Below are 144,179 nucleotides of genomic sequence, written 5' to 3'. Positions count from 1 at the left end.
AGGAGTCCAAGTTAAGGAAAAAAAAATGTACTGCTAATACCAGAGTTAGTATGTCTCACCAAAGATAAACCTCAATCCATCGTGTATGTTCAAAAACGTAATTTAAGAGTTTATGATATTCACATACATAAAAATTAACAATGTTAAGAGGCTACTTTAATAATGACTCATATCTTGAGCGTTCATTTTTTAACCAGTTCATGAGACAAGAACTGTACAAGTACAATAGCTTTTTGATGTCAACATACAAATGGGAGATTGTAATTTTCTTATGTTTATTAAATGAATAAATTTATTCGTTAATCATTAGAGAAAAAAGAAACAGTCTTTGTCCATGGTTTGAAGGAAACAGTTGTTTGAAAGTAAAATATTTCTGAGAGTCACCCATTGATCTTCATCAGTGCAAAAAAGGCAGTTGTATCACAAAAGAGTTTTTCAATATATTTTTATATAATCATTATAGGACAAAAAAATAAGCAGTGTAATAAATAAACACAAAATTTTCAACTTTTTAAAAAAGCTTAATCTAAAATAATGTTTTTATGATTCAGTAAAGCTCAGAAGAGCTAAACACATTATTCTATTTAATATCAGGGAAGTAATGCATTATGAAGATAACCAGAGACAGATCTGGCCCTACAAAATCACAGTAACTATAATTCAGAATAGAAACTGGAACATCAGCAGAGCACCAGTTTAACAACCTTATGGCTTTGCTCCAGAAAGTGGAGGAGTACACATTCATTATTTTGAAGACAATGCGCTATAATTAATTAAAAATCCAACTTCCACTTTAAATGGAGTCTTTAAATTACGTATGAATTTCTCAACAAACTCAGACGCAAGGGTTAATTAACAAACCAACTTGAGAGAATGCTAAATGACTACAGTCCTTAATGAAGTATATTTTCCCCCTCATTTCTCACTCCAATATGACAATGCATTTTAAATGTCTAGTATAACAAAGATCTCTGGCTTGATGTCTTCATGAATCTGCATTGCTGAATATGTGATTGCTTTCACTTCAGTCCCCTGTGAACAAACCAAAATAGGTAACTACTACAAAGTCTCAACTGTACTGAAGAACAAAATTTGGATATAATTTAATTTTACTTAAAATAGTGGCAGATACACTTGGGCAGTAAAATAAATAATTAATACACCCTTTCAATTACATTCAATTCACATTGTTGTTCTTTATTCTGAGAATAAATTTGTTTTTGATGAATTATAGTATTTTCATATTTTTATAATATGATTTCAGCAGTTAACATATTTACTGATTAAGGTTATATTGTTAATGTAATGTTTGTAGAAACAACTCATTTGATATAGTTTTAAAATACACAAGAGTAAAATGCAACATTCCTATGTCAATTAAATGAATTAAACTGGTTCAATTATGTCTAAATCAATAAAATATAAAACCAGCTGCAACATCCAGAACATATCAAAAAATACACAGAAGGATATATGACAGACTACTCTTGCCTTTGCTAAATGGAAGTTGATTAAAATGCACCGATTGCTTTTTAATAATTGTTACTGTTCAAGGAGCTATATTTCATCCACTCAAGATTCTCTGTTTCAAAAATATGTGCTTGTACCTTTTAGTGTAGCTATTGGTAAATAATTCTGTTAAGTCTAATTATTAAAAGTTTTCTGGACATAATGCTAAACTCTGGAAGTAGACAAGACAAAAAGTCATTTGAAAATATACACAGATGTTTCTTTTTAATATTTTGTTTTACATTTGTGTTTTCTGTGTGTTAGGTTTACACTAGAATTCCCTATGAAAAAACTAGTAATCCCGGGCCACCTTAAATTCCTTCGCACCTCTCCTCATCCGCGTCTTTTGTTTTGCAAATGTGTTAATCAGCACAAGCAGCCTGCTATCCCAAACCGACCAATTTCCCAACCACCCCCACCCAAAAACGAAGCTGTAATCAATTTCATAATTCTCAGAGCTCATGTCTCTTTATAGGAGTGTGAGGTGCCTGGAGTTGTATAGGGTACATTATAAAGGGTTATTTGGAATGCATACATTTCATGTGTGTTCCACATCTTCAACATCTGTGTAAATGTAGGAGGAAATGCAAGGCAAAAAATGCTGAACATATACTTAAAACAGAATTTTTTCCATGTTATACTAATAATGATGCAAAGTGTATAATGTGTGAAGATTTTAGTCTAAACATCAAATAAACACGTGTGCTTTTATTCAATTTAAAAAAATCATTCAATTTATACGTTACTATCAATGAGTTAAAAACCCAAGCTAAAATGTCAATCCACAGGAAGTTGATATGCATTCTTGGATGGTGCAAAGGTAAGAACTGCTGCCTTATAGCCAAAAGGTTCCGGGTTTAAGTCCAGGCACGCCGCATTTTGAGCAGTGAGCTGCTGTTATTATTACTATAACATAATAAAACATACATTTGATTTGAGTCTACTGTATAAAGTGTACATTTTGGCTACTTGTATAAGTTAGCACTTTTTTTTTATTTTCCAGTTTTATTCTGTCAGTGACGTTGACATGGTACAATGAACTTGCCTCTTCCTCTTTGAGTTGATAGCATTTATCTCCATTCTTTTCACAAGATCAGCAAACTATTTGTTGTACCGGCAATCAAAGATACGATGTCCCATGACTGCTATCAGACTACCATGCGGCATTTGCATGGACCCCTTGCATGCCTTGTACAGCACATGTGCATTCGAACCCATGTTTGTGTGTCAGCTTTTATCCCGTCACATCAGAGAATTCCCTCTAATTTCAGCTAAGATAGCAAGAGTGTTCATGGTTCACCTTGCAGAGAAACTTCGTCATCACTTCTTACAAGAAAAGGCAATGGAAAAAGAAAAGAGGATGCAACATTGACAAGACCTTTGCTTCCCCCAGGAAAGAAACTTCAGTGTCAGGTGCTCGTTCAATGTAATAGGAACAACAGTATACAGAGGTGTGTACACTGCAACATGTACACATGTTGTAAATGTAGGAAGGATGGTTCTTGGGTGTGTGGAAAGTGTTAACATTTGAATTTGATGATCGTATATAGTGCGGAACTGACCTCTCTGTACTATTCTGTCCTCTAGATCTCCTGGAGTACAAAAGAAACACCACCATACACCAACATGTGGAGACTGGACAAGATCGGGTCATGCGAATGAATATAATGTTGCATTAGTGCAACAATGTTTTCCGAAATGTACTGTACAGGTCATAAAATGAATTATTTCAAATGTCATATATACCTTTGTCTCTCTTTTTTGTCAGTGCAGCTTTGACATCACGGACCAGAAGGTGCATATTAATTCAGCGTGAGCAGAAACACTCAAGAACAAAACTGAATAAAAAAAAAAATTCACATCCATAATCATTCTCAGTCACGCACACCACTCAAGCTCACGTCCACAGTTTTCCCAGTTCCAGTCTCATTCATGCACATGATCTGACACTGTTTTCAAATAAAGAGGTCGTATAAAAAAACAAGTTTGAGGTACTGTATGTGTTCCTGACAAATTCACAGAACTTCTGTCTGCTTATACTTACTTGTGGATGCTTGGCTAAGTTAAATTCCTCCCCCCATCTGCAAAACCAAAATAAGTGAATTTATAAAAAGAAGACAGAATAGCATACACAGCATTTCAAGCATAATGTGATAAAGATTCCTTAAATAAACTATAATGGCCAGATGGAAATTTGCATGCTATACAGAATTAAAAAGAAAAAAAACTATAAATTTTGCTGCACACATTATGCTAGTTAAGGTACCCTTATTCCTCTTACGGAAGTGCTACTTCTCGTTATACGGACATTAAAAGTATTGGCTTTCCTATTCATATATACATTTGTGTAAGCTAATATTCATGGTGTCCAGCCCTGTGACACAAGTTATTATTATTATTATCATTATTACTGTAAATCAGATCAAAAATTACATTTTTATAGCACAAATAAAAAAAAACAGAGAGATGAACAAATGAAAAAAAATCCCCTCTACTGGCCTCTGGAATTCTTGGACCCCCCCCCCCACATATATATATGTGTGTAAAATTTCATTATAATGAATATCTTCACAACGAAATTTTCATTATAACAAAGTATTTTTATGGTCCCGAATGCTTCCCCATATGACACGAGTCTATAGAAATCTTGTTACTACGAAGTACATTCAGCAGATATTTTCATAACAACGAAGTGCGCAAAAGACCTTGAAATGCCTGAATGAATTATCCACAGAGCAGTTTGTTCTGTGGCCGCAGCTCAGTTGTGCACAACAATCCCCAAACAGACAAATTGTAATTTTTTTTCTTTCTTCGAACTCTCCTTGTACTGTTTTTTTTTTTTTTTTTGCCTTTTTTGTTTCCTGTTTTCTGTGATACCTTTTACTTATTGCTCGTCAACATTTGAAAAACATCCATTGGAATTTAACTCACTGTCTTCCTCCTATAGAAACGGCAGACATGGAAAAACGATAACCGTTCATATTTGAAAAAAAAAAAACCTTTAATTTTTTGCAGCTCGCAATTGCTGCAAAAAGAAAATAGACGTTGCCAGTGAATTCAGAATTTCGCCATCGACTGTCAACTTTCTTGAAAGACAGAGCAAAAAAAGTAGAAAAATCTCGGGTTGCAAACGTATGTGAACTGCTGCATTTGAAGACGTTGAAAAAGCCGTTTTTATGTGGTTCAGTGGTGCTCGTTCAAGAAACATTCCTATTAATGCGGGACTCATTCAATAAAAAGAAGATGGGACCTCACCCAACTAGACAGCACGCCAAAGAGAGTCCCGAAGTCCAATCTCTGCATCTATGGAAGACTGTTTATCTGTTGCCAGGGCAGCAGCAGGCTCAAAGCTATGCTGTGTCTCTCCAGCAAAGCAAACAGAAAAGATCTCGATGGGTGGTGCAAGGTATGTTGTAAATGAAGATAACAGGATTACTTGATCACTGATCTGGCCATGACCCTGCCTGAATGCTGTGTCTTGTGTATGGCAGAGTGGAAGATCACTCTACAATAAATAAGTGTGCCATTCCTGTTTCAAGCTGAATAAAGCTGGTTTTGCTAAAGTACTGAGACTCAGCCTCGTGTTTTGGGGTGCAAGACAGAGACTTATAGCTCGACCTCAATCTTGTATGATTCACTTCTGTGTCACTTCACTGCGGTGCTATGAGCCTGTTTTTGCCCTGCCCCGGCAATGGGCAAACAATCTTCCACAGATGCTGCAATCATGCTTCGCTTTGCACTTCAGTATGTCGTTCCCGTTGGGTGGGTAGTGCGGGTTTGTGGTGGGATTGTCTCAGAAGAGTTCAGAAACCTCACAATATGAAGAAGGATGATTCGGCTACTGATTGATAACTGTGCTGCCCACAACATGCTTCAACATTTAGATAATATTCGCGTTGAATTCCTCCCACCCAATTGCACAGCAGTGCTTTAGCATATTTGGATTTGGGCATCATTCGCACCCTGAAAGTGTATTATAGCAAGGAAATGCTGAGAAAAATTCTTGTCAGCATAACTTGTAGGCAGGAGGAGATTAAAATTAAAATGATTGCAAACACTTGGGAGCAAGTTAATGAAAGCAGTATAGTAACAAATACAGAATCTCATTGCAACAAAATATTGTTTAGGTCCCTGGGAGTTTGTTGTAATGGAATTTTACCTGTATATAGTATGCACATGCTTAACATATTATTAAATCAGGTCAAAGAATATGTTTTTTTGAAGAAGTTACTTGAATGACACCAAAATCCCCCACTAACAGGAAATAAATGAGCATCACTACAATAAATCCTACATAAGACAAGAAATCAAAAAATAAAAAATGAAACACAAAGAAAAGGGTTAAAGTGAACTTAATGTGTGAGTGGTAAAACTCTCTGGCAATCTGGGTATTAAAAAGTGGCCTCTCACCCTATAGAACGGATCTTGAAATTTATTCTATCCAGCTGTAGAACCTTTATTTCCTGAAAGAAATAGTAAAAAAGAGAGAAAACAGCTTTCATTACCAAAGAATACAATTAGACACATAAGGACCATCATCATTACATCATTGCCAATGTATAAACATAGAAATATACCTTACCCGAGGAATGAAAAACTGATCCGCACAAAATTTAAAGAGCCAGTCATCCAAGAAATGAAAAAGCAGTGAAAGCATATCTTCACCTGATCAAAAAAAAGATAGTTCAAATGGAGGATTAAAAATTAGTTAATTATAGATAAATGATAAATTCAAAGTCTGTAACTGTCTTTATAACTCATCAGTGCAGTACAGTACCACTATATACACTGTGTGCACAATTATTAGGCAAGTAAGTATTTTGACCATATCATCATTTTTATATGTGTATTCCGACTCTAAGCTGTGCAAACTTGAATAGTTATTGGATTTAAGCATATCAGGTGATATGTATTTGTGTAATGAAGGAGGGTGTGGCCTAAGGAGATCAACACCCTATATCAAGGTGGGCATAATTATTAGGCAGCTTGTTTTCCTCAGGCAAAATGGCCCAAAAAAGAGATTTAACCGACGCTAAAAAGTCTTTCAGGGGGATATGCAGCACTCTTGAAATTGCTCAGATATTGGGGTGTGATCACAGAGGCATCAAACGTTTTGTTGCAAATAGTCAACAGGGCCACAAGAAACGTGTGGGGGAAGAAAAAGATGCAAAGTAACTGCCAAAGATTTGAGAAGAATCAAACGTGAAGTTACCAGGAACCCATTATCCTCCAGTGCTCTCCTATTCCAGAACTGCAACCTATATGGAGTGCCCAGAAGTACAAGGTATTCAGTGCTTAGAGACATGGCCAAGGTAAGGAAGGCTGAAACCCAACCACTACTGAACAAGACACATACGTTGAAACATCAAGCCTGGGCCAAGAAATACCTGAAGACAGATTTTTCAAAGGTTTTATGGACTGATGAAATGAGAGTGACTCTTGACGGAGCAGATGGATGGGCCTATGGCTGGATCAGTAACAAGCACAGAGCTCCACTTCGACTCAGACACCAGTAAGATAAAGGTGGGGTACTGGTATGGTCTGGTATTATTAAAGATGAGCTAGTTGGACCTTTTCAAGTTTAAGATGGACTCAAAATCAACTCCCAAACCTACTGCCAGTTTTTAGAAGACAAAGACACTTTATTAAAGCAGTGGTAAAAGAAAAAGTCTGCATCTTTCTAGAAACCCATGATTTTTATGCAGGAGAATGCTCCATCACATGCATCGAAGTACTCCACTGTGTGGCTAGCAAGTAAAGGCTTTAAAGATAAAAGAAAAATGACATGGGCCCCATCCTCACTTGACCTAAAGCCCTTCTTAAACAGCAGATTTACGGTGAAGGAAAAGAGAACACCTCTCTGAACAGTGTCTGGGTGAGGCTGTGGTTGTTGCTGCACAAAATGTTGTCAACAGATCAAGAAACTGACAAGACTCCATGAATGGAAGGCTTATGACTGTTATTGAAAAGAAGGATGGCTAAATTGGTCACTGATTTTTTTAATTTTTTTTTTTTGAAATGTCAGAAATGTTTCTTTGTAAATTTTGAGTTGTTTATTATTCTCACTTTAACAAATGAAAACAAACAAGTGAGATGAGAAAATTTTTGTTTTTCCTTTAGTTGCATAATAATTCTGCACACTTAATGTATTCCCCTGAGATTGTTCACACTCACATTTCCTTTGTAAAACATTCAAGTTACAGGTTTATTACTATTTTGGATTGACTGATAGCACTGTATTTGTTCCATATTAAAATGAATCCTCAAAAATACATCTTGGTTAATAACTGTGCAGTGTATATACAAATATAGTGCTGTTAAAAAGCATTTGCCCCTTCCTGATTTCCTTCATTGTTTCTGATCTCCAAACAAATTTAGCATAATTAAAAAAGACAACCTGAGTAAATACAATATATTTTTAAATGGTCATTTAATTTATTGAAGGAAAAATGTTACTAACACATATATCACTTATGTAAAAAGATAACTCCCTCAATAAACTTAATATTTAGTTGGGCCACCTTTAGCTGCAACAGCTGCAATCAAACACTTTCAGTAACAGGAGATCAGTCTTTTCCATCACTAAAGAGGAATTCTGGCACATGTTTCTCTACAAAACTGTTTTAGTTTAGCCACATTGGTGGGTTTTCATCTATGAACTGACCATTTAAGGTTCTACCACAACATCTCAAAAGGGTTCAAAACCTTATCCCCCCTGCCATTCAGACGTTGTCCTGTTGAATAACCTAATTACACTTTAGCTTCTGATCATGGACTGATGATCAGACATTCTCCTTCAGTACTTTCTGGTAGAGAAACAAATTCATGCCTCCCTCAATTATGACAAATCACCCAGGCCCTTAAGCAGCAAAGCATCCCCACACCATCACCATGATTAACTGTGGGCATGACATTCTTATTGTGGAAAGCTATGTTAGATTTACATCAGATTAACTGGACCCCCGTCTTCCGAAAAGTTCTACTTACGACTCATCAGTCCACAGAACATTATCCCAGCAGTTTTAGGGTAGCCAAGGTGCTTTACGTAAATATTAGATAAGCCTCTATGTTCCTCTTGTTTAGTAGTATTCATTTGCATGCAGCTCTCCCATGGATACCCAGTATCTTTCTAAATGTGGAATCATGAAAGCTGGTATTAACTGAGCTGTGAGAGTCCCACAATTCCTTTGTTGTTAGTCTGGGTTTGTCTAGGACTTTCTAGATGAGTTTTCTATGTGCTCTTGGAGTAATTTTGCACGTCTGGCTACTCCAAGGGAAATTTACCACTTTTCTAAGCATTCTCCATTTGGAGAGCTCTAATGATGATTTGCTGAAGTACTAGTGTTTTAAAGATTGCATTGTAACTCTTTCTCAACTGATATATTTCAATAACTTTCTTTCTCAGATCTTATAGAATTTCTTTACAATCATTGAATGGTGTGCAGCTTGATTACATGTTTTACCCAACTTCACACTGCTGGAAAGGTTCTATTTAAATGATATTTAGATTCAATATGGCTGGCAGCAATCAAGTTTGGGTGTGTATAGTTTAATTTAACCCACTATCATTTAAATTTGGTTCATTGGTTGATTGGGTGATTAAGGGGGCAATTCCTTTTTCACATGGATGAAATAGGTATTGGTGAAGTTCTTTTCTTTCAATAAATGAAATGATCATTTAAAAACTGCATTGCATTTATTCAGGTTGTTTTTCACTTTATAGTAAATTTGCTTGGATATCAAAAACAATTAAGTGTTATTCACTCTTTTTCTTCTTTCCAGGTTCCCACTTCCTCAGAAATCTCAAATCTCATCTGTAAATCTAAGTCATCTACTTGTCAGCTGGACCCCCTCCCTACAGTTCTGGTTAATGCCTGCCTCCCCTCTTTGGTCCCTCTCATTTCTGCCATAATTTACTCTTCTCTCACTACTGGTATTGTTCCTACACCTTTTAAAACTGCTGAAATAACCCTAATATTGAAAACACCTTGGGCCTCATGCATAAACGGTGCGTACGCACAGAAATGATGCGTAAGAACGTTTCCACGTCCAAATCGCGATGTATAAAACCTAAACATGGCGTAAAGCCACGCACATCTCCACGGTACCTCATACCCTGTCGTATGCAAGTTCTCCATTTGGTTTTGCAGATTGGCGGCACCCAGTGTCAAAGCAGTGCTACTGTTCCTGTGTGGCTATCCTTTCTTTTCCTGACGCTGCTTTATAAATACACTGAAATTAATCGCATATTGTTTATTAGTTTAATGCATCTGATTGTAATTAACCAGTAACAATATAATGGTCCACGGAATGGTCAAACTATTCTAAATACCATAGCTGCTTTAACGTTGTTACTCTCACTGCACCTTCTTCTTTCAGCTGCTCCCGTTACGGTTTGCCACATCGGATCATCTTTTTCCATATTACTCTCACTGCACCACTCGGAGCAGCTGATTGGAAAGAGAATTATCTGTATACAGCATCAACCACACGCTGCCTTAGCCATGCTTCCTATTTGAACTGCCTCTAATATGACAAACGCTTCAAACCTTTCCTGTACGGATCACGCGGTTCAGAAACAGTTTCATACCAAGAACTCTAAACACACTCAATCAGTCCATCAACTGCTCCTTGTACAACTGTCTGTACGTATTAGTTCCGTTACCTTACTGTAAAGTTGCAGTAGTTATAATATTGCACAACTTGAGCCACTTTATAAAGAGTGTATTTACATATGATGACAATATCATTTTTAAGATGAAATGCAGCAAAATATGTTTCTTATACAGATAAAACTAACTTAATTTAAATAATCTATATTGTTAATAATTAAAGGACACTGTGTCACTGTGCTAGCAAGGATTTGCCGCTCTGCTCGCACTGTATGCTTCACTGGGACTGGAGTGAAGGATAGACTAATTAAACACGTACTATGAAGATATTTCAATGTTCCTTAAAAGTTTTGAAGAATCGGCGTAATAAGCTTACAGATGGCTTAACGTTCATTACAGAGCTGATTGTGTGGCGATTGGTTACTTGGAGAAAAAAAAGGAAGGATATGAATTGGAGGTCAATACATTTGAAAGAGACAGTACTGCAGGGGCGGCCTTAGGCATGTGCAAACTGTGCACCTGCAAATGAAATTAAAAATGAATTTAATCCATTTTGGAATACGGCTGTAACATAACAAAATGTGGAAAAGTGATGCACTGTGAATACTTTCCGGATGCACTGTGTGTTACCTAAAGGATTATTAGGAACACCATACTAATACGGTGTTTGACCCCCTTTCTCCTTCAGAACTGCCTTAATTCTACGTGGCATTGATTCAACAAGGTGCTGAAAGATAGAATAGCATCTTGCAGTTGATGGAGATTTGTGGGATGCACATCCAGGGCACGAAGCTCCCGTTCCACCACATCCCAAAGATGCTCTATTGGGTTGAGATCTGGTGACTGTGGGGGCCATTTTAGTACAGTGAACTCATTGTCATGTTCAAGAAACCAATTTGAAATGATTCGAGCTTTGTGACATGGTGCATTATTCTGCTGGAAGTAGCCATCAGAGGATAGGTACATGGTGGTCATGAAGGGATGGACATGGTCAGAAACAATGCTCAGGTAGCCCATGGCATTTAAATGATGCCCATTTGGCACTAAGGGGCTTAAAGTGTGACAAGTAAACATCCCCCACACAATTACACCACCACCAGCCTGCAGAGTGGTAACAAGGCATGATGGATCCATGTTCTCATTCTGTTTACGCCAAATTCTGACTCTACCATTTGAATGTCTCAACAGAAATCGAGACTCATCAAACCAGGCAACATTTTTCCAGTCTTCAACTGTCCAATTTTGGTGAGCTTGTGCAAATTGTAGCCTCTTTTTCCTATTTGCAGTGGAGATGAGTGGTACCTGGTGGGGTCTTCTGCTGTTGTAGCCCATCCGCCTCAAGGTTGTGCGTGTTGTGGCTTCACAAATGCTTTGCTGCATACCTCAGTTGTAACGAGTGGTTATTTCAGTCAAAGTTGCTCTTCAATCAGCTTGAATCAGTCGGCCCATTCTCCTCTGACCTCTAGCATCAACAAGGCATTTTCGCCCACAGGACTGCCGCATACTGGATGTTTTCCCCTTTTCACACCATTCTTTGTAAACCATAGAAATGGTTGTGCGTGAAAATCCCAGTAACTGAGCAGATTGTGAAACACTCAGACCGGCCCGTCTGGCACCAACAACCATGCCACACTCAAAATTGCTTAAATCACCTTTCTTTCCCATTCTGACATTCAGTTTGGAGTTCAGGAGATTGTCTTAACCAGGACCACACCCCTAAATGCATTGAAGCAACTGCCATGTGATTGGTTGATTAGATAATTGCATTAATGAGAAATTGAACAGGTGTTCCTAATAATCCTTTAGGCGAGTATATATTTATTTATTTTGGTGGCCTCCCGTAAGCATGATCATTCAGTTTTTGAGGACAGCCTGCTCTAGATAGCTGTGCAATACTCTATCTACTTCCAAGTGACTGATTTAACTGTACTCCAGTAGATATTCAATGACTTGAATATGTTCTTGTACACATCCCATGACCTTTACAAAGAGTTATGGAGTGTTCTTTGGTTCTTTCAATGTGTAGATTAGACCACAATACTAACTCATCACAAGATGTACTTTACAGGTACATGTGCATTTATACTACAGTTAACTAAACCCCCTTGACAACAGACAGACAATCTCCATTTAACTAATTATGTGACTTTTTAAACCAGGCTGCATCAGTGATGATTTACATATGTCATACTAAAGAGGATGAATACTTATACGTTGAATTAGTGTTTTATATTTCTAATTAATCTGACCAATTTTCAGAGATCTGTTTTCACTTTGACAATAAATACATACAGTGGAACCTTGGGTCATGACCGCAATTCGTTCCAAAATTCTGGTCGCAACCCAATTTGGTTGTGACCCAAAGTAATTTACCCCATAGGATTGTATGTAAATACGATTAATCTGTTCCGGACCGTACAAGCTGTATGTAAATATATACATTTTTTTAAAGATTTTTAAGCACAAAAATAGTTAATCTATACTAATAAATGGCAAACCCCTCACTGACTCAATCACTGAGTCATCACTAATTCTCCAACTTCCTGTGTAGGTAGAAGGCTGAAATTTGGCAGGCTCATTCCTTACAGCTTACTTAAAAAAGTTGTGAAGGTTTCATTTCGAAATTCTACGCGTAATGGTCATAACTGGAACCTATTTTTTCGTCCATATACTATAATAGACTTCTGCTCAATGTAATTTAGTGCCTGCCCATATAAGGCCCTCCGTCAACGGCAATCCAATAGAAAAACTGCTGCTAAATATTTACGGGTGAAGGACTGTGCTTATGCAGAGTAAGATGAGATGGTCAGGGTGGTGTTTGGCACAAACAAATTGCGAGAGAAACTTTAAAGTGCTGGGTCTTAGCTAACATTAAATACAGCCGTGGACATCGCACGAGATGGCACCAGCACAGCTGGGAACCTTCAATGCATGTACACCGAGCGGCTCAAATGAAATGACGCAGTGCACAGACAAAAAGCAACAGTTCCAAAGAGTGCTGAACAAAAACCGAATTACACAATTGAGAAGGCAGCAAAAAATTTGAAGCATCTGATACATACAAGCATATTCATAAGTGCAGCTACTGCGGAAACAAAGCACACGGTGGAAAAAGTCAATGTTCTGCTAAAGGAAGACAGTGTAAAAAAAAACCTGTGCATGCAGTGTGTCACGTCTCAGATAAAGAGGAAGACGAGCTGTTTATTGATGCAGTAAGAAACGAATCGATGAATGAAACCTGTTATCTTTACAACGATTGACAAATACGGAATGTAACTTGAACACAACACATCCTACAAATACGAACCTGATTGAAAGAAATAATGATAATCAAATCCTTGATGACAGCAACACTCATAACACTCACAAAACAATTACTGTATATTGACAATCATGTTACGTTATTTTTAAAATGTTCCCTTTTCTTTTTCATAACTTCTTTAACACACTACTTCTCCACTGCAAACCACCGGTATATATATATATATATATATACTCCGATCTACATACTCTCAAATAGACAAACCACACGCCGTGGCGCAATGGTAGGGGCTTCACCTCTAGCGCCGACGTCCGATTCCCGAGAGGGGGTGCATCGAGTATGTACGCACGCTTCACGATTCATTTTACCCTTGCATCCCCTTGGTTTGAGACGTATGAAAAAATATGTGGTTAATGCAGAAAGACAGATAACCGCAGAAAGACAGATCACCAATTGAAGCTTTATGAATAATGGATACAAAGCGCGTTCCTAAGACTGATCAGAGGCAAATTTCATTTCAAAAGACTACCCGACGGAAGCCTTGATAAAAGTGTGGTTTTGTGCAAACTGTCCAAATACGAACCTGATTGAAAGAAATTATAATCAAATCCTTGATGACAGAAACACTCATAATGGTCACAAAACTATTACATTCACAATCATGTTACGTTACTTTTAAAATGTTTCCTTTTCTTAGCACAAGCACAGCTGAGAAGCTTCGATGCATGTACTCCATAACGCGTTAAAAAAAATGCTTTTAATCACACTTTCAATTCCAAGCAAAGGGGAACTTTTGTCAATGCATGATTTCCTGGTACATCGATTACATTGATGCACACATCAGAGCTACAAAAATGTTAGTCGGAATAAAGCGCGTTCCTACGACTGATCGGAGGAAAATTTCATTTCAAAAGACTACCCGATGGAAGCCTTGATAAAAGCATGGTTTTGTGCACACTGAAAAGCAAGCAAAATTAGATGCATTACAGAAAGCGGACTTTGTGGCTCTTACTGGGAATCACTGGACTTCCGTGACCGTTAGTAATTCTAATTACATCTAATTACAAAATGTTCAATGATCACACTGTTTTAGCCTAATGTACAAAATAATTTTGGCTAAGGTTACTCAGAGCTTAAAGGTGAAGCTGGTCAAATGACCTTTTATGTTTCTGCCTTATTTTTTTTAAAAAGAAAAACTGCACTTTATGTTGAAAGTTTTGTTATTATTAAAGACAATACCATTCTGGAAATGTACTTAAAGTACTTAAAATACCTCTTTATTTTTAAGTCTGCCCAATTTTAGCCAAGGATGATATTTTTATTTCTGTTTTGAATTGAAATGCAGTTTAAAAGCATTTTTTTTTTCAGAATTTAAAAGAGCTTGAGTTTACAATATTCATGTCCATGTCTATTATTTGATTCTGTCTGGCATGAAATCAATTAAACCTGTCTGATAATTTTCTGGTTGGTTAAGCAGCTGAGGTCATTGTTAATCACTTTCAGCTGTATTGGTGTTCATGGACTTAACGACTGGTGCACTAAAGTGGCAACAATTAGAAACCCCTCAAAACAGGACTGGTTTTACAGGTGGAGGTCATTTCAAGTTTCTCCCTCTTGATCTTTTTTGGCTGGTTTTCCATTCGTGCTTGTTTTGGCTTGAGTAATCATCTCTACTGGCAGTATGAGGCGATTCCTTAACCCTACAGAAGTTGCACAGGTTGTCCAACTTCTCCAGGATGGCACATCCACACGTGCTGCAGCAAGAAGGTTTAATGTGTCTCCCAGCACAATCTCCAGAACATGGAGGAGATTTCAGGAGACTGGCTGTTATTCTCGGAGAGCTGGACAGGGCCGTAGAAGGTCCTCAACCCATCAGCAGGACCGATACCTGCTCCTTTGTGCAAGGCGGAACAGGCTGAGCACTGCTCGTGCTCTACAGAATGACCTCCAGAGGGCCACTGGTGTGAATGTCTCTACCCAAACAATCAGGAACAGACTTCATGAAGATGGCCTGAGGGCTCGACGTCCTGTAGTGGGCCCTCTGCTCACTGCCCAGCACCGTGGAGCTCGACTGGCATTTTCTCAAGAACACCAGAATTGGCAAGCCTGCCACTGGTGCCCTGTACTTTTTACAGACGAGAGCAGGTTCACCCTGAGCAGCTGTGATAGACGTGAAAGAGTCTGGAGAAGACAAGGAGAATGATATGCTGCCTGCAACTTCGTTCAACATGACAGGTTTGGTGGTGGGTCAGTGATGGTCTGGGGAGGCATATCCATGGAGGAGAACGATATGCTGCCTGCAACGTCGTTCAACATGACAGGTTTGGTGGTGGGTCAGTGATGGTCTGGGAGGCATATCCATGGAGGGACGCAGACATCTACTGCATAGGAAATGGTGCTCTGACTGCCATAAGGTATCGAGATGAAATCCTTGAACCCATTGTCAGACCCTACGCTGGTGCAGTAGGTCCTGGTTTCCTCCTAATGCACGACAATGCCCGGCCTCATGTGGCAAGAGTATGCAGGCAGTACCTGGGGGATGAAGGAATTGAAACAATTGAATGGCCTTCACGATCCCCTGACTTAAACCCAATAGAACATCTGTGGGACATTATGCTTCAGTCCATTAGGCGCCGCCAGGTTGCTCCTCAAACTGTACAACAGCTCAGGGATGCCCTCATACAGATCTGGGAGGAAATGCCACAAGATACCATCCGTCGTCTCATTAGGAGCATGCCCCGACGTTGTCAAGCATGCATACAAGCTCGTGGGGCCACACAAGATACTAAAAGCATTTTGAGTAGCAGAAATTAAGTTTTTGAAAAAATGGACTAGCCTGCCACATCTTCATTTCACTCTGATTTTAGGGTGTCTACACAATTGAGCCCTTTGTAGGCAGAAAACTTTTATTTACATTAAAAGACTTGGCATCCTTTTGTTCCTAAGACATTGCCCTGTCGTTATTTGTATAGATATCCAACTTCATATTGAGATCTGATGTATCTAATGTGTTCCTTTAATTTTTGTGAGCAGTGTATATATATATATATATATATATATATATATGCCAGCAACACTCATGACAATGACAACACAATTACATTGTCAATCATGTTACGTTATTATTAAAATGTTTCCTTTTCTTTTTCATTACTTCTTTAACATACTACATCTCCGCTGCGAAGCGGGTATTTTGCTAGTCTATACTAATAAAAGGCAAAGCCCTCACTGACTCACTCACTCATCACTAATTCTCCAACTTCCCGTGTAGGTAGAAGGCTGACACCACCTTCATGAAATTTTGTAGGCAGCTTACCTGCGCTAACCGAAATTGATATACGTACTTATTTCTGTGGTATGACGCCACTGTCAGCCGCCATATTGAACTTTCCAACGTCACTAATTCTCCAACTTCCCGTGTAGGTAGAAGGCTGAAATTTAGCAGGCTCATTCCTTACAGCTTACTTACAAAAGTTAAGCGGGTTTCATTTAGAAATTCTACGCATAATGGTCGACAACGTCTGCCATGTTGAACTTTCTTATTTATGGCCCCATCTTCACAAAATTTGGTAGGCGGCTTCCCTGCGCTAACCAAAACCGATATACGTACTTATTTCAGTGGTAAGACGCCACTGGCGGCCGCCATATTGAACTTTCCAATGGTCTTTGTTACTTATGGGCCCATCTTCAAGAAATTTGGTACGCGGGTTCCGAACACTTACTGAATCCTACTTATGTACATACAGTATATACTTCCATAGCCTGCAGCTCGGTCACCATGTGAGGCGGCGTTGGGTCCCCCATCCCAATGCCTCCCATATTGTTGGCTGCCTGCCAATATAAGGCCGTCCGTCGCTCCGTTCTCTACATTCTCTTCCTTGCTTCGCCACAGGATTCACGTCTCCCTGCTGATAACTGCAGCCTTTTTATTTAATCCACGGCTTCTCCACTGTTTTATTGTTCGTTTATTACGATTATAGTTATTGTGTAGGTATTTTAGACTTACTTTACATTGTTCAGGTACCCATTTCCTTTTCCAACCGTACCCCTATTAACATGTCTATCGAGGTGATCACATTGATCAAAGAACTGTCACTTACCGAGTGGTTTCCATCCCCGGAGATGTTTTGTTACACATTGCACGGCCATATCAGGCTCACTCTTGATATTTGGAGGAACATTATGTCTTATGTATTGAATGACTGGGACAGGTTCAAGGTGTGGACTAATGACTGTACAGGAGATAATTATACTACACAGGAGCACTATAAGAGTGAAATGCTTAAGCCCTTCACCTATGGTTCTGCATGTGAGTTGATGGATGCTGCTGAATTGTTCGGTTGTTGCTTTCAAGTGTACCGAAATGGCCAAATATTTTACACCTTTCGACAACCTCCAATGCCTCTTAAACATCTTGGATTCACAGGTGACGATTTCAGTAGTGGACACTTTGATGTTTATGAATGTTTAAACTCTCAAAAGCTGAATGTGAAGTTATTGATGAAACCGGTTGTATGCTTACAACGCTTGACAGATGCCGAATGTCACTTCAACACAAGTCCTGCAAATACTGTTGTAATTGAAACAAACCATGAAACTCAAAGCAATTATAACAGCAGCAATCCAAGCTGTGAGATGTGAGACAAGATTACTTTTCACATGGCCAACTGTACGTTGCATGCTCAAGAGTAAGCTCAACACACAGCTTGATCATATTACAACTGGAGGGACAAAATGACAATGTGGTATACAAAGAGATCCTTAAGAAATAAGTACTTCGCCACTGCGAAGCGCGGGTGTTTTGCTAGTATGTATATATATATGTTTATATGTGTGTGTGTGTGTGTGTGTGTGTATGTGTATGTATACACACATATATATATATATATATATATATGACAGCAACACTCATAACAGTGACAAAACAATTACATTGACAATCATGTTACGTTATATTTAAAATGTTTCCTTTTCTTTTTCATAACTTCTTTAACACACTACTTCTCTGCTGTGAAGCACGGGTATTTTGCTAGTTATACCATAGAATGCACAGTTTAATAGTAAACTAAATGTAAAAACATTGAATAACACTGAGAAAACCTTGAACAGAGAAAACTAACATTGCAAGAGTTCACGCATAGCCATATGAACCGCTCTCTGTAAACACTTATTTTTAAAATGAGTTTTAAGCACAGGGAAAAAAATGAACATTTGAAAAATCCTTAATTTATAAAAAAAAACAACCATAGACAACCATGAAAACTAACCTTGCATGAGTCGAGTTCTGGCATTAAGGAAGTGAGGAGGAACTGGGTGAAGAGGAGATTACAGTTTTGAGGTAAGTCTGTGACAATGCAGGTTCACTGCATGCTCCCATCTCGCTTCCGAGAGCCCTTAAACCCATCGCCATCGGTAATGTTACCAATAAGCATGACAGTGAGGCACTACAATGGAGCAATCAGATGGTGCAAAAAGTGCCAAATTCTTTTATTAAAATCAAGAAAACAACAATCAAAAACAATGTCCAAATTAAATAGTGCAGTGCTTTCAGAATTGTTCAATAAATAAATCCCATAAAAAAAGAAGTGAAGTGGAGGTTAAAATCCAATAGAAAAAAGTCTTCATTAAATACAACGAGGTTAAAGCAATGCTGGAAGCAGTCTCTTTAAAAACAAGCCTGGTGCATTCTTTAACTGGTGACCCCCGCGGCCTTCTCGGCCTTACGGAGCCAGCCGTCCTCCTTCTGGTCACTCCAGCTCCTTGATTGCTCAGCTGGAGCAAACACTTCTTTCTGCCCCACCGAGTGTCAGCCAAAACACCCCTGCTTGGGCTCACTGTCCAGCTGCCTGCCTGCGAGCACACGCTCGCTTGCTCACACCGGTTATTTCCACACTCTTTTCTTTTTCCTCCCTTTAGCCGCCTCGCGCTTCTATTTATGAGGAGGATGTGGCAGCTGTAGCCATCAACCACCTCGCCCCCTCGCTAAGCTGCAAGCGTGCCAATTATTTATTTAAAACTGGCCTCTTGACATGAGCTGTGGACCTACTATACCACACCTCTGCGCGATGCACGTCTGACCGAGAACAATGTACTGTACAAAGAGAGACTGAACACGTGCGGAAATCATTGGCGCATACAAACCAGAAGGGAAACTGGCTTGTTCGTCACCCGAGTGTATAGTCGTGAACAGTTTGCCGAACTTATTGGTCATAACCCAATTTGTACATGTTCAGAGACGTTTGTGACCCGAGGTTCCACTGTAAGTCTTTCAGTATGTCAATGGCAAAAAAAAGTTCACTGTGATTTATTGTTTAACAATAAAATGTGAAAACTTTCAAAGGAGTGAAGGCTTTTTATATGCTATAACAAATAAACAGCTGCATCATTAGATTATATTTGACAAAATTATTATTATTACTGTTGCTATTATTATTATTACTGCACATTGTCTGTGCCTTCCATAAGGTCCAAGAACAAAGTATGCACTTAATTTAACACAACACTGAAAAGACAAATATGAGAGGAAGTAACCAGTGCACTTCTATAAGAAAAACCCACCAGCTTCAGGTACTTGTCTTGATGAAATAAAAAATTCTTCTGGTTTAAGCATTCTTACATAGGGGAACAGGTTTCCTCCAGGAACTGTCTATTGTGATGGACGGCCATGGCCAGACGCCAGCAAGGTGGAAGGACTAGGGGAAAGGGCATTGATGAGGCAATGCCTTCCCTGGGACACTAGAGGGCAACCCTCCTGGGCAGCTGTGGCACCATGGATTCCTGCATGGCATGTCAGGAACGGGAGTTTGGTGAAGCCCTGTTGGGTTCTGTGGGGGCCACCAGGGGGAGCTGCAAAACCCTGTAGTGGACCTCCAGTGCACCTGGGAGTGACTCCAGGTAATAGTAGTGAGCCACCTGGAACATTCCCAGGACCTGAATAAGAGGAGCCGCCTCACTGCATTGAAGGGCCAGAGTCAGGAGAACGGAGACAAAGCCTGAGGAGGAGTGGAGGCGGATGGACTGGCGGCAAGGAAGGGAATGGACTGTATATTGTGGTGTTAGTAATGTGCATAAACTGTAAATAAACACGGGTGTTGAGTGAACCTGTGTCCTGCCTGCCTGTGTCCAAGGGTTAGGGTTGCAGTACGCCCCCTAGTGGCTTACACTATACTGTGCAGCATTTTTCTTCCCATCAAATCTGAGCAAACAGGCTGTCTCTGCCACTGAAAAGCATCCCCAAAACATAATGCTGCCATCACATTTTACAGTTATGATGGTGTAAACTGAAAAACGTACAGTACTAGATTTATGCCACATATACTGCTTACTGCTCAAGCCTAACTGTTCCACTTTAGTCTAATCAGATGACACAAGCCTTTCAACCATGTCTCTGTAGTATCTTCCATGTGATGTTTTACACATTCTTTACAAGCAATTACAATGTTTTTGTTCAGTCAGGATTTCTTTCTTGCCACTCTCCATAAAGGCCCTTTTTGTACAATGGCTTAGAAATTGTTGAACCATAAACATCCTCTCCAATAACTACCACTGACTTCTACAACTCAGAGTGACATTTGGTGTCAAAGTAGCCTCTCAGACAATCAAAATTCTTCTTTGATATCTAGGTTTTGAGGGGATGTAATTTTATATTTTTCCAATTCCATATGACAGTCAATGCGGACAGTCAATTATCTACCCCCCAGATTTGTGCTTCTTTATAACTACATTCCTGATTTGTCTTGAATACTCTTTTTCTACTCATTTTAGTTTACTTTGTGGAATATCTCTCCCCTACTGTTGGACCTCATTGAGAGTGAGGAGGTATTATCCTGATTAATTGAGAACAGGTTATCCACCAATTTCCTACACCAGTGGACACCATCAACAGACTGGGCGAGTTGCATTTACAAACCATAGGGATACTTTTTAAATCTCACAGTTTTGATTTTTCCTTTTTGGCAAATTCTTCAGAAGTTCTCATTTGTTTCTTTTGTTTTGGCATGATATACACCGTTTTAAGTTCACCTGGAAAAATATTCCTTTAAAATATTATACTTTAAAATCTGAGGCAATAAAATGTGAAATAGTTTTAGGTGCTGAATAGTTGTTCAAGATGCTGTAAAAATGTGTTGCACAGAGACTTCATGTTATTAAACGGTACAAAAAATACATATCAAATGAAAACAAAATCCCAGTAAACTAAAGGTACTATTTACATAGACCCAAAAGTAATACAGGAGGGTTTCAGGTTAAGACAAGCACATAAACTCCACAAATTTTTCTTTGCAACTGAATTTCAAATAACTTTCATATAGTGACTTCTGTTTCTTAGTTGCCACCAAAGCAAACTAATTTTGATGAATACACTACAGCAGTCACTAACAGTAAAGAATAGTAGTGCACACTATGACCTTTAGTTTCTTCATTTATATTATTAGTCACTATCGTCCCAGAATGCAAATCATTTATCAAGTAAAAGTTTGCTTCTTAACTGCAGCATTTATAAACTTACTTATACCTACAAATCTTTCAATCACTAATGCAGAGAAGCATTCTCACTCTCTAATACTGCCACCATCATTCAATGATAGCATTCTTCAAATAACTTGCATTATGCTGACATCAAACATGGTGTGCAGAATGAAAGTTAATCCTATAATGTGACATGTATGTAACAAAAAGCAATGTAAAGCAATAGGATCTGAAGAAAATAAATTTCACATAATAGAACTATGTGGGATAGCACATAGCCAATGAAAAAACTGTTTAAAATGTGGAAGGAGGTGCATAGAGAGAGATCATGTCTCATTTGCTTTAATATAATGGCTGATCTCCCTTAGGATCCTGGCTTTAATCTGCTCATTCATTTGGGGAAAGTGAGTGTATTTGGTGCTGCCTCTCAGCCCAAGTGAGAAGCAAGGCACAGCCAAATTAATGTTTAGTAAATAGATGAGGCAGATGACGGTGCATGGTAAACCAAGTAAAGTTGTGAAAAATAACGGCAGAGGGAACACTTATCCTTTTTCCTCCTATGTTACATCAACATCCAATAATGAAGTTTCTTAAACCAAGAAAACATCTGCTTAGTTAATGGAGGTATTGTTGTATTTCAGAATTAATAAAAAAACTTTGTTCTGTTGTTTTCATGATGCCTCACAAAAGTGGTATTGCTTACGCTTTTTTTTTCCTAATCTAGAATTAGCAATGGAGCTACAACAACAGAACTGGGACTACAGTAATTACTTGTAATCAGAGACAGCTTTCCATTTGCTCCTGTGCAATTAAAACATATGCTTTCATTATATTCATCACATTTCACTCATTTTAAATAGTAAACATCATTACTGTGGGTCCAACACAAATTTAACATTTTCTGATTAATTTTTAGCAATGAAGTATGTTGTTTTAGCAGACCTGCTATGTGTACATCACTGCAATTAACACATTAGATGTCAATTAATGCATTAAATGTCTTATCAATAGAGATACCTTCTTTGTGCTTCTTAGCATTATGAGCTGAGCCACAGAAATGTCTGATCAATATTTTTAGCTTTGAAACACTGAATACATTTTGTTTTGTTTTAAAATGTATGATTAGCCACAGTTTCAGTAGTGGGGGATCAGACTGATAAGGCATCTGTCCTTGACTGCCACCCAAGTCACAATGCCCCAGATCCTTAGGACTCCTCCTGCAGGTGGTGATCCCACTAGAAGATGGACCTATGTTGCTCCTTCAGGCTGTGCCCTGGATGGGTCCCAGACGAGCTCCGCACCCCAGGTCTGGCACCAGGGTAAGGCCCCAGTTTCCTGGGTGAGGTTACTGAACCCTTGTTGAGACATTTCATAGAGGTCAATATGAACCACACTTAGTCTGGTCCCTCACCTAGGATAAATTTCCACCAAGATACTGCAAGATGATGATAAAAAGAAAGGGAAAAAGGAGCCAATTGAAGTCATTCTGGCATTTGATTAGGATGTCTCCTGGACAGCTCTCCAGGGAGGTGTTTCGGGAGTCCAACCAGGAGGAGACCTTGAGGCTGACCCAGGTCATGCTGGACAGATTATATCTCTCGCCTGGAGGAAGTGGCCAGGAAAGTGAATGTCTGAGCTTTATTGCTTATACTGCTATCACCAGACAAGAGGCAGAAAATGGATGGATTAGCCACAGGTACAAATATATCACTACTTAATTTGAAACTGATCACGACTTATGCTTCGTATACAGTTAGGTCCATAAATATTTGGACAGAGACAACTTTTTTCTAATTTTGGTTCTGTACATTACCACAATGAATTTTAAATGAAACAACTCAGATGCAGTTGAAGTGCAGACTTTCAGCTTTAATTCAGTGGGTTGAACAAAAAGATTACATAAAAATGTGAGCCAACTAAAGCATTTTTTAATATAATGCCTTTATTTCAGGGGCTCAAAAGTAATTGGACAAATTAAATAACTGGAAATAAAATGTTCATTTCTAATACTTGGTTGAAAACCCTTTGCTGGCAATGATAGCTTGAAGTCTTGAACTCATGGACATCACCAGATGCTGTGTTTCCTCCTTTTTAATGCTCTGCCAGGCCTTTACTGCAGCGGCTTTCAGTTGCTGTTCGTTTGTGGGCCTTTCTGTCTGAGGTTTAGTCTTAAACAAGTGAAATGCATGCTCAATTGGGTTAAGATCAGGTGACTGACTTGGCCATTCAAGAATTTTCCACTTCTTTGCTTTAATAAACTCCTGGGTTGCTTTGGCTGTATGTTTTGGGTCATTGTCAATCTGTATCATGAAACACCGCCCAATCAATTTGACTGCATTTAGCTGGATTTGAGCAGACAGTATGTCTCTGAACACCTCAGAATTCATTCGGCTGCTTCTGTCCTGTGTCACATCATCAATAAACACTAGTGTCCCAGTGCCACTGGCAGCCATGCACGCCCAAGCCATCACACAGCCTCCACCGTATTTTACAGATGATGTGGTATGCTTTGGATAATGAGCTGTTCCACACCTTCTCCATACTTTTTTCTTGCCATCATTCTGATAGAGGTTGGTCTTGGTTTCATCTGTCCAAATAATGTTTTTCCAGAACTGTGCTGGCTTTTTTTAGATGTTCTTTAGAAAAGTCCAGTCTAGCCTTTCTATTCTTGAGGCTTATGAGTGGCTTGCACCTTGCAGTGCACCCTCTGTATTTACTTTCATGCAGTCTTTGCTTTATGGTAGACTTGGATATCGATACGCTTACCCCCTGGAGAGTGTTGTTCACTTGGTTGGCTGTTGTAAAGGGGTTTCTCTTCATCATGGAAATGATTCTGCAATCATCCACCATTGTTGTCTTCTGTGGACATCCAGGTCTTTTTGCGTTGCTGAGTTCACCAGTGCTTGCTTTCTTTCTCAGGATGTACCAAACTATAGATTTTGCCACTTGTAATATTGTAGCAATTTCTTGGATGTTTTTTTTTCTGTTTTCGCAGCTTAAGGATGGCTTCTTTTACCTGCATGGAGAGCTCCTTTGACCGCATGTTGTCTGTTCACAGCAAAATCTTCCACATACAAGCACCACACCTCAAATCAACTCCAGGCCTTTTATCTGCTTAATTGATAATGACATAACGACAGACTTGCCCAGACCTGCCCATGAAATAGCCTTTGAGTCAATTGTCCAATTATTTTTGAGCCCCTGAAATGAAGGGATTGTATTAAAAAAATGCTTTAGTTGCCTCACATTGTTATGCAATCATTTTGTTCACCCCACTGAATTAAAGCTGAAAGTCTGCACTTCAACTACATTTGAGTTGTTCCATTTAGAATTCATTGTGGTAATGTACAGAACCAAAATTAGAAAAAGGTTATCTCTGTTCAGATATTTATGGACCTAATTGTAGCTCAGGATGGCATTGCATTTGTGGAGCTTACTCCAGATACTCTTGTTTTCCAACAACAACTGAAAAATTAAGTACATTAGATTTTCTGGGGACTCTAAATTGGTGAACAAGGCTGGTTCCTGCCAGTGGCTGGGACAGGGACCTGCTTTCCACAAACATGAACTAGATAAACTGGTTAGTAAATGGATGTAGAGTATTGGACAGATAATGAATGTAAATCCTTGGTTCCTTTATCAGGTTTATATATACTGTGGATTCAGAAAGCATTCAGACCCGTTTACTTTCAGTAAACATTACTAAGTTGTGTATTTAATTTAAAATGAATAAATCTGCCATATTTGCTCATCAATTTACACTCAATAACCAATCATAAAAGGAGAAACCATGTTTTCAGAAAGGTATTTTAAAAATCAAAAACTAAAATCTGTTTTTATATAAGTATTCAGACCCTTGTGGTACAGTGCATCCTGTTGCTTTGATTATCTTCGAGATGTGTCTACAACTCCCTTGGAGTCCAACTGTGGCAAATTGAATGGACATCGTTAGCAAAGGACAAACCTGTATATATACAGTAAGGTCCCACAATTCACATTGCGTATCTGGGTGTAAACCCAAGCCATGAAGTTCAAGGAACACTCTGTAGACATTTGCGATAAAACTGTATAGATCAGGGAGAAACCATAAACCCATTTTCTAAAGCATTGAGTGTTCCCAGGAGCACAGGACCCTCAATAAATGTGAAGCTGAAGAAGTTTGGAACCACCAGGACTCTTTGTGGTGGTGTCTGTGTGATCAAACCAGCCAAGACAATGCTGAAATGGCTTCAAAACAAGTATCTGATTGTCCATGAGTCGTCCAGCGAAAGCCCAGGCTTGAACCACCCCACAGAACATCTGTATAAAGAACCAAATGTGGAAGTTTACAGATGCTTTCATCCAATCTAATGGAACCTGAGAGGGTCTGCCAGGAAGAATGGGAAAAATTACCAAATCCAGGTGTGCAAAGTTTATAAAACTTTCCCAAGACAACTTGAAGTTGTAATTGCTGCCAAAATGGGCTTCTAAAAAGTATGGAATTAAGGGTCTGAATATTTATTGGAATAAGAGATTTCAATTTTAGGTTTTCAACAAATTTGCAAAACTTTCTGGAGAAAAGCCAAGCAAAATGACACCTTTTATTGGCTAACTAAAAAGATTACAATATGCAAGCTTTCGAGGCAACTCAGGCCCCTTCTTCAGGCAAGATGTAATACAGAAACTGAAGTTTCCTGTGTTTATATCCACACACTAGGACAAAAACTTTCTGAAAACATGTTTTTATAATGTCACTGCATGGTGCTGTGATAAAAATCAATTAGTAATTTCCAACTCACTCATTCAAATTTATGACCATGTATTTAAAAGGATTGCAACTTGTACCTGATTGTTACATCATGTTGCTCTCAAAGAATCCACAAATCATATTTTCTTTCCTTAACTTAATCAAATGAGGTACATTTTTGTACAGTGCTGCCTAACAATGACTTAACTACAGTGGAATTTCCAAATGAGGTGGCTTTTAAAGAGAAAGCAGTTCAGCAGCAAGGTTGATGGCATTTATCTCCATTCTTTTCACAAGAGCAGCAATAAGCACAGTTGGTGGTGCTGTGGTTGATGCCTGCTCAGAACTATTTGTTGTACCAGCAATCACATAATATAATACAATGTTCCATGACCGCTATCAGACTACCATGCGGCATTTGTGCTTTGACAACAAAGACACCCGTGCAGAACGTGTGAAAAATGACAGATTTGCTGTGATCTCTGACATCTGGCAACATTTTGTTGAGAACTGTGTTTTGAGTTACAACTCAGGGCAAAGACTTTCCAAATCTGTTGTCATAAAGCTTATGGAGCCGTTTCTAGACAAAGGCAGAACTGTAACCTGAGAAAGCTTCTTCATTGCGACACACAAATGCTGGTGAATCATGACTTCTTGATATCTTATCATTTGAATTTTTTGTTATTCAATTTTATTCTTTAATAAAAGCACACTTGTTTCATTATACCTTTGCGAAAGTGTTTATTTTAAATTCCAGTAACCACCTGAATGAGACTGAATTTTTTTTCCAATCGATAAGGCAGCAGCAACATTCAAGAATACATATCAACTTCCTGTCAATTGACATTTGAGCTTGGGTTTTTAACTCATTGACAGCAACATGTACATCAATTTTTTTTTTCTTTGGTTTCTTTGAAAAAAAGTTTATTTGATATTTGGACTAAAGTCTTCACACATTATACACTTCACGTCACTATTAGTATAACATGGAAAAAGCTTCTGCTTTAGGTATGTGTTCACCATTTCTTGCCTCACATTTCCTGTCATCCTACACTTACACAGATCTTTGTAGACACATAACACACATGAAATATATGTATTCCAAATAACAATATATTATTTATCCTATATAACTCCAGGCATTTCACTGCCAGAATTATGTGACAGATTCCGCTCCATCGGTGGGAGGGATGGGATAGCAGGTTGCTTGCTGCTGGGGCTGATTGACAGATTTGCAAAACAAAAAGACACTGATGGAGAAGTGTGAAGGAATTTAAGGTGGCCCAGGATTACGAGTCTTTTCATAGGGTTTAGGGATTCTAGTGTTAATATGTGCCTTGGTGGACTACATCATCCCTTCACTGGTCCCATAACCTTCAGCACCGATCAACCTATACGCATACTGGAAAATCAGATTCATAATTTTAAAACTGCAAGTCTGAATAAAGAGTACTTTATACAATACAAATGCAGCATGCAATAGTTTATGGATTTTGACACAATTAAGCATTTAGCAAGATAAAAATAGTATTGTACCAAATATAAATCTTTAGATTTTTTTTTTTACCTTCAGACTCAGTCTGTACAGTGTCAATAGGCTCCACTGTTTCTATATCAGTCATGTAGCCAAACATTGCCATGGCGCATTGCTCAAATGCTTCTTCCAGAGTATCACCCCAGGAGTGCAATCTGTAATGAGAATGGTATTTTTTTTTTTTTGAAGTTCTTGCTTGTGTTGAGGGGTGGTTGTTGATTGAATAGAATTTCAATATTTCTTGAGGGTCTGTAAGAGCTAAATTTATACTTAGGACAAACATACTAAGTATGGAGGAATATATTTGTGCACAAGTATGAATAAAAGTTTAGAAACTTACTGGACATCAGCTGTGTGATCAAGATCTGAAAGATAAAGCAAAAATCATTTCAGTACATTGCAAAGCTTCCTTTACTAGTCATGCACAATACAAATATATTGTACATTGTGACGTATGGGGTAGTTACGGCACTTTGTTTTCTGAAGCTAGTTCAATTACAGAGAAAACACACTTTCACACAGTCACTAATCAAGCAAAGGCAGGATCAGCTGCCTTCACACAAGTTTCAAATTTGATGTTAATTAAAACTGTTATAAATGATTGACTGCCTACCCATCTGAGATGCTTGGCTCTGTGTGTGTATCGGGCAGCCCTGACTCTCTGCAGGATGCCTTCAAAATTTTTTAATATCAGGAAGTCACAAATAAACTTAGTTTACTTTGAAAATTATTTATGATTGACTATCATTTTCAAAGATAGTTTCTACAACTTTGAGAATAAAGAGCACTTTTATAGAAGTGTTTTATTTTTATTTGTGCCATTTTGAACCCAGTACACAGCAATATCAATGATTCTCGAACTTCCCTCCCTTCAGAAGGGGATAAGAGTCGGGTGGAAGAATTGGACAAGGTCTCAGGAGAAGGCAGGAGGTGGCATGAAGAAGAGAAAGAAAAGGCATTGTGTTGGCCTGGACTGAGGTGTATTGGGGGACTTGTGTTAAGATGAAAAATAAACATGTGCTGGGTGACATGAGCGTGTCTGCCGGTCTGTGTCCGGGGCAATGTCCACACCATTCAACCTCTAGTGTTGGCAGCAACCTCTGGGGCATGAACAGAAGGGTTTGTTTTATTGCATTGCTTCACATATCCAGTAGTAGATAAATCATTTTGCCAGTTGTTGAATTGTGTGTATCACAGGAACACTTGCAACAGAATACTGTTCCAAGAATTCTTCACATGTAACTATAAGGAGCCTGTGCAAATATACAGTTCCAAAACCTAAACAGGTTATTCAAATACATTTTCTGATTAAAATTTTAATGTAGATCAACTATAATAAGCAAATGAAGCAGTGATTTGAAAAAGTGGTACAACTAATGAATCTACATTTGATGAGCTACTTATCAGAATACATTAGGGAAGCAGACTATTCTATACTTATATTTATCACTCAATAATAGGATATTTTTTTATTATTGTCAGCAGCTAAAACTTCATTACAAAGGACAATCCGTGATAAAGGCATTGTCAAATTACTGTAATTCTAACTCAAGCTATAAATTTATGTTTGGCAGCTTTACCAATAGCTCAAATTATAGCTTTACATGTAGAGGTTGATGCCTTTGGAACTAAGAAGTACTTAATTAGATCTTAATTTTTGGTCACAATTATAATTGATGATATGATTCTAAGAGAAGCTTCATTAGGTATTGCAAAAAAAATGACAAAATCACCAAAGTTTCAAGCGATAATACCTCCATAGTTTCTTTGCAGAGCTATCATGGATGGATACTCTGTATTAGGGCTGGCAGAGAAAATGTGTGTTAATACAAAATATAGTTGAGGATTACTTGTAAAATGTTTTCACAGATGATGCTTCCCCCTCTAATTTTACAAGCCCAAAACTAATTTTTAAAGATCAATACTTGGTATCCAATCATATTAACACAACAAACACTTCCACAGAATCTATCAAAAGCTGTTGACTATCTTTGCAAGCAGCTGAATGGGGATATTTAGTTACTGTACTGCACAAATTTGGCTTGACCCCAATATATCTGCAAATCTATATACCTCAGGCCTCAGTCTATATCAGGGGTGCCCAGCTCCAGTCCTGTAGGGCCACAGTGGCTGCAGGTTTTCATTCTAACCCTTTTCTTAATTAGTGATCTCTTTTTGTTGCAAATTAACTTCTTTTGAATTCATTTTAATTTACTTGTTTTTTAAGAAATGTTTCCCTGAATTTCTTCATCGTTCCTCTGAATTACTTCATTTATTTTCTTAAATGACACCCAAACAGAAGTGAAATGTGAAGTGAGTGAGCCAACAGAAGACCAGTTGCTTAATGAGGCACTGAGTCTTGTCATTAATTAAACCGTTTTTTAATTCCATGGCTTGTTGCAGCTTTCAGTGTGCAACAGCAGACATTTCAGAAATTGTGGATTTTCTCTTTTGTAAGAGCAGACCAACATTCCTGAGACCTTCACCTTTCTTTATTTTCAGATATTGTATGATGGTCACAGTTTGGTGGTCCTGTTTTGGCTCATTTTGTATCTCATTATTGTTTGGCTGCAAATTAAGGAAAAAGAAACAATTGAAGGATCTGAGTCTTCAAGAGCAATTCAAATAAAATTAATTCAAAAGAATTAATTACCAGCAAAAACAGGTCACTAATTAAGGGTTAGAATGAAACCCTGCAGCCACTCTGGCCCTCCAGAACAGGAGCTGGGCACCTCTGGTCTATATTAATAATATTAACTCAAATTAGAACAAGGAACCACAAAAGGCTATCCGTTATCGCCAGTGATTTTTGCAATGAAATCATTAGCTATTCATCTTCGGAAGCAATCTGAGATACAGACGATCATAAGCACAGGCACTGAACAGAAAATATTTCTTTATGCCAATAAAGTGGTGCTTTACATCTCAGATACACAGTTATCTATACCACTAGTTTTAAACTGGCTATGATTTCATAAGATCTCTGGATTAAAAACTTTCTTGAATAAGTGTTTTTCCCCTAGTTAATTCTCTGGCATGTCACTCTATGCTGGATACAATTCAGCTGATTTCATAAGAACGGTTTAAATATCTAGGGCTAATAATTACAAATAAATAAAAGGTGTTTTTAAACACAATTTTGGTAGTACAATGGAAAACATCAAATAAGATGTTAACATTAGTAATATTGTCAAAATGAGTATCCTCCCATAGCCCTTATTTTATTCACAGTGTCCATTAACAATTCCTTCTTTAAGTAGTTAGACTCAAATATTAACATTATATGGAATTCAAAATGACTATGCATCAAAAAGGCAACTCTAGATCTAAAGCAGAAGGTGACAATACATAGCTTTCAATTTATCAGATTACCAGGCTAAAATATTCATACAATAAAATTTTGGACTGTCAGAAATCCAAACATTTACACCTGCTTGGTTTGCAACAGAAAAGCAATTTTGTTCTAAACCTGTTCTATATTAACCTCTCTGTGCTCCACTCAACACTAACTTCTGTCAATTTACTAGCAATCCTGACATCTCTCAGATATCCTTGGATTTAAAAAATTACTTGTAATCGTTTAATAGCAGTATTTGGTACAATACCGGATAGGCTAAAAGTCTGTCATGAAAAACTGGTATTAATATTCTTCTCGCACAAAGACTAATTCTGCTCAACTGGGAGAATACCAACCCACTTTCAAAAACTCAGTGGGAAAATGACGTATTATATTATCTCAATTTGGAAAATATGAAAATCTGTTTATGAGGATCTAACCTATTAAACCTTGGAAAAAACTCATTAATACAATTCTATAGAAAACATGTTGTGGATCATGATTAACTTCTTTATTCTACAGACTTTTTTAAATCCTATTTTAAGAACTACTTTGGCCAGGTCTCTCCATTTCCATTGTTCTCTTCATTTGGTGAGGAATAAATGCCATGTTTTGTTTTTAATTATCCTGAAAGCATATTTACTCTTATTTGACTGAGTGAGGTGTGTTATGTTTTTTTTTCCAAATAAAAAAAAAAATAACACATTAGTTCAAAATACCATTCATCAAACAAAATGAGATCTGCCTTTTATGTTATGGATTACGCTGAAGGAAAAGACAGATTAGCTAATGCTGTTATGTAGTTCAGAATTATTAGTGTTGATTTTGTATTAAGAGTTGATTAAAAAAGAAGTAAAACTACCAAGTGTAATTTTCTTCAGACTCATGTTCAGCATTTCCAATTAATGTTGGCGAGTAGTCCACAAAGGAAATATATGCTTCTAGAAATTTTACATATACATAATAATATAAATTTGATTTGTATCATTAAATATTTTGTTTCAGTACCAGCACGTGTTGAGGTAAAAAGAAATGAGACAGCAGTGAAGAAGAAGAGAACATTAATGAATTGACATGGGGATATTAAAAAGTCAAAAGCACTATTACAAATTGGACTACTTAAATATGGGGAAAATGGAAAGATGAAATTAGAGGTAGGCACTTATTCAATCTAAAAAATGTTATTCCTTTTCAAATATACAGATGCAAGTTGGCAAGAAATGGACTAAAATTGGATGACTGTACATTATATCATGGATTGCATCCATGGACTGCAGTCTAAGATCAAAATGGAAACTGTGCAAACTGTGGAGTAACAGAAACAGCTGAACGCGTGTTCTTCCAATGCAGTGAAAAACAATTATTACTTAAAGCCCTTCACAAAATTAAACTGACTGCAATATAGTGCTGGGTGATATACCGGTTCATACAAAGAAAGTTTTTTATTTTTGTTACGATATGGGTTTTACTTATACCGCAACACTGGTTTAAATAGCCTAAACAATGTTCGGAAAGTGGCGCAGCGGGAAACTTTAAGGGGGGACCTTTTTCACTGCTGCACCGCTAAACATGCAACAGAGTACATGCGTTAGTGGAGGTATTGAGCGGTGAAAATGGACAGAGAACATTCTGAAACTGAAGCTTCGGCAGACGATAAAGTTGAACATGATGACACCGTAGAACTTTTGCTGAAAAAAGGAGCCGTGTCTGTTGTCTGGAGATACTTTGGTTTCAAAACGTCAGATGTGGACCATTATGTTCAAATGTGTGAATACTGTTTCTATACTACTGGATAATACTGCAAGCCAAGTTGTACTTGTTTTATATTTTTTCAATACTGTGTAATGTACCTGGGTACTGTGTCATAGTGTGACAACATGTTGACTTTAATCTCGACGCTTATGATAAGAATGAAATCGACATGCCGACTTTAATCTCGTAATTTGCCATTAAAGTAGAACATTGTATACTAAACTTCATCTTAAAATGAATATTTGATTTATTATATTTTCTCAAACCCCGTCATAAGTTATTTAGCACATTAAATGTTTTGTGTTAAGTGTTTCCCAAGCCATGTTAATCAATACGTGCTTCTTAAACTGACTTACTCCTGCACTGAGGAGGCGCAGGCATCGATCACCACACAGAATACATTAATTAAATGATATTCCTGTTCTCTGAATATTTAGAATGCTAAGATAAATACTTGCTATAATTTTCATGATGAAATGCATTAAAGCATGTATTAATCATGTGGGGGCAGGTAGCATGGAGGTTGCACTGCTGCCTTGCAGCAAGGGGGTCCCGGGTGTTCCCTGCCTTGAATTTGCATGTTTTTCTGGTAGGTTTACTCGGCGTGCTTCAGTTTCCTTTCAAAGCCATGTAGGATGTGGGGTTTTGTTATGCTACATTCACCCTGCTAGTGTGTATGTGTTGCTCATATTCACCCTGTGATGTGTTGGCGCCTCGTTCAGGATTTGCTCCTGCCTCTCACACAATGCTTGCTAGAATGGGCACAATCCTGAATGGATGGCATATTTAAACATGCATAACAAAGATTTTTTTTAAAGCTCTGAAAACTCCATGGTCTAAGTTTATAACTAGTTTAAATTTCACAAAGATGTTTATCGTGTGGTGATTGGTTATGTGGAGAAAGAAAAAGGATAGGAACTGGAGGTTTGGTACATCAGACAGAGACAGCATGCATGCAATAAAGAAAGCCCGCTCAGAAGAACAGCCATTGATTTCCATGTTTGTGTCTCCGACCACCAGATCACAAACCCAACATTTACACAATATTTCAGTTAAACTTGTGCGATACCTATTCATACATCTAGTTTTCTGAAGCCTCATCACACCTGCCATAAAGTTCTCTACACTGAACGCACACCTGGTGACCCCTTACAGCGAGGGAGCAGCACTACCGCCTCACTACCGTGCATATTTAATACTTGCTTTAATGCATTTCATTATGAAAATATCAAGTATTTATCTTAGCATTCTAAATTTTCAGAGAGCAGGAATATCATGAAGTGAATGTATTATGTGCGGCAATTGCTGCCTGAGCCTTTTCTTAGTGCGGAGGAAGTCAGTTTAGGAAAAGCGCAGTGATTAACAACTGGGTCAGGGAACACTTAACACAAAGCATTTAATTTGCTACATTAACTTATGACGGGTTTGAGAAAATCTAGCAAATTAAACATTGATTTTAGGGTGAAGTTTAGTTTACAACATTCTACTTTAATGAGAAAATAAACTATGAGAATAAAGTGGAAATGTTGACTTTAATCTCGACATAAACGGCGAGAATAATGTGGAAATGTTGACTTTAATCTCAACATAAGCGTCAAGATTAAAGTGGAAATGTCAAGAATAAAATCAACATGTCGACTTTATTCTCGACATATAGCTTTTTTTTCTTCACTGTGGCCCTAATATGCTTCCATAGGGCTATACCACAAATAGCATTATAAATGCAAGTTGCAGTTTTATTATTTATGTATATAGCTTAGCTTGAAGCAAGGTCCATATTAATGCAATTTGCCTTAATGATGGCTCAGTTGGTAAAGATGTCTTACAAAGTTGCACTTGTTTTATTTTATTTGGTGAATACTGTGTAATGCACCTGGGCTTGAAGCCTTGAAGTAATAGTATTATTAATGGAAGTTGCACTATTATTTATTTTTTATTATTTTAAATATTATGCAGTTTAATGATGGTAAAGTTGTTTCAAAAGTTACTTTACATGTCAGTGGACTGTGATTGTTAACATAACAGAAAGTGTAGTTGGTTTACAAATATTCACTATTTATTCCTTTTCTAAGACATGCTCAGTGCAATATAACTTTTGACAAGCACCTCTGAATATTTTACTAAGTCTAAATGTCTCTTTGGATGGTTGAAAATATGTTGTCAAAATTTTATCTTAAGTTGTTTGCAAAATTTGTTCAATAAAAAGGTTCTATATTTTGACTGCAACTGTCATGCAATGTGATTCCTTCTCTTCATTAACGCCACCCCATTAAAAACTATCACTTTATGGGGCCATGCAAACCTGTATTAATACTTGTGTGCACATTAAATTTTTTTTTGTACAATGTACAATTCTCATGACAGTGGAATAGGTTATTCTTGGCCAGTCTTCTGCAGTAATTGCAGTGGAAAATGTGGTTAACATCCACTCATGCATGGGGAAAAAAATACCATTGAATACTGTGAAACTGGTATAATTTTGAAAAATACTGTGATATAGAATTTTGGTCATACTGCCCAGCACTACTGCAATATCAAGGATGGATGTATCAAGGAGAGAAATTCGACAATGTAGACATTTATAAACTACTACTGCCATATCTCTGAAATGGGAAAAAGTATTTAGAGTTAATGCAGAATTCGTCCTCCATTCAGCAGATAGCGGAAATACACCATTAGTATCGATCCCGGGGCACTGGAGAAAAAACTCCATAGGAATATATTTTATATGAACTATTTTGATTTGTTACACCAAAAGACTCCCCTCCCTTTCCAGGATATGAAGTTTCAATGTCTGTTGAATACAATGCTTAATCAAGGGACATTTATAAATGTACCTATATCCAAATTAAACATTGTTTTATTAAAGAATTCTCACTGTATGGTACATCACTAAAGTACTATGAAAACGAAACCAAGGTAAAATCTGCTGAACATTATTGATGACACCCCTTTGAGTTCCCTTTTCTCTTTTAAAACGTTATAGTGTTTCATTACAAAACTCTTAGAAATAAAAAAAAACTTTGAAATCAAAAGAATAAAATAAATTAAATAGGCATGTGCATTGGATTAAGCGGTTGAAGTACAGCAGGCGGATGGAGAGATGAATGTAGGGATGATTGTACATTACCACTCCTTGATCACTGTGCAGCTACTTTGTCAATACTTTAAAATCGTTAAATGCTACTACAGCTCTGTATGTAAAGTCAGTTGTCACAATGATCATACGGCTGCGTCGGGCAGTTGACTGGGCAAAGTGAAGCACCGAATGGTTTTGAACATTGGCGGCTGCGGAAAATCGTCTGCTATTTCTGTTAACTTTTTGCTGACGAAAACCAATGTTAGAACAACTGGTTTGGTGTTTCATTGATACAATTATACATTGAGAAAAAAAAAAACAAATTACAAACACAAGAGGAGCACATCATCATTTAAAAATCAGCCAAATGTCATAACGTTTTAGCTTTAGTACTTTTTCTTGGGATGCAGCATACTCACAACAACTCTACTATAACAGTTATTTGCAAAGAAGAGACGTAATACGTCCTACCTAGATTTCAGCAAAACGGGGCTAATGCAAGTTTACGATTTAAATGTGTGCTCCTAGGATAAAACGGCTAGCTACCATGTAATCTTGCCATGAATTACGAAAAATCTCTTATTAGTCTAGTCGTCTTTTCACTGGAGTCCTCCAATTCATCCATCCATCCACCTACCCACTCTTCCATATCCAAGCCGAATTTTCCCTGCTGTGGTCTCTCGAAGACGAAAACGGGGTCGGTTATGTCGGCGTCTTAACTCGACCCCGCAATTCTGTTATCCACATAGGCCCAAATAAAGGTGCTCTCGTGCCACGGAATACAAACAGCTTAAATTAAATACTGAGACAGTCTGAGTGCTCACATTCGAACTTCTTATTAATTCGGGGATACTTCGCTTTGACAGCCTTCTGCTCCTCAGTCAAGTCCAGCTCTCGATCCTCCATGGTTCTGCTTACTGCAAAAATTCTCCCACGTGCTACAACAACCAAGGAAGTGAAAACTGTTCGGTGACAAGGCGAACGAGGAAGTTCAGCCAATCAAAAATTCTTCTGCACGTGATGCGAGTGAAGCCCTTCAGTTAGTGATGGGCGGAGTGAAGACTTCCAAACCCCAAGAGTGCCGGAAATTGTATCGAAGATTCGCACTATTCGACCCTTGCCTCTCTAACGACATCTCCTGGCAATTTGCATTAACCGCTGCACGGTGTCTGTTAAGCTTTTTTTTATGTTTAGCTGCTACGAAGAAAAGGGCTCGTCAACGACTACTATGGAGGAATATTTCGGACAAAATTAAATAAATAAATAAATAAATAAATGCATAAATAAATAAAAGTACTGTGAAATGTGAGCATAAATAAATGTGTCATGAAATGAGAGCCTAAATAAATAAATATGTCATGAAATGAGAGCATAAATAAATAAATGTGTCACGAAATGTTTTTTGTTGCTTATTTATTTATTTCATTTTGTCCGTAACATTCCTGCAAACCGTCATGAAATACGACTTGAAATAAAACTGTCACTTTCACTCGTCAAAGTTGAGAGGGTGGGCTCTAACGCGCCCTCTAGTTACTGATTGGTGAATCGATAGCACAATAATTAGAAAAATGCTTACTACTGCCGATGAAATTGATTCTGCCGAAGATATTATGTATTTATGAGAGAGGATTGAAGATTTATCGGAAGAAATTACAATGTTGGCGGCTTACCGTATATTCGCAGCTACTTTTTCAAACAACTTTGCCACTGATCAGTTGTTTGAAAAAGTAGCTGCGAATATGCACCTGACTTTATACTCGTAAAACAAGGGTCAAACATTTAGTTCAAAATATTAGTTGGAGCTCTTCTGGGCATTCCATGTCAAAGTACCTAAACTAATACAGCCGTTGCAGCTTACCGTATGTCAAACTGGCTCATTCGCCTTGTGATCGTCTTCTCCGATACAACATATAGATCTGCAATCTGGCGTACTTTTAAACCGCATAACAGAAGGTGTTCTATTGACTCAGCTGGAATGTCAAAGGATGGACGTCCAGAGCAGGGAACTGTGTCACCTGAACTGGAGTGTAGTAGAGTCCGTTCCAACTGTTCTTCGATAATTTCAAAAATAGTTTAATCTATATCGGAGTCTAAAAGGGCTGCCAACATTGTAATTTCTTCCGATAAATCCTCAATTCTCTCACTGAAATACGTAATATCTTAGAATCCATTTCATCGACAGTAGTAAACATTTTTCTAATTCATTCTTGTGCTATCGATTCACCAATCAGTAACTAGAGGGCGTGTTAGACCCCACCCTTTCAACTTTGACGAGTGAAAGTGACAGTTTTATTTCAAGTCCGTTTGCAGGAATGTTAGGGGCAAAATGAAATAAATAAATAAGCAACAAAAAACATATTTCGTGACAAATTTATTTATTTATGCTCTCATTTCATGACATATTTATTTATTTAGGCTCTCATTTCATGACACAATTTATTTATGCTTACATTTCACAGTACTTTTATTTATTTACGCATTTATTTATTTTATTTTGTCCGAAATATTCTCCCATAAACGACTTCCTGTGTCTATTACCTAAAAAAAAATAACTAACTTTACAGGCGGAATGTACAATATGACAAACGAGTTTAAACAAAACAAAATAACACGCCTCACTAATGGAGCCCCAGGTCTTATATATAAACTGAAAACGAGACTCGTCATTTGTCCCCAGATGTTTTCTTTGCTCTGAAAACCGAGTACACGGAAAATAAAGGTTTAACCCAGGGTTGCCCAACTCACGTTCTGGAGGGCCCCCAGTGGCTGCAGGTTTTCATTCTAACCCTTTTCTTAATTAGTGACTTGTTTTTGCTGCTAATAAACTTCATTTGAATTAATTTTAATTGCCTTGTTTTTAAAGATTTGTTGCCCTGAATTGCTTCATTACTTTCCTTAAAAGGCACCCAAAAAGAAATGAAATGTGAACTGAGTGAGCTAAAAAAAGACCAACTAAGGGTCTCAAACTCCAACCAATTTCACTCCAGCCAGTTGCTTAATTAGGCTCTGATTCTTGTTGCTAATTAAACCCAATCTTTAATTCCATGGCTTGTTGCTGCTCTCATTGTGCAATAGCATACATTACTGAAATTGTTGAGTTTCTCTTTTCTAAGAACCCTGTTAAAATGTTTTGGGGACCTGAGCAGATCAACATTCCTGAGACCTTTGTCTTTCTTTATTTTCAGATATTGTTATATTACACAGTTTGCTGGTTATGTTTTTGTTCATTTTATATATCATTATTGTTTGGCTGCTAATTAAGTAAAATTAAACAATTAAGGGGTCTGAGTTTTAAAGAGCAACTCAAATAAAATGAATTCAAAAGAAGTTAATTAGCAGCAAAATATGGTCACTAATTAAGAAAAGGGTTAGAATGAAAACCTGTAGCCACTGGGGCCCTCCAGGACCGGAGTTGGGGTCACCTGGTTTAACCCACTATTTTGCCATAATATAGAAGCGCACATTTGAGACAAAAAATGAAATTCTTAAATTAAGAAACAGTGTTTTTCCATCTCCTTAATATTCATTTAAGCTGTCACAGTCACATGTGTCAGCAGCTCTGATTATGCTGTCCTATGTGACTTGACTGACTAAGGTAGTTATTTTTCGTGTTCTGCGTGTAGTGCAAACCCGAGTTCAAGTTGGATTAAATCGCCACCTTAATTAAAAAAAAAAAGATCATCAGTGATATATTAACAGTATTATTTGATATGTATTTGTAATGAGAAGTCAAGCAAAATGACACCTTTTATTGGTTACTGAAAAGATTATAATATGCAAGCTTTCCATGCAACTCAGGCCCGTTCTTCAGGCAAGATGTAATTACATTCAATGAGGCCTAAGTTACCTCAAACACTTGCATGTTGTCGTCTTTTTAGTTAGCCAATAAAAGGTGTCATTTTGCTTGACTTCTCATTGCATCCATAATGGCTAACATGGTTTAACACCCTTGTAGTATAGTATAAATTGACAAAATAATTTGGAGAGATACTGTTCTGCATAAGAGATCTGTTCTAGAATCATTCCCACTTAGAACCACCATCAAAAAAGTGATGACTAATTTGCAGAAAGCAGCTCACGTATTAGTCCATCTTCTACTCATTGCCACTTGACCTCTATGAATCCATTGAAAAGTATTATAACCTTCACACAAAATTCAAAGCTGTCAATCCGGAGCAGGTCAGACAGGCTGAGAGACATGATGCAGATGTGGTCACCAGCATACTGTCTCACAGACACACAAGGGACACTCTAAGGTGAGCACGATAGTATTAAGTGATTCACAATCTGTAGTTGAAATCTCTATTTGTAAAGTGTAATGTGAATACAAGCATGTGCTGTACATCAAATTACAAATGTCATTCATACAGAAACAGCACCTTGGCCATCAAGAACAGTCACTGTCGATGCCTTTGTGGTGAAAAGAGAACTTAGCGAATATGGAGGTCTGTATTAAAGATCCACTCGAGTGCTGCAGCGGCAAAGAGCAGTGGAATAAACACATCTGGACCTGCTTTCAAAAAAGCATCTGATTTTTCCAGCAACATCCCTCCTTCACAAACACATTCTTCAAGGTCGGGATAGGCGATCAGTACAAAGTCCTCTTAGTCACAGCACAGCATAATAATGAAATATTACCTTAAATAAAAATAATAGTTCTCCTGTCTGTAACATTCATAACCAATCTTACAGTTACAGAAGCATAACCCCAATCACTAACATATTTTCCGTGTACCCCCCATTAACAATCAAAGTAAGAATATATTCCACCTGATTTTAATATTTAATAATTCAGACACCTAAACTTGCAACCACTAGCCATAACAACAATTGAAATTGTCAGTCAAATGTTTCGTTTTGTTATACACATGAAACAAGATGCAAATTTACTTTTGATATATCCTTATAAATTAAGGGATATTTATGAGAAGAGAGTATAATGGCGAGAGAGGTGTTGTTACCCGTATTACTAAAGCTCTTCTTTACAGCATTATGCATTCTACCAATCATCATTTGTAAGATGTATAATTTATAGTTTTGTTTCTTGACACTAAGCATTATCGGGCACAATCATTTAAAATGTATTGATGATCCACAAACATTAATTTTGCCTAACAATTTTGTTGAATTTTTGAAATCTGGTGATGCCATATGCAGTTCCAATGAAGCTTGATGAATTAATATTTGAAACGCCAAGCTTACATGTTTAGTAGAAATGACCCCTCATTCCTCCAGTGTGGTTCTAAGCACTAATCTGACTTGTGCTGTGTAAATAAAGTGCTTTTTGAAGCACAGAGCAGACATGGGCACTAGGAATGAAACACAGACTGTGGTTCAAAACACGGAGCAGACATATGCATTGGAAATGAAGATTGGAGGATGGTATGAAGCACTGTGCTGACATGCGTAGTACAATGGACATTGTGTGAAACCTTAACACATTCAAAGCTGTTGCGCTGTACATTGTTATGAGTCTGACAAACATTTGAAACTTAACCCGGTAGTGATAGTTTGTAATATGTATTGACATTACACACTTCAGTTGATATAGTTCAGTGATAAACTGAAAATACAATTCAGGTAGTTGCTGACAATTCATTATTGTTATTGTGGCTTGCTGTGATTTCCTTTGTCTGATAGACATTGTCAAAGATATATTATATTTTATATATTATTATACAAATTACTGCGGTGGGTTGGCACCCTGCCCAGGATTGGTTCCTGCCTTGTGCCCTGTGTTGGCTGGGATTGGCCCTGTGTTCGGATTCAGTGGGTTAGAAAATGGATGGTTGGATTATACAAATTAAGAGTTTTACTGTAAAATGTATTAAACTTCATATTTGAGTGTTTGGAGACACTGGTGTCTTACTGAATTTATATTGTAGAAAAACATAACATAAACAACTTTCCAGCATGCTTAAATGTGTTTTCATTTCTGATCACTATACAACACTTCCCTTTTGGGACAAATTGCTGCAAAAAATTTCAACCAATCAGTGCCTTCCAAACATCCAACATGACAGTGTGAACCTTTATCCTCTTAAATTATACAGTATACTGAATTCCCTACATTTACAGTGTCCATTTTAGAAAGTCATCATTTTTACTTGTTCACATTATTAAACAAAATTCCTCTTTGTCATAGACTATTCGTCACTACTCATGAGTCCCACTTCATTGAGATTCTGTGTTATATGCTGTATACACAAACGTTTTAAAGGGAACATTTATTGAACTGCCTGTAACAGACTTACAATTTTAATTGCCTTGTTTGCTAGTTAGATACAGTTCATTATCTATCTATCTATCTATCTATCTATCTATCTATCTATCTATCTATCTATCTATCTATCTATCTATCTATCTATCTATCTATCTATCTATCTATCTATCTATCTATCTATCTATCTATCTATCTATCTTTGTACGTGTTATATGATTACAAACATGACAAGTTAAAGTCTACTAACATGTCGTCTAATTCTAATTGCAAAACTCCTCAGAACAAATTCTAAGACTAATAGACATCTTTTTTAAAAAAAAAAAAAAAAGCACAGAGTTTTTATTGTGGGAAACTCTTCTTAGGAAAGCATTTCCCACACCACAAACACATTACAGATAAAAGCACACGCAATCTTTTTCTTCTCTCTGTCTTCTCTTTCTTTCTGTCATAATCTCCACTCCTCCACACAAGTGTTGTCCTCTTTCCTCCTGACTCTGGCTCCCGGAGCTATGGCAGGCAGCTCATTTTATATTTTCCCGAAGGTGTTTCCAGTGTTCCCAAATCTTAGTCTGAGAGTACTTCCAGAGTCCCCACAGCACTCTCTGATGGCACCCAGAGAACCCAACAGAGATACGCCAACAAACGCCAAGTCCCATGATGCCCTGTGAGAATTCAAGGGGTCTGCCATCTAGCACCCTGGGGGAGACAAAGCCGAGCACAAATTTTCTGCACCTGTCTTTCCATGCTGCGGGCATCCCTGCCAGGTAAGGTTCCTGGGTGGCGCCCTTTGCATATATTAATACATATTGGATTCGTCTCTTTTTTGAATCTATACTAATAAAAGGCAAAGCCCTCACTGACTGACTGACTGACTGACTGACTGACTCACTCACTCACTCACTCAATCACTCACTCACTGACTCATCACTAATTCTCCAGCTTCCTGTGTAGGTAGAAGGCTGAAATTTGGCAGGCTCATTCCTTACAGCTTACTTAGAAAAGTTAGGCAGGTTTCATTTTGAAATTCTATGCGTAACAGTCATAACTGGAACCTACTTATGTACATATATACCGGCCATAGCCTGCAGCTCGGTCGCCGTGTAAGGCGGAGTTGCGTCCCTCATCATCACGCCTCCCAAGTAATTGAGTGCCTGCCCATATAAGGCCGTCCGTCAGTGGCAATCCAATAGAAACACTCTGCCGCTAAATATTCGTGGGTGAAGGACTGTGCTTATGCAGATGAAGATGAGATGGTCAGGGTGGTGTTTGGCACAAACTCAGTGAAACTGCGAGAGAAACTTTTAAGTGCCGGGTCTTAGCTAACATTAAATAAAGTCGTGGACATCGCATGAGATAGCACAAGCACAGCTGAGAACCTTCGATGCATGTACTCCGACTGGCTCATGTGAATTGACTGTGAACGCAGTACGCAGACAAAAACAAACAGTTCCAAAGAGCGCTGAACAAAAAACGCATTACACAATTGAGAAGACAGCAAAAGATTATGAAGCAAGTGATGCATACAAGCATATTCATAAGTGCAGCTACTGTGGAAACAAAGCACACGGTGGAAAAAGTCAATGTCCACCTAAAGGAAGACAGTGTAAAAAAAAATCTGTGCATGCAGTGTGTGATGTCTCAAATAAAGAGCAAGATGAGTTGTTTATTGATGCAGTAAGAAAGGAATCGATGAATGAAACCTGTTATCTTTACAACGGTTGACAAATACAGAATGTAACTTGAACAGAACACATCCTCCAAATACGAACCTGATTAAAAGAAATAATGATAATCAAATCCTTGATGACAGCAACACTCATAACAGTCACAAAACAATTACATTGACAATCATGTTACGTTATTTTTAAAATGTTCCCTTTTCTTTTTCATTACTTCTTTAACACACTACTTCACCGCTGCGAAGCGCGGGTATTTTGCTAGTAAATCTATATTTGAGCATAAAATGAGCATTTTATATATGCATACATACACAGTTTAACCCTTCCATTATTGTATCTATATATAATCTTCATTTGGATCTTGATCTTTGTTTGTCCACGAATGAATTAGAAGAAGAAGCACTAGATGGCAGTAGAGAGACAGCTAAAACATAGGCATTGCATTAAGAATCTCCTCAAGGCTTATACTACTGAAGACTGTAGTACTCCAGTCACACTTCAAAACACAGACATTCAAACTAAACAAATTGTTGTGCTTTAAATTATAATAACTAAAGAGATCTTCATTTAGATCTTGATCTTTGTTTGTCCGCGAATTCCACGCATGTGTAGACCACCTTCCAGTTTAGTACATTGTTGTTACTCATGGATGTCAACAATGTGCCGGAATAACGAAAGGGGTGGTGGACAGTGTTACGCTGGTTAGCTCCTGAGGCCTTGTTAGAGAATGAGATCGCCGAAGATAAAAGGTATGTGCATACGAAACATATGCATGAAAGAAAGACAGTGGGTAAAATGAATGACAACGTAACAGCACGTTCCGGAAATTATTGTTACGTTGTAGCCGGCGTGTGCTGCACGTCACACAGTTGTACCGTGGCTTGCTCACATGTCAGTGAAGTGATCCCTATTTATGCTTTAAAGAGCCTGGATACCTATGTGTCCCCCTTTTATAATCAATGCTCCATGTATATTGCCTTACTCTTTGGACTGCCACAAAGCAACCTGCGAGATTGGAGAAACAACAACAACGTTTATTTATATAGCACATTTTCATACAAAAAATGTAGCTCAAAGTGCTTTACAAAATGAAGAATAGAAAAATAGAAGACACAATAAAAAATAAAAATAAGTCAACATTAATTAACATAGAATAAGTAAGGTCCGATGGCCAGGGTGGACAGAAAAACAAAAACACCAGAGGCTGGAGAAAAAAAATAAAATCTGTAGGGATTACAGACCAAGAGACCGCCCAGTCCCCTCTGGGCAATCTACCTAACATAAATCAAACAGTCCTCTTTGTATTTAGGGTTCTCATGGAAGGACTCGATGATGATAGTCACGTAGACTTCTGGCTTTCAGTCCATCAATGTTGGAGCATCATGATGCTTTGAGTAGGTGGTGGTGGCGAAGGCCGCCACCACAAAGAAACCGGAAAAAGAAACAGAAGAGAGAGTTGGGGTCAGTACGGATTTTGGAGCCACTATGAATAGTTATTATCATGAATTGAACATACAGGTGTGCTGTGATTTGTTCTGACACCTGACTGAAATTTATCAAGAATAGCATGTTTATTGAGGTGGTCATTTAACTGCATAATGACTGCCTTCTCTAGAATTTTACTTAAGAAGGGCAGGTTAGAGATGGGTCTAAAATTTTCAAAAGCAGAGGGGTCAAGATTATTTTTCTTGAGTAGGGGTTTAACTACAGCAGTCTTAAGACAGTCTGGGAAGACCCCCGTATCTAATGTCGAATTTACTATGTCAAGAATATTGTCATAAAGGTTGAGAAGACATCGTGAGAGGAAACGATAGCGTCGTGAAAACGAGATGGACTGTGAACAGGCAGAAGCAGAAATGCTCCTACACCACAACATAATTATTATTCGGACAGTGATTCCGAGTTGGCCGTTCCTATCGAATCAATGTCCAAGGGTTTTCTTTTGTAATTTTGTTTCCCTTATAAAAAATCATAATGCTGTGCGATGAAGGGAGCAGTTCACGACTGGCAGCCGCGTTTAAACAGGGAACCCTTCACAGACAACTTGGGCGCACATGGCTAATAAATCTGTATTTGAGCAAAAAAAGAACATTTTATATATGCATACATGCATATTTATATGATACTAGCAAAATACCTGCGCTTCACAGCAGAGAAGTAGTGTGTTAAAGAAGTAATGAAAAAGAAAAGGAAACATTTTGAAAATAACGTAACATGATTGTCAGTGTAATTGTTTTGTCACTGTTGTGAGTGATGAGTGTTGCTGTAATATATATATATATATATATATATACACACACACACATATAAACATATATATATACATATCCATACATATATACATATACACATATACACATATATATATACACACACATATATACATACATATATATATATATATACATATATACACATACATCCACATATATATACATATTGTAATAAACGAAGCAACAGACAACATAAAGGTTTAGGGTTTCCAGCCCCGTGTACTGAAAAATTATCCACAACAAAAGTAAATTCAGGGTCAAAATGCATAAACAGAAAGCTTCACATATGCACAACGCCAAAGATGGCGTCGGCGGACATTTTATGGAGGATGAGCCAGAAGTCGAGGAATGCTGGAAAGGAACCGTGGGGGAAGATGGGATCGATGACATCAGGAACAATGGAGGAGGAAGGGCGGAAGTAACGTGCTGTGAGAAGAATGAGGGTTATGGCGGCGGAGCGTCTTTTTTTCTGCAAGAAAGAAAAGAAGGTTAGTACCCCGCCACTCCCTGCCGGCGAATGTCTTCCCAAGCGTGTTAAGGTCCGTCTGCTGTCCCCTACTCGCGCGCGTGTGACACGACCCCCCCTTAGCCCAAAACCGTCAGGTCGGGCGGACCTAACCGAGAGGTCGTGAATACGAGAGAGGGCATCGGCATTGGCCTGAAGGTTGCCGCGACGATAAGTGACGGTGAACTTATACGGTTGCAAATCCAGAAACCGCCTGGTGACCTGCGGATTCGACTCTTTGTGTAGGGACATCCACTGAAGCGCAGCATGATCAGTCACCAGAGTGATTTCGTGACCCAACAGGTAGTAACGGAGATGGGTCACTGCCCACTTAATGGCCAGGCCTCCCTCTCCACTGCCGCATACCTGGTCTCTCGGTCCAGCAGTTTCCGTCTTAAGTACATCACGGGGTGCTCGACACCATCGACGCTTTGGCTCAACACAACGCCCAGGCCTGTGTCCGAAGCGTCGGTCTGGAGAATAAAAGGGAGACCAAAATCAGGTGTCCTTAATACTGGTGCCGACGTTAGGGCCTTTTTTAGGTCACTGAATGCATGTTCCGCCTTGTCGTTCCATACCACATACAAGGGAGCGCCTTTCTTTGTTAAAGTGGTCAAGGGTGCTGCCCTTTCGGAGAAACGGGGTACGATCCGGCGGTAGTACCCCACCAACCCTAAGAAAGCCTGCACCTGTCTCTTGGTATTCGGACAGGGCCATTTCAAGATGTCTTTGATTTTTGAACATTGTGGTCTCACCTGTCCTCGTCCCACCAGGTAGCCTAAATACTTGGCCTCTTTCAAGCCAAAAAATCACTTACAAGGGTTTATGCGGAGGCCGGCTTTAGCTAGCGTCGCGAGGACAGCAGAGACCTGCAATAGATGCTCCTTCCAGGTGCCGGAATAGATGACTACGTCATCCAGGTAAGCGGCACTATAGGACTGGTGGGGCTTCAGCACTCTATTCACCAGACGTTGAAAGGGCCCCTTGCAGCCCAAATGGGTGGACCTTGTATTGCCAATGTCCGCTAGGGGTGCTAAAGGCCGTTTTCTCTTTTGCAGATGCCGTTAAGGGAATTTGCCAATACCCTTTCGTCATATCAAGAGTAGTCAAGTATTGAGCCGTACCCAGCCACTCAAGCAAGTCATCTATACAGGGCATCGAGTAGGCATCGAATTTGGAGACCTGGTTTAGACATCTAAAGTCGTTACAGAACCTCCAGGAGCCGTCTGGCTTAGAAACGAGGACGATAGGACTGGACCAGGGACTATGGCTTTCCTCAATAATCTCCATATCCAACATCCGCTGCACCTCCAGTTCCACTTCAGATCGTTTTGCCTCCGGGAGTCTATAGGGTCTCTCCCGGATGATTACTCCGGGGTCCGTGACTATGTCGTGCTCAATCAGCGAGGTCTGGCCCGGTGATTCGCTCACTACTTCAGGGACGGCTCGGATTGCGTGGGTTATCTCCTGCAGCTGTAGGGGTGTCAGCTCGTCACAGAGGTTAAGGGCAGATGTGCATGTGAATAGGGAGAGGGATCTACGTGGGTCGGGAGACTCCTCCCTGTCCTTCCAAGGTTTTAATAAATTTACGTGGTAGATCCTCTCACTCGGCCGACGATTGGGCTGTTTAACTAAATAGTCGACAAGCCCCTTTCTTTCCTTAACCTCGTAGGTTCCTTGCCAGTGAGCTAGTAACTTAGAGTGGGAGGTAGGAACGAGCACCATCACTCGATTCCCCGGGTGGAACTCCCGGAGGGCGGAGTTCCGATTGTAACACCGGGCCTGCGCTGCCTGCGCACGAGTCACGTGGTCCTTTAGGAGCGGCCTGATCTTATCGAGCCTGTCGCGCAGTTGCGCCACATACTCCAATATATTGGAGGAGGGAAAGGCCTCAGCCTCCCAGCCCTCTTTTATTATGTCTAAAAGTCCTCAGGGTTGTCGCCCGTACAATAATTCAAAAGGGGAGAAGCCCGTAGAGGCCTGTGGCACTTTCCGGTAAGCAAAAAGCATGAGCGGTAGGAGCTGGTCCCAATTCCTGCCATCGGCGTTGACTACGTTGCGGAGCATCTGTTTAAGCGTCTGATTAAAACGCTCCACCAGCCCGTCTGTTTGAGGGTGGTAGACAGACGTCTTCAGGTGCTTTATTCGCAGTAATCTGGCAACTTCCCTGAACGTATCTGAGGTGAAGGGAGTACCCTGGTCCGTGAGGATTTCTTTGGGGATACCCACTCTAGAAAATAGGTTGACTAATTCCCGTGCGATATTTTTGGTGTTAGCGGAGCGCAGGGGAACCGCCTCTGGGTATCGGGTAGCGTAATCCACCATGACCAATATGTACTTATGGCCACAGTTCGAGGGTTCTAGGGGTCCTACTAAGGGCACCCCTATTCTGTCAAAAGGGATATCTATTAGGGGTATTGGGACGAGAGGAGCGCGGTCCCTCCTAGGAATCTGGCGAATCTGACATTCCGGACAGGATTGACAGAAGCGCCGGACCTCCTCGTTGATCCCGGGCCAGTAAAAGCGGAGTTTGATTCTCTCCAAAGTTTTTTCGGCCCCAAGGTGGGCGCCAAGGAGGTGAGCGTCACGTCCGGGCTCGAACCAATGGCTGAGGCCCTCAATGAGCCCGACCCCTATGATCTCACTTCCTGTCTTCTCCTTTAAAACCTTCTCCTTTTCCCTAATGCCCTCAGTTCTGTCATGGACTCGGTTTTGTGCACAGCAGTGCTATCATTTGTAAAGAACGCTTTGCAGCCAGGAAACCAAATTATACGGGTGGCTGCCCCAAACCTTGCTTTGTCTCATCGTGGCTTTTGTGACAATACATATATATATATACATATCTACATATACACACATACATATATACACACAAATACATATATATATATACATACACACACACATATATAAACATATACAGTATATACATATACATACATATCCACATATATACAGTGGTGTGAAAAACTATTTGCCCCCTTCCTGATTTCTTATTCTTTTGCATGTTTATCACACAAAATGTTTCTGATCATCAAACACATTTAACCATTAGTCAAATATAACACAAGTAAACACAAAATGCAGTTTTTAAATGATGGTTTTATTATTTAGGGAGGAAAAAAAATCCAAACCTACATGGCCGTGTGTGAAAAAGTAATTGCCCCCTGAACCTAATAACTGCTTGGGCCACCCTTAGCAGCAATAACTGCAATCAAGCGTTTGCGATAACTTGCAATGAGTCTTTTACAGCGCTCTGGAGGAATTTTGGCCCACTCATCTTTGCAGAATTGTTGTAATTCAGCTTTATTTGAGGGTTTTCTAGCATGAAGCGCCTTTTTAAGGTCATGCCATAGCATCTCAATTGGATTCAGGTCAGGACTTTGACTAGGCCACTCCAAAGTCTTCATTTTGTTTTTCTTCAGCCATTCAGAGGTGGATTTGCTGGTGTGTTTTGGGTCATTGTCCTGTTGCAGCACCCAAGATCGCTTCAGCTTGAGTTGACGAACAGATGGCCGGACATTCTCCTTCAGGATTTTTTGGTAGACAGTAGAATTCATGGTTCCATCTATCACAGCAAGCCTTCCAGGTCCTGAAGCAGCAAAACAACCCCAGACCATCACACTACCACCACCATATTTTACTGTTGGTATGATGTTCTTTTCTGAAATGCTGTGTTCCTTTTACACCAGATGTAACGGACATTTGCCTTCCAAAAGTTCAACTTTTGTCTCATCAGTCCACAAGGTATTTTCCCAAAAGTCTTGGCAATCATTGAGATGTTTCTTAGCAAAATTGAGACGAGCCCTAATGTTCTTTTGCTTAACAGTTGTTTTGCGTCTTTGAAATCTGCCATGCAGGCCGTTTTTGCCCAGTCTCTTTCTTATGGTGGAGTCGTGAACACTGACCTTAATTGAGGCAAGTGAGGCCTGCAGTTCTTTAGACGTTGTCCTGGGGTCTTTGTGACCTCTCGGATGAGTCGTCTCTGCGCTCTTGGGGTAATTTTGGTCGGCCGGCCACTCCTAGGAAGGTTCACCGCTGTTCCATGTTTTTGCCATTTGTGGATAATGGCTCTCACTGTGGTTCGCTGGAGTCCCAAAGCTTTAGAAATGGCTTTATAACCTTTACCAGACTGATAGATCTCAATTACTTCTGTTCTCATTTGTTCCTGAATTTCTTTGGATCTTGGCATGATGTCTAGCTTTTGAGGTGCTTTTGGTCTACTTCTCTGTGTCAGGCAGCTCCTATTTAAGTGATTTCTTGGTTGAAACAGGTGTGGCAGTAATCAGGCCTGGGGGTGGCTACGGAAATTGAACTCAGGTGTGATACACCACAGTTAGGTTATTTTTTAACAAGGGGACAATTACTTTTTCACACAGGGCCATGTAGGTTTGGATTTTTTTTCTCCCTAAATAATAAAAACCATCATTTAAAAACTACATTTTGTGTTTACTTGTGTTATATTTGACTAATGGTTAAATGTGTTTGATGATCAGAAACGTTTTGTGTGACAAACATGCAAAAGAATAAGAAATCAGGAAGGGGGCAAATAGTTTTTCACACCACTGTACATACACACGCACACACACATATATATATATATCTATACTAATAAAAGGCAAAGCCCTCACTGACTGACTGACTCACTGACTGACTCATCACTAATTCTCCAACTTCCCATGTAGGTAGAAGGCTGAAATTTGGCAGGCTCATTCCTTACAGCTTACTTACAAAAGTTGGGCAGGTTTCATTTCGAAATTCTATGCGTAATGGTCATAACTGGAAGCTATTTTTCTCCATATACTGTAATGGAGTTGAGCTGGATGGCCGTGGGGGGCGGAGTTTCGTGTGACATCATCACGCCTCCCACGTAATCACGTGAACTGACTATCAACGCAGTACGCAGAAAACCAGGAAGAGCTCAAAAAGTGCTGAAGAAAACATGCATTATATAATTGAGAAGGCAGCGAAACAATAAGAAGCGAGCGACTGACATATACAACCATATTTACGAGTGCTGCTACTTCGGAAACAAAGCACGGTGTAAACCTAAAGTTTAAATTAAGTTCATAGACAGGCTGCCGCTAGTGTTTGTAATTTAGTGCCTGCCCATATAAGGCCGTCCGTCAGCGGCAATCCAATAGAAACACTGCCGCTAAATATTCACGGGTGAAAGACTGTGCTTATGCAGAGGAAGATGAGATGGTCAGGGTGGTGTTTGGCACAAACTCTGCGAAACTGCGAGAGAAACTTTTAAGTGCCGGGTCTTAGCTGACATTACATACAGCCGTGGACATCACACGAGATGGCACCAGCACAGCTGGGAACCTTCGATGCAAGAACACCAAGCGGCTCACGTGAACTGACACAGTGCACAGACAAAAAGCAACAGTTCCAAAGAGTGCTGAACAAAAACCAAATTACAAAATTGAGAAGGCAGCAAAAAAATATGAAGCATCTGATACATGCAAGCATATTCATAAGTGCAGCTACTGCGGAAACAAAGCATCCGGTGGAAAAAGTGAATGTCCCGCTAAAGGCACTACAAAGTGTACACGGCACCCCTGGTGCTGGGCATTTTGGAGTCACAAAGAATCTAAAGTGGTTACGCCAAGCTTTTTACTGGAGCCGAATATGGAGGGATGTGGAGGATTATTGTTGTCAATGTGATGCTTGCACCACCAAGAAAGGCCCAACAGGGCAGTCATCAGCACCACCGTAGCAATACTAGGTGGGGGCACCTATGGAAAATAGCTGTTGATATCTTTGGCCCTTTTTCACATTCACTCAGGGGCAATTGTTATGCCTTGGTTGCAATTGATCATTTCACCAAGTGGCCTGAGGTTTATGTGCTTCCAGATGAATAAGCAGAGACCATAGCAGAGGCTCTCATTGATGGATTTTTCTCCAGATTTGAAATGCCAGATAAATTACACTCAGACCAGGGCCGGAATTTTGAAAATCAGGTATTCCAGCAGAAGTGCCATATGTGCATCCTAAACACCTGAACAAAACACCTTTTCACCCGCAAAGCGATGGACTCACGGAGAGGTTCATACAGATGCTTACAACACAGTTGGCTCTTGCCACTTCTCAAGACCAGCATGACTGTGATCAGCAGCTGCCGTTGGTACTCTTAGCCTTTCGGTCTGCGCTGCAGCAGTCTTCTGGGTGCACACCTGCCCTACTAATGTTGGGAAGAGAACACCCTGATACAATGGCTGAAGTGTCTGGTTCTGAATATGCATGCAAAACTACAGAATCACATAGGGGCTATTCATGCATATGCCAGGGATCACTTCCATGTAGCGGGCACTAGTCAGAAATGACAGTATGATCTGAGAGCTCAAGGCCAACCTTTTCAAGAGTGTGGTCAGGTTTGAGTCTATGGACCCAAACGAACAAGAGGACGCTGCCTCAAAATTGGACAGCTCCTGGGTAGGGCCCCATCAGGCACTGGAAAGGGTAGGAGAGGTCATGTACTGGGTTCATTTGCCCTCACCAGTGCGCTGTGTATTCCTCCAACAGTAGTATTTGCTGACCAGTGGAGGTGTGCTGAGGGGGTATGGGTCCCTAAAGAGGAGAATTCCAGGAACATCGACCAGTTCCGAATGATCTCCCTGCTGAGTGTACAAGGTAAGGTATTTTTCAGCATCATTTCCAAAAGACTGACAGAGTTCCTCCTAAAGTATAACTACATCGACCCCTCTGTTCAGAAGGGGGGGTAGGGGGTTCCTAGAGTCCCTGGCTGCCTGGAGCACACAGGTGTGGTAACTCAGCTGATCAGAGAGGCTCACGAGAACAGAGGCAACCTTGCTGTGTTGTGGTTAGACCTGGCCAATGCCTTTGGGTCTGTACCACACAAACTGGTTGAGCTTGCACTACATCGCCATCATGTTCCCAGGAAAATCAAGGATCTGATCCTGGATTATTATAACAACCCCAGGATAAGGGTCACTTCTGGGTCAGAAATATCAGACTGGTATCAGCTTGGCAAGGGGATAATAACAGGGTGCACCATCTCAGTTATTCTTTTTGCCCTTGCCATAAATATGATGGTCAAGGCAGCCGAGGTAGAATGTAGAGGGCCCCTGACTAAGTCGGGTGTACGACAACCCCCGATAAGAGCCTATATGGATGATCTAACCATCACAACAACATCGGTCCCAGGGAGCAGGTGGATCCTACAAGGTCTTGAGAGACTCATCACATGGGCAAGGATGAGTTTTAAGCCTTCCAAGTCAAGGTCCATGGTGCTGAAGAAGGGGAAGGTGACTGATAAGTATCGATTTGCTATTGCAGGAACAGTCATCCCATCCATCACAGAGCAGCCAGTCTTTGACTCAAGTCTGAAAGACACAGCTGCCATTCAGAAATTCACACAGGAGCTTGGGACATGGCTCACCAAAGTAGATAGGTCTGGCCTGCCTAAGAGGTTTAAAGCCTGGATCTATCAGCATTCAATCCTGCCCCGGGTCCTATGGCCTCTGCTGGTATATGCAGTCCCATTTTCAACAGTTGAGTCCTTTGAAAAGAAGATCAGCAGCTTTCTCGGAGGTGGTTGGGACTCCCACGCAGCCTCACCAGCGCAGCACTGTATGGAACTAGGAACATCCTGCAGCTACCATTTAGAGGCCTCACGGAAGAATTCATGGTAGCACGCACCAGAGAAGTCCTACAGTACAGGAACTTAAAGGACTGTAAGGTGTCAGCAGCTGGCATGGAGGTGAGGACAGGCAGGAAGTGGAGGGTGGAGAAGGCTGTGGAGGTGGCAGAGACACGCCTGAGACAGAAGGCTCTGGTTGGCACCGTGGCAACAGGTAGAGCAGGTCTGGGCTACTTCCCAAAGACCCAGGTCGGCAAGGCCCAGGGCAAGGAGAGAATCCATCTACTCCAGGAAGAGGTCCGAGCAGGGGTGGAGGAAGAGAGAGTGAGCAGGGCAGTAGGACGCCGGCAACAGGGTGCGTGGACAAGGTGGGAGAGCACTCTCCAGCGTAGGATCACATGGTCGGACATCATGCAGGGAGATTTCTTTCGTGTCCGGTTCCTGGTGCAGGTGGTCTACGATGTCCTGCCAAGTCCAGCAAACCTCCACGTCTGGGGAAAGAGCGAGACACCATCCTGCCCACTTTGTTCAGGAAGAGGCTTTCTAGAACATCTACTAAGCAGCTGTCCTAAGGCATTGGCAGATGGACGCTACCGGTGGCGCCATGACAAGGTGCTCAAGGCAGTTGTTGAAAGCTTGACTGCAGCCATCAAGACAAGCAAACACATCCACGGCCCTAAGAAGTCAGTTACCTTCATTAAAGCCGGAGAGCAATCCCAGGCAAAGGCAGTAACAACAGGCCTCTTCCACACAGCCTCTGACTGGCAGCTGCAGGCTGACTTGGGAAACCAACTAAAGTTCCATTAGGAAATTATAACTACACCACTCCGGCCAGACATGATCATTACATCTGAGGCCTCAAAACAGCTGGTCATGCTGGAACTGACAGTGCCCTGGGAAGAACGTATTGAGGAAGCTAAGGAGAGGAAACATGCCAAGTACCAGGAGCTGGTACAGGAGTGCAGGGGCAGAGGCTGGAGGGTACTCTATGAGCCTATAGAAATAGGTTGCAGAGGATTTGCAGGACACTCACTCTGTAGAGCCCTCACACGGTTGGGCATAACAGGAGCGGACAAGAAGAGGGCCATTAAATCCGCAAGTGAAGCTGCAGAGAAAGCCTCAAGGTGGCTTTGGATGAAGAGGGCCGATCCGTGGATTGCTACTGGGACACAAGTTGGGGAGTGATCAACCCCGGCCGGGTCACCTGAGTGAGGGTGTATGATGTTGCGAGACCCGAAACGGCTGATGACCTTAGGATACAACACTGATGATGTGTCCCAGTGCATCCAGGTGATGTTTCTTATACAGCCCCCTATCGTGGATGATGCTCTGAAATGGAGAGACAAAAGGAATGATCACCAGCTTCTACTCAAGAGGGAAATCAAAGTTTAGCCTCTTTCATGTATGGTGCACAAAATTAGCAGATGTACAGTAATCCGCCCCACCAATCTCTGCGATCACCCCAACCTCATCAACAGCAACGGCTGCCAGCACATCTCAGTGACTTTGTGCTTCTTCGGGGACAAGGAGCTGGGGGAATCTGTGTAACGTGCAGGCAGTACTTTCTAACCTTGTCAGAAGGAATGGGAGTGCTGGAAGGGGGGGTTTCCAGTTGTAAGGGGACAACATGCCTCTGAGTAGGGTTTTTTTGGGGATCGCTGAGAGTTTTTGTGTTGGGAGGAGTGCTCCGTAACCCCGGAATAGCAGAGTCAACGATAGTGCTCCATTTTGTACAAGTAAAATAAAATTCAAGAGGCCCGGACAGCTAAGAGTGTTCCTGTTTTGATTTACCCAGATTGTTACAATATTATTTTTATATATACTACATACAGTGTATACTGTATATATTATATTTATTTTTTTCTTTTTAACTCAGCAATTTGAGTAAAAAAAATACATGAAATCATGTATGAATCATCAGACGCTGCAGAAAGGCAAGCAGGCAGTGAGAGTACATGCAGATGTGAAAGGCAGTAGATAAACTAATAGATAGGGAAGACACTGTAGATATTAAACTGTCAGAAAAAAATAGGGGAGGCAGTATATAATAGGCAGACAGACAAGGCACAGAACAGATAACTATATTAGCCATATATTAGTTTTATTTTAAATACTGTATTTATACTATATATACTGTATATATATATATATACTGTATATGATTTTTTTAGCTCAGCAGTTAAAGTAAAAAAAAAAATAACTGAAGTCATATATTAATCATCAGACGCTGCAGGCAGGCAGTTAGAGTACAGATAAATGTGAAAGGCACTGGAAAGACAGAAACATCAGGAAGGCATTTTATAATCGATATAAAACTGTCAGAATAAAAAAACCGTAAGGCATTACGTAATTGACAGAGAAGACAGCAGACAGATAGATAACAGAATTAGCTACATGGGAGTTTTATTTTATATATCCTGTACACTATATGTATTTTTTAACTCTGCGATTTATGTCAAAAATAGATAAATTAAATCATATATCAATCGGCAGAAGCTGCACACGGGCAAGAAGGCAGTGAGAGTAGAGATAGATGTGAAAGGCACTAGATAGATAGATAGATAGATAGATAGATAGATAGATAGATAGATAGATAGATAGAATGCAGTGTAAATTAGGCAGAAAAGCCAATAGATGACAGTATTATGTATAATTAACGAAATAATGTATTAGTCAAAAAAAATAACCACAATTTACATTTAAATCTTACCGATTTAATTAAGAAAAAAAAGAAAAACGCTCTAGCACCACCTTAGAGAATGAATGGGAAACGGTTTAGGGAGTTTTACCGAGGGATCAGGAATCACTACGATTTTTGGTAGACGATCTACCACAAATTACGTCACGCACATTGGTTCGAATCCCAAGACTGCTGGTTGGACGAAAATATTGTAAAAAATAACAAGAAGAAGAAAAAGAAGAAGAAGGGGAAAAAAGCATCAGTCGCCGAAATTGTCGGGTTTGAATCCTGCTTTGAATTACTCCCGGGCATATTTAAGGAAATACGCACATATATACTGTAATATGCCCTGTTAGTGCAGAGTATCAATTTATACAATAACAGAAGGTTCACAACATGTATGTATCTATACTAATAAAAGGCAAAGCCCTCACTCACTCACTCACTCACTCACTCACTGACTCACTCATCACTAATTCTCCAACTTCCCGTGTGGGTGGAAGGCTGAAATTTGGCAGGCTCATTCCTTACAGCTTACTAACAAAAGTTGGGCAGGTTTCATTTCGAAATTCTACACGTAATGGTCATAACTGGAACCTATTTTTCTCCATATACTGTAATGGAGTTCAGCTCGATGGCCGTGGGGGCGGAGTTTCGTGTGACATCATCACGCCTCCCACGTAATCACGTGAACTGACTGTGAGCGCAGTACGTAGAAAACAAGGAAAAGCTCCAAAAAGTGCTGAAGAAAACATGCATTATACAATAGAGAAGGCAGCGAAACAATAACAAGCGAGCGAGTGGCGCATACAAGCATATTCATTCGTGCAGCTACTTCGGAAACAAAGCATGGTGTAAACCTAAAGTTTAAATTAAGTTCATAGACAGGCTGCCGCTGGCGTTTGTCATGCCCACGACTAATGTGGGATACAAGTTTAATGAGAGGACGCAGGGCATAAACGAGAGCTTTGATCACTTTGTAACTAAGTTAAAATTGCTGGTGAAGGGCTGTGCTTATGCAAATTCCGAGACACTGTGTTTGTGGGGGGATTGACAGTTGGGGGATTTACGTCATCCTCTCCCCTCCCATTCACCTCATTTCACTCTGAGCTGAGCTCTGCAGCTAACGCGGTCTTGCGGAAGCAACTTTGTCATGCTGCCACCAAATACTCACAGAAAAATCCACAAGTTAATACACACGCTGTCTCTAGAGTTTCTCCACACTCTGAATCCTCCAGGCACTACTTACAAATGGTTACATTGACAATCATTTTACGTTATTTTTAAAATTTTTCCTATTCTTAGCACAAGCACAGCTGAGAAGCTTCGATGCATGTGCTCCATAACGCGTTAAAAAATAACACATTTAATCACACTTTGCATTCCAAGCAAAGGGGAACTTCTCTCAATGCATGATTTCCTGGTACACCGATTACATTGATGCACACATCAGAGCTACAAAAATATAAGTGTCGGAAGAAAGCGCGTTGCTAGGACTGATTGGAGGAAAATTTCATTTCAAAAGACTACCTGACGGAAGCCTTGATAAAAGCATGGTTTTGTGCAAACTGTGCAAAAAGGAGTTTGCATAACACCGAGGAACTTCAACCTTACGGTACCATCTAAATGCAAAACATGTTACAGGGAACACAAAAACTGTGTATGCTGTTAGCACTAGCAGTACGAGTTTGAGTACCAACAAAAGGTGTCGGCAGCCCAAAACTGATGAAATGACTGGCTTCAGGACCAAAATTAGTAAGTCAACATCGGTCAAACTTACAAATTCTCTCGCAAAATGGATTTCTTTGGACTGTAGACCACTAACAGTGCTGGAAGACAGGGGGTTAGAAAATGTGCTACAGTTAGCGTCAGGTCATCCAACTTTTCAACTGCCGTGCGAAGAGACTATTTCAAGTAAAATTCAACAGCTTTATGACACTGAAAAGCAAGCAAAATTAGATGCATTACAGAAAGCGGACTTTTTGGCTCTTATTGGGGATCATTGGACTTCCGTGACCGTTAGTAATTTTAATTACATCTAATTACAAAATGTTCAATGATCACACTGTTTTAGCCTAATGTACAAAATAATTTTGGCTAAGGTTACTCAGAGTTTAAAGGTGAAGCTGGTCAAATTAACTAATGTTTCTGCCTTATTTTTTTAAGATGAAAAACTGCACTTTATGTTGAAAATTTTCTTATTATTATTTAAAGACAATACCATTCTGAACATGTACTTAAAGTACTTAAAATACCACTTTATTTTTAAGTCCGCCCAATTTTAGCCACGGATGATGATTCAGTTTAAATGCATTTTTTTTTTTCAGAAATTAAAAGAGCTTGAGTTTACAATATTCATGTCCATGTCTATTATTTGATTCTGTCGCCCATTAAAACCCTTTTAAATTAAAAAAAAAATTTGCGTTTTGGGGCAAATTTACATGTGCGATTACATGCGATGAATCAAGATTAATTAATTACAAAGCCTCTAATTAATTAGATTAATTTTTTTAATCGAGTCCCACCCCTAATATATATATATATGTGTATATATGTACATATATATATGCATATATATGTATATATATGTGGATGTATATGTATATATTCTGTATATATGTGTGTATATGTATATATATGTTTGTGTGTGTATATATATGTATATATATATATATATGACAGCAACACTCATGACAATGACAATGTCAATCATGTTACGTTATTATTAAAATGTTTCCTTTTCATTACTTCTTTAACACACTACTTCTCCGCTGCGAAGCGCGGGTATTTTGCTAGTCAAGTATAAATGGTAGATTTATATCTGGTGTTGCCAGGACTGGGGCATTGCAAAGGGTCGTCTTCAGATTTGTGAATGCAGCCTGCTGATCTTCGTCCCCTTTGCACCCTGATGCAACATGGTGCAATTGTGACAAAGGCAGGCACAAAACAGCGATAATAAGAAGCTAGCCCAAGAAACTGTTTTACTTCCTGCTGGTTTTGTGGCTTGGCCCATCTCTGCACTGAGTCTACCTTGCTATTCTTGATGATGATTCCCCAGCCACTTACTCGGTGCCCAAGGAATGATATTTCCCTCCTTAGCAATTGCCATTTGCCAGGGTGGAGCTTGAGATTGGCTGCCTGAAGTTCAGTCAGTACATTCTAGAGACTACCTATAGCATCAATAAAAGTCTTCCCATGCACCAGAAGATCATCCAAATTAGATCTCTGCAGGAATTCTCTGGGAAACTCTTAAGGCCTTCTTAAGAGGACAGATTATCTCATATCTTTCCCACAGAAATAAATCCAAAGCCAAGAAAGTAGCAGAGATAAAAAGCGAAATTACTAAAATAGATGAAGAACACGCCAGACTACCAAGTGAGACTCTACATAGGAGGAGGCAGGCTCTACATTCAGAATTAAACCTCTTGACAACTAAAGAAACTGAACAACTAATTTACAAATCCAGACATCATTACTATGAACATGGAGAGAAAGCTAATAAGCTTTTAGCTCAACAAATCCACAAGCAAGAAGTGCGCAATGCAATCTCGGTAATTACTAACACTAATGGAGATAAAATCATCGAACACAAAAATATAATGCACACTTTCAGAGACTACTATAAATCCCTATATACTACTGAGTTTAAAGAAGACAATACACAATCTAATGCATTTCTGGATACATTACAGATACCACAAATAGACGCTATTAGTGTGGAGGAACTTGATAAACCTCTGGCGTTATCAGAATTACTAGATGCTATAAAGTCACTCCAAGGCGGAAAAGCAGCAGGCCCTGATGGCTACCCTGCAGAGTTTTACAAGAAATTCTCCGCTCAGCTAGCTCCCCTCCTATTAGCAACATTTACAGAAGCCAGAGATAACCAATCTCTCCCGCAAACCTTTCGCCAAGCACTAATCACTGTCTTTCCAAAACAAAATAAGGACTTATTACAATGTGCATCATACAGACCAATTTCACTTCTGAATAATGACGTTAAAATACTCTCTAAAATCATAGCTAGAAGGATGGAGAAAGTGCTCCCTCGTAATATCACATGACCAAACTGGATTTATTAGGGGCCGACACTTATCTTCAAATCTTCGACGCCTGTTTAATGTAATATACTCACCAACTAAATCAAACACCCCAGAAATATTATTATCATTGGATGCAGAAAAGCATTGACATGATTGAATGGAAATACCTTTTACTACATTGGAGAAGTTTGGGTTTGGCCCGAACATTTGTGCATGGATTAAATTACTGTATACTAACCCAGAAGCTTCAGTTTGCATCAACAACATTTGCTCAGACTACTTTAAACTAGAACGTGGCACTAGACAAGGATGCCCTTGTCACCACTGCTGTTTGCATTGCCATTGAACCACTGGCAATACATTGTCGAAATACTGATCAGATAAAGGGGATTAGCAGAGAAGGACTGGAACAGAAAATCTCATTATATGCAGATGACATGGTACTGTATATATCGGACCCAGAAAATTCTGTGCCTGCAGTCTTAGCAGCACTCACAGAATTTCAAAAGATCTCTGGTCTCAGAATTAATCTGAATAAAAGTGTACTCTTTCCAGTGAATTCTCAAGCATATAATATTAGATTAGACACCCTACCTTTTATCATTGCAGAACAGTTTAAATACCTCGGGGTAAACATCACAAGTAAACATAAAGCTCTTTATCAACAAAATTTCGCGTCTGCATGGAAAAAATTAAACAAGACTTGCATAGATGGTCAACCCTTCATCTCACACTAGCTGGAAGAATTAACACTGTTAAGATGAATATTCTTCCTAAGCTCCTTTTTATTTCAAAACATCCCAATATACATTAATAAATCATTCTTTAAGCAATTAGATTCAACAATAACCTCATTTATTTGGAATTCAAAACATCCACGCATCAAAAGAGCGACCCTACAAAGACAAAAGGCAGAAGGTGGCATGGCTCTACCTAACTTCCAGTTTTATTACTGGGCAGCAAATATACAGGCGATAAGAACCTGGACACAAATAGAAGAACATACACAGGCTTGGACCGCAATAGAAGTAAAATCCTGCAGTACTTCTTTGTATTCCTTGCTCTGTGCTCCAATAAACACACGTTATCGGCAATACACTAATAACCCAATTGTGCTCCACTCACTTAGAATCTGGAACCAATGTAGAAAGCATTTTAAGACGGAGAAGCTTCTATCTGTGGCACCTCTGCAAGAGAACCACCTCTTTCAACCTTCACAAACATATGCAGTTTTAATATCTGGAAAAATTTGGAATTAACTTGCTTAGAGATCTTTATATAGACAACGTCTTTGCATCCTATGAACAATTACATTCCAAATTTAACATTCCAGCTACACATTTCTTTCACTATCTTCAAATCAGGAACTTTGTTAAACAGAACCTTCCAGATTTTCCTCATCTTGCACCCTCATCCATGCTGGAAAAATTATTGCTCAATTTCAAGGAGTTAGACTCCATCTCTACAATATATAAAATCCTTTTACAATCCCTCCTTTCAAAGATCCAAGAGGACACTGGGAAAAGATCTCTCAATTAATATATCAGAAAAGGAGTGGAAAGTAGCAATGCAGAGAATTCACTCAAGCTCCATATAAAGCATACAATTATACAACTCAAAATTATATATCGAGCACATCTGTCTCGACTAAAACCCTCCAAAATGTTTCCAGGACATGATCCAACCTGCGAACGTTGCAACCAAGTCCCAGCCTCACAGGTCACATGTTCTGGGCCTGCACCAAATTACCATTATTCTGGACAAAAATTTTAATTACCTTCAGACAGCCTTGGACTCACAATCCCTCCTAACCCATTAACAGCTGTGTTTGGGGTTCTTCCAGAGGGTTTAAAGTGGAGAAAGACAAACAAATTGTGATTGCATTCACTACACTGTTGGCACGCAGACTTATTCTGATAAACTGGAAGAACCCAAACTCTCCTCTTTAAGTCAGTGGGAAACCGATGTGTTATATTATTTGAAATTGGAAAAATCAAATACTCAGTTAGAGGATCTGTACAGACTTTTTCAAAACATGGCAGGATCTAATCAGTAATATTTTAAAATAAGTTCATAAAGCACAGAGAATTTATTTTTTTTTTTTGAAATTTAGGTATGTTTACAAGCCTTAAATTTAACATTATTTGGCTTGCTCTCTCTCTCAGGGGTGGGGATCGATCTGTTCTTAACTCAATTTTTCTTTTGTAAAATCTTGATTGCTTTGTATGGATTGTAATAAAATTAATAAAAATTAAAAAAAAAAAAAAAAAAACAAATTAATGACGCATTGCGTGTCCGGTATGTCAGCCAATACCTCATCCATCAGCCCTTTGAAGGTGGCTGGTGCATTGCAAAGTCCAAAGGGCATGACCCGGAATTGCAACAAACCCTTGCCAGTAGTAAAAGATGTCTTCTCTCTTGACTCAGGTGCAAGGGCCACCTGCCAGTATCCATCCAGGGACAAGAACCAAGACAATCCCACTTCTAATACCAATGTAATGATTTGGGAAAATCAGAACAGGAGCTCTCACAGCTGTCAGGGGCTCTTGGATTTTATTTTGCTTACTTGGTCTTGTACAAAATGGAGCACTGTCGTTGATTCTGCTTTTCCAGGGTTACCTAGCATACCTCAAAACACAAAAACTCTCAGCACTTCCCAAAAAAACTCTCCTCAGAGGTGTGTCTGCCCCTTACAATTAGAAACCTCCCTTACAAGCACTCCCATTCCCTCAGACAAGGTTAGAAAGTACTGCCTTCACGTTACAATATATAGCTGATACTGTTATCTGTGTTATCTATGGTCTAGTGACCCACATTCTGCTTACAGAGGTTTCAAAGCATTATTCACATCCAAATCTCTTCCTCGGAGAGTTGCAGTCAGGGTGTCTGATGAAATGGTCCTTACAGATGACACTGCAGTTGTGACCCGCTGGGCTGGCTACTTTGAGCAGCTGTTTAAAGCTAATCCTACAGCAAGGACGTTTGATATCTCTGGGTCCACAGTTCTTGAGGCTGATCCTCCAATTAGTTGTGAACCACCCAATCTCACTGAGATTGCACAGGTGGTGAACCAGCTGAGGGTAGGGAAGGCTGCAGGGATCTGTGGTATCCGGGTTTAACGTTTCCAGGATGGTGGTAAGGCTGTTCTCCTGGCACTGCAAGCAATCTTTGCTTCCATTTGGGAGACTGGCGTCATCCCAACTGACTGGAAAACAGGACTTGTCATCCCTATGTGAAAAAGGAAGGGCGATCGCCGATCGCCTGGATTGTGGCAAGTACAAGGGGATAACACTGTTCTTGGTGCCGAGTATGGTCCTTGCTAGGGTTGTCCTCAATAGGGTCCGTGATCACTTGCTCACCTACCAGCGACTGGAGCAGTCTGGTTTAACGCCGAAGAAGTTTACCATCGACCACATCCTGACACTGAGGGTTCTCATTGAGCGCAAATGGAAATATCGGCAGTGTTTCTTTGCAGCCTTTGTCGAATTTTTGTGAAGTGTTCAACTCAGTTGATCAAGCTGCCCAGTGGGACATACTGAGATATCATGAAATCTCCTTAAAGTTGCTGGATATCATGGTTGGCCTGTACACTGGTACTGTGAGTGCTGTGCAGATTGGAGGCAGAACCTCTGCGTTTTTCCTAGTTGATTCTGGCATTCATTAGGGGTGTGTTCTTGCTCCTACTATGTTCAATGCTTGCATGGACTGGGTGTTGGGCAGGGTCATGTGGTCAAGCAGATTTGGAGCATCTGTTGGTGAAGGAAGATTCTTTGATCTTGACTTAGCTGATGATGCTGTGATCTTTGCAGAATCAATGGAGGCTCTGCATGGGGCTCTTGAGAAACAGAGGGAAAAGTCTGAGGGTCTGGGCTTGCAAGTGTCCTGGATAAAAACCAAGATCCAGGCCTTTAATGACCTTATATGTGCAGCTATCAGCAGTGTGTCTGTCTGCAGAGAGTGTCGACCTTGTTGGGAGGTTTATTTACCTCGGCAGTGACATTTGTGTATCTGGTGACTATTCCTATGAAGTAAGTAGCTAGACTGGGAGAGCTCGGGGGTAATGAGATCACTGGAAAGGAGTATGTAGAGCTCCTGATATCTTTGCAAAAGGGTGACGGTCCAAGTCTTTAGAGACCTGGTGCTTCCTGTTTGGCTATATGATTGCGAGACATGGACATTATCTAGTAACCAGAGACAAAGACTGGGCTCCTTTGGTACTGTGATTCTTTGGAGAATCCATGAGTACCGCTGATTTGACTTTGTGTGAAATGAGTGGTTGCTCACGGAATCCCGAATGAGGCACATTACCTGCATTTTGAGGGAGCATCAGTTATGGCACTATGGCCATGTTGCATGATTCCCCTAGGGTGACCTGGATTGCAGGATCCTCACTGTTGAGGACCGAGCAGCTGGACCAGGTGAAGGGGACGCCCACTTAACACCCGTCTGCATCAGACAGATAGTCATTTCTGGAGAATGGGACTGGACCACATTTCTTCCTGGGCGGTTGCCAAGCTGGATCCCAAGCTGTTTTATTCATGTGTTGAATGCAGCAACCAGTACCTTTAGTTATGATGGGGTTTGAGAAACTCTAGTAAATTAAGCATTGATTTTAATATGAAATTTATGACATTTTGCTTTAATGATGAAATAAATGATGAGATTAAATTTGAAATGTCAACAAGACATAGACCTCTTTTTCTTCACAGTGTCTATTTTTTTTCCTCTGCCTTGTGCCCTAACACACTTCCATATGACATTCAGACGGTGGGCTGTGACTCACCATTTACAACTACTTTTTTATTTGGACACTTTATGACTTTCTGAACTTGAAATTTTGAGTGCCTTCACAATGTTCTGCTATTCTATCAATTTCTTTTTTTGTTGCTTATATCACTGCTTAAGCTACCATATACAGTAGTATGTTTTTCCTTGCCTCCACTTCACTGTGCAAGAACTCTATTTCACATTCACTAAAATTCTCCTTTTTTACAAATGCTTTTGTCATTGTCTTTTAATAAAATACTGAATGAAAGGAGCTCTTTATATTGATTTGCATATTCAAATAGGTGTAATTCTGGGAGGAGTCAGGGTGGGGCTGTAGACACATGCATGTGCGTTAAAATTCACACACAGTTTTATGCTGAATTTTTTTGTGCGTACACACATTTCTAGTTTTGTCCGTATGCCATTTTTTAGTGTGAATTGTACACACTGCATTATATATGAGGCCCCAGGTATTCACTTTACTCACTGATAGAATGTTACAAAGGAGTAGTGGCCATTTCTTGGAATTAGCCTCTGTTCAGAAATTCATAAATATTGTTTTTTTCTTAATTTGTCATATATTTATTTTGCTTTCTCAATTGCAGTTTCCTCTGTCATCTTTGGAAGTGAAGTTACCTGATTGTTTTTCTGCTAGTATGATTCCTAAATTCACCTTCTGTCAGACCTGTATCCATATGTCTGTCTGTTTCAGGACTGCTTTTTCCAAATATGACTCAAGAAATTATTTTGAAGAATGAACAAGTTTCTATGTGTTAGCAAAAATATTAGAATCATCATTGTATTGGAATTTTTAAGCAAAAGTGAGGCATAAAGCAGAAAGACAAAAGACAGCCTCATAAACTACAGGTGAAAAATGCAGATCCCTTGATCGTCTGGCTTGACTTTATGTACTCTTCAAATAAGATTATACAGTATATGCTCAATGGCTGCTTTATTAGGTGTACCTATTGTTCTGGATATTATCCCTTTGGTCTACAGAACACGCCCAAATTTTGATTGCTTGGATTCCACAAGATGTTAAGGGCATTTCTTAGTGATTTTGGGATCATGGGGTTTTTGCAGAATTTTTCAGTCACTCATTCAAGCCACAAACTTTCAATTGCACCTCACCCAAAAGTCCTCTATTACACTGAGAAAAGCACGGGTAAATTATATTGGAGGGGAATGAGAAAACAAAGGCAGGACAGCAATTAGAGAAGATGAAGAAGAAATTAAAGAGTTAGTCATTCCCTAGGACTTGAATAAATATATGATTTCAGGCCAAGAAAGAGCTTAGTTTCTTCTTCTTTTCTTTTAAAAGTGTCTTTGAAGCCCTGTGAAAGAAGACAAACAAAAAGATCAGTATGGCTTTGATCAAGGGATATGAAGTGTTCTATAATACACTTTTGTAAGCTCTCTGCTTTTAATGACTCTAACATGGTCCCTTAAATGTTTTGCTAGCCATTTCCCTGTTTTACCAATGTAGATGTCTGGACACTACTACTAGAATTCCAGTAAATAGGAATTTTAGCTGAGTAGGAGCCCCATTATTTAACATTGAATTTACCAAAGGGACTAGATACAAGGGTATTATGGGGGACATATTTGCAAGTGACACATCAACTCACTTTACAACTCAAAGTGTCTGGTGAGGAATATGACCATCCAAGCACTTTGATGTGTGTTACCATTGTTGTGTTTAGTTCAGTAACAGATACATTTTCTAAATATGTGTAAGTGGGCTGTATATTGAGTGGCAAGCACATGAATGACTATATGAAGGAGCAGTTCTTTTGTGTAAGTGCATATAATAAACTGACTCATGAGAGATCTAGCTTTTAAAATATTTGTTTATGTTGTGTTTCAAGTGGGGTTCAACTATTTCTCTTATGTTTACAGTGTTATGTTTTTACATTAATATTGTATTTCATTTAGTTTCATTATGTCAAAGCATCTTCTTTTATGTTCTCTGTGTTTTGTGGGTGGTCCTGCCTATAACCACACGGGACTGTCCTCAGTCACATAAACTCAGAAAAACCCGCAATCCCTTGCAGTTCATTGTGAGTGTGCTCATGATGTGGTAAGTTCTTCTGAGGTTATTCTGTGGTTGTTGCTTTGTTTTGGAACTTGTTGGCCCCTGGATTGACTTTGCCTTTTCAGACAACATCTTTTACCTCTTGGTTACAGAGTATTTCTTGTACAAATAAATCTTTTTTTGTATAAAGATGCTACATTGATTTTTTTTTGTTTGTTTCTAGCTGGGGTTTAATGGGTTTCCTCCCCCTAGCGGTTATTGTTAGTCATTGTTCAGGACTTTGAATTTAGGAACTCTAATTTGCAACACTTTAAATCTACTTATATTTGTAATAACATTTTTCAGAAAATGTATAACTTTCATCAATAAAACTCTGATTCTAATGTTTTGTCTTTGCATATTTAAATCATTTCAAGTACAAAAATAGAGAGTCTCAAATACTAACTACAAGCTCAAAAAAACCATGAATGACTGTCAGATGAAATTACCTTTTCCAGATAAATAAATATATAGAATACATTGATCCCAGTTTCTTTAATCTCTGTGTTTACTTTTCACAGGATTTTTTTGTGTTTTATTGTGTGTTTTTTAACCAGGGTATTGGTTGTGAAAAATAAATATAAAAATCTAAAGTTTAATAATCGTATTATTTTTTTCAATAAATACAACATAAATTAAATGTCCATTCTTCATAACTTTTGCCCAGAATACCCACTTCTGGAAAGATAACAACTAATTTATGTTGTATTTTTTTTGGTAGGGGCATTTCATCATGAAAAATAACTGTCATAGCCTATAGCATAACAGACTACCAATAAACCTGTTAACTGAACATCTGACAGTTTTAACTGGGTACATTTATATGGAAAAACCTTTCATTGTTAGGAAGGGGAAAAAGATGAAGTTCATAGACGTAACCTGGGCTTATTCATACACTGTACCAAACAGGACATAATACAATAAGCAAAAAGTCACTATCATAGACCTGATTAAAAGTAAAGATGAGATAGCTTACATATATGAAGTTTACCTGCCAACTCAGTGATGCTAGGACAACAATCTCACCCTCAATTTCAACCAACCTAAGGAGCTGGTCATACACTTCAGGAAGCAAAAGACAGACTTCACCATTATCTACATCAGAGGGGATGCTGTTACAAGGATGACATGCTTTATATTTCTTGGAGTGACTATCATTAATTAATACATTTTGGCTTTTGGCTAAAAGGCTCACTAGTCCTTATACTTTTTCAGACATCTGAGGAAAGCTTAGATTTTTTCATCTGTACTTGTGAAATTTTTCCTATACACAGTACACTCCATCCTTACTGGTGGCATCACACCTGACTCAAGAATGTAAGGCACTGCAGAGGATGGTGAGAGCAGCACACAACATTATCAGTACCCAACTGACTTCTCTTCGGGACATATAAAACATTTGCTTCCTTAGAACGGCAGGCATGTCACTCCTATCTTTTGGAAAATGGTACAGGGCCATTGATACTTGCACCAGAAGATTCAAGGACAGGTTCTGCCCACAAGTTGTAAGGCTGTTGAGCAGTCAACCATAAGAATACATACTCTAACATAACATAACCAACATGACTAAAATTGACTTGACATAAACAGTAGATAAAAAAAAATCAAGTGCATTACCTATAATGAGCTACAGTAGTGTATATGCCACAAAAATAGCAAAACTTTTTAGACAATGTAGTGACAGTAAAAACATCATCATCAACAACAACAATAAAAATAAGGGAGAAATATTTTTGAGGATCAAAGGTCTAACAATAATGGAGTGTTTTGGAACCAGCAGAAAGTCAAAGCATACAAAAACTTGGTTGTTAAGCTGTTGGTAGGCTTCTCACTTGTGGGGATCTAGGAAGTCATCAGATGAATCCACAGATGGAAGCACCTGGTCTAGAAAAAGTTCAAAAGTTCTGGATTGAAAGCTTTGATTCTCTACACAGCCAACTTGCAAGAGCATTTAGAAAAACAATAAGTGATTCAAGTATTCTACTAGACTGCTTCAAAACTGGAGTGATCTTTCTGCACTCTAAAGTCAAGGATTCAAATGTCCTAAAAAGCTATTGTTTTTTGTTGTTATTGTTTAGTTACTTGCCTACTAATTACAGTGATGTGCAAATTCTACACTGCACTGATTTCAAGAAGTCTTTACCAACATCTTCTGGCAAATAATATCTTGCTGCCAGAACAAAAAAGGTTGCAGGAGATTTACACATGCATGTAAAGATCAGCTTCTCATGAATAGAGCAGTGGTAATGACAATAAAAGAGAAAAACATAACCTCAGCATGCCCTGCATTTACTACAAAAAAGTCTTTCATAGAGACCCACATAGATCATTGGAGCCCTCAAGATCTACAAAACTAGCCAGAACATCCTGTGGTCCCCAGAGGCTGCAATAAAAGAAACGAAAACTGAGATGCAACTATATTATACTGGAGATTGTATCAAATCTGGTGGAATTGTCATCAAATGGGAAATATTCCAAGATGACTCTGACCACTGCTGTTCTATGTGTCACTGATTCCTCTTTACCAACATGCTCAGCAGCAACAATCTAGAGTATGTACTGGAGGAGCACAGGGTGAGCGACCTGCTATACTTGGATGAACCTAAGCTCTTGGAAAGGGCAACGGTCAACTGGATCAAAAGCTTGGAATAGTCAAGATGTTAATTAATAACATTTGTTATGGAATTTGGACTAGACAAGTGTTTCAAAGTAACAATAAAGTGAGGCAAGCTATTCTGAGTACTGACTGCAAGGCTAAATGACGATACCAAGATTATACCTTGATCAGAATAAGGGCTATAAGTATCTAGGAGAAGATCAGAGAAATGGTATTCAACACTGAAAAATTAAAGAATGAATCTGAAATGAATACCAGATTAATTTATTACTAAATATGTAAACCTCTAACAAACTTTAAAATTCATACCAAATTTACATTCTCTAAAACCCCTTTGGGTAAATCACCCAACCTTTAAACAAGAAAAAGAAAGAAAACAGTGCACACTCCTCCTTTAGATCTAATACTAGATCTAGATCTAGCTCTAGTATACAGGTTTCATTTGTGGGATAAGAATGGGCATCCATGCCAGGGAGGAGTATGGGTATTACCTGGATGAGAGGCCCAAGAGGAATGATGGAGGCATTGGCCAACTGTACGAAAAGATAACTTTGTTCCTACCTGGTATAAAATAACGGATGGACAAACGGAAGCTGGAACTTGGTAGTGTTTCCATCACCCATGCACTAGGTCATTGTGTATTTCATACATTGACTTAAAAGAAAACACATGTTTGTAGAAAGGTGAATCTATGTTTGACCATTTTTAACAACAATTAAATTGTTTATAAATAATAAAAAGATATAATAACCATGGAAAGAAATAGTCCAAGAACATGCTATAAGTATAATTAATACTCCTCTCAAAATGTTTGTGTCCAGACAGTTTCAAACTGTAACTTTAACTACTTGATTAAAAAAGTGAGAATTTAAAAGCTTACATAGTAGAAATATGCTACACTAGCAAAATACCCGCGCTTTGCAGCGGAGAAGTAGTGTGTTAAAGAAGTAATGAAAAAGAAAAGGAAACATTTTGAAAATAACGTAACATGATTGTCAATGTAATTGTTTTGTCACTGTTATGAGTTTTGCTGTCATGTATATATATATATATATATATACACACATACACACACATATATAAACATATATACACACACACATATAAACATATATATACACTCACCTAAAGGATTATTAGGAACACCTGTTCAATTTCTCATTAATGCAATTATCTAATCAACCAATCACATGGCAGTTGCTTCAATGCATTTAGGGGTGTGGTCCTGGTCAAGACAATCTCCTGAACTCCAAACTGAATGTCAGAATGGGAAAGAAAGGTGATTTAAGCAATTTTAAGCGTGGCATGGTTGTTGGTGCCAGACAGGCCGGTCTGAGTATTTCACAGGGTTTACAAAGAATGGTGTGAAAAGGGAAAAACTTCCAGTATGCGGCAGTCCTGTGGGCGAAAATGCCTTGTTGATGCTAGAGGTCAGACGAGAATGGGCCGACTGATTCAAGCTGATAGAAGAGCAACTTTGACTGAAATAACCACTCGTTACAACCGAGGTATGCAGCAAAGCATTTTTGAAGCCACAACAGGCACAACCTTGTGGTGGATGGGCTACAACAGCAGAAGACCCTACCGGGTACCACTCATCTCCACTACAAATAGGAAAAAGAGGCTACAATTTGCACGAGCTCACCAAAATTGGACAGTTGAAGACTGGAAAAATGTTGCCTGGTCTGATGAGTCTCGATTTCTGTTGAGACATTCAAATGGTAGAGTCAGAATTTGGCGTAAACAGAATGAGAACATGGAATCATCATGCCTTGTTACCACTGTGCAGGCTGGTGGTGGTGGTGTAATGGTGTGGGGGATGTTTTCTTGGCACACTTTAGGCCCCTTAGTGCCAATTGGGCATCGTTTAAATGCCACGGGCTACCTGAGCATTGTTTCTGACCATGTCCATCCCTTCATGACCACCATGTGCCCATCCTCTGATGGCTACTTCCAGCAGGATAGGGCTTGCTACTATAAAATCATTTCTTCAACAACAACAATAACAATTTCTTTTTTGTATAGCCCAAAATCACACAATGGGCTTTAACAGGCTCTGTTTTTGACAGCCTCCCAACGTTGAACAAGAACAAGAGGATCCAATACTTGATTTTCATAAATAAATTTCACTCAAATGCCACTAAGGATTTCTTCAAATGGAAAACTCTGGACATGTGAATTAAGTTACTAGGTTGTAAAGGTTAAATTAACACAATTGGTGACCTTCAAATCCTGATCCAGTGATATTTTGCTAATGGTAGGTGCACAGGAAAAGATGAGCTGTGTTGGGTGAATGGCCTGTTCTTGTTAAACATCTCCTGTATGCTTATTTTAAAATAGCCTTTGGCAAAAAAAACAATGTCTTCAGTCTTCACAATATACAAAAACAAAAAATAAAAAAAAAATTGAACTGAACTGAAAATCATGGTTTCTCCAGATGGAACCCCCTGTACCATGTACCAGGCAGATTAACTTGTCTAACATCTCTAAATTGTCAGAAATGAATGGTGTGGGGTATGTCAGAGTGCCCTGTGAAAGACTGCCACTTTGCAACCCTGAAATCTGTTGCAATAAGTGTTTAGCATATCAAAAGAATCAAAAATCCACCTTCATAAAAGGATAAGTATCTGTGTGTCAATCTGGGTGTCCATTTGGTTGCTCTCTGTCATTCTAATATCTATCCCATCACAAACAATAACACTATTTTTACGAATCTCATACCAAATGGCATATAACAGAGACATATACATTGTATTATACACTGCAAATGTTAACTCTGAGGTCTACATTAATTATTTTGAATTCAACCCAGCTTAGATGGGTAACATGACTAGTGAATGAATATTCCTTTAAAAGAATGTCCAGCACAAAATTACTGAACAAGCATGCAAACAAAATTAAGGCTGTTTTTAACTGTAATTAAACAGCATAACAACATATTTAAAGGGTTTATAACTTGACCAGATCTTGTAGTTCACACACACGTACGATCTATGATGCCCATAAATGACAAATTTAGCGTTACAAATTAACCTATCTTGCGTGTATTTGAAATGAGCGAAGAAACCACAAACAGATTGTGCCAATTGCACCTAAACAGGGACCAATATTTATCTGTTCTCATCCTCTTAGATCTGAGTGCTGCATTTGACACCATTGATTACAATATTCTTAGAAATCGCCTTAGTCAATGGGTGGGCCTCTCTGGCAGTGTCTTAAATTGGTTTGAATCCCACCTGGCAGGTCGAAAATTCTTTGTGAGTTGTGGTAATCACATCTCAAAGACACATGATATCCGATATGGTGTTCCACAAGGCTCTATCCTGGATCCGCTGCTTTTCTCAATCTACATGCTTCCGTTAGGTCAGATTATCTCAGTTTACAACGTGAGTTACCACAGCTATGCTGATGACACACAGCTGTACTTATCAATAGCACCTGATGACTCCGACTCTTTCGATACACTAACACAATGTCTTACTGATATTTTTGAATGGATGAATAGTAATTTTCTCAAACTGAATAAAGAGAAAACTGAAATCTTAGTAATTGGCAATAATGTATTCAATGAGGTTATCAGAAATAAACTTGATGCACTAGGATTAGAAGTTAAGACGGAAGTAAAAAACTTAGGGGTAACCGTTGACTGTAATCTGAATTTTAAATCGCATATTCATCAGACCACTAGGACAGCATTTTTTCACTTAAGAAACATAGCAAAAGTTAGACCTCTTATATCATTGAAAGATGCTGACAAATTAATTCACGCTTTTGTTTTCAGTAGACTAGATTACTGTAACGCACTCCTCTCAGGACTACCCAAAAAAGACATAAATCACTTGCAACGAGTGCAAAATGCAGCTGCTAGAATCCTAACTGGGAAAAGAAAATCCGAACACATTTCTCCAGTTTTGATGTCACTACACTGGTTGCCTGTGTCATTCAGGATTGACTTTAAAATACTGCTTATGGTTTATAAAGCCTTAAATAATCGCACTCCATCTTATATATCGGAATGCCTGACACATTATATTCCAAACCGTAACCTTAGATCTTCAAATGAGTGTCTCCTTATAATTCCAAAAGCTAAACTTAAAAGAAGTGGTGAGGCGGCCTTCTGCTGTTATGCACCTAAAATCTGGAATAGCCTGCCAATAGGAATTCGCCAGGCTAATACAGTAGAGCACTTTAAAACACTGCTGAAAACACATTACTTTAACATGGCCTTCTCATAACTTCACTTTAACTTAATACTGATACTCTGTATGTTCAATTCATCACAATAACTATTCATAGTGGCTCTAAAATCCGTACTGACCCCAACTCTCTCTTCTGTTTCTTTTTCCACCTACTCAAAGCATCATGATGCGCCAACATTGATGGACTGAAAGCCAGAAGTCTACGTGACCATCATCATCAGGTCCTTCCATGAAAACCCTAAATACAAAGAGGACTGTTTGACTTATGTTAGGTAGATTGCCCAGAGGGGACTGGGCGGTCTTGTGGCCTGGAACACCTACAGATTTTATTTTTTTTTCTACAGCCCTTGGAGTTTTTTGTTTTTTCTGTCCACCCTGGCCATCGGACCTTACTTATTCTATGTTAATTAATGTTGACTTATGTTTATTTTTTATTGTGTCTTCTATTTTTCTATTCATTTTGTAAAGCTACATTTTTTGTATGAATATGTGCTATATAAATAAATGTTGATTGATTGATTGAATATAAAACACTGCAACATCTTTTATAATCTTTCTTCATTATGAGGTTTCCTACTTACTAACATAACTCTTACAACACATTATCCCAATAGCCCATGCAAGCCATACAATGTCGTAGCTGTTATACTTAAATGCAGTCGGTACATGTACTTAAGTTTTAAAATGTATTATTGTAATGGAATTGTGCATTTCTTTGTTCAGCTCTTTGTCCCTCACTGAAAATAATATATAATTTGAGTATCACTAACAGTTTAATGTATCAAAGCCACTATACGTGCTTCCATAAAGAAATCTAGCTGTAAAAGCTAGTAGAAATTAAAACATTAAAATGAATTAAAAGCACATAATTAGTTTTAATAATTGTACCTTGTTTTAAAATGCTTACCACGTCGGCCATAAGACTTAAGAAAAGTGTAATGACACCCAAAAAACTACAAAATACTGGTATAGGCTGAATAAAATAACCATACTGTATATGTTTCTGTTCGTTTAAAAGACTTCCTGTTCACAAAAATCTGGCCGTGTTATCTGACAAAAATAAAATTAAATGAGACATCGAAGATAGGTGATTGGCTGAAGGACTGTATATAAATGACTGCCGGTGTTCCGACGAAACATTCTACCCATCGAAATGATCTACGCACTGATACTACGCATGCGCAGACCAAACTTTTTACAGTTTTCTGCATAGGTATTTACTGTCAACATTTTATAAATTGTGTATTTTGCATGTGTGACTTTTAATCTTGTACATGCCATTGTATCCATGCACGGCTGTGTCTCTTTCGGGCATTAAATGATGCATATAGAATAAATTGAGAAATGTTAGCATTTCCATAAATTTGATTGACGACTTCTACATGTTAAATGATGATATGGTATAACGTTATAAGTTTAATGTTACGACTTACAATAAACAGATGGGTGTAACATATACGGTGTATATTCCGTATCTGCCATTTAAATAAACTACGGTAGGATACTTCGACAAAGTAGGACAAATCGTCAGAACACCGGCCAAATTTACCATATGACTTGTCAAATAAAAAAGAGAGGGACGAGAAAGTATTTATCATTGAATACATGTTAAAAAAAACAACTTAACTGGATTGGTGCAATTATCGACACGTGACCACTTTTTCCGGGGTTGCTTTTTCCGGTTTTTAACGTCGTCGTAAACGTCGCTTGTTCATTGGTTAGTCGACGTTACGCCTGATACGCATTCTTGGCGCCAAGCGACCCCCGCGCAATTGCGGACAAAGAGAAACGGAGTTGTCCTTTTTACATTCAGGATTGCGTTACTGGTATCGAAAGCTGAGATGGCCGATAAAGAAGGTAAGAATATTTCAGAGCCTTGCTGCTGGAACTTGCCTGTAAACGATAGACGGTAATCATAAAATTCAGCATCCAACTTCTACGAAAGAGGCCTTTGGCCTGGCTCTTCCTGCCGGGTGAACGGGACTAAATTTCAAACACATACTGGGCTCGTGATGGCACAGGCGCCAGTTTTTTGTTTTTTTTAAACCAATGTCAAACCCCACGTCAGTACTTTAGTTTAGTAATTTACTACTATCTCACTCGTTAAAAATGAACTATTTTAAATTATCTGAAAAGGCAAAAATTGCTTTCAGTTTTCATAGAAGAAATGCATTTTATATTCTTATCCATGACATTTTCTAGACGTGTTTAAAAATTGATGCATTGTTTCATTTCTAGTGTTCTCGAAAATAATTCCAAGAGGATAAATAACCCTCGTGAGTTTGACTGTGACTCTTAAAGTGTAGTTTCATTTCATTCTTCCGACTAGAATTCCCATCTCATTTGGCCACTAAGTACGGGTTATATTGCATATTGTGGAAGCGAAGCATCTGCTTGGGTAGCACGAGTATTACTTAAGTTTGGTGCTTGTACTCCGCTCGTTCAGCATAAGCAGACCACACAATTGCTGTCTTCGCATTTTTCAGTTTATATGGGAATGTATAATACTGGGCTCAAGTTGGTATGTATGTGTTAACATTTATTTGCATACTCAGATTTTCTCTGGAGTGTGCAGAAATATTTACCGTGGGTAATACACTACAGAATTTGTCAGAATTAAGTATTGACTATTCTGCATCCAAAATGGTATACCTTACCATAACGTAGTTGTACCTTTGCTACATTTATTAAAGCAAATGCACAATTTAGGTGTATGCAATCCATTGTTCAGTTTCAAACACTACAGTATATTCATATTTGTCAATTATTGTGAAACTGTGTTCTGAGTTGTCTGTTGATACATGGCTCTATATTTTAGTGCTGTCATATCTTAAATTTATACTGTGATGAAGGTTTGCAGAATGTATTAAATTCAAAGCCATGGTGTCACAACATTTCCATTACCAGTGCCTTTAAGCTTAAGCTTTCTTCACTTTTTGCATCCCTGATAAAAACTAGATCTCACAGTTAAGCTGGACTGACTTTATTATTTACATGAGTGAACACCGTACATGCTAATAGTGTACAATAATATGGCACTATTAATATTATTTTTTTCTGTACCAAGTATTACAGATTTAAAGCATCTCAGACTTGTGCCTGTAAAATTAACAAGCGGCTCTAAACTGTTCAGGTATGACTCCTGCTATGGCTTACACTTAGTAATTTTTGAAAATGCTCCAGCCCCTACAAATTTAAAGTATATTAAGTGTGTTTGAGGATGAATGAAATCATGGATGAAAGTTGCAAAATATGTGTGCTTATTTCTTAGTCCATTTCAAAGTAATATATTTAGGAATGGTAAACTTTTCATTTTTCAAATTGTAGGTATGCGTTTAAAATAAGGCCAAAAATCCATACCTACTTGACTTTTAAAGCACTTATTTTTGATTTAAGAATTATACTTTAATAAATGCTGTTTTTTTTTTTTTACCACAGGAAATTTTATTGAAAAATGGTGTGTTAGTAATACATACATCGGGTGCTATTGTTAGCCATAAAAACATTTACATACATTACAAATGAAACCTCAGTACAATTATTTGCGAGAATGTCAGAAAAGAATCATATGCATAGTAATTTTTGCCTTGAGCACATAGATATTTAAGTGAGATTTTATTCTACATATTTTTCAAGCAGTTTAATTGTTTTGTGTGCTTAACCATACCTTTGAATGAAATTTTCAGAAATGTTATCTTAAAGTGACAAATCCGGGTAAATAATAATTACCTCTTTTAAGCAGTGAAGGTTGGATTATTTTTCTGCTCATTTATTTTCATTTTACTGCAATTTGCTGTAACCAAACTTTGGTCAATACACTATGGTTCATTCCCACCTATGGGGTTAAAACCCAGCCCCTCTCCACACAACTAAACTGTAACACTGATTTACAAGTAACCACACTTTTTCAGGCGAAGAATATAGTCTGTGGTGCTAGAATTGCATTTTATTTGCATGTGATTCAGTTTCAAACATGCAGATTAACTGTTTTAATATTGAACTGCAAAGTGACAGTGAAGAGTTGATTCTGACCTGTGCACTAGCAGTGCCATACACAGTCATAACTGTGCTTGCTGTATTGTGTTCATGAAAAATTGTTTCCACAGAGAGCTCTAGTTCTATAGCATAATAGTCTTCATTTATGTGACATTTTTTCATTAATTTGCTTCTGGTTTGTTAAAATCTGATTTAGTGATCATTGTTAATAATACATTATTCATTTAAAAATGCAAACATTTTCTTGTGTTTTTAGAAAGTCAAGGCGCTTGGGGGGCTGTCGAACGACAAGGCCTGTTGTAGCCCATTGCAGCACTCCTTGTATGATTTTTGGGCTATACAAAAAAACTGAATATTGAATAAATACCTTGAGTGGTGATGTGTTTATTTCAGTCTTATGTAGCATCAATATCTAAAGAGTTATCACACAAGTTTTAGATATTAAACATCCATCCATCCATCCATTTTCCAACCCACTGAATCCAAACACAGGGTCACGGGGGGTCTGCTAGAGCCAATCCCAGCCAACACAGGGCACAAGGCAGGAACCAATCCTGGGCAGAGTGCCAACCCACCGCAGGACACACACAAACACACCCACACACCAAGCACACACTAGGGCCAATTTAGAATCGCCAATCCACCTAACCTGCATGTCTTTGGACTGTGGGAGGAAACCGGAGTGCACGGAGGAAACCCACGCAGACACGGGGAGAACATGCAAACTATATATATATATATATATATATATATATATATATATATATATATATATATATATATATATATATATAATATGCGCAGTATAAAATCATTATATAGAAAAAAAATAAGCATTTCATTTAAGAATTCTTACCTTATTAAAACTATTTTTTTAGCAATGCAATCAAGTTACAAAATCTTAGAAAATTGACTTCTGTGATTACAACTGTCCTTTGAACAAGTCAAGCCTGCAAGATGTTGACATAGAAAAACTAGCTTTTTTTTAGTCTGGTATTCTACCATGCCAGTGTTCAGTAGAGTTCATAAATGGCATAGACATAAAATAGTTTAATGCAGTGCTACCACTTATGACAAGGATCTCGGATGTATTTTGGAGAGGTTAAAAGCCTTCATCTTAATCAATTAAAACACTCTTGAGAGCAAAGACTCTGTGTTAAAATCTTATTTTCCTTTGCTGTCAGATTAAAAATTTTCTTTGGTTGATTTTACTGTTACCACAGGTTTTGATGATGCTGTAGAGGAGCGAGTGATCAATGAAGAGTACAAAATTTGGAAGAAGAATACCCCATTTTTATATGATTTAGTGATGACTCATGCTCTTGAGTGGCCCAGTCTCACTGCTCAGTGGTTGCCAGATGTCACAAGGTACAGTGACTCGATTCTGTTTTCTGGCCAAATAACCTGTCTGCCATTGGATGTAGTAAACTATAGTAGAAGTAAAATATGATAGTCAAAGTAAAAAGTTTGTGAACCCTTTGTAATTATCTGGTTTACTGCATAAATTGGTCATAAAAAGTGATCTGATCTTCATCTAAGTCACAGGTACTGATATACACAATGAGCTTAAGCCAATGACACACAAATAATTTTACTCTTTCATGCTTTTTTTTTTTTATATAAACAAATGCATTCAACATTCACAGTGGTAGTGGAAAAAGTAAGTGAACCTTGGGATTTAATAACTGGTTGACCCTCCTTTGGCAGCAATGACCTCAACCAGGCATTTCATGTAACTGCAGATCAGACCTGCACATTGTGTGGGGGGAATTGTAGCCCATTCTTCCCTGCAGAACTGCCTTAACTCTTCCATATTCTTTGGTTGTCTTCTGTGTATGGCTCTCTTCAAGTCATTCCACAGCATCTTAATAGGATTGAGATCTGGACTCTGACTGGGCCACTCCAAAAGACAGAGTTTGTTCTTCTGAAGCCATTGTGCTCTGGATTTGCTGCGATGTTTGGGGTCATTGTCCTGTTGCATCACCCAGCCACTTCTGAGCTTAAGCTGATGGGCAGACACCCTCACATTATCCTGAAGAAGTTGTTTATAGAAAAAAATTTTTTAGGCGGAATGGTGGCTCTGAGGCTAGGAATCTGCACTAGCAATTGGAAGGTTGCCGGTTCGAATCCTGTAAATGCCAAAAGTGACTCTGCTCTGATGGGCCCTTGAGCAAGGCCCTTAACCTGCAATTGCTGAGCACTTTGAGTAGTGAGAAAAGCACTATATAAAAGCAAAGAATTATTTTCCCCTCAATGGTGGCAAGCTGTCCAGGACCTGATGCAGCAAAGCAGGACCAAATCATGATGTTCCCTCCACCATACTTTACTGTAGGATTGATGTTTTGATGTTGATATACAGTGCCCTTTTTTACGCCAAATGAAGTTCTGCTTGTTCCTCCCAAATAGTTCAATTTTGGTTTCATTACTCCACAAAACATTTTACTAGTACTGATGTGGAGTGTCCAAGTGCTCTTTCGCAAACTTCAGGCGTTTAGCAATGTTCTTTTTTTGATAGCATTGGCTTACTTCTTGGTGTCCTGCCATGGACTCTTCTTGTTCAATGATTTGCGTATAGTTGACTCATGAACAGAGATTTTAGCCAGTTCTAATGACTTCTTGAAGTCCTTTGCTGTCACTCTAGGGTTCTTTACCTCATTGCTGACTTTGTGTTGTGCTTGTGGGTTCATCTTGGCAGGGAGCCCAATTCTAGGCAGAGTAGCCACAATACCAAATTGTCTCCATTTATAGACAACTTGCCTAACAGTAGACTGATGAATATCTAAAATCTTTGAGATGACTTTGTAACCCTTTCCAGCCTTATGTAGATTAACAATTCTCAATCGGAGCTCTTCAGACAGCTCTTTTGTGTGAGGCATGATTCCCATCTGGATATGCTTCTTGTCAAAAGCTCAAACTCAAACTTTATACTGTTTTTTTGTTATCAATCAAACTAATTCTAGGCCACACCTCTGAACTAGTTTCACTAAATGGACTCCAGGTGTGCTAAATTCTGACTGCAATGAGCTTTTTAAAAAGTCATTAGTTTAGGGTTCACTTACTTTTTTCAACCTTCAGTTTCACAGTTTGATTTATTCAATATGGTCAAAAAGTCTCTGAAAATCTGTGTATCATTAGTTATAGGAGACTGTTTGTTCATTATTGTGACTGACATGAAGATACAACCATGTTTTATATGGGAATTAGACATAAATATAGATAATTCCTAGGGGTTCACATACTTTTTACTTTCACTGTATTTAATGGACAGGTAAAGGTTTGTGGTGAAGATCATAGATGTATTGTCTAGTAGTGAGGGGGTAGTCTATATCTGATGGTCTTATACAGTGAGTCTCAGCCATAATCTAATAATGACATCAATTTTCTCCTCCAGTGAAATTTCTATTTTTGACTTTTCTCACCATGGTGCTTTTATTTTAAAGCTAAAATTATTAAGCACTACTAATTTAACATCTTGGGAGCTCAGCCTCTAATATTCGATTATAAATATTTTATTATACTGATTTCTACACAGATTGACATTTTTATAAATTACTTCTCCAGAGATTTCACTGGGAAGCAAAGCATTACTGAGGTTATAAATAGTTTTTGTTTTATTCAAAGATAAATTGCAAGCTAGATGGACATCAGAAATAAATACTGAGAATTCAGAAACTGGTTCAGAATATGTAAGATCATGTTGTGTTTTAACTCTTTGATGTGAGGCGGGGAGCTTGCCGTTACAAACTCAATGTTTTGGAGCATAAATTAAGTCACGCCTTTCTCATTATGAACATAGGATAAACAATTACCTCTTCAAATACAGAGGATGTAAGAAGGGAATACAAAATATGTTTATTGACATTAATAATGCTGCTGAGCAAGGAATTTAATAACCTGTTAAAGCAATTTTATAAGGTTGTTTTGTACACATTGGGGGTGTGAAGGAAGACTTATGCCAAAGTGTTTATTTTTTGGGAGGAGTGGGGTTAAAATACATATCACACCTCAGTGCAATGTACATGAAAGAGCAGAAAAATCACTGAGGCTTCATTCAGTCTATGTTGCTTCCTTAAAAAGTGAAAAATCCATTGGTCCAGTAGGATATGCTGGCTGTGTGTGTGTATATGTGTGTGTATATATATGTATATATATATATATATATATATAGATAGATAGAGATATATATATATAGATATATATATATATAGATATAGATATATATATAGATAAATAAAGTTAACTCTGTTTAAAAATGCTAGATACATACTTCCGGAAATACAGTGGTGTGATAAACTATTTGCCCCCTTCCTGATTTCTTATTCAATTACTTTTTCACACAGGGCCATGTAGGTTTGGATTTTTTTTTTTTTCTCCCAAAATTTTTTTGGACCCAGCATAATTGCGTGGAAAAAATTAAACTCAATCCCGGCAGCCTGTATTCATATAAATTACAAATCCAGAAAATTTCCCCATGAAACATGGTAATAGTCAAACTTCCTTTTATTACTAATGTTTTACAATTGTTTTTGAGCCATTGACTATCCACCTCTGTGGACAGACAGAATTTTTGGAGATTATAAGAGAAGCACAAAAAGTGCATGTGGTATTCAGTTAATTGTTTTGGATACATATTCTCAAAAGCTGCATCGCATTCACTGTTTCAAAGAAATTCTATAGTATTTCTGAAGTTAAAAAAGAAAAAAAATCTTTTCATACTTTGTTTGCAATCTAATGAAAAATATAAATATTCAAATGTCATCCCTTAATCATACATTAGTTGGATGAATAAGTGCTGTTAATGTTTGCCTTCTATAAATTTAATTTCATTTGTAGCATAGTAGTAGGGTGTTGTACTGTGTTAGCTGTTATGAATGCAGTGAAAAGTCAAGCAAAATTACACCTTTTATTGGCTAACTGAAAAGTTTACAATATGCAAGCTTTTGAGGCAACTCAGGCCCCTGTTAATGTTTTAAAGCAATATTCAAAATGAAAATCAGGGTTTTTTTTTTCTTTTTTTTTTTTACCAGTTGGTACATTTAAACAGTTGAGCGAACACTATCTTAATTTTATTAGTTGGTCATGTGTGTACAGTCAAAACCGTAATAATGTAAAGAATACAGGGTGTCTACAAAATCTATTTACAATTTCAAAACTTTATTAAAAAAAACACAAACTTTCTAGCACCCTCTCCAACCCCTCATCCCCCGGGTCTCTCAAACCGCATCAATCAATAAACCGCTGTCTGTCTTCCATGCTGTACTCTACCCTCCCTCAATCAGACCTAACAGTCACTTAAAACAAAAAAGGCTTCAACCTGGCTGGAATGCTACAATACTTTCGAATTTTACTGCTTTCATATTCTTTACCTTTCTCTGCATGTGTATCATGCCATCGTTTGTTTGAGCCTTTCAAATTCCACAGCTTTCATAATCTCTTATCTGCCTTTTTTATCTCTCCACTGCTTTTGGGTCTCTCTTCTTCTTTGCTTAGTTGTTGACGTTTCATCCAGAACATATTGTCCTTATACGCTTTATATGTGCTGAGAGCACATGATCTGTGTGTGCCACGTGCCTTTACATGACTGAGTGTTTTGCTGGCCGTGCTCTTATTTGATATTGTTTGCGTCTCACGGGTCTTAAGTGTCTTGCGAGAACTTCCGAGAAGATAACGTCTTATCGCTCTGCTTTTCCTTTCCAGGATTTTTTTTTTTTTAATAGAGAGATGTATATGTGTATACTGTCATATGAAAAAGTTTGGGAACCCCTCTTAGCCTGCATAATCCTTTTACTCTACTTTCAACAAAAAAGATAATAGTGTTATGTCTTTCATTTTCTAGGAACATCTGAGTATTGGGGTGTTTTCCGAACAAAGATTTTTAGTGAAGCAGTATTTAGTTGTATGAAATTAAATCAAATGTGAAAAACTGGCTGTGCAAAAATTTGTTTACCCTTGTAATTTTGCTCATTTGAATGCATGTAACTGCTCTATACTGATTACTTGCAACATCAAATTGTTTGGATTAGCTCGTTAAGCCTTGAACTTCATAGATAGGTGTGTCCAATCATGAGAAAAGGTATTTAAGGTGGTCAATTGCAAGTTGTGCTTCCCTTTGACTCTCCTCTGAAGAGTGACAGCATGGGATCCTCAAAGCAAATCTCAAAAGATCTGAAAACAAAGATTGTTCAGTATCATGGTTTAGGGGAAGGCTACAAAAAGCTATCTCAGAGGTTTAAACTGTCAGTTTCAACTGTAAGGAATGTAATCAGGAAATGGAGGGTCACAGGCGCAGTTGCTGTTAAACCCAGGTCTGGCAGGCCAAGAAAAATATTGGAGCAGAATATGCACAGGATTGTGAGAATGGTTACAGACAACCCACAGGTCACCTCCAAAGACCTGCAAGAACATCTTGCTGCAGGTGGTGTATCTGTACATCGTTCTACAGTTCAGCGCAGTATGCACAAAGAACATCTGTATGGCAGGGTGATGAAAAAGAAGCCCTTTTTGCACTCATGCCACAAACAGAATCACTTGTTGTATGCAAATGCTCATTTAGACAGGCTAGATTACTTTTGGAACAAAGTGCTTTGGACTGATGAGACAAAAAATAAGTTATTTGGTGATAACAAAAAGGGCCTTGCATGGCGTAAGAAAAACGCCGCATTCCAAGAAAAAGACCTGCTACCTACTGTTAAGTTTGGAGGAGGTTCCATCATGCTGTTTGGCTGTGTGGCTAGTTCAGGGACTAGGGCCCTTGTTAAGGTTGAGGGTCAGATGAATTCAACCCAATATCAACAAATTCTTCAGGATAATTTTCAAGCATCAGTCACAAAGTTGAAGTTACACAGGGATTGGATATTCCAACAAGACAATGACCCAAAACACAGTTCAAAATCTACAAAGGTATTCATGCAGAGGGATAAGTACAATGTTCTGGAATGGCCATCACAGTCCCCTGACTTGAATTTCATTGAAAAATCGATGGGATGATTTGAAGCAGGCATCAAATTTAACTGAACTGGAGATTTTGTATGGAAGAATGGTCAAAAATACCTCCATCCAGAATCCAGGCACTCATCAAAGGCTATAGGAGGCGTCTAAAAGCTGTTATATTTACAAAAGGAGGCTGAACTAAGTATTGATGTAATATCTCTGTTGGGGTGCCCAAAAACAAAATGCAGGACTATAAAGCTCGCACAATGCTCAATGTTCCTAGTAAAATACTGAGTGTAAAAATTTACATTATCCTCTAGTTGAAATGTAAAACGGAGGTCCTGACTCTCTCTGGTCATTAAAGATCCCTGGGCATCCTTCGAAATGAGTTGGGTGAATCCCGATTTCCAGGCTAAATTAACCACCATGGCCTGGTTATTCTGGCCCTCTAATCATCCTCTGTCCATAATTGGCTAACTATCTCCTTTACCACTTCACCACCAAATAACAAATACGTACTGGCACAAAATGGCTGTCATCACATCATCCAGGTGAATTCTGCACATTGATGGTGATTGAAGTAGTTACACACTCTCTTAATGCAAGACACTTTGAGTAGTGAGGATAGCACTATATAAATGTAAAGCATTATCATTATATGATGCCAATTGCACCCTGGTGAGGACCAATACAACCATACCAAGACTCTTTGGAAAGGGTGGTCTCTGTACAGTACCAGTGGTTCACATGAGGTATGAATATGATTTACACAGGATTGATCCAACTATATGAAATACTGAGTATTCTGAGTGAAATTTGTGCATATTGTGGTGTTCCCACATCGTGCCTGCTGTCAGTCATAGGGAATTTCATTCACATCACAGTCAGTTGAGGTTTAACATGGAGCATTAAAATTAATTAAAAATTAACTGCGTAACTGCAAATAAAAGAACATAGGTACAATTGTAACAATTCATATTGACAATTTGCACAATCACCGGTCAATCAGAGCAAGCTAAGCACCTAATCAGGCTCACTATGTCTTGCATACCATCTGACAGCAGCTGTAAAATCACTTGTTGATTTTTGTCAATCAAAACGCATACGGGGTGACAAAAAAAAATTAACAGCAGTGCCCTGTGAGACAAACAAACAAACCCCTAATCTTGCACTGTGAAAGTGATGCATGCATGCTTACATGTGAGGTGGGGCATCCTCTCAAACAATCCAGAATGAACATTCTTAACAAATATATGCAAGTGTTCAGATCATAGATGTGCTTTGAGATTAACTAAAATACAATACAGTACTATGTAAAAGTTTGGGCACCCCGATAAAAAAATCACTATTGAGTTATAACTTGGCTAAGCTTTTGAGCTAGCAACTTCAATTTAACATATATAACTTATGGAAAGGGCAACATTTCAGTAGTGAAATATTTTTATTGGGCCAACAGAACCAATTTAATGTGCATTTAAACAAAAATAGATAGGTGCATAAATTTGGGCACCCCAAAAGAATAATCCCATCATTTAGTAGAGCCTCCTTTTGCTGAAATAAGTCTGTAGATGCCTTCTGTAGCCACTGACAAGTCCCTGAATTCTGGCTGGTGGTATTTTGGACCATTCTTTCATACAAAATGCCTCAAGTTCAGTCAAGTTTGGTGGCTTCCGAGCATGGAGAGCATGCTTCAAATCAACACATACATTTTCAATAATGTTCAGGTCTGGGAAGTGGGATGGCCATACTAGCACATTGTACTTCTGCCTCTGTGTGTATTCCTTGGTAGATTTTGAACGGAGCTTTGGATCATTGTTGTGCTGAAACATCCAACCCTGGTGTAACTTCAACTTTGTGACTGACTCTTGAATGTTCTTGTCAAGAATCTGCTGATACTGGGAGGAATTCATGAGGTCCTCAACTTCAACAAGGTTTCCAGTACCTGTGCTAGCCACACAGCCCCATAACCTGATGGACCCTCCACCAAATTTTTACAGTAGGCAGCAAGTTTTCCTGGAATGCGTTTTTTTTTTTGGTCAGGTGCTATGCCTCTGGTTGCGACCAAATTATTCTTCCTTAGTCTCATTTGTCCACAGTATTTTTTTCCAAAATATTTCTTGCTTGTCCAGATGTGATTTTGCATACCTCATGCAGCTCTTTTTGTGGTGAGTACTCAGAAAAGGCTTTTTGCGAATCACCCTTTCACCGAGCTGTTCCTGGTGCAAAGTGCGCTGGACTGTATAATAATGTACAATGACACATCAGCAGTCAGATGTTCTTGTAGCTCTCTGGAGGTGGTCTGTTTGTCTGTGACCATTCTAACCTGCCTTCAGCTGTGCCTTTTAGATATTTTTCTTGGCCTACCACATCTTTCCTTCATAAGGACTGTTTCTGTGGCCTTCCATTTCCTAACTAAATTTCTGACTGTGGAGACGGACAGTCCAAACCTTTGTTATAATTTCTTGTACTCTTCTAATTCATAATGATGAATTATCTTAGTTTCTAGGTCAGTAGATTAGAGGTTCCCATGATGCCACTCTCTAGGAGAGAATCAAGGACTAGTACAACTAGCAATTATGTTAAATAACCTTTTTCATGATTGTTGCATCTCTCTTTGTAGTTTAAGGTCTAATGAGCTAATCAAAGCAATTTTGTGCTGCAACCTGTTGGAATTAAATGACTACAGGTCTTCAAATTAATACAATTAAAAGGGTGCCCAAACATTTCCACATCCCATTTTGTATTTATTTGATTTCATACAACTTAATAATGCTACACTGAGAATTGTGGTCTGATGAACATCCCCTTGTCTACATTTCTCTAGTTAAACAAATGGTATATTGCTTGATCTTCTCTTATGAAGATAGAGCAAATTATCATGCAGCCTCAGAAGGGTGCCCAAACTTTTACGTAGCCCTGTAAATACAGAACATCATACATGTAAATTAACCTTGCCTGCTATGTCTGGCATTATAAAACCGAAACACATATCCTCAGCAGAGCAGTCTCTTTTGTACACTCACTTATTTCAAATGTGTCCTTTTCATACCTGTTGTAGTCATGCTTAATTTTCAAGTAGTTTTCCAGTTGTTCGATTAATAGGTGTTTTACTTACACAGCTGTGTTTGGTAAATAAACTACATGAAAATGCAGCAGTGAGCAAGCACAATTGTTGCTGACCCTTATAGTTTTTTTTCCCTGGAAAGTATGTTTCTGCTCTGTGAAAGTAGTTCACTACACTGACACAGGGTATTTATTAATATGTTTAGCTCGCTTAGTTGCATTTCACACAGCAAATCTTCAAACTAACTGGGAGTTGAAACAAAGTTGCATATCTTCCCCTGATTTGGAACAAATGAAACGGGCTGTGTGTGAAAGCATCTTATGGGTGATGGACAGCCTTCTTGTGAGGCCTGCAAGATTAAAAAAAAAAAATACTGAGCCCTGCTTTTTGGCACTTTAAGAAAATTTCTGCAAATATTTGGAGCCCTAGGGTCCCAATTTAAGGCAGCCCATCCGGCTAGGTGCATGAAACATCTTGTCTCACCGGCATGATGATCATCTTTTTCAGCGGTTGGAGGAATCTCCGTAAACTCTGTGTTTCAGTGGCGGCACCATTCTTTGAGGTGTGCAAACCTGGGACTGGCCAGATCTTTGTAAGAGAGTACAGCTTTTATTGGTCTGGTCGCACTGATGGCTGTCATACTTGGAGTGTAGATGTTACTGTGGCAGAACAGCTCCTTCCAGTGGTGTCTGATTTTGCTCCTTTCAATGAGCTTATTATGCGACTTGGATTAAGGCAATCTGGCTGCGTTGTCTCAGTGTGTCCTCCGACTGCAGTGAGTTATTTTCCAGTAAGGGAGACTTTTATTTACAATTTTGGTCTGTGGTTTATGGGTGCTCGTGAGGTGACTCTCCTCTGGTTATGGGAGATGTAGTGTGACCACTATGAAGAATGATTTGGTCCCCATGGGTCTGGCATCTGTGGTGAAAGTGGCTCCATGTTCCTTGCCTTTACAGAAGGTCAGTGGCAAGGATTGCTGTATCCTTGTCCCAGCCCCCTGTGCTGCATTGTTGGACTTTATACTCCAGTACTGGTGGGGTGTTGAAGGAGATTGATCACATCCTTGTGGGCAGATGCTGAAGGCTCCTACAGAACTACAAAAATGTCCAGTTTGTAAATTCTGACCGTAGACTTGTTGTTGCAACTTTGAAGATCCAGCTTAGGTTCAGTAGGCAACCACCTATTAGGATAGTGAGCCTGGAAATGATCATGCTCCAAGATCATGAGCTCGCATGCAGTTTGTGTTAGGAACTTGCAGATATGAGTTTGACTGCTGATCTTAATGTGATGTGGGAAACGTTCAGTGACAAGACCTTGAAGGTTGCTAAGGGTTGTGTTAACAGTGTTCCCAGAAGGAGGTGTTTCACTCTAGATATCATTGAGAGGAATCGCAGTGCACAGCTTGATGACATCTCTGGTCTGTTCCAAAAACTGAGAAGGATGGCTGTAAGCAAGTGACACACCTTCTATGATCTAGTGACCAGCGTCATGCTTACAAAGGAATCAAAGCATTGTGCACATCCAAATCTGTTCCTCAGAATCTAGGTCAGGACAAGTGATGGAATGGCCCTTATGGATGAAGCTACAATTGTGACCTGCTGGACTGGCTACTTTGAGCAGCTGTTTAAAGCTGATCATCTGGCTAAGGTATTGGACATCTCTGGGTCCATGGTTCTTGAGGCGGTTCCTCCAGTTAGCTGTAAACCACCAATCTCACTGAGATTGTACAGGTGGTGAACCAGCTGAAGGTAGATAATTCTGCCGGAATCTATGGTATCTGGGGTGAACTTCTCCAGGCTGATGGTAAGGCTGTCCTCCTGGCAGTGCAAGCAATCTTTGCTTCACTTTGGGAGATGGGCATCATCTCAGCTGACTGAAAAATGGTGCTTTTCATTCTTATCTGGAGAGGGAAGGGTGATCGATTGGACTGTGGCAACTACTGGGGAATAACACTGCTCACTGTGCCGGCTAAGGTCCTTGCTAGGGTCATCCTGAATAGGAGCCGTGATCTCTTTCTCACCTATTATTAACCAGAGCGGTCTGGTTTCATGCCTAATAAGTCTACCATTGTCCGCATCCTGGTACTGAGGGTTCTCATAGAGCGCAAATGCAAATATCGGCAGAGTTTCTTTGCAGTCTGTCAGTTTTTGTAATGCCTTCCATGTAGTTGATTAAGCTGGCATGTAGGACATCCTAAGACTTCATGGGATCTCCTCAAAGTTGCTGGATATCATAGACAGCCTCTACACTGGTACTGTGAGTGCTGTTCATAGTGGAGGCAGAACCTCTGTGTTTTTCCTTCTTGATTCTGGGGTTTGTCAGAGGTGTGTTATTGCTCCTACTCTGTTCAATGATTGCATGGACTAGGTTTTGGGCAGGGTCATCGAGTTCAGCGACTGTTATGCATCTTTTGGTGAAGAAAGATTCACTGAACTTGAATTGCTGATAATGCTGTGATGTTTGCGGCATCAATGGAGGCTCTGATTGAGGCTCTCAATAGACTTTGCGAGGAGTCTGAGTGCCTAGGCTTGTAAGTGTCTTGGATAAAAAAACGATTCTGGCCTTTAATGATCTCTAGGGCACAGCAGTCAGCAGTGTGTTTTGTCTGTGGAGAGAATATTGGCCTTGTCGAGAGGTTACTTATTTTGGCCACATGTATTTCTGTGGAGACTCTTCCTATGAAGTCAGTAGATGAATTGGGAGAGCATGGAGGAGGGCATATGAGGTCACTGGAGAGGTGTGTTGTGGGTTTTTTTTTGCTCCCAGTATCTTTGCAAAAGGATGAATGTACAAGTCTTCAAGAGTCCTGGTGCTTTCTGTTTTGCTATTTGGTTGTGAGACCCTCTGTACTGTGGCAAATAGATGAGTGCTTCTGATGAGTGGGACTGAACCATGTGTGTGCCTGGGGGGTTGCCAGCCAGGATCCCAAGTTGTTTTGTCATATGGTTAGTGTAGCGACCTGACCTGAGGGGTGTGTGTGAGTTTGTTTGTTTGCTTGTTTTGTTATGAGATTTTAATTTTTCTTGAGTTTCAAATTAGGCTCAGTCTATCTTTTCAATGTGTAATTTAAATGTTCTTTGTTGTAATGTGATTTTATAAATATCAATAAAATTGAATTAATGTACATATTTAACCCAGGTCCCTCAATTACATTCACATTGACACATGCATAACCCTTATTTTGTTTGTGCTATTTTATGTTTGCTTTTCTTTCACATTTTTGTGATTTTGTTTTTGTTTTAGACCTGAAGGGAAGGATTTTAGTGTCCATAGATTAGTTCTTGGAACACACACTTCAGATGAGCAGAACCATTTGGTCATTGCCAGTGTACAGTTGCCAAATGATGATGCCCAGTTTGATGCATCTCATTACGACAGTGAGAAAGGAGGTACAATTTAATTCCATTTATTAGAACTGTTTAAGTTTTGTTTTAACATTTAACATTGTTTTAACATTTTTAAAAATTAAGATTTCTAAATGAAATATAGTGTGCATAGAGTGATTGAGCCCTTGAGTGGTTGTGATTTCAGGCTTTATTTATTTTGCTTTAAGTCATTCACTGTGAACTCTCCAAAATACAACCTTGCACAGGCCTTCACTTTGGCCATTGTTGTACTGCAGCAAATATCAATGAACAGCCCAAAGTGAGAAGTTGAAGGGTCAGGGCAAGGATACTGTGGAGGGAAGCATTTCTGTCAGCCTGCATGGTATCGCCTCTAAATTCCCCTGAAGGTGTTGGAAGAAGCTGCTGAAGATAGGATGGCATGGTTGGCTCACCTTAGTATATTCTCCTTGTTGTTGGGATAAAAGGAGATAAAGAGATGATGAATTTTGTGTTCTAACAGTGTTATTTTTTTCTTAATAGAGTTTGGTGGGTTTGGCTCAGTCAGTGGAAAAATTGAAATAGAAATCAAGATAAATCATGAAGGAGAGGTTAACAGAGCTCGATATATGCCACAGAATCCTTGCATTATTGCCACAAAGACGCCAACCAGTGATGTGCTTGTGTTTGACTACACTAAGCATCCATCAAAGCCAGGTAATTTTTTTTTTGATCCTTACCCATGAGGATGAAAAATGGAGACTAAAGTAACAGCAGTAGGTTTGTTTCCATACTTAGAGATTCCTAAAATGTAAATAGAAAATTAAGTAACTTTACTTTTTTTAGATCCATCGGGAGAGTGTAATCCTGATCTGCGGCTCAGAGGTCATCAGAAGGAAGGTTATGGACTCTCATGGAACCCTAACCTAAGTGGTTGTTTACTGAGTGCATCAGATGATCATGTAAGGACCCTGACTGGGATAACTGTTCTTCATATATTCTGGATACTGACTTGATAGTGGAAATGCATGTTTATAGTCATTGTGTTAATTTAATTATTGAAAAATTCTCATATGAAAGTTTGTACAGTTATGGTATTCCTGTGCAGCTGACATAGAAGTCCAAGAAAATGTTCTGGGCATTGCCAAGGTAATGATGGCAGTGTGGAAGACCTATGCATTAGTTAGATTCACAAAATTACGACAGACAGGTTGGGGAGAATGTACTTATGCAGCACGTTACCTAACCCACCACACGATGAAACATAACAGTCATTTAAAAAGAACGTTTCGAGTCTAATTGTTTAAAGTTCTTAACATTTCCCAAACTCCATTTTATGAGAGTTTTGCAGGAAAAATGTTTTGTATTTTGCCATGCAGATATTAGTTAGGGATATCTAGGTTAGACAGCTAGTCTTCCCCTCTAAGTGAAGCCTCCTTTGCCATAAGAGCTTTGTGTACCCTCTGTGATTGCCAGTAGCGTCTATGCAGAGTACAGAATTTTTTGTCATGTTAAACCGCATAATCACATTTGTAAGTGCTTAAAACACTACTCTTAATTCTAACCTACCCAGGTGTTGACCAGTTGGTACTGTATGTAAGCAGTTATTTTTGTTTTTATTTTGTCTGTCATTTATGCCACAGCACAAATGTTTTTTGTGATTAGATGAACTGTTGCTAATCGTGAGAGGGAAAAATTCATCCTCCAGAAGAAATTACCTGTGCCTGTCCAAGACTCAGCCCTGCTCAGTTTTGTGACCTTTTATGAATAGTTTTGAACATGGTGTTCTGTCCAGTAGCAGGTTCAAGCCACCATTTTTCCCTGATTATCTCTGTTCAGGGAGATTACATTGATCTCTGTGTAGGACTAACTTTTATATATTGTAACAACACTGATCTTTTTTGGTCTCTTTCCTTGTAATTAGGAACTTACCAGACGTTACCTTTCTTTATGGTTGAAACGTGTTTTAGATTACTTACTTTAATTTTTTTTCTCCCAATGTTTTCTGTTGTTTGCAAGAAGTATTGGGTTCTTTTGTTGCATTATTTATTTTTGTTTCTCATTTATTTTTTTCCGTAGAGGTGTTTTTTTTAAATAAATCATTTTAGACATTGTTTTTCCTTATTCAGTGTGTTTGAGTCCTCTGTTACTACTTTTTGTTCCTTAGATTTTTCCACGCTTGTTTTTTCCATGTAAATCTCCTCTTTTGCCTTGGTTTTTGTGTGTTAATGACTAATTATATGCTTATAATGTCATTCGATTTCTTGACAAGTAGTATTTTTTCTGTCAGTATATCATTGTTGTTCTGTGACATTTTTAAGTCTTCTCTTTTGTCAGTATATATATTTGTTTGGTGATCTCTTTTTCTACGACCATGATTGTGCTATGGCTTTAGCATTCTTAACATTCCTACATGTGGCCAATTTAGAATCCTCAGTTAACAAAAAATGCAACCTTTGGGATGTAGGACATATAAACTATAAAAAAAGACCAGTTGGACACTGGATTTGAATTTAGATCACTTGATCAGCGATGCAGAAGCAGTTAGAATTAATTTCAAAATGTCTATAGGTGTACCTTTTTGGGGTATATATGTGCAAAGCTAACAAATTTGTCACCCACTTCCCTAATTATGAACTTGCATTTTGTTATTGCTTTGCCAGTTAAACTCGTGTTTGCATTTCTCACTGTTTTTACATTTTTGGTTTCAAGACAGTTTATTAAGATTGTTACCCACGTATTCCATGCATCAGTAATCATTTATATTCCTGTAAATGTTCTGTTATAGTGTCTGTTTGCTGTCTGACACATCTCACAGGGCCTTGTTCTTTCTCTAATCGCTGCATTTTTTGTGGTAAAAGATTTAAGTGATGGGTATCTTGGGTCCGCTTTAGTATACAAGAGCAAACACTGGTCATTCCTAATACAAACTTGTCATTATTTTCTCAGATTCATGTGTATTGTTTATGGTGCTGGGACACTTGTGCTTCAGTAGACCCTGTATTGAACTAGACGGCCTAAGAAAATAGCTGATAAATTAACATTTTTCTTCTATGCTTTTTAGACTATTTGTCTATGGGACATCAGTGCAGTGCCAAAAGAAGGCAAAGTGGTGGATGCAAAGACTATCTTCACCGGACACACAGCTGTTGTGGAGGATGTCTCCTGGCACTTGTTACATGAGTCCCTGTTTGGATCGGTGGCAGATGACCAAAAACTCATGATGTAAGTCAATGCTTGCTTTCAATCTCGAATTTAATTAAAAACTCCAAAAGTAAACTTGAGTGATTTACTTTAAGCTAACCTCATCAGATTACTTAGCTGGGACCATGGTCTTTTAAATTTGTATTTGGTTTTTTGTAAAAGAACAAACATGGATGATCATTATCTGACTTTGTGCTGTGTTTTGATTTAAAATATATTAATCTTGGCAAGTGCTCTCTGCTTTCAGCTGGGACACCAGATCCAATAACACTTCCAAACCCAGCCATGCGGTGGATGCTCACACAGCCGAAGTGAACTGTTTGTCCTTTAACCCATACAGTGAGTTCATTCTAGCCACCGGCTCTGCAGATAAGGTGAGTGAATGTTTATTATATTGTGAGATCTGACTTGCATGTGGTGTTTATTTCATTTTCCTTATAGAACTAGTAATATTTAACACCTTGAACTGGCAATCCCATGATCACTTTGAATATTTTATAATTGAATGTGTAATAGTAGGTGTTCAAAGTATTTTTTAGCTTTTTTTAATCATCTTTTTTGTATCTGTATTTATCATGTCTATTTCTATATATCTTTAGCTTTGAATGATTTTAAATATTTTACATAGTGCTCCCACATTACTTCACTACTTTCTTTTTTTAATGACCATTGAGTTTCATTGCTGTTTAGTCTGCTCTTCAATTTTGACAGACTGTTGCACTTTGGGATTTGCGAAACTTAAAGTTGAAGTTGCATTCCTTCGAGTCTCATAAAGATGAAATCTTCCAGGTATGCTTTACTGCTTCTTTTGTATTTTTATGACATGTTTTATAGATACCTGATTTCAAATGTATTCCATCCACATTAGCTAGTATTTAGTCTTAAAGGAAATGTAGTATATTTGGTGATGTGAGTTTGTGGAGTAGACCTGAATCCTCTTTCTTCGTCTCAGGTTCAGTGGTCACCTCACAATGAAACCATCTTAGCATCCAGTGGAACAGACCGGCGACTCAATGTGTGGGACTTGAGGTGAACTTTTTTTTCCCTCTTTTAATTCTGGAAGTTTCTCCTTTGTCTAATTAAATTAAAATTCAAAGTATGAGGAATCTCTGCCAAAGATCCAACATACTGCAACATAGTCCTGTGCTGTCATCACATTCTAAGATTAATAAGAAGTATTGGTTTTTAGAGTTGGAGTCCTGGAGGGCTACAAGAATTTGATATTTTTACTTTTAACAGTTTCTTAATTGCTGTGAGTTTTATTCAGATTTATTTCTTTTTTTTTTTTTAACCTAGTTCCAGTTATTATAAGGTGAGTGGTGTTCGGTCTCAGTGCTAAAATGTAGTATTGGCTATAGAAATTTTGCGGTTACCACTATTTTAAACTGTACTTTGCACTTAAATTGCATGCTGTTTTTGCCAAGAGCTGTTGGCATATGAAGGTTTGTACAGCGAAGGTGTGGAGTGAAATTAAAAAAAAAAAATTAAATCATAGATCTGTATTAATCGAGTGTACTAAAAAATTCGCATTGTTTTAGAGTTTTATTAATTTTAATTTATTAAGGCAGATCATTTACAAATGGCAAACTGTATTGGAGTTATTGTGGCTATTTGGGACCAGGACTGAGCAAACCCTCCTTAGAATATGAAGAGAAAAGGCCATATTTCACCAGGAGACTGAAAATCTTGAATGCAGATGAATCCTGAATGCTGGAGGTCTTTAGGAATATTCTTGAAAGCAGAGCTGAAGATGATACCTTAAAGAAAATAACAACTTTAGAAAAGCTCATCTTGAGAAATGACAGATTATCACAGTGTCACACATTCTGTTCACTCTCCTTCCATTTAGTATAAAGCTTGGCTCATACATGATCATAGTCGTAAGACACGTTAATTGATAACTTGATAACATGAAACAATTAAAAAAAAAAAAAAAAATTGTGTTAAATTAATCAGCTTTGAGTTGTTGGGGAATAATTTACTATTTTTGCCACATTTTTACTGTCATTTTATTCATATCATCATAATCAAATCAAAATAAATTCTATTTAACTGCTGGTTTTAAGGGAACTGGGCAAAAAATAAATAATAGTGGCCCCGCTAAACTGCCATATTGATTAGTGATATTTTAAACTCAACCTTTGAATGTGAGCTTTTGCTGATTATGAGCATTTCATCAGTGGTATAGTATAACAACCCTTTTTCATATTTCTGTAATCTCAAATGTATTTAAGTGGAAATGTGTAGGGGCTCACACCTTTGAACCTTTAAAATAGTGAATATTTATTACTTGTCTGTCATTTTTCTTTCTGTGAGCTGCTTCTTTAAAACATGCCAGTCTAGCAATTAGGGCAAAGCTTGTCAGTGTGAGTTTGCACAATGAATAATCTGTTATTAATGGGTGGAAGTAACCCTTAACATTTTCTTTTTGTGTCTCTCCTGGGATGAATCAATGTAGCATTTCCGCCCCCCCAAAACCAGAGCTTCCCTATGTCATGACTGTTTCCTTGTCTGTCACAGTGTTCACTGATACTACTTAACCTTGTTACTCTAAATCACATTTGGACTTAAGCCACTGATTTAATTGTTTTTAGTATGGGCTGTTAATATGAGTATCTTTATTACATATCATATTTTCTGTGTATTTTAGCTACCAGTCAGTGTATTTATTACGATTTTTTTTTCTTTGATCTTGCCTTATTTAGTAAAATTGGGGAGGAACAGTCACCTGAAGATGCTGAAGATGGACCTCCGGAGCTCCTGGTAAGTACGGTCAGGTCAGGTTGGGGTGCATGCACTGGTACAGCACGTTGCTGTACCCACCACATAACGAAACAGCTTGGGATCCTGGTTGGAAACTCTCCAGGCAGACATACGGTCCAGTCCCATCTTTCTCCTTGAATTGGCATTCTATTAACTTTTGATCATTTTATATGTATACTACAAAAAATTAAAGGAACACTTTTTAATTGGAGTATAGCATCAAGTCAGTGAAATTTCTGTGATATTGATCAGGTTATTTAAGGGGGTTGTTAATCAGTTTCAGATGCTTTGATGTCATTGAAATTAACAACCGATGCAGTAGAGGGGCAACAATGAGACGGCCCCCAAAACAGGAATGGTTTAACACTTTTCTGTTTTTTCACTAGTCTTGCATTTGGCTATGGTCAGTGACACTACTGGTAGCATGAGGCAATACCTGGACCCTACATAGGTTGCACAGGTAGTCCAACTTCTTCAGGATGGCACATCAATACATGCCATTGCCAGAAAGTTTGTTGTGCCTCTCGGCACAGTCTCATGGGCATGAAGGAGTTTACAGGAGATAGGCAGTTACTCTAGGAGAGCTGGACAGGGCGGTAGAAGGTCTTTAACCCATCTACAGGACTGGTATCTGCTCCTTTGGCCAATGGGGAACAGGATGAGCAATGCCAGAGCCCTACAAAATGAGCTCCAGCATGCCGCTGGTGTGAATGTCTCTGACCAAACAATCATAAACACACTGCATGAGGGTGGCCTGAGGGCCCGACGTGCTCAATGATGCCGGGCAGTAAACACAGGGCCCACTACAGGACAAATGGCATTTGCCATAGAATACCAGAATTGGCAGGTCCACCACTGGCATCCTGTGCTTTTCACAGATGAGAGCAGGTTCACCCTGAGCACATGTGATAGACGTGAAAGGGTCTGGAGGAATTGTGGAGAATGTTATGCTGCCCGTGACATCGTTCAACATGACCAGTTTGGTGGGGGGTCAGTTATGGTCTGGGGAGGCATATTCATGGAGGGATGCACAGACCTCTACATGCTGGACATCATCACTTTGACTGCCATTAGGTATCACAATGAAATCCTTGGACCCATTGTCCGACCCTATGCTGGAAGGAATTGACACCATTGACTGGCCCCCATGCTCACCTGACCTAAATTTAATAGGACACCTCAGAGACATTGTTTCGGTCCATCCGATGCCACCAGGTCCAGGAGCTCCGTGTTACCCTGGACCAGATCTAGGAGGAGAATCCCCTAGGACATCGTCTGTCATCTCATTGGGCGCATGACCCGACATTGTCAGGCATGCATACAAGCACGTGGGGGCCCTACAAATTACTGAGTAAGATTTTGAGTTGCTGCAATGAAATTTCAGCAAAATGGACTAGCCTCCTGCATCATTTTTTCACTTATTTTTGGGGCGTCTTTGAATTCAGCCCTCTGTAGGTTGATAATTTATTTCTATCCAATGATGTGGCATCCTTTCGTTCCTAACACATTACCCAGTCCATATCAATATAGATATCCAGCATGATTTTTTTTCCCCATTGAGATCTGTGTTTTCAAGGTGTATTTTTTTTATTTGAGCAGTTTATAAATAAATGAAGGGATCACAATGTTGAAAACAATTAAATGTGTATTGTTTGCTACTTGTAGTTTATCCATGGTGGGCATACTGCTAAGATATCAGACTTCTCCTGGAACCCCAATGAACCCTGGGTAATTTGCTCTGTATCAGAGGACAACATAATGCAAGTATGGCAAATGGTAAGACCTTTCTTTTAACCACACCCTTTAGTTATATGTCTAACAAATTTGAAATTTGACAGAAGTGATAATGGAAGTAAAATAACAGTTGCTTTGATGAACATTTAGTTCTGTACTGATTTGAATGTTGTCGTCGTCTTTCAGCTGATCCCGTTAGGCGTTGCCACAGTCATCTTCCATATCTTTCTGTCCTCTGCATCTTGTTCTGTTACACCCATCACCTGCATGTCCTCTCTCACCACATCTATAAACCTTCTCTTAGGCCTTCCTCTTTTTCTCTTCCCTGGCAGCTCTATCCTTAGCATCCTTCTCCCAATATACTCGGCATCTCTCCTCTGCACATGACAAAACCAATGCAATCTCACCTCTTTAAATTTGTCTCCCAACCGTCCAACTTGAGCTTACCCTCTGATGTACTTATTTCTAATCCTTTTCATCCTTGTCACACTCAGTGCAAATCTTAGTATCTTTAACTCTGCTACCTCCATCTCTGTCTCCTGCTTTCTGGTCAGTGCCACCGTCTCCAACCCATATAACATAGCTAGCCTCATCATCCTATAGACCTTCCCTTTCACTCTTGCTTATACCCGTCTGTCACAGATTACTCCTGACACTCTTCTTCACCCATTCCCCCCTGCCTGCACTCTTTTTCACCTCTCTTCCACAATCCCCGTTACTCTGTACTGTTGTTCCCAAGTATTTAAACTCCTCTACCTTCGCCAACTCTACTTCTTGCATCCTTACCATTCCACTGACCTCCCCCTCACACAAATGTATTCTGTCTTGTTCCTACTGACCCTCATTCATCTCCTTTCTAGAGCATATCTCCACCTCTCCAGGGTCTCCTCAACCTGCTCCCTACTATCGCTACAGATCACAGTGTGATCAGCAAACCTAATAGTCCACAGGGACTCCTGTCTAATCTCGTCTGTCAACCTGTCCATCACCATTGCAAATAAGAAAGGGCTCAGAACCGATCCCTGATGTAATCCCACCTCCACCTTGAATTTATCCGTCACTCCTACCACAGACCTCACCACGGTCACACTTCCCTCGTACATATCCTGTACAACTCTTACGTACTTCTCTTCCACTCCCAACTTCCTCATACAATACCACAACTCCTCCTTGAGGCACCCGTCATATGCTTTCTCCAGGTCCACAAAGACGCAATGCAACTCCTTCTGGCCTTCTCCATCAACGTTCTCCGAGCAAACATCGTATCTGTGGTGCTCTTTCTTGGCATGAAACCATACTGCTGCTCACTAATCACCTCACTTCATAACCTAGCTTCCACTACTCTTTCCCATAACTTCATGCTGTGGCTCATCAATTTTATCCCCCTGTAGTTACTGCAGTCCTGCACATCCCCCTTATTCTTAAATATTGGCACCAGTACACTTCTCCACTCCTCAGGCATCCTCTCACTTTCCAAGGTTTCTTTAAACAATCTGGTAAAAAACTTCACTGCCATCTCTCCTAAGTACCTCCATGCTTCTACAGGTATGTCATCTGGACCAACGGCCTTTCAGTTTTTCATCCTCTTCATAGTTGTCCTTACTTCCTCCTTGCTAATCCGTTGACTTCCTGATTCGCTATCTCCACATCATCCAACCTTCTCTCTCATTCACTTCATTCATCAGCCTCTCAAAGTATTCTTTCTATCTGCTCAACACACTTTCCGCGTTTGTGAGTATGTTTCCATCTTTACCCTTTATCACCCTAACCTGCTGCACATCTTTCCCAGCTCGGTCCCTCTGTCTAGCCAATCGGTACAGGTCCTTTTCTCCCTCATGAGTTGTATGAGAGGTTGGACACTAATCGTATGCCTTTTCTTTAGCCTTTGCCACCTCTCTCTTCACCTTGTGCCTTATCTCCTTGTACATTTGTATACTTTCTGCATCTCTCTGACTGTCCCATTTCTTATTTGCCATCATCTTCCTCTGTAAACTTTTCTGTACTTCCCCATTCCACCACCAGTTTTTTTTCCTCCTTCCTCTGTCTGATTTGAATGTAAAGTATACCTCCATATTTTGAAATTTGTGTCAGCCTCTGTAAAGCTGTTCTAAATGGGGAAAATGTAAGTCAGAATTGTTAGTTATTGGTTAAAAACAAGACTGACCTTTAATTTTATTATGTATGTATGATGAAGTACATCAATATCCATATTATCAAAAAGCACTTTTCTGTCTGGCTGTTTCAGCTTGTTCAATCATTTGTGTTCATACTGAAGTTATTTTAACAACAGAGAAAAGAGTGTTGCGCTGAATTCATAAATTATGTGACTCCTTTGTTAATTTATTTTTGTATTATCTTTTTTCCTCAAATCAAAAAATGTTGCTGGTTATTGTACCTCTCACCAAGGTTTAGATTGGTCAGTAGTACTTCTTTGTACTGGCTAATGTCTTTTCCATTTTGTATGATGCTTAAGATGCCCTTGCCGTCTTTCTCCACCCCACTTTGGGCTAGATTGCATTAGATTAACATAATAGCAACCAAAATCAATAAAATTCCTCTATGTCCTCTCCAAGCCTGGCTAAATAGTTGTTGGGTATTTTGTTTATTGTTGGACAACTATCTGCTTTCTCTACTTGCTCCTCAGGTTTTTTTTTTCCCTACCTTAGATTTCATGCATCTCTGGCAGGTAATGGCCATTTTAATGTTTCCGGGAGTCATCCATATAGAGTAGTGCAGCCAGTCTTGTAGCAAATTGTGACAATACCGGATGTACTTCATTCCTGTGCACCGATGTTTCCTTTAACAGTCATGCACCCAGGAGAGCAAAAGGTGCGCCATACATAATTTTCATTTAGTGATTTTTTGAGAACGTAGTTTGGCCTCCCTGTCTGTCTTGTTGTCCAAATTCATTCTTTGTTTTACTAAAAATAAATCCTGCCCTGACAACTACCCCATTGCAGCAGCAGTTTTTTTTGTTTTTTTTTTCTTTCTTTTCAGTACAGTTATTCCTTGACAATCTCTTACACCAGGATCCCAGTTCATGAGTTCTTGTTATATTTGTTCATGTCATTCCTTCACACATCTGAAAAGATTTTCTTTTTCCTTTTCCATAGTGGGTAATCTATCAGTGACAATTTACTGTAATTTATAAAATAGCTTACTTCTGAAACAGCCTGATCAATGTCTGTCTTTACTCTTTAGCACTATAATTACCAGAGCCTACGAAAAAACTCATAATTCCGTCCCACCTTAAACTGCTTCTTAAATCCCTTCACACCTCTCCGCCAGCGTCCTTTGTCTTCTAAATGTGCTGATAAAGAGAAGCTTGGAGCAGCCGGCTATTCCATCCCCCCACCAATTTAGAACGTGCACGAACTTCAGCTTGATTGAGTATCTGGGAGTGAAGTGGAGTTTTTTAGAGTGGAAATAATAGATCGTTATTTGGAACACACGCATTTCATGTCTGTTCCTTTTCTACAGTAATCTGTGTCAACACATTGTTAAACCAGAAACGTTTTTTATATTCTAATAGTAGATGACAAAATGTAGGCATAAACTATATAGTGTATGAAGCCTGAAGTCCAAATAGCAAAGAAACATTTTCACAAGAATAACACAATTGCGCTTTTATTCAAAAATATAACTGCAGAAACAAAAAGCCGCCTTAACATGCGACATTGACAGCAGTTTACTGTAACTGCCTCCGTGGTTCAATAGACTCAGCCCCCGCTTGGGATTCAAGAGGCTACAAGTTTGATTCTGCGCCCGTCCGTTTTGAGAAGTAAACTGCTCTTAGTCTTACTATTTTAGAATAAAAGCATACATTTCATTTCAGTCTGTAACAGCCGGTGCAATTTATGATCCTTGTAAAGGTTAGCTTTTTTTTTTTTTAAATTCACTTTTCATTCTCTGTCACGTTCAGAATCAATCCATACAACCCCATCTGACACGGCTGTTTTCACTAAAGACGCGCTGTAGCTCTGCAGTGTACCACGATGCATACTCACGCCCCCCCACCCCCCAGGGTTCTGAAACACAAACGCTGGCGAAGCTGCCTTCTTTGTATCTCACCGTCACTTGCTTTTCTTTTTTTTTAGTTTTGAGTGTTCCTGCCAGTCCCCGCATGTTGCTGTATGCTGTTTCTTTTGTACTCCAGTACATGCAGAGGAAAGAATGGTAAAAAGCAGTAACTTCGGCGCTATATGCAATCATCAGACACTCCCCATCTGCCCGTGTCGTTCAAACACAGGAACATATATTGGTGCAAAAGTATAACAAAAGTGCACTTTTATTCAAGTGCACTTTTCCCATCGCCTTTTCCTGTAAGAAGCATTGTACACACTTCTCTATATGCTGTGGTTTCTTTTACACACCTGAAAGAAAGAGACAATACATGTGAAAATATCCAGCATACAGCAACATGCTGGGACTGGCAGGAACACTCAATAAAACTGAATAAAAAGAAAATCAAGTGACGGTGAGATGCGAAGAAGGCAGCTTCGCCAGCATCTGTGTGTCAGAACCGGGGGGGCGTCAGTATGCATCTTGGTACAACGCAGAGCTATAGCGCGTCTGTATTCTCAAGAAGCAATGTACACACTTCTCTGTATGCTGTGGTTTCTATTACTCACCTGAAAGAAAGAGACAATATATGTGAAAATATATTCGCACTAATGCAATATTATTTGAAAACGAACAGCGTCAGATTGGGTGTGAATTTATGCAGGAACTGGAAATTCTCTGATGCAGGACCTTCCCCAGGGAAGAAAGTACAGTGTCAGGTGCTCATTCAGTGTAATAGAAACCATAGCACAGAGAGGTGTGTGCACGGCAACAAGTACACGTGTCGTAAATGTAGGAAGGACGGTCCTTGGATGTGTGGGAACTGTTAATATTTGAATGTGATTATTTTATATAGCACAGAATGAAAATCAGCACTTCTTAGCATTGCACCATGCAAGCTGTCGTATCAATCGCCTACTGTCACTTGCTTTCTTTTTTCTTCGGTTATACAGGTAGTCTTGAATAAAAGTGCACTTGTTTTGTTTGCGAAATGAAGTGTCTTTGTGCACTTTTCGTGGCATTACACGTGTATTTTTTGAGCATGCCCGTTTGAACAGTATAAAAAGTATTGAAAAGTATAACAAAACAACGGGCAGATGAGGGGTGTCTGATAATTGCATATAGCGCCGAACTTACTGCTCTTTACCATTCTCTCCTCTGGAGTACAAAAGAAAGAGAATACAGACGTGCTATAGCTCTGCGTTGTACCACGATGCATACTAACGCACCCCCCAAAAGGGTTCTGACACACAGACGCTGGCGAAGCTGCCTTCTTCGTATCTCACCGTCACTTGATTTTCTTTTAATTCAGTTTTATTGAGTGTTCCAGCCAGTCCCCGCATGTTGCTGTATGCTGGATATTTTCACATGTATTGTCTCTTTCTTTCAGGTGTGTAATAGAAACCACAGCATATAGAGAAGTGTGTACATTGCTTCATACAGGAAAAGGCGATGGAAAAAGTGCACTTGAATAAAAGTGCACTTTTGTTATACTTTTACACCAATATATGTTCCTGTGTTTGAACGACACGGGCAGATAGGGAGTGTCTGATGATTGCATATAGCGCCGAAGTTACTGGTCTTTACCATTCTTTCCTCTGCATGTCCTGGAGTACAAAAGAAACAGCATACAGCAACATGCGGGGACTGGCAGGAACACTCAATAAAACTAAAAAAAAAAAAGAAAAGCAAGTGACGATGAGAGACGAAGAAGGCAGCTTCGCCAGCGTTTGTGTTTCAGAACCCTACGGGGGGCGCTAGTATGCATCGTGGTACACTGCAGAGCTATAGCGCGTCTTTAGTGAAAACAGCCGTGTCAGATGGGGTTGTATGGATTGATTCTGAACGCGACTGAGAGAATGAAAAGTGAATAAAAAAAAAGCTAACCTTTACAAGGATCATAAATTGCACCGGCTGTTACATACTGAAATGAAATGTATGCTTTTATTCTAAAATAGTAAGACTAAGAGCAGTTTACTTCTCAAAACAGAGGGGTACAGGATCGAACTCGTGACCTCTTGATTCCCAAGCGGGGGCTGAGTCTATTGAACCACAAAAAACATTTACAATAAACTGCTGTCAATGTCACGTGTTAAGGCGGCTTTTTGTTTCTGCAGTTATATTTTTGAATAAAAGCGCAATTGTGTTATTCTTGTGAAAATGTTTCTTTGCTATTTGGACTTCAGGCTTCATACACTATATAGTTTATGCCTACATTTTGTCATCTACTATTAGAATATAAAAAACGTTTCTGTTTTAACAATGTGTTGACACAGATTACTGTAGAAACGGAACAGACATGAAATGCGTGTGTTCCAAATAACGATCTATTATTTCCACTCTAAAACTCCACTTCACTCCCAGATACTCAATCAAGCTGAAGTTCGTGCACGTTCTAAATTGGTGGGGGGATAGAATAGCCGGCTGCTCCAAGCTTCTCTTTATCAGCACATTTAGAAGACAAAGGACGCTGGCGGAGAGGTGTGAAGGGATTTAAGAAGCAGTTTAAGGTGGGACGGAATTACGAGTTTTTTCGTAGGCTCTGGTAATTCTAGTGTTAAGTAATTAGTCATTATCTGCTAATGTTCTCTTCAAAATTCATTTTTCTTTTTGAAGGCTGAAAATATATACAATGATGAGGACCCTGAAGGTGGTACAGATCCTGAAGTACAGGGATGAACAGCTTCCCAGTTAAGACCTGAAAGTCTGACCTTGTTAGCCTGTTTCTTCATTAGGTTTTAAGTATCATTTTGTTTTTCAGTTCAGACCATGTGCTAATTTAACTTTGGTGTTAGTTTTTTAATTTTATTATTATTATTTTTTTAATAATAAGCTGACTTAAAGCCTTGTAAGGCCCTGCCTGTCAAATCCGTAGAAGGAAGGCTACCTCTGCAGTTGAGGTAACCTTCACTTATAACTGTATAGCCACCACGAGGCAGTGTAAACAGAAACTCTGATATTCCAGTTTGTACAACTTTTTTCCCCTTATTTTTTTCACTGCTTTGATCAGTTTCTCTTGGCATCTAAAGTTTGACAACTTTTTTGGGTAATTTATAAATTCAATTATGGCAGAACACTGCTTTAAGACACTTGGGTTTTTTTACATTCGCCAAAAGGCTTTCATTGTTTGATGCAAATGTGAAACAAAGGTTTTTATGTTGACCTTTATATTCTTAGTGAGAAGTGTTTTAGTATTTCTCTATTTCCAGTACAATTACAAGATTGAATTAAAGTACAGAGAATCTCAGACTGTCTGCTGGTATTGGCATTGCAGAATTATTTCTTCATTCTATTTAAATTTTGTGCTGCTTGACTTCTGTACTTGAAGCACTTGAAATCTGTATCTTGCTGTTTTCAGCAAAATGTATTTCCTTTTTCTTGTATCTTAATGTTATGTACCAATTTGTTGCAAACCTTTCTGCTGTTCCTTATGTTAGTAAGTGTATAAAATGCACCCAAATAAAACATTTTTTCTATAATGTGTTTTCAGTATTTCTATATAATATACTTCCAGTGGGTTGCACATTGTTAGAGTAAAGCTCATTGTTATAGAAATATTCTGTTTAAGAAGCATATTCTTTAGTGTTCATTTAATTTTCCATAATGTCGGGTACAGTAACACTGCCAGGCTGTAACATGTCTTAACCCACTGGATGCTGAAGTGTTATGTGATGAACTGCATTTGCATCAAATTTTTATATTAGTCATTAATCTTAATTATCACCCCTGCTATTGTGAACATTAAGATTTGGATTCTTCTACTTCTGCTATGAATATTTGCATTTTTACAACTATTTCATTTGGATAAATTTTTGTGAACTCTATTGTGATTTGCATAAAAGTCTGGCTTGTTTAGGTAGATGTGAAGACACCAGTCCCTCTCTAGCGTGGACCACAACAACCATACAATGATCCTTTGGAATGGGTGGTCTCTGTGCAATACCAACTGAACCCTGGAACTTCAGGTATGAATGTGATCTGACACAGGACCGATGTACCTACATGAGATACTGGTCATCTTGGGTGAAATTTGTATGTGGTGTAGTGGTCCCACTAAGTGTCTCTTGTCCGTAAAAGGGAATCTCATTCACAGTGCGTTGTGTCAAAGGTTAACATGGAGCATTAAAAACAATAAAAAGTTGCAAGTAAAAATGCACATCGGCACATGTCTGATCGTGCATGTACAACAGTTAATTTACTTGTGATCAGGTCATTTACAATGCCTTCAGAGGTGGTAAGAAACAAATGTTAGTGTCCTGTGAGACCTATTGAGCAAACTCCTTAATTGATTTGATGGCTCCTGGAAAGTTAATATGGAACATTGTACATTTAAATGAAACATGCCTACTACGTCGATCCTAATAAAAGCACATGCTCTCAGCAGGGAGCTTCCTTTGTTACATTCACTTATTTCAAAAGTGTTAGTACCATGCATAGCAGCACACAATTTTCACATAATTTTCCAGTTGTTTGGTAATAGGCGTTTTGCTCACACAAATGTGTTTAGTTAATAAACCAAGTAATTAGGGAAAATGCAGCAGTGTGCAAGCATGTTTGTTGCCGACCCTTCATGATAGATTTTTTTTTTCTTCTTTCCCTGGAAAAAATATTTGGCCCAATGAAAGAAGTTCACAACACGGCCACAGGGTGTTTGTTAATATGTCTAGTTCACTTGAAAGTTTGTAGAACTAACTGGAAATTGAAACAAAGCAACGAATCATCCTCTGACTTGGAACAAATTAAATGGACAGAATGTAAAAACAACTTATTAGTGCTGGACAGCTTTCTTGTGAGGCATGCACGATTTGAAATAAAAATTGTGGTGGCTGCTTGGTTTAGTGCTTTGTGAATATTTGGAGCCCAACAATTTTTATGTACAATGGGGATGTGGAATGCCAGTCGACAATGGACAATGTCATTCACCATCATATTGTAGCAATCTGTCTAAAAAGAGTTTGAGTATTTATCAAGGAAAAAAAATTACATTGCCACCAAACAATATAGAAAAACATTTAAATTGCAAGAAGTATAAGCTGTTCTTAATCCCATGGCTCCATGAAAGCCATCAGTCCTTATTTAACAAAAAATAAAAAGGCGGATAACAGATATGGTTGCATTTGGTCAAGGAATTCCCTATGGGACAAAACTAAATCGATTCTCCCATTTTTCTGTTTTACACGTGAGGTAAAAATGAAATACAAATGACTGGAATATTTTTTTCATTGCACCTCATTATTCAGGCACTGTGTGTCTAGTCATTAGCCAAATATGGGTCAGACTGCGTGAAGCTACTAATTGGCTACATTAACTAAAATAAGCATTGGTTATCTGTAAATGGCTGTTTAAGGCACTTTTTAAATGTTTGATTTGTTACGATAACCAAAAAAAAATATTGAATGTATCAGTCATTTTCCATAATAAGAAAAGGAAGCCAAACATTTGATTGCTATGATGGATGCATAACAATCTACTATAGTAAAACACTGAGGTCTGTGTTCAGTTCTTCTGAGCAATCTGATTGGTCAGTTTAGCTTTGGTGATGCAACAAAGGAGGATGTGTGAGATGCAGGAGGAGGAGTAAAGGCGTATGAGGCCTGCTGAGATAGCCATCTTCAAAGATGGCAAGTATAAAACTGAACAGGAAATGAGAAACGTGTCTTGGGGGTAAAAAAATAGTCAGAGAAGCAGGCTTTACGGGAACATTCTTGAGAGAGAGCGCTGGTTAGGAGACTTAAAGACATGCAAATGCAGGGGAAAGGCACTGAAAGTACAAGTAAGGCACGCAATAGCAAATATTTTATTTTTTAAATTCTATTACTGTCTTCAACAGGTACCATGGCTTGTTCTGATACAAAACAGAAGTAACTTTTCAGTTAAAGAGCGACTTTCAGGGTATTTGTGTGTGTGTGGTCTTCAAACAAAACATCAAAATGCACAATAAAACAAGATCAAACTGTTTCATGGAATATACTGAAAATCAAAAGCACTTTTTATTTCTATCTTCTAATTTCTTGATAAATTGGAAAAATCCATAAAAATAAAGAAGAATAAAAATGTGAAAATGCAGTGATATCTGTAAGGGCAGTTTATAGTAAACACTTGTAGACGCTTAGAAGTGTTTACATTTGAATTTTCTTAAGAGATTTTGTTTTATCCCACATATGCCCCATGCTGATATTTATCTTAAATTGACATTGCTCGATTACAAAGTCAAAAGAGATTTTTTGACTGAGCATAATTTATTTCTTCTGCATTGCAAAGCAGTGACTCTTTAGATAGCTGCTATTTCGCACCATTCCATTGTCGGTTAAACCTGACTAATTTATCTAATGTTACACTAATTCAAACCTATGTTGTTCAAAGTGTATGGCATGATATTAAATAAAATGACCATCTAAACATAGCAGTCAAACGGTCTTAAGATTTGAGGGGGAAAAAAAAAAATTTTAATCTTGATTTACCTGGGCAGGCAATTGTAAATTATGCTGCTTCCCTGCTGCTTACAAAGGAATAATTAAAAACTTCAGGATTTTTTCCCTTTAACAAGTTTTCTATAAGCATCAGTGTAGCACCTGTTTAAAAACAAAGAAGAAACATACTAGTACATTTTTATTATTAAATTAGGCAGAGTTTGAACATTTTTGTTCATTGTTATTTTTTGCAGAAACAATATTAAAAGGAATTTATTGAAGTCAGCTAATTATACTGCATTTTAATAATGTTTCATTTTGTTAGTTTACATTCAATTATACAGTGCATCCGGAAAGTATTCACAGCGCATCACTTTTTCCACATTTTATGTTACAGCCTTATTCCCAAATGGATTAAATTCATTTTTTTTCTCAGAATTCTACACACAACACCCCATAATGACAACGTGAAAAACGTTTACTTGAGATTTTGCAAATTTATTAAAAAAAAAAAAATTGAGAAAGCACATGTACATAAGTATTCACAGCCCTTGCCATGAAGCTCAAAATTGAGCTCAGGTGTATCCTGTTTCCCCTGATCATCCTTGATGTTTCTGCAGCTTAACTGGAGTCCACCTGTGGTAAATTCAGTTGATTGGACATGATTTGGAAAGGCACACACCTATCTATATAAGGTCCCACAGTTGACAGTTCATGTCAGAGCACAAACCAAGCATGAAGTCAAAGGAATTGTCTGTAGACCTCCGAGACAGGACTGTCTCGAGGCACAAATCTGGGGAAGGTTACAGAAAAATTTCTGCTGCTTTGAAGGTCCCAATGAGCACAGTGGCCTCCATCATCCATAAGTGGAAGAAGTTTGAAACCCCCAGGACTCTTCCTAGAGCTGGCCGGCCATCTAAACTGAGCGATCGGGGGAGAAGGGCCTTAGTCAGGGAGGTGACCAAGAACCCGATGGTCATTCTGTCATAGCTCCAGAGGTCCTCTGTGGAGGGAGGAGAACCTTACAGAAGGGCAACCATCTCTACAGCAATCCACCAATCAGGCCTCTATGGTAGAGTGCCCAGACGGAAGCCACTCCTTAGTAAAAGGCACATGGCAGCCCGTGGTGTTTGCCAAAAGGCACCTGAAGGACTCTCGGACCATGAGAAACAAAATTTTCTGGTCTGATGAGACAAAGATTGAACTCTTTGGTGTGAATGCAAGGCGTCAGGTTTGGAGGAAACCAGGCACCGCTCATCACCAGGCCAATACCATTCCTACAGTGAAGCATGGTGGTGGCAGCATCATATTGTGGGGATGTTTTTCAGCAAGTGGAACTGGGAAACTAGTCAGGATAAAGGGAAAGATGACCGCAGCAATGTACAGAGACATCCTGGATGAAAACCTGCTCCAGAGCGCTCTTGACCTGAGACTGGGGCGACGGTTCATCTTTCAGCAGGACAACGACCCTAAGGAGACAGCCAAGATATCAAAGGAGTGGCTTCAGGACAACTCTGTGAATGTCCTTGAGTGGCCCAGCCCGAGAACAGACTTGAATCCAATTGAGCATCCCTGGAGAGATCTTAAAATGGCTGTGCACCGACACTTCCCATCCAACCTGATGGAGCTTGAGAGGTGCTGCAAAGAGGAATGGGTGAAACTGGCCAAGGATAGTGTGCCAAGCTTGTGGCATCATATTCAAAAAGACTTGAGGCTGTAATTGCTGCCAAAGGTGTATCAACAAAGTATTGAGCAAAGGCTGTGAATACTTTCCGGATGCACTGTATGTAGTATTTGCATTGGGTGTGTTGAGGAAGGACAGGATTAGAAATGAGTACATTAGAGGGTCAACTCAGGTTGGACGGTTTGGAGGCAGAGTCAGAGAGGCGAGATTGCTTTGGTTTGGACATGTGCGGAGGAGAGATGCTGGATATATTGGGAAAAGGATGTTGAGGATAGAGCTGCCAGGCAAGAGGAAGGCCAAAGAGAAGGTTTATGAATGTGTTGAGAGAGGACATGCAGGTGATGGGGAGTGAAAGAGAAAGATGAAGAGTGCAGGACAATATGGAAAAATATGATCCGCTGAGGCAACCCCTAATGGGAACAGCCGAAAGAAGAAGACTGTCTATCTCATGACTCTGTCCCTTGCCTTCTACCATCCATCCATTTTCTAGTACTGTTGAAATAGTAAAAATCATTCTAGTTTTTTCTGCTTTTATATAGGAAATACTTCCTTTTGGATAATCTGAAATCTTTTGGCTAAGATCTAAAAGATATTTTGCAAATTGAGACCATTTTATATGGTTTATAGCAGGGCTCATCAATTACAATTTTGGTTGGGCCAGATTTTCAAACCAAGAAATTTAGCTGGGCCAGACATTTTCAGCAGCCGGTAAGAAGCAGGTAATGACAAATATTTAAATCAACACAAATGAATGTATTTAAAAACATTGTTTCCCGTTTACATTTGGTCACACAGGAACAACAAAAATGTATAAAAAAAAAAGGAATGACTGAACAGAATCTGAGGTAGTAGCAATACTTTTTTTCCACTTTTGAAATAAAAAAAAATAAACATTTTGCTCACATCTGACCCAGGCACATCTGAAAATGCATAAAATCAAAAAAGTGCACAGCATTAGCAATAACATTTGTTTCCCTTTTGAAATATGAGATCCGAATCGTCCAATCATCAGTGGCATGTACTGAAAATTATTTTAACAAGTACGTCCCCAAGTCTGATGTCATTTTCTCCACAACTCCGCACCTAACGCGGGATATAAACCAGCCTTTATGCAGCTCAGGGATATGTAAGAGATAGCCGTACCAACACACATGTTAACGGCACATACGCTTAACAATAATAATAAAAAAAAAAAAAGTCCTTTTGCATCTGTTACAATTTAATTTGTTTAAAGTTTCAATGATTTCATTCTCAACTGGCGAACGAAGTACAAATTATAAATCGCCAAATCCTATTTTTGGTTGCATTTAAGACCATTTTAGTTGCCGTCTATAGCCCTGGCAGGACCACAGGCTGGGCCACTCTGAGGATGCTTCTGGGCTGCATATGGCCCGCGGGCTGCCATTTGAATAGGCCTGGTTTATAGTATTCAGTCGTCACGCTGTCCTGTATCAATCCATTTACTGAACATGCATTTTCTCACATAAAGTTTTGCAACACAAAATTATTTTGTAGTGGATGCACATGACAAAGTTTAGTATTTTTGTATTAGTATTTTTGTGTAGGAAGAATATGTTCCAAGAGACACGGTTTGTGTTTTTTTTCCCAGTGCTGATTGTTTTGCATGTCAATGTACTGTATTAACCTGTACATCCAAACACCCTCCCCTTGTAATGTCCACTTTCCCTCACTGCCGGTAGTCACTGTTGCTGTGATTACATAGATGCTGTTTTTAACTATGGTCATGTAATGTATAGAGGGGAAGATTTTATAGCAAACTACATTTTCAGTTTATTAGAATAGGAGACAACAGCCTTCATACAATCTATGCTTATTTATAGCTGGCTCAATGATCCATGTGTGCCAAAAATACATGCAGTTTTGTTTGGTGTCCATTTGCTAGTTTTAGACAGAAGAGAGGGATAATTGCATCAAAATTGTTGTTAAATATAACATAAAAGAAAGCACAGACTGTACAAGTGTTTTTTTAGCTCCCCTATTGACCCAAACAGTACAGAATAACAAATATTTTTAATGTACACCAGGGGCCTCATTTATAAAGCTTGTGTACGCACAAATAAGTAGCTAGATAGATACTTCATTGATCCTTAGAAAATTCTTGCTTATGTTAAAAGAGCTTAGCCTTGGCAGAAAATAGCCAGTTTTGCCCCTTCCTGAACAGAGCCTTTATGTTCTCTGACCAGTCCAGCCCATCATCCAACTGCATTCCAAAATATTTATGGGTCTTGACCGACTCCACATTAACCTCTTCAATGGAGACCGGTCTCAGTGGAGATCTAGACCTACGGTACTCCATGTCCATCTCCTTGGTTTTGGAGACGTTAAAAGGCTTAAAATGTGTATTTGGAACTTCCCATGCAAATATTGAGTTTTATAAACTTGATTGGGAAATTGTTGTATATTTACAGCAACTCTGACTCAATCCATATGCAACATTTCAGGGAAACTGAAAATCATGCAGGGAAATCAGCCATACCTGCCAGATGACGACTTGTATTGGTAATAATTCATTTCACTAAGCCATTACAATATGCAATGATGTGACAAACATATTACACTTCAAAAATGTTGAATATGATGCACAGACTGTATTTTAGTTCCCTTTTAAGAGTGCCAATGCTATGTATTTGCACTGAAGAACTTCTTTTGTCAGTTTTTATCAGCTTTCTGTTACCACTCTCAGGAAATTGGCTGACAGGTTAGGAATATCTTGGGCAATCTTCAGTTCAACATGCCTGCTGCGCTGAAAGCCATTAATTGATCAGTGAGTTTCATTAATTTTATTTTGAAGTAAAGTAGCTTTGACAGACATGATTTGCTGTACATGATGGCTGGCTAGTTGGGAAGTAAGTCGCTGAACCCTCAGTTATTCATATGGCCTGTACTATTCATTATAACATCAATTGTGTACTTGTGCCAGGTAATAGCAGCTACCTTTTGAGATGCAGGCACCTTATGCCTTTTCCTGACACCCAGACCTCAAAAGAGAAGTGCTATAATGTCACGTAAGATCTTGCAGTGTCAATTAATGCAACCATTTTTGCATAAATTGCTAGAAAAAAGTATGATGACAATGGTCTAGTAAAGTGTTGGTGGAAGAACAAAGCTATTCCCCTTTATTCTTCACTGGAATGTGGTTGGCATACCTTAATAAATATTAAAAAAGAGTTTGCACATGGCATTGTATGACAGCTATATGTGTTCTTCTATTTTTCAAACTTAATTTAATAATATACTGTAGATCTAACATTTTATGAAAGATTTGTAATAAAAATAGTCTTTTGATGTTTCAGTTGTTTAAACATATTTACAATCTAAGTTTTTGTTCTTTAATTTTCAGACCAATGTTATTGACTTGTTGGTGCAGTTCTAGATGGTGAGAAGCAGCTTGGGACATGGCGCAGTTTCTTTATTGCACACATTTGTGTGCACAATCACACTGTAATATGCAATTATTTGAAAGTGGCTAGTAACTGAAAAAACGCACATCCTCAAGTAGTCCCGTTAGCAGTGTGCTTTGTTCAGTCAACTCATTGGAGTATTGTGTTCACAGGTTACTCAGTCAAATATTTTGAGGCCATGATACAGGGATGTCAAATTTGTGTGTTAACTAGTTACAATCACAAACTTGGGATCTATATACTGATGAAATGATAAGACATGACCATGTAAATCAAACTCGTGACCATACAATATATTTTGTTTCGTCACTTTACACATTACAGCTCATACAACTTCTGCTTTTGTGTCTGTAGGGATTACATTTTCTGCTGCTCATTCTTGACATGTACTTGACCTGAATAAGGCATAGCAAAGCTGTGACTCAAGTGTTCGCTCGCGCTGCTCCAGTGTTTTATGCATTACACAATGTCTAAATAAAGCAGTGATAATGTAGTTGTGAAACAGCTGCTTATAAAACGTTCAGTGAAGTTACAAGGTATGTTTTTGGTCAATACTTCCAAAAGTTTTCAGCCTTACACAGTGTTTAAATAAAAAAGTGATAACAGAGTTGTTAACAAGTTACTTGTAATCTGCCAGCTCTTGAGAAAGGTTCTTCTTGATCATCTCCGTCTCCTCATTTTTCAGTTTCTGGAGCTGCACCATGGTTTTCAGTTCCCGAATAGCCTCCTCCAATCTGTCCACAGTTTCCTGATAAAAATATTAGACTTTCATTAAAAAGAGTGCAGCTTGCTTAACTTGTTGAAAATAATTCTGAACAGCACACCTGCCAGTTAATAAAAGGTATTGTGGCCTAGTTCTTGTACAATATACAAATGTCCCTTCCTAGTTTTACTCACTTTACAGACTAAGGCTGTGGTCCCTATGTTCACTCCTGACGGGCCACACTGGCTCAAGATTTTTGGTCTCGGTTTCTTTTTTAGAAGCCAGTTGGTGCTGTTTTGTTTTGTACTTTATTTTCTGTTAACTCACTTCTTATGTCTCCCATCACTTGGCTGCTTTTTAGTCTTAAACAGGTGCATTCTCCATTCTTAAATAGTTTTGTTTTTGTAACAAGTTACCAATTAACATTAAGATGCAAATGATAAAAGGAGCCAGCAGCTCTTTGTCTAGGCATGTTTAATATAATTTACCTAAAATATTTGGGGAAAAAAATGGAGCATGGAGGGTTTGTAATCTGGACCACAAATCGTTTGCACGATATCTTTCAAAATGATAAATCTATAAAATAAGAAGTAAGACATAAAATTAAACATTTGTTAAGTTTTGTTGTCTGCAAAGATTGTTTTTTTTTTTCAACTTGGTAACTCATTTGGAAACCAATCTATAACCTCTGCGACCCTCTATGACCAGAGTAGAGGGTCCCAATCTAGTGTGTCTTTTAGAACAGTACATAGATTCATTTGTGCTGCATGCTTGCTTATTCCACACATCATTCTCAATGTCTTATAAAAGTGAATCAGTGCTTGTGAAATGAGACAACATGACCTGAATTTGAGTCTGGAATCATCCCTGGGTTAATAATTTAAGTTGCTTTGGGAATTTGACTTCTCACATTTAGAAGCATCATAATCCATCAACAGGCATCTATCTGTGTTCAAGGTTTTTAGGTGATGATTAGTTAATAATATGGTTGATCCTTTTCAATAATGTATATTAATATATTGCTTTGACAAGACAAGATTCATAATGCAGAAATTGCTGCCCAATTGCTATCTTTATATATTTGACATATTCATGTTGTGCCCATGTGAATATTCCTTCTCAGGAGTACTCCTGGTTCCTAGCTACATCACAAACAACATAATTCAGTAGTTTAATTGTTTACACAGGTGCAGTATAACAGAATGGTCACTTGTGTGTGAGTGTGCTCAGTCGTGGACTGCACTGTGTCCAAATTGATTTCTGTCTTGCTCCCAGTGCTCCTTGGGACAAGCAGTTTCCTCCCTAAAGTCTAAATTCTGAATTAAGCAGTTCTGAGAACTGATAGATGACCAGCAGGTTTAATGAATTCTCAAATAAGTAATTAAATATTTGCCACAATTTAGCCAGAGAAAGCCACAATTTCCAAGACACAGTGGCCTTTTGAAAAATTGCCCAAAGTGGATTTTTTAGTAAGTATTACATGATTTGTATTGAATTCCTTTACTGACCAAATAATGAAGTGAGATGATTTGGGTACGGTAGCCCCTTTATATGTAGCAATTCAAAGACTGGATACAACATTTTTTCCGCCCTGTAGAGATCAGAAGGACCAAGAAGCTTTATCTTATGGCTGGTGGCCCACTTGGTCAGATGTATAATCAGAATTTCATGATTTTAGGAGGATCTCTGTTCCTCAGCCCCAGCAGGCAGCAGTATCAGTGTCCATAATGCTTGTCATGATAAAATGCAGATGGAGCCAGAGCACCCATGGGAGATCACTGAAGGGTGGATTATGCTTGTGGAAAAGACATGAGAGTATTCAAAGTTTTGCCTTAGACTGGGTATTAAATATTTACTATTTGCTTGGTATGCTTTCCTAAAATCTGATTACTTAAACCATTATTACTTTTTAAATTAATAGCTTCCTGTCATTCTCTTAACATAATGTTTTCATTTTATACTAGTTACATTATCTGTTCAAACTGGTAATAGCCATTACTTTTTAATTAACTCTATCTCTTGGCCTACATGTACCTTCAGTGCCTTTTTTTATTTGTTCTTTTATTTCACCTTATACAATTTCTTGTATTAGGAATTTGTTAGTTTTACATACCCCTTCAGGTCAGTGCACAGGGTCAGCCATTGTTCAGCGCCACTGGAGCAATTGCAGGTTAAGGGCCTTGCAGAGTTGGACTTCTTTTGGCAGTGACAGGGATTTGAACTGGCAACCTTCAGGATGCCAGCGCAGATCCTTAGCCTCAGAGCCACCACTCCACCTTTCCTTGGTATCCTCTTGTATCTGAACCTCTCTTGTCCATCTCTCTTTTGAGCATGTTCCTGTAAAGCCCACTTCTCAGACTGTTATTTCAAGGCATCTTGCTCACCTTCTGTCTGCTTTCATTCTTCTCATCTTTGAAGGCGATTGTCGTTGTGCCTCCTGCACCCTTACACTTTCTTGTGTGTCTCCTGTACTCGCACTTCTTCTTTGACTGAATCACCAGTGCCAAACTGACCAATCAGATAGCTCGGAGGTGCCCCCCCACCACCCCACACAGACACACACACACGCACGCAACACACTCATACAGGCCTTAGCTTTTACTGTATATTATTAGAATGTAAATGTACATTATGTATTGTATTCCAAACTGCTCCATTGTAAATGTTCGGCCATCTATCCATCTCCATCTATTTTTTAACTTGCATTTTCCATTCAGTTTCAAGTCAGGGAACGAACAGTTCATTACAGAACTCTGTGAAGAACTATGTGAAGTAATAATTAAAAATGCAGTTAATTGCTATTTGGCATCACAAGTGGGCGCTCTCCTCTTGATAATCTCTTTAAACACTGAGATCAGAATTGCTCATGTTTTACATGTAACCACAGTTCAGCAAGTTTTGTGACTCAGAAGTTGCACCTCTGAAATTTACAGAGTGAAGTTTCAGTGTTAAGTCAGAGAATTTCCTTCAATAAAAAGATGTTTCTAAGTGCAAGGAGCTTTAAAAAATTGGGGTCTGGCTTAATTGACTTTAACATACTTCCTAGGAGAAACACTATAAAAATTATTATTGCTTACAACTTTATGATTTCTTTCTCATTTACAGACTTACCCAAAATTCTTTCACGTTCTACCATCTGCATGAATTTAATGAATTATAACTGATTTTACTTTTAATCACATTGCATAATTGCATAAAGTATGGCTAAAGGTAGCTTGTAAGTATAAAGCCTTCATAAAGTTAACTTTTAGGTTTGTTGTAGTATAAAGTGAAATTAAATACAAGTTTGTAATTTTCTGCCAAAAAAATCACTTTCAATTTGATAAAAAAAAAATCTGGGCAACTGTCCGTCATTTACAATGGAAGCTACTTTCCAAACATCTTTGTGAGGTTTTGTCTGCTGGTTGAGATTATTTGCAAGCAGACACACCTATGTACTGTACATTCCTAAACTGTAGTTGACATCCACCTTTTCTCTAACCAACTTATCTAGTTTAGGATCACAGAGACCTGAAGAGCATGCCTGCAGAAACTAGGCGCCACCAGCACACTGGGAAAAAAGGTGCCAATTAACCTAACACGTACATTTTTGGGAATGTGGGAGGAAAGCTCGTTCAGATACAGGAAGAAAATGCAGACTCCACACAGGCAGTGCCAATGCCAGGGTGTCATGATCTTCATTCCTGGATGATTTTTAAGGGGTGTTTAATATATTTTTTCATGATGTGTTTTTTATTGTTATTTTTATTTGTAGTTTGCACCCTTTTTGGTATGTCTTTGATGATTAATCCAAAATTGGTATTGTGCTGGTTACTATGGTGAGCTTAACTGCTTTTGAACCTGTGTCAATATGGTGACATAATAGATGGCATGGTGCTTAAAAATTTTGCCTTAAAAAATAAAGGAAAGACTTCTCTAGAAAGAATTAAAGTTTTAATTTAATTGAAACTGCCAGTGTTCTGATTGAAACACACTCATTTTTGTTTTGCCCTATTATTTTAAACTAATGATACTCTCTAGTTGTGAGAGTCGTTTGTATTACTCACATAGGGTAGTGCATATGAAAGGCTGTCCATTCCAAAAAGGCAGTTTACAATTAATTTATTCTTTTAAATGTTATTAATTACTTTGCCATTTGTATTTGACTTATGTCAGAACAAATTCTTCACTTTTTGTGTGAGTAGAATGGTGATACACTCTGAAGCACAACAGTGACATTGATTGACATGGAGTCAATCGAGTAAAGGGAGAGCAACACCACTATGGATGTGCTTCAAACTTTTCTGGTTTTGAAGGTTTCTTAATTAGCCGTCAACTTTGTTTAAAAAAAAAAAAAATAAGCAGAACAAATATTTTTTCTTGTAGAGCAAAGTGACAAACCTTTTTTAAATCAAAAATCATTATAGTATCATTTATGTCAGTCAGTCGAGAACGTTTTGGACAGTTGTTCAAATTGCACATTTGTTTTCCATGTTTCTTTTAGGACAACAATCTTCCATAATCTAGTCTGGCGGCTCACGTATTTTGTCTCTGAGCAGTGTTTCTCAACCCTTTTGGTGCTGTAACCTGCTTTTTCCCATATGAGTTTCTTCATGTTCTATCAGCAGTCCGTGGAAAATCTAGTAAGATTGTGAGTGCTTCCCCCAGCGCAATCAATAGGGTGGGAGGGGGATTTTTCCCTTGTGAGAGTGGCAACCCACTACCAAAAAAAAAACCAATAGCAACTCATGACCCAATGGTTGACAAACACTGTCTCAGAGGATTGTCAGTAGTACATATTTTTTTTTGTTCAAGCATCTCTAACAATATTAAGATAGCAAGCTCTTCTCTGGGAATTACTATGCTTTGTCTTTCATAGATGAATTTGCTGTTGTGTACATTGCATGTTAATTTCTTTAGTATTTTAAACAAACTATTTTGAGTTTTTTTTGTTTAGTTCTGTTTATTTCAGCTATGCCTGATGTTCTTGTTTGTACTTTTGAAGCTAGTTAAATATTAGCAGGTACTCATGTTTGCCCATGAAGAGGCTGATAAGAGAAGCAAACTCTTACAGATTCGTCTATTAGTCTTTCATGCTTAGCTCTGAATTTGCAAGTTAATGGTATGGCTTGTAACTATTCTAGTCGACTGTGCAGCATGTTTGTGTGTCTCCTAAAAATGTATTTTCATCCTAGGTGAATTGTTACACAAAGATGAATAACCCCTTTCTCTGGGCTGCTTGTATATCATTCTCAGTAGAAAACAATAAAAAAAAATCATCTTCCCTCACCACTGGCACAAAATCTAACCTAGTCAGTGGCCATAATAAATGGATTAGGAAACCAAGTGCAATCAAGACACATTGAAATGTTGTTCAAACCAAACAATTTAGTTTTTTTAAACAAAATGGGATTAAACTTTGAGCATATTATGCTGTGCCTATATTGAGTTTTTCAAACCCATTTGATATTTAATCACAAAGCATATATAGTCCAGAAAATCTTTTGGTAGCCTTATGACCAAAAATGTGATTAAAGTGCTTAAATAAGCATTGATTACATACTGCAAGACAACAGGTATTTTATTTTATCTGGACAACACATTATTTTAAAAGGAATACTGGGTAGTGTCTGTGGCCCAGATATATACATTTACCTCCCTCTCTGGCACATGCTCTTCATTTGTTACATGATAAGTTGTGGGCATCATTTAAATGGGATTTCTATATATTAATTCACAACTTTTTAGTCTGCAGCAGGGTCTGAGTAAATTGGGGTGTTTACATGTAGCACATTTTGCTACAAAGTCAACTTAAAGTTACCAACTAACCCAATATACGCGTATGCTTCTTTTGAATGTGGGAGGAGAACACACATAGGCATGGTGACAATATGCATAGAGACGGTATACCCTGTTAGGCACAATGTCCTAGTATGGATGCGAGTCTAGTAGTTTGCTGAAGTTTAAGAAACACAGCAAGGGCTTGGGGTGCCTCACCCACTAGCTTAGAGCGAGAGAGTGGAAGGACATGTAGTTCTGACAAGACACTTGGACCCATTTTTCCGTTTTTGAGAGAAATTGGCATGGTGGGTCGCAATTCTGTCCCATCTAGAACTAGGTGGCAGCATACAGTCCTTGATTAAATGAAGTGCAAATGTTTTACTTTTTGAAGGTAATGGGGAGCAAAATTTAAGATGCGGGCATTTATACACCTAAAAGGAGTAATGGGTTTATGGCCATGATGAGACAGTAGGGGGATGTCTACTCTGATGTCCATTTGGCCAGTGAAGACCTGCCCTTGACCATAGAAGTAAGTTTGTGTCTTGGGGTTTTATGCAGGCCTGGTACTTGATTGGCTAAGAGTTTAGAATCGGAAAGAGAATTGAGATGAAGAGAGACCAAGTCTGAGAGAGACTGAGGTGATAGTGTCTGATGAGATGGGATTGCTTCAATTCATTTTTGACAAAATGGGAAAGAGAGTGAAATACCTCTTACAACAGAGAGAATGATATAAGCTAAACAGATCTATGTTGTGTGATGACCTCTTTTTACATGTGTACAGACTCTAGGAAAGCACTCTCATCTTATGATGCATTCAAAATGTAGGTCACAATACAGAAAAATGCGGTAAATATTTTCTAAAGTGGAAATACACTTTCCTAGTTTAAAAATGACTAATTTGAAAATTGCCATCTATTGTTGAACACAGATGAAGTCAAACATCTATTAATGTCCTTTAGGTTTCTTGCAATGTATATTTTAAGTTTGGACTTACCAGCCCACCTCCTTACCCGATATTGGGAAACATCTTCTTCTCTCTGCTGTTGAATCAATCTGATGCGCTCCACTAGGCATTTTTGCTTCAGGCTCAGATCCTTCACCTGATGCAGCAGAGGCCTCAGTCTCTCTTTCAAAATTTTTGTCTGCTCTTGCGTAATTTTCATTGCCTCTGCTGTCTTGTGTCTCATTTTCAAAAGTTCACCAAGCCTAGGCTCATAACACTCTTCCAGGATTTTCCTGCCATCTTTTAAGAAGCTTTCAAACTCCTGGGAGATTCGGTGACAGTCTGAGAGGTCTAAGCTTCTACGGGATGCCAGGCTCTTGTCTTGCCTGTGCCTTAGCTGATCCAATCTCTCCTTGTGGGAGTCTTTCAGCTGGGCACACTCTGCTGAAAGTGACAGAACTTGTTCTTGCATTTCTTCCTGGGTAATTGAGAGCTGTGCCACATCATGTCGTTGCTTCTCTAGGATGTACTGACATTGCACATAATCCCTGGTAGTTGTAAAGATATGAACCTTCACCTGATGGATATCTTCTCTCAGAGACTGACACTCCATTTCCACCTTGGCTTTTTGTGCAAAGATGGTTGTGAGCTGCTGGTGAAGTCCCTTGATTTCCTGCAGCATAGGTTCCTGTAATAGGATAAGCTCCTGTACCAATCTGTCTCTCTGGTCTTCCATCTGCTCCACCTCTTCAATGCATTTTTCAAATCTGCTATTTAGTTCTTGCATAGTGTGTACTTGTGGACTTGGATCTGACTTTTCTGTTGATTCCTGGCTGTCCATTATGTGTCTCTGACTTGAGTGATATTTAGCTGCTGAACTGTTTACAAATGAATATGCTAACAATAGTTATTTTATTTAGAAATATTTTTCTTTCATTTTAACATTTGTAACTGAAATAAGCAAGGTTAGTAAACTATTAAATTTTTCTTCTCTCTTTAAGCTACCAATGAAATAGTCATTAAAATACATTGCATTAATATTCTTGAAATTCAGTACTTGAAGTTGCTGTTTCTTATGTTGTCACATTAAAAAGCTCAAGGTTTAAAGATTAAGATTTTTTAAGATTTTTTTTTAAGATTAAATGGGTAACAATCACAACTTTTACAGAAAGACCCTAGGATGGAAGGACCCATCCATTTCCACACTATCTTTCCTTTTAGTGAATCTAATTAGTGAAATGTAGGTTTTTAGGTTTGAATGAGGTGATAGTTCACTGCAAGGCTCATTCATGCACGCATTCAGACTAGGTCAGTTTTCATTCATCTATCTTACTCTCATTCAGGATCACTGGGAACATCCTGGAGTCATTATACCGTGCACATGGCAGGATTCAGCACCATATAGGATGCCAGTGATTCAGCCACATCTTTGAGATGAGAGGAGTGTTATGGTTACTGATGTTATTATCTGTGCAGTGATTTTTGCCTTGGTGTTATCATTCTGGTGCTGTTTTGTATTCATGTTCTTCTCACATGGTATTGTTTGTGTGAGCAGGGTTTCACAGGGGAACTGGTTTACCGTGTAATTTCTGCAGCAACTATTTAAAATGCCAGCACAGAGCCTTATAGAAACCTTGCAAAATCTTACTAGTTCTATAGGAAAAGGAAATTAAGGCAGTCAGGATATTTTATAATGATTATTTTACGACTTTGATTTTGGATTACATATTGGGATTTGACTTTTGGTATTTCTGCTTTCCTGGTTTTAACTTTAGGCTATTATTCTGATTATTCTTTCATGTTGTTCTTCTGTGCTTCATTTCCTTGTCTGATGATATTTACTCACCAGTCCTTAGAGACGGGCTTTTCTATTGGCTCACAACACCAAGGCTTCTTGAGCTGCGAAACAGCATCATTAACTTCTGTGTCTAAGCTGGACAATTTAAAGTTGTTAGTTAACCTAACCTTCATTGTTTTGAGATGTAAGAAGAATAATCCCTCAGATATAGTAAGAATGTGAACAGAGTAGCGGGTTGCATGCTGCCCTTTAACAAATAGCCCACATGCCCAAGCCAAGCCAAGGTGTGCTAATGCATCTGAGTTGTATTTTTCAGCTGGAGAAGTTGCAGCAGTGCAAATGATATAGTGGACTTTGTCACGTTGACCAAATAGCAGCATTTCCACTGCAGCTTCAACAGTGATGATAACAAGCAGTTGTTATTCAGAACTGATATGCTGTATGTGTTTAGTTTACATTTATAGGTACATGCAAAAATAGTAATACTTTATTTAAGGTGTACTCATCTATAAATTTTAAACATTCCCACATGAATGCAGTTAAAAAAGTCATTAAAAAAATCCTCATCAGATTATGGGCCGAGTATGCAATAAGAAATATTTGAGTCAAACATTTCAAACAGACCTCAATATTTATCTGGAGAATTATGATAGATAAATGTTTCTGTAACTTCTTTTTTAGGAGAAAAAGAAAATAAGTCAAGAGGATTTTGGAAAAGGTCAGTCTTCTTAATAATGACATTTTCTCTGACAGGATATCATTGACCATGTTCAGACAAGCAGGATCCACAAAATATAAGTATATTTTTGTTCATAGGCACCCTGTAAACTGGGAGTTATTCCAGATTAAAAAAAAAACAAACTACAGGCCTACAGGAGTTTAAATATAACTTACAGCACTAATATAAAGTTCTACAGTTAACAGTAGTAGTCTCTGGAATATTTCCATACTCAATTACGTTTAAAACAAAAGTGAACAGGTTACTTACCTTGTGTAGATGGTGTTACTACTTTCTTCGGTGGCCTGTTTCTATAATAACAGAGTCTATGCCTGTGTTTATTAATAAACAGTGGAAGAAACTGGAGACATGCTTCTTCTCTGGGGCAACAACTGTGTGGCCAGTTAGAGAAGAGCATTAAGACTCACTGACATTCTCCATATTCTTGCTGATATAGATAGGCCCTGACAGTAAAATTAGTAAAGTGGTCTTATTGGGCAGGACCCAAGAGGCTGCGATTTAGACTGCAGGAGGAGGGATTTTTAATTTAGGAGATTTAAAGGTCAAAAACTGTCAGACAAGCATTACTCAAAGAGATGCTCAGCATTGGTCTGAAAGGATGGGCCATTTGGAATTTATGGGCTTGACGTGGTGAATTGAGCATTTTAAAATAGAGCATGTGTATAGTTAAAAATTATACTTCTTCTTTCAATTGATCATTTTTGAGTCCAAGCAACAATGTTCTCTGTTTGGAAAAAAGAAAAATCCTGCCACTGATTCCTAACGTTTTCTTTTATAAAGGGAGTTTTTCTAGTTAAATGTTCAGTTTCACATCCTTTTTTTTAATTTCTGAATATTATAATGTCTTAAAAACATTAGAACAATACAGTTCATAACACTCTCACTTTATGTGGTTTAAAACATTAAGCATGCAAATATTTTACAGTGAGCAGAGTTTAAACCTGATAAAGTTCAAATCAGAACCTGATCACAGAAACGCTTTTAGGAAATCAGAATTCAAGATTTACATAACCAGATTAAAGAGGTAAGAATTCAAAGAACACCTATTCTATTTGGGATCATATCTGTTACCCTAACACTGTGTTCAACCTGAGTCCTCACTTCCCCATACATATTCTGGACAAATCTCACAAACTTCTGAACTCCTTTCTCTCTCATGTACCTCTGAATTTTTTGACATAAATCTTCTCCAAATCAATGAATGCCTTATGCAAACTTTTGTGTTTTTTCTAGATGCCTTTCTATGAGCTGCCTCTCAATGCAAAGACTTCATCAGTTGTCCCTTTCTCTGGAATATAACCAAAGTGCACCTCCCCTATGGTGATGTCTTCTCTTAGCTTTCTTTCTATAATCCTTTTCCAAATCGACATTGTGTGTGGCACCAGTCTTATCCCTCTTTCCACAATCCTGAATATCACCCTTATATCTCCTTATAAATATGTATAAATCACACTGTTCCTCCACTCCTCTGGTATTCTGCCCAGTTCTTGGATCTTCTGCATTAGGTACCACAACACATTTACTCCCTCTTCTCCTAATCTCTTCTGTGCTTCTGCTGAAATTTCTTCCAGTCCTGTTGCATTTCCATTCTTTTCAGTTCCTCCTTTACTTCTTCACTCCTTACTTTTGGTTCTAGCTCTTCATTTGGGACTCTATCCACAAATACAACCCTGAGATTTTCTTCATTCTGCAGCTTTTGAAAGTACTTCTTCCATCTATTCTTGATCCCATCATGCTTATTTTAATACCATCTTTCTTTTTCTTAATCTGACTAAAATCCTTGTCAGTCTTGTTCCTAGACTTTGCTGTTCTAAAAATCACACTCTCTCCCTCTTTTCATCTACAATTTTTCATAAACCTCCTCTCAAGATTGTGTCTTGTCTCTTTTCACAGATTTCTTTGACGTCTTCTTATCTTTTATCACATCCTGCACCTCTCTGTTCCACCACTATGTCACTTTGTTCCCAGGTGGGCTCCATCCTGTCATCAAACCCAACACCTCTTCACATGTTCTTAACATAACTTTGCTATTCCTCTCCCACCATTCCTCCACACTCTCAAATGACTGCACTTCATTTTCATTTTTTTTTCCCTAAACCTTCTCTTATTTTATCCTTGGTGCTCCTTGCTCTGGTTTTATTCTCCTACTGATTCTGATCTCCCAGTCCATCATCATTATTTTATGCTGTACTGTCACAGTTTCCATATTTAGAATGTACAATTCTTTATCTGTTTAAAATGAGATCTTCTACATATTGGAAAGTAATTTTGGCATTCCCTTCCTCCATTATTGCAAGTCACAAGCTGATTTACGTTCTTTTCAAAAAATGTGTTAATTATTAAAAATCAAACACCAAGGCAAAATCTACTATCCCCTCTCTGTCCCCATTTCTTTCCCCCACTCCCCGTCTTCCATGTACCCTCTCTATCATCTCTCTTTTTACCCACTTGCCCATTTAGATCGCCACCAACTATCACTTTTTCTCCCTTTTATACTGCTCTAAGCTCTTCATCCATTTGTGCCCTGAAAATGGTCTACTTCTCTTCCTCTCAGCTTACTTGAGGAGCAAATGCACAAATGTCATTAACTACAGTCAAGGCCAAGCTTGACACTCCCACTTTCCTATTTTCTATCAAATCTTCCAACTCTTTTCTTTCCATGTCACGGTCCCAACATTCAATGTCTCTACTCTTACCCTTAACTTACCTTTTTCTTTTCCCCTCCCCTTCCTCCCTTTGGCCCAGTAGCCCTTGCTTGCTTCCTACAGTGGTCAGGTGAAACCCGTGCATGTTGCCTATGGGGTACTCCCTAGCATTTTCCCAAGCTGATTGGATCGATTCCACCATTAATATTTTGGTTAAGTTTTACAACCAAATGTTTTATTTATATAAAAGAAGTAATCCTGCACAAAAAAATGGGACATAAAAAATAAATAATAGGAGTTGAGAGGCTAAATATGGATGAGATTGTTTTACAAATTGCCACAAAAATGTTTCTAATGATTTCTATGGAAAGACACAGATCTTTCCAACAATGTGCATTTGAAATAAAAGACTTTTATAATTTCTTACATACATTAGTACAGTTTTGACCCTTGTCAATCCAGGTTCAGGTTCACAGGGGATGCAATCTATTCTTATCAACGTTTATCAGAGTACTAGTTTTTTTTTTTTTGTTTTTTTTTTAATAAAATATACAGAATGAAACTCTTTTTTGTTTGTTGTAGCCCTTTATATAATTAGCACTGGATTTTTTTTAAGTACAGTAATACCTATAGTGCTTCTGCTTTTAAGAGGACTACAACGGCAGCTAATTCTTTCACTTGATTTTCTGACACAAAAGGAATTGAGGCAGGAATTAATTAATCAAAAAACAGAAAATTAAAGTCAAAAGAAAACATAGCCCTATGTTGAAACCAGATTGATAAAAAAAGTTGCACTAGCCACTCCAGACTTTTACCCTGAACTCTGATAAGTTGGAAGTCTTTAAGCGGACCTCAATACTTTCTAACCTCAGACATCAAGGCTTATTCCGGTCATCCTGCATAGCAACATGCTTAGCAGCATGACATAAACTAAATCCAAAATGATAGTGCCTATGGAAAAACCCTTAAATCTAAAAAAATGTCCAGAAAAAAGCGAGGCCAAATTAAAAGATACTGAAGCAACCCTCTTCTAAATTATGTAAGAATGTATAAACCGTAGTGCTAGTTTATGGGACAGAAACCTTTAGAGGCTGCCTTGTGTTGTGAGCCACATCTACTGCTTAGCCCTAAAAATAGGGGCTAATTCACGCTTACAGACCACAAACCACTTGACAGAGGCTCGTTTCTTTGTCCAGTTCCCCTCAATTAGCTGCCACATAAGTCCAAGTTTAAGCAGATGTTCTGAAACACTGTCATAAGTGGAAAATCTAGGAATTGTGGTTAAATCCCATACAGACATTTAAACTGAGACATTTTCAGGGTAGAATGTAATGCAACATTATGAGAATACCCCACTAGGGGCAACAATGTACTTCTATTATCCTGGCTACAATTAACAGTATAACAACAAAAATCTCCAAATTGTGGTCTACTTTTTTCATCTATCTGTTAGGCTCTGGATGATATCCTGAAGTTAAACTGATTGTACATCCAATATGATCACTTAAATTATGGACCACAATTATCCATTATTGTATTGGGAAAGCCATGTAAATAAATAACATGTTTCAAAAAGATATCAGCCACCTCTTTGGCTGCAGGAATTTTTTATGGTGAACAACATGTGCCTGTTTAGAGAATCTATCTACTATTATAAAAAAAATAGTAGTAAGTCCTTTAGGAGGATGTAGATCAGTCGTAAAATCCAAAGATTCTTATTCTCAAGGTTGATGTGGAACTAAAATAAATTGGAAAAAAAAATCCTTGGATACCCTGTGTTTGAGTTTGATAAACAGAAAACATCACAAGCAGTCCCATAATAATAAGTTTCTTTTGACATATTTTCTTACCAAAAATGCTGTTTTAATATGTTGAGTTATTCCAGGTTACCCCTGGAATATGGGTTTCGTACAGGCTCATTCAAAACCTTCCTCTGAAGATCTGGTTACATAATACTTTCCTAGCAGAATTTTATCTGGATTGTAGCCTTATTCTGATTATTCAATTCTTCTGATTGCTCAGATGGAAGAATTAATACTAAACACATAAACGTTTCTGGTGTCAAAATATTTTCAGGGTCCATTATTATCTCATCTGGTTCATGAATTCTACAGAAAGCATCAGCTTTACTGTTTCATCAACAGGAAACTGTGAAAATTGAAATGACTGAGGAAAATTGCCCATCAAGCCTGATTAGCGTTCAACTGTTTAACTGTTTTCAAATAATTATGATTTTTATGGGCAGTATACAGAAGATAGGGAAAGAAAATGATGTATCCTCTAACCAATACCTAGATTCTCATAATGCTGATTTAATTTCTAGGTGTTCACAATTACGAGCAATATAGGTTTATTCAGCTAGGAGAAGTTTCTTGTAGAAGTAAGCACAATGATGAGCAAGTTGTATATCAATTGCCCCTACTCTACCGCCCCTACTTGACACTTCAGCTTCCACTATAAATAGTAAAGAAGGATCTGGGTACCTTGATGTTGCAGGCCTAGTGAACAATATCTTTAAATGTTGAAATACATCTTCTGTTTCTGGAGTTTAGCAATTTAAAAAAAAAATGTATTCTTAGTGAAGTGATTGAAGTTATTAAAGAAATAACCGAGCAAAAAACTTTTTAAGTCAAAAATAATAGTTGGCAACTCCAACAGATTCTTGATCTTGTTTAAAAATGAAAGGCAGTGGATAATTATTCTTGATAGTTATTTAATGTAGTTCTCTGTAATCAATAACTTCCTTTATACAAAATAAAACCAATATTTATGGAACTATGTGATGAAGAAATAAGAGGGGTTGTAGCAGTTCTTCACAATGCTGTGGGATTTGCAGATGCAACACTTTATTGTAAATGGAGGGCAGAGAGGTCTCAATAATCTATTCTGCTGTGTGCACTATTCATTGTAGGTCATTACAGTCAGAGATACTGATGTACCAAACCAGATAGTGATGCAACTTGTCAGAAAGCTTCTATTGTGGTGAGAATGGGGGGAGGTAGGCTGGCCTTCTTCAGCCACAAAAGAAAGTGGAGACACTGCTACACATTCTTGGCTATGGATGTCGTATTAATTGACCAAGTAAGGTCATCTGCCAGGTGCACACCAAGGAATTTGGTGCACTTGACCAATTCCACTGCAGGGCCCTCAGTGTGCAGTGGAATGTGAACAGTATGGGACTTCTAAAGTCAATCATCTCTTTCATCTTGTCCACATTAAGAGACAGATTGTTGCACTTGCACCAGTTCACCAATAACCGTATCTCCATTCCATAAGGTGACTTCTCTCCATTGCTGTTAAGACCCTCTAAACTGCTGTATCATCTGCAAACTTAATGATAATATTACAGCTGTACACAGTCATACAATTGTGAGTCAGCAAAGTGGACTGAGTGCACAGCCCTTGTCGGTTCTAGTGCTTAGCATGATAGTACTTGAGATGTTTCCAAAAGGGGCTGTCTGTGGTGTCTCTGTTACAAAGTCCAGGATCCAGTTGTATAAACAAGTGTTCTATGTAGTAGGGCTGGGTGAATATATTGCATATATTGGGGACATTAAAATATACCTATAAATGCAGATTATAATTTAAAAATATGCTTTGCATATAGTATGTAAAAACATATACATACCTAAAACAGAGAAACGTCTTATTTAAATTCTAATTAGACAAACGTATAGGAAAAGTATACAGAGCTGAACAGAGTCCATTCTAATCCGAGCAATCCACCGAAAGACAGGAAGTAAGCTCACAGGTGTGTACTCTGGGTAACAGCCTGCAAATAATCATTCCCTAAAATATGTTCCCTTTTACAACGTACATTAAGCACAATGAAAACACAGCTACACATAAAACAGACATTGTATCCTGTTACATAAGCACAGATGTGCTGTTATCATTGGTGGTCATTGATGTTGCAGATTTGGTGGGAAAAAGATACTGAAACATAGCTAAAACATGTTACCCATAAATCATATATCAACAATATAAAAGGAAAGACATAAAAATCTAATCAAAATACTGTGCAAAAAATTCAGTTAATGAGAATTACCAATACATATGTGCGGTAAAGTGTGTCCGGGTCTGTGGCAGTGCAAGTCTTTTATATAAGCAGTTGGGCTGAGGTTTCATGGGTGTAAGTCCTTGATACTTCATAGATCATTTCGAAAGCACCAGCGCCCACAAGGTTAAAGGGGTCTGAGAAGGACAGAAAGGGGAAAAATTTTGAAAGATTAGGAGGAAAATGACCAAGAGAGGGCAAAAGTAAAAAATAAGAAAGAAAAGAAGAGAGGCACATTGGCAGAATTGAGTTATTGTTCCCGTGCAAAGGTAAGAAGGCAGTGATCAGGATGCTCCACAGGGAGCAAAACAAACAACACTTCAGGGGTGAAGTTGCTCCTGTTGAAAACTGAGAGGAGCAGAAATGTCCGGTTGCTCCAGGGATCATTCTACATACACCAGATGATGGTTTTGGGCAAAAGTAGCTGGGCTCAGTGAGTCTCTATGTATACCAAAAATATGGTGGTGGGAATAAAAGCCATAATAAGTTGACTGTGCTTTTGTCAGTGTCTTGGTTTGTTGAGGAGACCAAGACAGTGAGAAGGGGAGAGGGTATAGAAAGACACAGTGGGGCTAGGAGAGAAAGAAAAGCTGATTCTGACTTAGCTTTTATTATTGATTTTGCTAATTTATTTATTTAGGAATTCATTTTTATGGATTACTTATCAATGAAGAGATTGAACTGCACCACGCATTTTGCATTAAGATGCACTAAGAGCTTTGCTCCTGGCATTGTTACCCAGCCACAGGGGATATACAAACCAGTGTGTTTTTTCGTGCCGGTCCCAAGCCCGGATAAATGGGAAGGGTTACGTCAGGAAGGGCATCCGGTGCAAAATTTTGCCATATGCCAACAATACAAATTTCCATACCGCATCAATCAAGCCCCGGGTTAACAACGACCGCCACCAGCACTGTTAGCCAACAGGGTGCTGGCAGAAATATGGCTACTGTTGGCTGAAGGAGAAGAAGAGAGGGGAGACGTGTCAGGAGGCAGGAGGAGAGGAGGAAGGTACTGAGGGTAGGAACTTTGAATGTTGGCAGTATGACTGGTAAGGGGAGAGAGTTAGCAGATATGATGGAGAGGAAGAATGTTGATATATTGTGCGTGCAAGAGACTAAATGGAAGGGGAGTAAGGCCAGGTGGATTGGAGGTGGATTCAAATTGTTCTATCATGGTGTGGATGGGAGGAGAAAGGGGTTAGGAGTTATTCTGAAAGAACAGTATGTCAAGAGTGTTTTGGAGGTGAAAAGAGTGTCAGGCAGAGTAATGATTATGAAGCTGGAAATTGGAAGTGTGATGTTGAATGTTGTTAGTGCATATGCACTACAAGTTGGGTGTGCAATAGGCGAGAAAGAAGATTTTGGGAGTGAGTTGGATGAAGTGATGAACAGTGTACCCAAGGGACAGAAAGTGGTGATTGGAGCGGATTTCAATGGGCATGTTGGTTAAGGGGACAGTGGAGACGAGGAGGTGATGGGTAGGTATGGTGTCAAGGAGAGGAATGAAGAAGGTCAGAGGATGGTGGATTTTGCCAAAAGGATGGACATGGCTGTAGAGAATGCATATTTTGAGAAGAGGCAGGAACATAGGGTTACGTACAAGAATGGAGGAAGATGTCAATGTCAATATATTTATATAGCACATCTGCTATTCTAGACCAACTGTAACCTGTGTATCAGGGATTTGCTAATCCCAGAATATAGCGAGTTGCAGTAATCAAAGTGAGAAAAAATAAAAACATGAGTAGCTTTCTCAAGATCCCTAGAAGATAAAAAGGCTTTATCTTACCTAATAGACAAAGCTGGAAAAAGCAACTCTTGAATACAGAATTTACTTGATTCTCAAAAGAGAGGCTACTGTCAAAGATAACACTTAGATTGTGGACTTGAGGTTTGCACAAGATAGAGAAAGAGCCAAGCAGTTCAAAACCAATTTGGGCTTTAGCTGATGGACCCACTATAAGCACCTCCATTTTATTTTGATTCAGATCAAGAAAATTATTAGCCATCCAGGATCTTAGTTCAGAAAGACAGTTGTGGAGTTGATTTATTGCAGAGATGCAGACAGGTATATAAACCTGTGTATCATCGACATAGCAGTAATAAGAAATGTTAAATTTCCTAAAAATAGCTCCAATAGGATGAAGGTATATAGAAAATAAAATAGAACCCAAAATGGATCCCTGAGGAACACCATATTTAAGAGGAGCAGTAGATGATAAAGAGGAATTTAAAGTCTCTGAAAAGTGTCTACCAGTTAAATATGACCTCAATCAGTTAAGAGCAGCCGCTTTAAGCCCAACAAGATGTTCAAGCCGCATCAGCAATATCTCATGGTCAATAGTGTCAAAGGCAGCGGACAGATCAAGAAGGAGAAGGACTGCCGTGTCACCTGAATCAGTAATAATAGAGATGTCATTGAATACTTTCAGGAGGGCCGTTTCAACACCATGAAAACGCCTAAAGCCAGATTGGCAGATCTCAAATAAATTATTGGAGTTAAGGTGATCGATCAATTGATTATAAATAATTCTTTCTAGAATTTTAGCCAGAAATGGAAGTTGGGAAATTGGGCGAAAATTGGCTAAAACTCCAGGATCTAATTCTACATTTTTTAGAGAGGGACGGACCACAGCATGTTTAAAAAATGAGGGCACAAACCCCGCATTTATAGAATCATTCATAATGGCTAGTAAAGATGGGGCCAAAACATCAAAGGCTTACATTAAAAGGCATGGTGGTACTATATCGAGAGGACTGGGAGCTGGTTTAAGGGTGTCAATAGTTCTTTTTAACTGTGACAGTGAGACTAGATCAAAGGATTCTAAGACAATGCACTGTTTAACAGTAGGAAGTTCATAACCAGTTTGAACAATACCACAGCAGATAGTATCACTTTTGCTGACAAAGAATGACAGAAACTGCTCACATGAATGAACAGTGCTATTTAATCCCATCACAGAATGAGGGTGAATGGCTATATTAATTGAATTAAATAACACCCTAGGATTCTTAAAATGACAGGATACTAAATCAGCAAAGAAATCTTGTTTAGTTTTCTTAACTGCAGCCTGGAAGTTGAATTAAGTCCTAAAATACTGTTTAGAAACAATCAGTCCATCTTTTTTCCAATGCCGTTCAGCAGCTCGACAGGCACGGCGCAGCAATCTCGTAGTTTCATTTAGCCAGGTAGCAGGTGCTCCCTTATTACTGCGTATCTTGGATGGAGCATTTGAGTCTAAAATCGTTTTACAAGAAGAATTAAATTTTAAAACAGAATCATCAATACCATTATTTTGGACATGCACATCAAGACTAGAGAATATGGTTTTAAAATCGGATATAATGGAGGAATTTAAAAAGCGAGAGCAGCGTGGGGGACAGCTAATAGTCAGGACATCAATGGTAATATTCATATCCATCATTATAGAAAAGTGATCAGTGAAAGAAACATCGCATAAATGAATATTATTAACTGAAATATCACAAGTAAGAACGAGATCAAGGGTGTGACCAAGAGAGTGAGTTGGCATATTAATATGCTGGATAAAATCAAATGAGTCCAATAGTGATAAAAAGTCATTAACCAAAGGTTTTGATTGACAACAAACGTGAATGTTAAAATCACCAACAATAAATACTTTGTCATGGGAGAGGGTAATATCAGCCAGGAGATCAGATAATTCAGAAATGAAGATAACATTAAATACAGGAGGTCTGTAAACCATGGCAAACAACAAAGAAGGGTGCTGCACACTTCGAAAAGTTGCATTTCAAAGCTACTAAACGGACCCTTTGTAAGGCTCCGACACAAGAACACACTTTTAAAAACAGTGCACCCCCCCCCCCCCCTCCCCCACGACGAGTCAGCTGCAGAGAGTTTAAAAATGAATAACCTGATGGTACCAAGTCAGTAAAACATGAAGAGTTACCATTTAAAATCCAGGTCTCAGTGATGAAAAAGAAATCCAGATTATTTGACATTATTAGACACTGATCTTTCAAGAGAGCAGCCTTGATAGACATAGAAGAGCTTGTTGTGGGATGAGAACGGATGAACGTACGGAGATTAGCAGCGTTTACTGCCCAAGAGCTCACCGAGGAGGAGTGATGCCGCCTTGAAATGGAGAACTTAAATCCGGTGTCCAGCGCCCATGAACCAGGGATGGAGTCCCGTGCAGGAGAAAATGGGTCATAGACAACTTGCAGGCATCGAGAATCCAAGCTCTGGGACTTAAGTCGGCATTGTTTAACAGCAATTCCGGCTCTTTTTCTACGACGGCGGCGGATGTATTTGCGTCTCCGTACTGACCCCTACTCTCTTTTCTGTTTCTTTTTCCAGTTTCTTTGTGGTGGTGGCCTGCGCCACCTCCACCTACTCAAAGCTTCATGATGCTCCAACAATGATGGATGGATTAAAAGGCTACGTGACCATCTTCATCAAGCCCTTCCGTGAGAACCCTAAATCTAAAAAGGACTGTTTCATTTATGTTAGGTAGAATGCCCAGAGGGGACTGGGCGGTCTCATGGTCTGGAATCCCTACAGATTTTATTTTTTCTCCAGCCGTCTGGAGTTTTTTTGCTTTTTCTGTCCCCCCTGGCCATTGAACCTTACTTTTATTCGATGTTAATTAATGTTGATTTATTTTGTTTTCTTATTGTGTCTTTTATTTTTCTATTCTTTATTATGTAAAGCACTTTGAGCTACTGTTTGTATGAAAATGTGCTATATAAATAAATGTTGTTGTTGTTGTTGTTGTTTCTCCAAGGGGCATTCAACTCACTGATGCAGATGAACACTGGCGTCCAGGTGAAGAAGTCAGGAGATGAATAAAACAAAGGTGGAGGTTCACATAATATCCCATCAGGAGATGAAAACTGAGAGGAAAGCAAGCCAGAAAATATGTTAAGTAAAGAATCATGATCATAGGACAGTGACCATTGGGATAAACTAAAACATAAAAACAAAGTTAAAAGATAGATTAGCGAGACGAGTAGATGGCAGCCACAACAGTCGCCGCCATCTGCATTACATCCTATGCAGAAGAGTTGATCTGAAGGAGACTGAAGACTGCAAAGTGGTGGCAGGGTAAAGTATAGTTAATCAGCATAGGATGGTGGTCTGTAGGATGAAGTTGGAGATCAAGAAGAGGAAGAGAGTGAGGGCAGAGGCAAGGATCAAATGGTGGAATTTGAAAAAGGAAGACTGCAAGGTTGAGTTTAGGGAGGAGGTGAGACAGGCACTGGGTGGCAGTGAAGAGTTATCAGACAGCTGAGAAACTATAGCAGATGTAGTAAGGCTGACAGCAACAGAACAGAAGGGAGTTATATCCCAATGTGTAATTATCATCTTGGAATGGCTTTATTGTGAAACTTGCAAACTATCCCTTACATTTATCTAAGTTTCATTCCTAGACTCAGTTCTCATTTGACAGATTGAAAATGTGCTGTTAATTTGATTAAGAACACTAAACTGACCCAGGGAAAGGAAGCAAGCATGGATGTGTGCATAATTGTGCCCTTTGATCTTGTTTTTCTTTTCTGCGTTATATTCATTGCTCCATCTTCCCAAGATCCTTTACTGGAAAACACAGCTTCACAAAATGTATGTATAGCTGTGGATTTAAATACATTTACTGCTTAATATTTTACATACATAAGCCTGGATTCAGGCAGATATAAAATAGTACATATAAATACATTTGAATACTGCTGTGTTGTGCACAGTCTATTCAGATGAAATCCTTTGTGACCTCTTGGCTAAGCTTAATATTATTCAGACATTTACAGGTTGTCTTACAGTGTACATTTCTTTGTGAAGCTATTTTCTCTATATGGACTTATTGATTTCAATATGCTACATATAACCAAGCAAATTTTGAAAAGCCCATGCTATGAATCTGATCCACAAGGCTAAGGGGTACTAGCATAGGAAATGATTGGTCAAACATTTATTCTATTACTGGCAAGAGCAATTGTTTAACAAAAATATGCTCTTAAAATGAATCATTAACCATAAAAAGGGGGCGTTCAGTAATGCACACCCAGAGGTTAAAACTGAAAGCAGTATGGCATTTGGCTAAATGCCAAGGAAATGTAGTCCATTTTAGTTTATACTGTTTTTGATTTAACTCAGTGATATTTTGTAAGGATGAAGGTATATATAACCCATGCCTTAAAATTCTGAAAGACAACAGAATCCATGCATGGGAGACATGGGAATGGCAATTTGTGCCCAAAAGAGACATAATGCAACATGTAACTGGTAGGTTTTGAGTTCTCACTGACTCAAGATTTTCAGGAAAGACTTACACATGAAATGTGATTAATCTTAGATAGGGTGGGGTTTGTGCTTCACCCTATGCCTTTTATGTTAAGTTCCGCTCAGCCTCACAGCATACACTGCCCACTCACACTTAGAACTACATAGACACTAGGCCTAAATGATACCACAGTGCTAAATGGATCCTGTTTGCTGCTGATTGCAAATTAAATCAATATGTATGTGTAAGAGTTACAGTGAAGGACATATGTTGACACTGCAGCTGCTCAGAAGCTGAAGTAATGTCACTGGCTTAAGCAACTGCTGCTTTGGGAGTTTAGCATAAAGAAAGCTGAACTCCTCCTCTTTAGAAGTCTGCCTTTGAGGACCGGCCAAATACTCTTTTGTTAGCCACAATGATTTAACTTTTAACAATTACCACATAGCTTACCTATGAGTCAGACCTATGTACTTTTTAAACATTCTGCTTCCTGTTTTTTTAACTTCTTATCCTGATAGAATTAAAACTGTCTTCTTTGACTAAGTCTGATCCTATATGAATTACAGAAAAACTTCAAAAAACTCCTGCACCCTCATCATCTTACAGACTTGTTAGAAATTTCCAATTTACTGTTGCTTGAGCATGTGTCCTGTTCCTGACTGTGGAGTAAGAAGATTTTTAAAAAAAAAATATCTTTTAACAGGATGACATTGCAGCTTGGCCTTAGTTACCAAATGTCCAGTTGCTAGTTTGCACACTGATAAAAAACAAGGTTGGTACAAGGAGAAGAAAACAGTCCCCCACCAAAGCCTATGAGTCACGCCATTGTCCTCGGGCCAAACAAGTACGTCAAAGAGCGGTGAAAGCAGCCTGAATAGCTGAAGGAAACACGATGCAGCTGGACAGTTGGAGGCAGCTAAAAGGCCTGGAAAGTCAATGCAATTTGAGCTATTTTTAAACTTAACTTAAGAGCCATTTTAAGTTTTGTTGTACATGTAGGTCAATGTGTGGTTATACTTGATTTTTGTGACACATATTTATTTGTAATTATTCATATAACAGGGTGGAAATGAAGATTAAAAAGATGTGTGAAACTAAACTAAAAGTGTTCTTGTATATTTTCTTGTATGTACAATGTATGTCTTAGATCACATATTAATTGACTTGTATCGTTAATTGATGTAAATTGTAACATGGCATAGGCTTAGTTTCAAAGGAATGGAAGATATATTCAAAGTACACTGGGGTTGGGGGTTCTTTTGATAGTTTGGAATTAGGTGTGTTTACTAATATTATTAGAAAAGGTTTTTATACTCTGATGGGATGCAAAATAAGATGAAGGGAACATACACTTGTGCTTGAAAGTCTGTGAACCCTCTTTTCTATATCTCTGCATAAATATAACCTAAAACATCAGATTTTCACTCAAGTTCTAAAAGCAGATAAAGAGAAACCAGTTAAACAAATGAGACAAAAATATTACACTTGGTCATTTATTTATTAAGGAGAATTATTGAATATTAAATATTTGTGAGTGGCAAAAGTATGTGAACCTCTAGGATTAGCAGTTAGTTTGAAGGTGAAATCAGAGTCAGATGTTCAATTAATGGGATGACAATCAGGTGTGAGTGGGCACCCTGTGTCATTTAAAGAACAGGGATCTATCAAAGTCTGCTCTTCACACCACATGTTTGTGGAAGTGTATCATGGCACGAACAAAGGAGATTTCTGAGGACCTCAGAAAAAGAGTTGTTGATGCTCATCAGGCTGGAAAAGGTTACAAAACCATCTCTAAAGAGCTTGAACTCCACCAATCCACAGTCGGACAGATTGTGTACAAATGGAGGAAATTCAAGACCATTGTTACCCTCCTCAGGAGTGGTCGACCAACAAAGATCACTCCAAGAGCAAGGCGTGTAATAGTCGGCGAGGTCACAAAGGACCCCAGGGTAACCTCTAAGCAACTGAAGGCCTCTCTCACATTGGCTAATGTTCATTTTCATGAGTCCACCATCAGGAGAACACTGAACAACAATGGTGTGCATGGCAGGGTTGCAAGGAGAAAGCCACTGCTCTCCAAAAAAAAATTGCTGCTCATCTGCAGTTTGCTAAAGATCACGTGGACAAACCAGAAGACTATTGGAAGAATGTTTTGTGGATGGATGAGACCAAAATAGAACTTTTTGGTTTAAATGAAAAGCATTATGTTTGGAGAAAGGAAAACACTGCATTCCAGCATAAGAACCTTATCCCATCTATGAAACATGGTGGTGGTAGTATCATGGTTTGGGCCTGTTTTGCTGCATCTGGGCCAGGACGGCTTGCCTTCATTGATGGAACAATGAATTCTGAATTATATCACAAAATTCTAAAGGAAAATGTCAGGACATGTGTCCATGAACTGAATCTCAAGAGAAGCTGGATCATGCAACAAGAGAACGACCCTAAGCACACAAGTTGTTCTACCAAAGAACGGTTAAAGAAGAATAAAGTTTTGGAATGGCCAAGTCAAAGTCCTGGCCTTAATCCAATTGAAATGTTGTGGAAGGACCTGAAGCGAGCAGTTAATGTGAGGAAACCCACCAACATCCCAGAGTTGAAGCTGTTCTGTATGGAGGAATGGACTAAAATTCCTCCAAGCTGGTGTGCAGGAAAGATCGAAAGATACCGGAAACGTTTAGTTGCAGTTATTGCTGCAAAGGGGGGTCACACCAGATACTGAAAGCAAAAGTTCACATACTTTTGCCACTCACAAATATGTAATATTCGATCATTTTCCTTAATAAATAAATGACCAAGTATAATATTTTGTTTAACTGGTTTCTCTTTATCTAACTTTAGGACTTGAATGAAAATCTGATGATGTTTTAGGTCATATTTATGCAGAAATATAGAAAATTCTAAAGGATTCACAAACTTTCAAGCACAACTGTAGCAACAGTTTTTGTTTGATTCTCTCCTGGTAGCAAACTTTTCTGAATGTAAAAATAAGACTAATGGTAATAAGCAAATGACACTGCTGGAATTTTCACTCATGACCCACTCTGTCAGCTCACAGTAAGGAGATCATGGGTTTGCATCTCGGGTCCTCTCCTCCCTGCATGGAGCGCAAAAGCACTTTGAGTATTATCATTATTATTGTTATTATTATTTTTCAGCAGAAAATACTGTAAGTTGAATATTCACTCTCACCAGGACCGTTGTGCTTTTCAAGCCCCAACACTTACTTCTCATGATAGCAATAAGTTTTGAGGGTAACTTATCAGCACATCTCAAACCACACAAAAGTAAAGACTTTAATTCTACTTCATGCATGCCATTCACTCCAATGATATGCTTCTGCCTTTGTAAGACTGAAAACTGTCCTCTGCTCATGCCTTATAAGACAATATCGGATCTTCTTGTTCAGGACCAGTAGTTTTCTATATGGTTAAAACAGGAAGAAGTTCATTAGCTACCAGTCAACACAATCAAACAAAAGGAGTAAAGAGGAACATTGCTAGAAAAGCATGTTTAAGATAAAAATACAACCTATTAAAGAAAAGCAAATACTTTAAATAAAATGTAAGCAATGAACACATAAAAAACACAACTACTGATTGCAGAATGACTAAGAAAAGCACAAAGAACACAAGTTTATTTTTTTTAATTGGGAAAAAGAAAAATGGCTTTGGCTGATTACTATCTCATTACATTAGTTGTGGAATTAAAGATGTAAGACAGAATCAGAGACAAAATTAATTTGTGAAGAGTGACCACAAACATAACAATGGATATCTCCAAATGAGAAAACTTTATAAATGCTATAATCTACTAACCAAGAACAGCTAAAAGAAAAGAGAGTAACTCAAAAATTCAGAAAGATTCCATAATAAAATCTCTTTTGGCAATTTTTTAAGAAAAGTCTAAATCGCAAGGCTCAAACTACACATTTGTCAAAATTCCCATTGAAACAGTGATTTAACATCTTCCAAGATACCAGAAACTCTCTGCAGTTGAAGCATCTCCAGTGTAAGATCACGGACAAACACAGATGCTGATGAGAAAAGAGGATTAGCAGGAGCTGACATGGAAATTAAAGGTCACAACTAATAAAGCCTGGATATCCTAAAGCTAAATCTTGACTTCCATAAGTAATTCCCTGTAGACTAAAAAGAAGAGTGGAACTGCCCAAAGCCAAAATATTATTTTTGAACAACAGGGGTCACTAAAGAGTCAACCCTGAACCCTGATTAAGTGCCAACGAGATGGAAATTATACAAAAGCGTGTTTTATTAATTAAAATAATGAACACAATGAAGGGAAAAAATTGTTAGTAATAAAATATTTTAAAAATCTAACAAACAACTCCTCTCTGTTTAGTAGGACATCTCACAGATGTACCCCATCATCTTCTGAATAACTTCCTTCACACTGTGGCCTACTCTTCCATCCAGCATTTGAATTGATGTCCATAATCTCCTTTGGACTCCTGGTTTGAATGACCAATGGCCTTTTAAGCCTAATCCAGGTAGTATTTCCTGGTTAACTTTCATGCTTATGACCAGCCTAGGGCACTAATGGGGTTGTCCTATTGTAACTTCATCAAGCAGTCTGGGTATCTCTTCGGTCCTGTACTCTACACCTTCTTGAAAGTGACGGGTAAGCACAAGGTTACCTGTGCATTATTATGGGTTGTAGGGAGTTAAATTAAATATAAAATAAGGAGTCTCCTGCAGCCATGTAGCCTACTTGGGAAACATATGAGCTTCTTGTGATATCCTATATGGTCATGGAGCATAATGCACGCTGGTGTTGGCAGACCCATTCCACTGCCTAGACAAAAGTGGTGGCAATGCCAATGGTCTCTCTCTCTCTTTGCCAGGAAATATTATGGCCTGACTCCTATCCTGAACAATGCAAAACTATTTACTACCCCACTCTTAACCAGACCCACTTTAAATGCTAAAAATTACCTTCCTTTTGGAAAAATATGGAGGAAAAATCATAATATTTTGCAACAAAGACATTTGTTGACATATTTCATTTCAGGCAAAAGATGGCAGTATAATAGTTACAATCCAAAAAAAAGCAGTCAAGGTCTTCTGTGCAGGTGATACAAAAGGTGTAGTAATCACAGTGCGGAATGTAAACTTATAAGGAATTATTATTTTTAACAGAAATCAGAAAGAAAAAACTATCAAACTTTATTCTTGAATTGTTCCTACTGTCTTCCCATAAAAGTTATTGTATTTAGTTCAACATAAGGGACATTGCATGGTTAACTAGCTGAATTATGTCATTAAGACTAGCCTATGATAACTCTTGGAAGGCTATCACAAACTTTGAGAAAGGCTACTCAGTCAATAGAGCACAACAATGCCAGCATCATCTCATCGAGAAACAGGCTAATCTGAGTTAATTTATACATTTAGATTGGAGTCCCTTACTGATTTGCATAACCTCATCCATTTATGTTCTGTCTAAAGTTAAATACTAAAGAGCAAGAGTGGACCAAAACCACTGTGCAGCATTAGGTTTGACATACTCAATTTGACCATCAGAAAGGGAAACCTTTCTATTCATCAATGGTTGAAACCAGCAACAGACACTTTGCGGCTACGGTGCAAATTGCAACAGATGCATAGCACTGCAAAAAAACAAGAAGCATTAATGACAAAGAGACTGAGAAAGGTTAGCTTAAAATCTGGATATTTTTCTTTAGCTAGAAGATTCCCCACCTTGTGAAGAA

The 144,179-nt window shown here is 38.6% G+C and overlaps 3 protein-coding genes across 6 annotated transcripts in view; 1 reads left to right on the top strand and 2 right to left on the bottom strand.

The window, feature by feature from the left end:
- The window catches only part of zbtb8os (zinc finger and BTB domain containing 8 opposite strand), a gene marked incomplete at its 5' end in the record, with an annotated part of 38,269 nt that extends 990 nt beyond the window's left edge, over positions 1-37,279 (bottom strand). Inside the window, 7 exons of the mRNA XM_039739928.1 lie at positions 1-1,032; positions 3,554-3,590; positions 5,920-5,972; positions 6,092-6,174; positions 28,146-28,267; positions 28,453-28,477; positions 37,105-37,279. The exon at positions 1-1,032 is cut by the window's left edge and continues 990 nt beyond it. Of these exons, the coding sequence (XP_039595862.1) occupies positions 946-1,032; positions 3,554-3,590; positions 5,920-5,972; positions 6,092-6,174; positions 28,146-28,267; positions 28,453-28,477; positions 37,105-37,279 (582 nt within the window). The remainder of the gene's footprint in view (positions 1,033-3,553; positions 3,591-5,919; positions 5,973-6,091; positions 6,175-28,145; positions 28,268-28,452; positions 28,478-37,104) is intronic.
- Positions 37,280-76,661: 39,382 nt separating this feature from the next.
- Positions 76,662-107,501, top strand: rbbp4 (retinoblastoma binding protein 4). Its single transcript, XM_039740884.1, has 12 exons — positions 76,662-76,803; positions 80,166-80,310; positions 92,180-92,325; positions 92,803-92,976; positions 93,106-93,221; positions 95,324-95,484; positions 95,711-95,837; positions 96,175-96,252; positions 96,416-96,492; positions 98,169-98,226; positions 99,892-100,002; positions 106,639-107,501. Exons 1-12 carry the CDS (start codon positions 76,788-76,790, stop codon positions 106,699-106,701), a joined length of 1,272 nt encoding a protein of 423 aa, XP_039596818.1. The 5' UTR covers positions 76,662-76,787; the 3' UTR covers positions 106,702-107,501.
- Positions 97,004-125,908, bottom strand: sync (syncoilin, intermediate filament protein). 4 transcript variants are annotated; one of them, XM_039740885.1, is made up of 5 exons: positions 125,731-125,905; positions 123,012-123,822; positions 116,162-116,286; positions 110,484-110,594; positions 97,004-97,220 (listed from the first exon to the last, which is right to left on the bottom strand). In XM_039740885.1, the coding sequence occupies exons 2-4, from the start codon at positions 123,783-123,785 to the stop codon at positions 110,546-110,548; spliced, it is 948 nt and encodes a 315-aa protein (XP_039596819.1). In that variant the 5' UTR covers positions 123,786-123,822; positions 125,731-125,905; the 3' UTR covers positions 97,004-97,220; positions 110,484-110,545. The 4 variants fall into 4 exon arrangements, with proteins under 4 accessions (XP_039596819.1, XP_039596822.1, XP_039596820.1 ...); XM_039740888.1 differs by lacking the exon at positions 110,484-110,594 and having other exon boundaries at positions 122,996-123,822; positions 125,731-125,907; XM_039740886.1 differs by lacking the exon at positions 110,484-110,594 and having other exon boundaries at positions 125,731-125,903.
- Between the last annotated feature and the right edge of the window lie 18,271 nt (positions 125,909-144,179).

Source organism: Polypterus senegalus, chromosome 17, assembly GCF_016835505.1.
Source record: "Polypterus senegalus isolate Bchr_013 chromosome 17, ASM1683550v1, whole genome shotgun sequence".
Classification (NCBI taxonomy): Eukaryota; Metazoa; Chordata; class Cladistia; order Polypteriformes; family Polypteridae; genus Polypterus; species Polypterus senegalus.
The sequence above is the reverse complement of the archived record's forward strand: the minus strand, read 5'-3'. Positions and strand labels throughout refer to the sequence as shown.

Bases quoted from the DNA above. Each gene is read 5' to 3' on its own strand.
- sync (XM_039740885.1), bottom strand. From the start codon at position 123,785: ATGGACAGCCAGGAATCAACAGAAAAGTCAGATCCAAGTCCACAAGTA. The intron at 116,287-123,011 runs GTAAGGAGGTGG...TATTTTTATCAG, and splicing joins AAGATGTTTCCCAATATCGG to GAAACTGTGGACAGATTGGA. The intron at 110,595-116,161 runs GTAACTTGTTAA...GTTTTTAAACAG, and splicing joins CAAGAGCTGGCAGATTACAA to GTGCTACACTGATGCTTATA.
- rbbp4 (XM_039740884.1), top strand. The intron at 95,838-96,174 runs GTGAGTGAATGT...CAATTTTGACAG, and splicing joins CCACCGGCTCTGCAGATAAG to ACTGTTGCACTTTGGGATTT. The intron at 96,493-98,168 runs GTGAACTTTTTT...TGCCTTATTTAG, and splicing joins CTCAATGTGTGGGACTTGAG to TAAAATTGGGGAGGAACAGT.